Below are 144,179 nucleotides of genomic sequence, written 5' to 3'. Positions count from 1 at the left end.
TGCAGCTGCAACATGTGAAGATGCCATGGAAGTGCCCGATAAAATGTTATATGGTGACCTTCTCTTATCAATTTGTTCCTTAGTAGGAGAATTCAAAGGTGTCCATGCAGCCAAGATGTGAACACCAGGCGCACACAAATCCGGCTACAAGATAAGGAGAAACATTGTTATATTTATTATAAGATAAATGTAATTTTAAATTGTTATTTTGAACTAGAATCCACTTTGATTTTTATTAAAATATTATATAATTACTAAAATAAAAGTTTAATAATATTATACCATTCCTTTCTAATCAGATTATTCACCATAAAATAATAGTGATATAATCTTAATATGAATGTGAGATAATGAGATTATATCAGTGTTATAATCTTGATATTACATGAGGTTTAGTGGGTAGAACTGATAGAATCGGCCGAGAATCTTATTACATTTTATAGGATTTTTGCGTTAATCGTTTTTTTTTTTTTATGTTTTTATCGTTGTACATAAACGTCTATCAATTTCATAATATTATTAGATGGAACATTTTTAAAGTAAAATAATTTATACAAATATTAGGATTCATCTTTAATATTAGAGTAAAGTTAAGGGAAAAAAAGTAAAGAACAAGTGAAAAATATATCAAACCTTCAGGATTTCAGGTGTTAAAAGATTCGGTCCCCTAGATGAGAAGGATCCAATATATGGTGACGAAGCATCAAGACCTCCTCTAGTCTTGAATATTCTTGCAGTTGGAGTCCTGCTTAATAATAATAAAAATCAATAAATGAACAAAATAATATTCATATAATTTTAGAACAACTTAAATATTACATATTCAACTCTCTAAATCTCATATAATAGTTACTCATTCGGTTGATCTGATTTCCGATAACATAAGCTGTGGGGAGGACAAACGCTTCAGAGTCATCTTTTCTTTCACGAGCTCGTATCACCATACCAGCTGCACCAACAGAAAGAGCTTCTGTCCCTATATTATATTCGTCACAAATGACAATTTTATCCTTTACCAATGTAGTATCTAGTGAGTTTCTTTGGCACGTTCTGCAGTTATGAGACCAATAACACTATTACAACAAAATTATTTTAAATTAATTGGCAATTAGATTATTAATACTAATATATAACAAACTAAAATGTCTCAAGGGAACTATAATTACTAATATATATCAATGTGTAATACCTAGATATATTGCTGGAAACATTCATTATTTTATTTGGCACATCAGAACCATACACCATAGGGTAAAAATCAGTTTCATCAAACATATTTATTGAAACTCCCTGTGTTAGTAAGACAAATGAATAATCAAATCAATAAAAATCATTGTATGCATGCTTTGCTTAAAACAAGAATAAATGGTAGTGAAAAACTTTAATTTACCTTAACAACCATACCATTACCCATTTGTAAATTGTTAATGAAGTTTCGATCAATCGTGCTTGCTCCGACTGAAAGCACCCATGGAAAAACATTCGATAAACTCGAAGGTTTGGGACCCTTATTTCCTGTTGGCACTATCGTTAAAATTCCGTTTCTCATTGCTTTAAAACTCCCAATAGATAAAGAATTCGTAAAATAGCTTATAGGATTTTCATCTCCCATTGAAATTGATATTATGTCTACACCGTCTGTGATTGCATCAGCGAATGCTGCAATGATGTCGGCATCATCGCAACCGGAGGACCAACATACTTTATATGCGGCAATTAGCGAAGATGGAACACCGCCTCGAGCTGTACCTGTACCTAGGCCAAAAAAACTTGCTGATTTATCAATGTTGCCCGCAATTATTGAGGCCATATAAGTTCCATGACCAATGGTGTCTCTTGGAGATTGAACATCCTCTGTGGAGAAGTGACCATTCTTTTTGTAATACCTTGCTCCAATGATTTTGCTGCATGCATGCAATCATAATATGTTATTATATTTTTATTAAATTTAATTAATATAAAAAAACATCTTACTTATTACAAGTGAAATTGGTTAGTCCCCTACATGAGCCTTTCCATTTATTTGGTAGACGCGAAAGGAAACTAAATCTTGAATTTTTAAAACTTATAGACTCTGGCCAAATTCCGGAATCTATTACCGCAACAATGATGTTGCTCTCAACTGTTTTTCTTTTGACCGATTGAGGAAAATTTATAAAGTCCCATGATCTTGTCGTAAGCATGTCATTGTTTCTATTAGGAAACACAGATACAACTCCTTTCATTGCTGATAATTAATTAAAACAATTAATATATATGGTCATATAAATGATTTTATACAAAAATTTATATATCGTTGAGAACTAATTGATTATCTTACAAGATATTCGTTGAACTTCGTCGTTTTTTAATAGAGCAAGAAAACAATTGAAATTATTCTTGTAACTATAAATAATTTTCGCAGAAGTATTCCTGCTAAAAAAAAAATGAACTTCAGAATAAGTAAGCAATAATATTTTTAATCAAATATTTGAAATTGTTTGTATTAATAACTAATAATGAGAAGGAAAAAAACAAGATGTTTAAAAAATGACATTAGTGATATATTACATGCCAAGAGCATTTTTGAGAAATCTTGAATGCAAAATATGTGGAGGAATGCCCAATGTTAGTTTAAAGTCTCCCATGTAGACTATATACTCCTGAATAAAATAATAAATATGTTAGTGTGTATAACAAAAATAGTTGGTAAGAAGATTTGAATGACTGTTTAAATATATTTTATTTTGTTCGAGTCTAATAGAATAATTTAAGGTGATGTTTCTCTAGACAGGAAATGAGAAAATTTAAAATTATAGTAATTAAAGCTCAATATAGCATTCAAATTAAACTTCATAAAGTAAAATAATACAAAGGATTACATTTCCACCAACATACTTCTTCCTTTCAAATTTTCTTTTATTACAATATTATTTTGTTATTCATATTAAATTTTTTTCTCATTTAGTTATAATTAAATTTAATTAGTTTAAGTTGATTTATTATATCATTTATGTTATAAATAATTTGGTTAATTTTTTTCTAATATAAAGAAAATATAAATTGTAACTTAAAGTACAAACTCTATTGGGAAAAGGATCCAAATACTAGGTCCCTCCTCAAGTGCTCACTGACCCCAATATTTCACCCTATAATAAGTTTTGGGACAATTATTACAAATGATGTTAATATTTAAGAAGTTTATTCAAATCACATTTTAAATAGGGTTTGTTTGATTTATCGAAAATAATTTGCAGTTGAAAGAACGTGGTGTTAATTTGTAATTATATAAATGTCAATACTTTAATTTATCTTCTTGAAAATTCCAATGGGTTTTACAAAGAACAATCTTCCATAAATAATAAGTGTTGGTACAATTATTCAAACTTAGTAACAATTTTTAAAAAATAAATATTACAACTGTAAGAGTTGCTAAAATAATGAATGGATTTCATTTGTGCAATTTAATTAGACATACATATTAAACTCTCAAAATTGAGAGTTTACGTAAAATCATTTACTAACTATAAACTCGTAAAATCTAGATTTACTTAAAATCATAAAAAATTAATTAAAAAAATATTAGTTATATATTATTATTTATATATATATATATATATATATAATTAAATATTTTATACTTGACCAATTTTAAAAACTTATATATTTAAATATAAAATTAATTAAAAATTAATAATAAATAAATAATACTATAAAAAATTATATTTACAAAATTAATTATATTAATTAATTTAAATAAATAATAATTAATTTCTAATTTTAAATATAAATTTGTAATTTTTAACATAAAATTGTAAAATCGAAATTATTTATAAATTCATAAAATCGTAAAATCTTATTATCATAAATTTAAAATCGTAAAAGTTTACCTATTTAAGAGTTTAATTAAAATGAAACTCGTTAACGTTCTTTGAAATCATAAAATTGTAAAATTTTAAGAGTCAACTCGAGATTTTAATAGTCTAGCTACATATTACTATCAAGAAAAAGAAATATACTAATGCGCTTGTTTGTTAAAACTATTTTTGTAACCTATCGAATTTTCTTTTCTCAAACACTAGTCTTTCTTCTACAAGTTATTTAGGCACATATAAACCATTGAATTTAGAAATTTTAAACATTGATTTATTGAAAATTAAAATTGAAATGAGATAAAGAGATGAGCATAACTAATGCCTAATTTTTTTTATCCTTTTGGAGGGATTATAATAGTCAATCATAAAATTACTTAATTTTATTATATCAAAGTTGAAACAGAGAATTCTAAAACCGATAAAGAAAATTTCAAAACCGATGTGAAGTCTAAATCTGAAACTGAAGATAAAGAAGACAAGAAAACATAAATTCAAGTTGAAGATAACAAAGGTAAAAGTCCTAAAATTCTCAGAAACAAATCTTTCTATTAAATTAAAACGGGCTCGTACAAAGAGAATTTAAAAAGAGAAACAACAATACTCATTATCCTTTTCAATACAATCTCTTTTTATCGTTAGAGGAAGAGGAAGGGGAAGAAGACATCTCAATAAAGATAGATGGCATGCAAAAATCCCAGGCTTGGATGATTATATTTGAATGTAGTCTTTTCTATTTGTAATCTCTATTTTTTAGAATGTATGAATGCTACTAATCATTTTTTTAGGGTTTTTAATTGTCATCCTTAATCTTAGCTAGAGTTTGTTTAACTTTAATTTCTGATCCTACCAATATTGGAATTTTAATGAATTGGTTTTAACCATTTTAAAAAAAATAAAATAGTCAATCATGAATTATTTATTATTATATCATGCCAACATGCCTGAGAAATTATATATTGGTAAACATATTAAAAATTGATAAAAGAATAAATGTGTACTTGTGGATCTAGTCCACAACATGCCTGAGAAATTATATATTGGTAAACATATTAAAAATTGATAAAAGAATAAATGTGTACTTGTGGATCTAGGCCACTTCCATTGGTGCATGTAAGGAGAATAACATAAATTGCACATAATTGAAGAAAACATGCAACAAATGAATTTAATCTTGTTTGCATCATTTTAGGAGATGTTTTTTGTCTTACTTAAGGTTGGAAGAGAGGTTCCTATAGAGTCTTTTTATACATTCTAAAAGCTATAGAAACACTCAAAACTTACATTTTGTAAATTATTGCCTTTTTGCTTTATGCAATCTTTGTTGTAATTTATGATATTCTCTCTGATTTTCTGATTTTCTTTTATAAAGGGAACCATTGAAATTTCTAAAATACTTGAAAATAAAACTATTATACCTAGTGACATCCACAAAGACATTAAATTTAATAATATAATTATTTATATTTAATTTATTTTAGAAAAACCATGTTTATCCTCTTGAAAATCCCTACCCCCTAAGCCTATAGCCATGAACCCATTCCTTAATATGTGCAATAATATATTTTAAAAAAACAATTAGTCCCTCAATCTATCTATATATATATATATATAATAATGCTTAATTTTAAAGTGTCCGGATGGTCGGTTAAAAAGTTATGCTTAATTTGGATATATATATGTGAAAATAAATGAATACTTGGATTAGATTGTGGGTTGTGACCTGCCCATAAATTAAAACGGTTAATAATAAAATTAAAAAGGTTATATGTATGTTTCGAACTTGCAACCTAGCAAAAACAAGTAAAACTATTTAATCAACTAAGCTAATAATACTTTATATTTTAAATTCAACACCAAATATGATGAACATGGGACATTCTTAACAATATAAGTTCAACTTTTTAACTAACTAATCTATATATATAATAATGCTTAATTTCAAAGTGTCCGGATTGCCGAGTCGAGAGCTATATATATATATATATATAAATAAGAGTAAATAAATACTTGGGTCGGATGGTGGGTTGACTAACCCATAAACTTAAAACGGTTAAAAATAAAATTAAAAATGTTATATATATGTTTCGAACTTACAACCTAACAAAAAAAGTAAAACCATTTAACCAATTAGACTAATAAGACTTTATATTTTAAATTCAACACCAAATTTGATGAACGTGGGACATTTTTAACAATATAAGTTCAACTTTTTAACTAACTAATATATATAATAATGCTTAATTTTAAAGTGTCTAGATTACCGAGTCGAGAACTGTGCTTAATTTGGATATATATATGAGAGTAAATAGATACTTGAGTTGGATTGTGGGTTAACTCGCCCATAAACTTTAAACGGTTTAAAATAAAATTAAAAATGATATATATATATATTTCTAACTTGTAACATAACAAAATAAGTACGACCTTTAAACAAATCCTTTAATTCATATATATATATATATATATATATATTAACTTTAAAGTGAAAAAGAGAGTTTAGTTAATTATGAAATAAATTGACACATTTCTTAAATTTAAATAAATAAAATTAACAATTTAAAATTATTTAAAACAATAATAAAAAAACAACATTAATAGTATAATAATAATTCATTTATATATATAAATATATATATATATATATATATATATAATAAACCATATTAAAAAAAATTAATAAATTTTAAAAATAAAAATTTAGTTTAAATATATTAAAATAATAAGTATTTATTAAATATTTAAAAAATACAAATATTGTATATATAAATAATTTTTAATTGTTAGTCATATAAATTATATATGCATACATAAAATTATAAATATAAATCAACAGGGGTTGAAGTGTTAATGCTACATAATGAAGACCATGATTCAAATCCTGGTAGGTACATTTATTAAACTATAAAACTATTGATGGTTAATATGTAAAAATTAAAAAATTGATGGTTAATATGTGAAATAAAAACGTTGGTTCATCGAAGGGAGGAGATAATTGAATGCGAATGATATTAGTTAAGATTTGCGATGAAATTGGTGGGGTGGGTAAATGACATTCACAAAAATAGAGGTCAATTGAGATAAATGGTTAAAATATACGATGAAATTGGTGGTTGGGTAAATTACATTCACGATATTAAAGGAGATGATTTGTTGTTTGTTGATTTGACGAAAGTGAAAGTGTAAGGTCACAAGATTAAAGGTCAATTGAGGTGGATAAAAATATGGAATGAGATGATTGGTTAGTCGAAGTGAGTATGCCACACAATGAGAGGTCGATTGGGTAAATTGAGGTGGATAAAAATATGGAATGAGATGGTTGGTTAATCAAAGTGAGTATGCCACACGATGATAGGTCGACTGGGTCAATTGAGGTGGGTAAAAATATGGAATGAGATGGTTAGTTAGTCGAAGTGAGTATGCCACACGATGAGAGATCGATTGAGGATTGGTGGGCCAAAGTGAGGGTAAAAGACATTTGTAGTGTACCAAAGTGAAAGTTTAAATTCACGATATGAGATGTCCGATTAGGGTGGATAAATGTGAAATGAAATGTGCTGGTCAGTCGAACTAAGGATAAGTAAGACAAACTTTTATTGTAAAAGATGTGAGGAGATGAATTGTTTGACCGAAATTAAAGTAAAGTCTCAAGATGATTGGTCGAATGAGATTAGTGGGATAAAAATATGGAATGAGATGATTTTGGTTAATCGAAGTAAGGAAGGTCACGCTATAAGATGTCGATTGGGGGATTGATGGCTCAAAGTAAGGGTAAAGAGATTGGTAACATTGGAAATGGTTGATTTGACCGAAATGAAATTATGTATGGTCACACAATATGAGAGGTTGATTAAGGCGTAGATAAATGTGGAATGAGATGGTTAGTTATTCGAAGTGAGGATAAAATATGTTAGGTTATATATTATAAAATATGTCAGAAGATGAGTCATGAGAGAAGAGTTCAGTTGGGGATTGGTGACCAAAGTGAAGAGTACATGAGATTGGTGATGTTGGAGATTGTTGATTTGACCGAAGTGAAAGTGTAAAGTCACATATGAGATGTCGATTATTGGGGTGGATAAATGTGGAATGAGATGGATGGTTAGCCGAATTGAGGATATAAAAGTTTCCACAATTTTTTCTGAAGAAATCACCTTGGGATTGTATATTGTAAAATATATTAGGAGATGAGTTGTTTGATGAAGTAAAAACAAGGTCTCGAGATGAGAGGTCAAATGTAAATTGGTGGGTAATTGTGGAATGAAATGGTTAATTAGTCAAAGTGAAAGTAAGGTAACGAGATGATAGTTCAAATGGGGTTGATAAATGTGGAATGAGATGTATGTTTAGCAGGATTGGGGATAAGAATGCATGGTTTTATATTATAAAATATATCAGAAGATGAGTTGTTTGATGAAGCGAAAGTAAGTCTTCGAGAGAATAGAGATCGATTGTGATTGGTGGATAAATATGGAATGAGATGATTTTTGATTAGTCGAAGTGGAAGTAAGGTAAATAAATATAGGTCGATTAGGAATAATTTGATATTGGTGGTTAAAATATGCGAGAAGATTAGTTGTTTGACCGAAGTGAAAATTAAGGTCACGAGATGAAAAGTCCAATTGAATTGGTAGATAAATGTGGAATGAGATGGTTAGTCAGTCTAAGTGGTTTAAGGTCACAAGATGAGAGGATGATTGAGCATTGACGGGCTAAAGTGAGAGTAAAAAAATAAATTGGTAATGTTTGAGATTTTTTATTTGACCAAAGTGAGAGTGTAAAGTTATGAGATGAGAGGTTCATTGAGAAAAAATATGTGATAAAATATATGAGAAGATGAGTTGTTTTATAGAAGTGAATAAAATGTTGAATGAGAGTGTTTTATTTTTTATTTTAATATATTATTCACGACCTATTAAGAATTTTAAAAATTGAAATACATATTATTATAATTATTTTATTAATTTTTTGGTTTATATTTGTATTCGTATGTATCGCACGAGAATTTTTTTAGTTTATATAATAATGTGTTCCTTAGTATTGTTTATTTCTTTAGAAGCATATTAATCATCAAATATTTACTCTAACTATCAATATTTAGTAGTACAAGAAATTAAAACAAAATAGGTTTATATCTCTACAAAAGGGAAAACAAATACCATCAACCATTTTAAATATACTAACTTTGTCTTTGGCTTTTATTTATGTTTTTAAATTTATTGTTCTAGCTTGTATCAATTAAGAAAAATAGATTACACTGAATGTGATTATTTAAATCCCAAAGAAATCTAAGATAAATTTTGTGTTTTTATATGTTTTTTATGTTTTATCTTTTTATGAGAGTACTTTGCATTCCTCTCTTATTATACCAAAGATTTTTTTAGAAATTTAGGATTTTCTAAATATGAAAGAATATTTTTTATTATATTGGTCAATACACATCTCTAATATAAGAGTACTTAGAGTGTAAGTACTACAGATTTACATACCCAATTTATAAAATTAAAAAATAATTAATTTAATTGATTTTGAATAAACTAAATCAAAACAATTAAAACTAAGGCCAAGATATGATTAAAATAATTAATTAGGTTAATTATTGTGATAATTAAACCTTAAATTAATTAAAAAGATAATGGCAAATAAAAAAATAAAAAAATTTGGGATAAATATTTATTACTCCCGGAAAATCCTTTGTCCTGGAAGAGCTCGAGGTTCAAGAATTTTAACTTCGGTTTGCGTGTCAGAATTTCATTTTTAAAACGGAAGTCTGACTGTTGTTCGCAACTTCGGATAAACGGATGGATAGAAATCCTGTTAAGGATTAATATCACTTTCTATTCTTCGCAAACCTTCATAAACTCTTGAAACAATTTCAAGTGCGAAATTGTTTGTTTGGGTTTGAAGCTTTGAACCAATGAATAATGAAAGACAGAATGAAAAAGCACAACAAGTTGTTTATGGATGTTCGGAGCTAACTCTCCTACGTCACCCATTCTTCCAACAACCGTAAGGATTTTACTAAAACTTCTTTGAATCAAATACAGATTATTGAATAGCTAACACTCTGTTAAACAGAACACACTCTGTTCAACTTATAATATGATCAATAATATCTCTCAACTAGACAGTGTTCTTGATTTTCTTTTTAACTTGAAAAATGATGTACAATTAGTAAGTGCAAGAGTGATGAGTAAGAAGAATTCAATTCGATATCTGGTAGACCGAGAGAGATATGAAATTCGAAAAATTCGGCCGTTGTCCTTGAGCATCTATTTGTATTAGAAGGACACCAACGGTCGAATCTTCTTCATGGATACATGACAAGCGTCCATTGGAAAGCCTCCATAGTACATGAGTACAAGAGACTCTGTGCTCATGGAACGTGGCCGTACAGAATGGTAGTGCACCGGATATCCTTCTAGAACTGTCCTGTACATCCGGGTTGCAAATATTCAAACCGACCTTCCGAATCCGGAGGACTCCGCAGCTAGCTCTAGCCGCGCCAACACCAATGACACCGAGCAGAATCGGTTAAACAAAAGAAAAGGGAAGGTTGTCGATGAGGAAAATCCGGCCACAAATTTTGATGATGACATGTTACCGGAGGCATCCGAAACCGCAGACGACATCCAAAAACTAGGAGAGGAACTTGTCTCCAAAATAATAGAGCAGCTCTTCAAGAAGGCACATGCTGTGAGCAATGACTTCTATCGGTGGGCTCTTCTACAAGAGGAAGTCAGTTTTGCCAACATGTTACCAGAGTGTCCCGCTCATCAGAAATGTGAAAAACTGGTGGAAATGGAGAGGACGATGTTCGAATTGACGAAGACAAAGAGCGTTGTCACTGCTCTTAAAAGAGGAAGGATAGTTGAAACACACGCCTAGTTAAAAGAACTCATCGGCCACATCCTTCACATCCATGAACAAAACGTCTCTCCAGATGACAAAAAACAAATCGATGTGATAGTGCTGGAGACGTTAATGACTAAGGAACAAGAGTTGACCGATGAGATGACGCGGTTGGAATCGGAAGCCGGTCATCAAGAAGTTTCGCATTTTTCAAGATCTCATCTTGACGATGATGAAGGATCTGAAGGATCCAAATCCAATGCCGGTCCTAATCTAGAAGAGGCCGAGAATGCCCCTCCTCCACCGGATTCCACGGTCAACATAATTGAAACTGAAACGGGTACTCCGCTCCCCGATCAGCCCGGGTCCCCACAAAGAGATAAATCGCCGACGCCTGCAATAACCGAGGACCAAGTCAAGGCATACATCGAGGAATTTTTCCAAAATGCAATCATTCCGTGGCAGACTAAAGTGAAAGAAAGGTCGAAAACATCACACCGGTTGGTTAAGTCTACCGGTGAGATGTTCAACTTTACGATCCAACGGCTTACAGCCATTGAAGAGAATCATGCCCTAACCGACCAGCTGATCAGTTCAACGACACACAAAACTACAACTCTTGAGGATGGTCTTGTTCACACCGACCAGCGGCTCGGTTCGACAGATCAAAGATTAACGACTCTTGAAGAGGGTCACAATCAAAGGTTAGCGACTCTTGAAGAGGGTCACAATCAAATGTTAGTGACTCTTGAAGATGGTCACACTCATACCGCTCAATAACTCACGTCAACGGAGCAAAGGTTGGCATCTCTTGAAGAGGGACATTTTCAATCCGGTATCCAAACCGATTCGATACTTCAAAGAATGGCAGCGCTTGAAGAAAAGCATGCCCTAACCGAAGCCTCACTACAAGCGGTCTCCGAACAGCTTGCGGAAATGATTGCGGCTAAGCTAGCGACCGACGAGGCTCTTGAGAAAGCGAATGAGATCGCGGACCAAAAGCTCCAAGAAGCTGAGAACGAGAACATGCGGATACTGACGGAAAGGGAACAGGCGAATGCGAACCTGGCCCAACACATTCAGGTGGTAGAAAATGCCGGACCGGCACAAGCAGTACAAGCGAATAAGGACACGGCTCAGCTATTCCAACAAAGGATGATAGAAGAAGAAATAGCCGAAAGAAATAAACTCTCTAATCCGGCTGCTCCCTCAACCGGACCAGTCACCAAAAAGAGAAAGGTCACTAGGAAGACAGCGGTTAAATGGGCTCAACAACTGTTGGACGATATTGCTGAACCAACCGATGCTCCTCTAATCAACCCAGATTCACAAGAAGTTGAAGAAGTTGAGGACGAGGTTATACCGCTGAGGAAGAGAGTGCGGTGCGCTAATGTGTTCCCAATCAGATCGGTCCATCCACCAGCACAGGCTTCACCAACCACCGGCACCTCGGGCGGTCAAGCATCCTCCTCCGGACTTGGCAGTGATCCGTGCAATCCGGGAAAGGGGATGTTGGCTCACTATCTCCGGAAATACATGCCTAAAGACGACAAGAATAGGGAATAGACTTTCAATTATTTGTTCTTTATGTCAACTTTATAATATTTCCTATTTATATATATAAAGTATTTTTAAAAACCGGCCTACATTTTACTCTTTACATTATTTTGAATATTTTAAATAAAATAATCAAAAAGGGAGAAATTGATTAGATAATATTTTTTTTAAAAAAGACAAAAATTTTCTCAAAATTTTACAAAACTTTTCTAAAACTTTTCTAAATCTTTTTCAAAAATCCTTCCAAAACAAACAAATTTTTAAAACAACCGGCCTACTTCTTACTTCTTACATGATTTTGAATATTTTAAATAAAATAATCAAAAAGGGAGAAATTGATAGATAAATTAGACCGGTTAAAATAAGAACTTAACAAAAACAAATTTCCTGTGCAGGAACGGTCAAGAATCTAACCAGTCAAGTAATCAAACCGGTTAGAAGAAGAAGCAAATGATGTATCCAAAACCGGAAGTTATCCGGTTAACTTGAAGCTATGAACAACCGGTAGACATCCTAAACCGAAATGAAATATTCAACCTAAAACCGACGAAGAGACTACTTAAAGAAAGAAGTCAAGATTATCAAACTAAGTACAATCCACAAATTGGTGCAAACGAACACTTTGAGTATCTGCGGAAGATGATATCAAAGGATCAGACTGTGACATTGCCATATCTATACAAGTCTGATGATACTCTGAAGGCTGCAGAAGATTGCCTGTAAAACAGTTACCATTTTAGTACAAGTCAAAGGTGCAGCTTTCTAGATACAGACAACTGGCCAAACGGAAATTGCCATATTAAATAAAAGACAAATGAAGCCGGTCTGCTCCATGCCTTGGAAGCTTAAACCACAATTAATGCAATGCTGAACCTCTGCTCAACTAATCAGATTCAAGGATTACTCTGAAGGTATCCATTGAAGAAATGTGACCGTTGACACATTTCACCTATAAAAGAAGGAGCTGAAGAAGAGTAAATAGTGCCAACAACCCAAGTTACAAGTTATAAGTTGTGTTTATCTCTCTACAAGATTCAAAGTTTAAGTGTGCAATTGAAGTGTGATTACAATTTCTGTTAGAATTGTAAGAGTGTTTATCGAGCAGTAAATAAGTCTCGATTGGGTAGTGTGGTTGAGTATTCATTAGTGAATATCCTTCTCGCGGTTTGAGAAGAAGGGGCGACGTAGGAGTTTTATCTCCGAACATCCATAAAAAACCTGTGTCTTGTCCTTTAATTTCTGCCGGTTCCGCTTTCTAACCGACTCGTACTGTCCTAACCGACTTACATCATTATAACCGACACACTAAATCTCAAACCGACTTTCTTCAAACTCTACCTCTATTCATCCCGTGTGTGTGTTGCTTCAGTCTAAAACAAACTACTTCCGCACTTGAACTCGGTTCAAGGGTTTGTGACAGTCTGTGTAGTATTGAAACCGGTGTTCATCTCTAACCGGATTAAATGCGAACCATTGAGTGTTGCATTGTTAGCCAGACTCCGGTCCCCCATCGACGATCTAGATCCTAACAACAATTATAATTAAGTTTTAATCGTATATATATATATATCATCAAAACAATGTTGGCATGGAATAGACTTATTCTCTTAACAAAATAATGTGACCCAACAATTTCTCCATTTTTGATGATTTTAAAACTTAATTAAAAGATTAAGACAACTATATGTATAATCAATGAACAACACAACAACATGAACAAAAGATCATATATTCATATTTTCAAAATATTAGGAGATACATAACATGATCGCTAAACGAAAAATTTCATTTTCAAAAACCAGCAAAAGATTTTCTTTCCCTCTACATCTAAGGCCATATCTTTTTCTTTTTCCCCCTTTTTAACATCATTAGGAGAGATAGATTCCTACCGATTCTTTTCGGCCAGAAAGATCTCTCGATTTCTTTTCTTGAACTTGAGCCTCCTAGCTTGGATATCATAGTCAATAAATTTTTGATAGTTCAGGACTCTAGAGGATTTGATAAGGATCCCAACACTTCCAACTCTTGAAGTGAGACAGGGAAGCAACATATTCAACATATTCAGAAGATCTCCTTTTAGTCAAAGCCAACAAGTTGCGGAAAATGATACTTGACTAGTTGATTTCTATCCCCTTCGTGATAGCAATCATCATCTCGAAGACAATCTTCAAGTAGGAGTTGGAACATCCCTTAGCCAAGAGGGATCGGGAAATGGTATCGTTGAGTAAAGAGAACTCAACTTTTAGAGAGGACCGTAGTCCGGAATTATTGAAATGAACTAGAGTCTCATCACGAAAAGTGTCGGAGAAGACAAGCCCCATCTTAGACAGGACTTCCTTCGAAGATAAAGGAAACTCAGATAGTCCCTCGGTCAGAAGATTGAAGAACTGAGCGAAAGATTCATCAATGAAACAAGCAATATCAGTGAAGATTCTTGCCATGACTATTTTGTTGTCGTATAACCCATCGTTTTTAAAATACTCACGAACCTCTGGTTTGTGAATTACGATAGGGGCCTTGAGAAAATTTTCAAGGCTTGATGCTTTGAGCAATTCAAACATAGCTACCATATTAGGAATCACCAGCGTGGAAATAGAGTCAAAGACTATTTCAAGAGTGGATGGCACAATAGAATCCATTTAGAAATGAAAATGCAAGGATTTCTTGTAGAATACTAAGAGGCACATGAAGTACTCTTAGAAAGAGAAATGAAGATTCGCAGAAAGGAGATACTCAACCCTTTGAATATGACCATTTCTTTTATAAAGGAATGCTAACATATGATTATTAATGCAATGATTATATGAACCGTCAAAGATGAAAGGATATATGTTGCCAAGGGACGCATCATTTAAGATAAGCAGCATTCAAGACCATAATCATCAAAATTGTCATTAATATCATTAATGTCATGCGTGCAGATGAAAGTCATCAGAACTTTTAGTCATTCTTTTAACGTTGAGAGACATATGTCTTCAAGTTATTTGAAGAAATGACTATTTAATTTTGGTGGTAATAGTACATAGACAACTACCATAGTAGTGGATATTTGTCCCAACTAGCCTAAAGATGAGCAGTCTAAGTACACATGTAGTAAGACGTCTAAATTACTTTTCACACTCTATGCCTCAAATCTGGATAGACGTCTATTAGACGTCAGCGTCCAACCACACTTGTCTTATAGACGACCAAAAGTCTATTAGACTTTGGACGTCTAATTACGCATTTACATCACGTGCTGTAGGTGTGTCTGGTTAGACGTTAGCGTCTAACCATGCTAGTCTTACAGACATCTAAACGTCTAATAGACTTCGAGGTCTAACCGTGTAGGTTATCAACCGAGACTTTTATCCAAACAGAAGCATAGACTACTTAAACAAATATTCATCTAAGTAGATATGCTCCTTAGACTACTGATCCATTGTCATATTGATACCTCTGTCTACATGTTTGTTCAGTTACATTTAAACAATGTGTTCCCCTCAATGTATGCATGATCAGTTCAAATAAATCAGTCAAGATCAACAAGCCCTAAAATATTTCTAAAGTAAGTAAACTTACTCTTAGGTAGTGACTTCGTGAACACGTCTACTACTTGTTGATTTTTGGGGACATATTCAAGGCAAATATGCTTTTAACTGACATGCTCTCGGATGAAATGATGTCTAATTTCAATGTGCTTTGTCCGAGAATGCAGGACTGGATTGTAGGTGATGGCAATTGCACTTGTGTTGTCGTAGAAAATCAAAGATTCTTCTACTTCTATTCCATAGTCCCTTAATTGTTATTGAATCCATAAGAGTTAATAACAACATCTTCCTACCGCAAGATATTCGGCTTTAGCTATAGACGTGGTGACTAACGTCTGCTTATTGCTGAACCAAGTGATCAAACAATCACCAAGAAACTGGCAAGTTCCACTAGTGTTTTTTCGATCGATCTTGCAACCTGCATAATCTACATCTGAGAAGCTTTTTAAACTGAAACTGGAATCCTTCGGATACCACAGTCCCACATTTTGAGTTCCCTTTAAGTACTTTAAAATACGCTTAACAACAATAAACTGGGATAGTTTTGGAATAGCCTATAATCTTCCACAGACAACCACAACAAACTAAATGTCAAGTCGGTTAGCAGTAAGGTAGAGCAAAGAGCCGATGATTCCTCTATAGGTAGTGATGTCAACGCTTTGTCCATCCTCATCTTTATCTAACTTGTTGGAAGAACTCATTGGAGTGGCTGCAACCGAGCAACTCTCCATTCCAAACTTCTTTAGCAATTCCTTGATATATTTGGCTTGGTTGATGAGGGTCCCTGTTTCAAGTTGACGAACTTAAAGACCAAGGAAAAAGGTTAATTCTCTCGTCATGCTCATCTCAAATCTGTCCTTCATCAGCTTGACAAATTTCTCACAAAATTTGGGGTTATTTGATCCAAATATGATATCATCAACATATACTTGAACAAGCAGAATATGAAAATCTTTAACAAATCTAAACAATATTTTGTCTACTGACCCAATAACGAAATAATGATCAAACATAAATTTAGTTAAAGTGTCATTCTAAGCTCTTGGAGCTTGTTTCAAACCGTATAAATCTTTGTCAAGTTTAAAAACATGATTTGGTAAAGTATGATCTAGAAACTAGTAGGTTTTTCAATATAAAAATCTTCATTTAGTTTACCATTTAAAAATGCACTTTTCACATCCTTTTGAAAAACATTGAAATTCTTAAAAGATGCATAAGCTAGGAAGATTATGTTTGCCTCAAGTCTGGCCACAAGTACAAATGACTCATCAAAGTCAATGCCTTCCTCCTATCTATAACCTTGAGCAACCAACCGAGTTTTGTTTCTTACGACTAAGCCATCTTCACTAAGATTATTTCTAAAAACCCATCTAGTTCCAATAACCGATTGATTAATCGGCCTTGGAGTTAAATGCCACACTTTATTTCTCAAAAATTGGTCTAACTCCTCTTGCATTGAATTAATCCAATCTGGATCAAGCACAACTTCACCAATTTTCTTAGGCTCAATTCGAGAAATAAAGGCGGAGTTAGCCATCTCATCCAGCAATTGACGTCTTGTCCTACGAGGATAATTAGGATTACCAATTATCAATTCAGGTGGATAATCTCTGTTCCATCTGAAGTTTGATCTAAAAGGATTAGACGTCAGATTAATTGGCTCCGCGATATACGAACTTTCAACAACCTGTTGAACTGGAGTTTGGATGTCTGGTTGATTCTAAATTGGATCATCCATTTGATTAGACGGATAATCCCTTTGAATAGGAGCTTCATCCTCACTCTCAGATTCAAGACATGTCACTTCTAATTTTTAGCAAGGTCGATGAAATCAATAGAATTGTTTTCAACAGATTCATCACAAACAACATGAAAGGATTCCTCAATAGTTTGTGTACGATTGTTGTATACTCAGAAAGCTTTACTAACTGATGAGTAACCTAACATGATTCTAGTATCTACTTTAACATTAAAAGTGGTCAAATATTCTTTCCCATTGTTATGAATAAAACATTTATACCCGAATACTTGAAAGTAATAAACTGTGGGAATTCTTCCATAAAACAGTTCATAGGATGTTTTGTCAAAGCGTTTGTTAATTATTGACCGATTTTGTGTATAACATGATGTGTTTATGGCTTCTGCCCAAAACTTCTGAGGAACACCTGAGTCGGTAAGCATCGATCTCGCTACTTCATTTAGTGTCCTGACTCTTCTCTCATCAATGCCATTTTGCTGTGAAGTTCTGGCACAAGACAACTTGTGTCTAATACCAGATTCCTCTATATATGAAATTAAGCGTTTGTTGGTGAATTCGGTTCCCCAATCACTACTAATCCGAATATTGCTTAAAGATTTTTGGTTTTGAATTCTTCTAAGGAGGTTAATCAAATTCTCAATAGTCTGATCCTTAGAAGGCAAAAATAAAACCCATGTAAAGCGTGAAAAATTATCAATGATGACTAGGGTAAATCTCATTCCTCTCAAGCTCTTTACAGGAATTGGACGAAACAGATCCATATGTAAAAGTTCCAAGCACTGGTTGGATTGAGATTTCCCTTTACTTTTGAACGATGATTTGCTCTGCTCTCCTACTAGCAATCAAGACAAACCTTGTGCTTTAAAAAATTCAAGTTTAGTAAGCCAAGAACCAAGTTATTCGAACATATGTTGTTAATAATTTTAAAATTTAGATGATTCAATCTCTTATGCCATAGCCAATTTTGATCAGTTTTGGTAATCATGCATATGGGATTAGATATTTTAGATTTTAAGTTCATTTTGTAAGAATTTCCTACCCTACTTCCGGTCAACAAAACATTACCTTGTTGATCCTTAATTATACATGCATGTGTTTGAAAATCAATAGAAAATCTATTACCACATAATTGACTAATACTAATCAGATTATAACACAAGTTTTCAACAAGTAGCACGTTGTTGATGGTTAGATTACCATGAATAATCTTACTCTTACCCATGGTCATACCCTTGCGGTTATCTCCCAAAATGATCTTAAGACTTGAGCATTCTGTTATATCAGTTAGAACGTCTTTCTCTAGTCATGTGTCTAGAACATCCACTGTCTGGATACCAAATTGAATCCTCCAGACAGTTAACCTACACAAAAATATATTTTCAAACTTTTTGGTACCCACATTCACTTGGGTCATCGATCAATTAGTGCCTTAGGAATCCATATTTGAGTTATTCTGATAGACTTCCCTTTTTGTGTAGTAATAAGTGCGTATGATTTAGGCTTAGAAGACATCTTCCTTCTAGAAGCTGTTCGTTTAACCTTAGAGGATAGTTTTTGTTTAAAACTCCTTGATTTCTTATTAGGTTTAATTTTCCAGACTTATTAGCTTCCTTATTCTTAGGTTTTAGCCATTTGACAATTGGCGGAATATGAATAATTTCATCCTTTAAAATTAGATCCTCACAGCTTGGATCAGTTCCATTATTAGTTAAACTCACTCTCACAAAGTTTATAGGCTTAAACTTGTCTATTGCTGAGTTTATATTTTTACAGAACTTGTCTGAGTCATTACTGTCATATCCTAAACCGGATTTGCATTCGGCAGGCCTTAGCATAATAATTTGCTATTTGACAGCCTCTCCAGACTTCGTCCAAGAACTTACCACATATGTCAAACATTGGTTTTCAGAAAACAGTGTTTGAACTTTTACTTTGAGAATCTCATTCTCAGATGTGAGCTCAGTTACCTTATTTTTAAAAAGTTTTGGTTCAGAAACTTGAGATGAATAAGAGTTATTAGATTCATATTTTAATTTCATTTCGTTAAATGAGTCTAATAATTTCTTGTACTCACTAACCATGTCATTGAGTGCAGTAGTTAATTCATCTCTTGTAAAACCTTTTGAGGAAGAGTCTAGTACCTTTGATTTGTCGTCTTCCATCAGGCATGTAACAACTTCATTATCTCTTTCGCCAAATGAGTCCTCTGAATCACTATCGGCCAATTTGGACTTGCTTTCAGCACTTATAAGAGCCTTCTGATTAGTTAGGTTCTTCTTTGTTTGAACATTATAACATAATATTTGGATGAGGTTCTCCCAGATTTCTTTAGCGGAGGAGCATGACTTTCTCTTGCTTAACTCATGTTTGTTCATCATATTTTCTAAGTTGAACGACTTGTATAAGATGTCTTTGGCAATATAGTCTAAGTTGTTCATCATATTTTCTTTAGTCGTCCATTCACATCTTATTTTTCAATTTTAATAGGGCCATTAGAGATGACATACAACATGTCATAATCGATAGCAGCCAAATGCGCTTGCATCCTTATCTTCCAGCATTCTTAGTTTTCTTTCGAGAACATGGGAATTTAGTTAACTATAAACATATTTCGGGTTCTTGTTGCTTGAGAATAGAAAACATGGCTCTGATACCATATAATATGATCGGTGCAATCAATAGAGACGGGGGTCTAACTATTGTTAGCAACATCAGATAAACAGATTGATAGAAATCCTGTTAGAGATTAATATCACTTTCTATTCTTCGCAAACCTTAACAAACTCTTGAAACAATTTTAAGTGTGGAACTGTTTGTTTGGGTTTGAAGCTTTGAACTAATGAATAATGAAAGATAGAAGGAAAAAGCACAGCAAGTTGTTTATGAATGTTCAGAGCTAACTCTCTTACGTCATCCATTCTTCCAACAACTGGAAGGATTTTACTAAAACTTCTTTGAATCAAATACAAATTACTGAATAGCTAACACTCTGTTGAACAAAACACACTCTGTTCAACTTACAATATGATCAATAATATCTCTCAGTTAGACAGTGTTTTTGATTCTCTCTTGAACATGAAAAATGATGTACAATTTGTAAGTGCAAGAGTGATGAGTAAGAAGAATTCAATTCGATAACTAGTAGACCGAGAGAGATATGAAGCTCGAAAGATTCGGCCGTTGTCCTTGAGCATCTATTTGTAGTAGAAGGACACCAACGGTCGAATCTTCTTCACGGACACATGGCAAGCGTCCATTGGAAATCCTCCATAGTACAGTAGTACAACAGATTCTATGCTCATTGAACGTGGCCGTACAAAACGGTAGTGCACCGGATATCCTTCTAGAACTGTCATGTACTGAACAAGTAGTGGGAAGAATATTCACGTACGTGGCGTTCATTCATTTGATGCAAATAAATGACGTATTAGACTGCAAGAAAGAATGGAGCATTAGTAGCGTACAACTAATTGATCGTGGGTAAACGTATACTAACTTAAAACGACTTCTGAAACGAGGCATTAGACATGCTCCATTAGACTGTCAAGTCTAAGGGAGTTAGACGTCGACGTCTAACAATGAGTACCATTAGACTGCTAAGTCTAATGGAGTTAGACTGCAACGTTTAACTTTGCATCCCATTAGACTACCACGTCTAATGGAGTTAGACTGCAGCGTGTAATTACATATCACTTTAGACTAATATGATGGGGTTAGATGCCAATGTCTAACTACGTATCTATTAGACTGGCATGTCTAACTACGTTTCAATTAGACTGACACGTCTAACTACGTATCTATTAGACTAACACGTCTAATTAAGTATCTGTTAGACTGGCACGTCTAACTACGTATCTGTTAGACTGACACGTCTAACTACGTATCTATTAGACTTGCACGTCTAACTACGTATCTGTTAGACTGACACGTCTAACTACGTATCTGTTAGACTGACATGTCTAACTACGTGTTGGGTCAAATTATTTTGACTATGTGTTGAAATAGTTTGACCATTGGGATTTTGATGATAAAATGATTTATGCGCTTTGATGCAGGTGTATCGAAATCAGATTTCATGAGACTTGGCTCTAATGAGGTTCATTAGACCGATTTGGCATTAGATGCACAAAATTAGACGTGCAGTCTAACTCAGTGGAGTTAGACGTGCAGTCTAATGGATTCCGTAATTAGAAGTACTGTTTAACTTGTGGAGTTAGACGTGTAGTCTAATAGATCTAGGAATTAGACGTGCAGTCTAACTCAGTGGAGTTAGACGTGCAGTCTAATAGATCTCAAAATTAGACGTGTAGTCTAACTCAGCGGAATTAGACGTACAATCTAATAGATCTCGGAATTAGGCGTGCAGTCTAACTCATGGAGTTAGACGTGTAGTCTAATGTATACAGAATTAGACGTGCAGTCTAACTCAGTGGAGTTAGATGTGTAGTCTAATGTATACGGAATTAGACGTGCAATCTAACTCAGCGGAATTTAGACGTAAGTCTAACTCCTTCAGACAAGTCTGAAGTAGAACCAGAATTATACGTACAGTCTAACTTAGTGGAGTTAGACGTGCAGTCTAATGTTTAGTGAATAATTAGACGTGTAATCTAATTGGTGAAAGTTAGACGTAAGTCTAACTCCTTCAGACAAGTCTGAAGTAGAACCGGAATTAGACGTGCAGTCTAACTTAGTAGAGTTAGACGTGTAGTCTAATTGTTAGTGAATCATTAGACGTGAAGTCTAATTAGTAAAAGTTACACGTGTAGTCTAACTACTTCAGACAAGTCTGAAGTAGAACCGGAATTAGACATGCAGTCTAATTTAGTGTAGTTAGACGTGCAGTCTAATGGTTAGTGAAAGTTAGATGTGTAGTCTAACTCCTTCAGATTAGTCTAAAGTGATTGTAATTAGACGTTAGTCTAATCCCATTATTACAGGCGGTCTAAAGGATTATGTTCTTAGACGGGGATGTTTGATTTCATTAGACGAGGTCGTCTAACTGAAATACGTTTAATGCTCAGCTTAAGTAGTATGCTTGAAGCTAGCACCCGCCTACCCACATTCTATAGCTGTACTCTACTCCTGCCCAACTTTCTAGTGAAGATTAGTACGATAGCTATATGCAACCAACCAACGAATGCCACGTAAGAGAATTTCCCTCATATTACTTGTTTTGTAGGTACATCTCTGATGGAATATTCGGCGCACTACCAGTTGACGTACGACCACAATCCTTGTGCTCAGAACCTACTGTGTACAATGGAGGCTTTCCAATGGAAGAGTGCCACATATCATTTTAAAAGATTCGAGCGTTAGTCTCTGCCCAGTATTTATCAAATCTCAAGGACAACGGACAATCTGCCCAACTAATTGAAACAATCTCTCTATCATCTTGTTTGCTGGAATTACAGAGAGAAATCAAGCCTTTGAATATTTAGACTGTGAAGCTGCTTTCCTTATTGTACTGTGTGTGAATAAATAAAGAGCTATAATAAAAAACACTATTAGCTGAGTGATATTCTTCATCTTGTAAATTGAACAGAGTGTGTTCTGTTCAATAGTGAGCTAAGTGTGTGTAAAATGTATTTGATTCTAATCAAATTATAGTGAATCCTTCCGGTGGTTGGAAGAAGGGGTGAAGTAGGAGAGTTTCTCCGAACATCCATAAACAAACTGCTGTGTTCTTTCATTTCTATTATCTTTTCATTCTTCATCTTGAGCTTCAAACCCAAGTAAACAATTTAGCCTTGATTCTGTTTCAAGTGTTTACGAGAGTTTGCATAGAATAGAAAGCGAATTAAATCCTTAACAAGATTTATTTCAAACCGTTTTTCATAAGCCTTCATCAATTGTTAGACCCCCATCTCTATCGATAAAGCCGATCCTATCACTACGTATCTATTAGACTAGTACGTCTTACTACGTATCTGTTAGATTGGCACGTCTAACTACGTATCTATTAGACTGGCACGTCTAACTACGTATCTCTTAGACTGGCACGTCTAACTACGTATCTGTTAGACTGACACGTCTAACTACGTATTTGATAGACTAACACGTCTAACTATGTATCTGTTAGACTGACACGTCTAACTATATATATGTTAGACTGGCACGTCTAACTACGTATCTGTTAGACCGACACGTCTAACTACGTATCTGTTAGACCTGCACGTCTAACTACGTATTTGTTAGACGAGCACATCTAACTCCGTATTTGTTAAATTGCACGTCTAACTACGTATCTTTTAGACTGACACGTCTAATTACGTATATGTTAGACTGGCACGTCTAACTACGTATCTGTTAGACTGGCACGTCTAACTACGTAATTGATAGACGGACACGTCTAACTACGTATCTGTTAGATTGACACGTCTAACTACGTATCTATTAGACTTGCACGTCTAACTACGTATTGGACTGTAAGAAAGAATGGAGCATTAGTAGCGTACAACTAGTTGATCGTGGGTAGACGTATCTTAACTTAAAACGACTGCTGAAACGAGGCATTAGACATGCTCCATTAGACTTCCAAGTCTAAGGGAGTTAGACGTCGACGTCTAACAGTGAGTTCCATTAGACTGCCAAGTCTAATGGAGTTAGACTACAACGTCTAACTTTGCGTCCCATTAGACTACCACGTCTAATGGAGTTAGACTGCAGCGTGTAATTACATATCACTTTAGACTAATATGAAGGGGTTAGATGCCAACGTCTAACTACGTATCTATTAGACTGACATGTCTAACTACGTTTCAATTAGACTGACACATCTAACTACGTATCTGTTAGACTGACACGTCTAACTACGTATTTGTTAGACTGACACGTCTAACTGCGTATTTGTTAGATTGACACGTCTAACTACGTATCTATTAGAATTGCACGTCTAACTACGTATTTGTTAGACTTGCACGTCTAACTAGCAACTCGTCTAATTAACCTACTTAGACCATGTCTAAGTTAGCCAGATCTGATGCACCTGCATAGAAAAAGTTAGACGACTTAGCTTCTTTCATATATGAGATTTAATCACAATTATAATTAAGTTTTAATCGTATATATATATCATCAAAACAAAGTTGGCATGAAATAGACTTATTCTCTTAACAAAATAATTTGACCCACCCATTTTGTTCAAAATATTTTAAAGGCCAAAAATCTAGTTTTTGGTTTTTAAGTTGTAATGAAATGTAAGAAGTTTGTCAATAACTTACTTATACCTCATATGATTGATTGGTACCAAAACATGAACACTAGTTGTTCATTTGGACCAATTCAAGAACTGGAAATTTTCAATTATCAAACATAATCGGGATGGATCAAACATGATTCAAATATGTTCCCAACATTATTAGAAACATGTTGAGATGTTTTTTAAGCTATTATTCTTGAGGATTATCCAATGAAGAGAAAACCCATTTCTTAATTTTCTCCAAATTCAAATTCGAGTTTTATCGTTTTAGATTGATTGATCAATACTAGCTTTCATAAAAAGTTAGTAAATGATTCTTAGATGAATTTCAAATAAAAAAAAATTCAAGAACCAGACAACATACAAGCTTATGAAAACTGAAATATACAAATTTCAATTTTAACCTAGAAGTATGAATTCAAGGATGATTGGAAACTTACCAAGGATTGGAAAAATTCTTTAGGCCTTAGGAAAACTTTTGGGATGTCTGAATGCAAGTATTAAGGCCTTATATAGAAATTTCAAAAAATTCGAAGCTTTGAGATTCAATGGCAGATTTTCAATTTCTTTTGGTTGAGGACTGAAGATGTTATTTCTTAGCTTCGGAATGATCAAGGGATACTATTTATAATCTCTCCAAGTCGGTTGAGGGAGCAAGTGGGCTCAAATTAGTCAAACATCATTCATGGTGTTTTGACTGCTTTTCGGTTAGTCGCCGACATAGGACATCATGACGATCCTATGCTTAGGGAAATGATCACCGAAGTAGGGTGATTATTTCAGTTTTTTAATGGAGTCAATCCATTCAGAAATGACGAAATTTCATCTTTGAAAAATCAAATATGGCTGTGGATGGTTATCCATCTGGCGTCGTGACGAAGACGACGATCTATAGATGAAACGACATTGTTACGGGCAAAAACGCAGAAATGGGGTGTTCCGTCAACATGTCATTACGTTTCAGCGGTTCCGTCGCGTTTTAGCTTACGATGCGTTAGATGATCTTGTGCGGCACATACGGACATTCATTTTTCTGTAGCGGGAAATGCGGGCGACTCTTAGGCATTGGATGAAAAGCCAGCGTCCATCCAAAGGTCATGGCTTCGGCTTTAACAATTTTTTTGTATTTCGGCTACATACAATTATAGATTTTTATTTAAAACTTTAAGGGCTTGTTTGAAATTGATTTTTCTTTCACCCTTTTAACTTTATTTTTAAATCTTTATAATCCACAAAATATTTTAAATAATTTTGACAAATATTTTGCCAATTTATTTTATTGTTTTGTATATTTTTGGGTTAAATAAATAATATTTGGGATAAAATGGGTATTTTATTTTATCCTAAATTATTTATTTTAATACCTTTGATTTTTCTAAAATTAATTTAAGATAAAAATGAGTTCAACATTTATCCCAAATAATTTTATTTATTTATTTTGGGTCATTGTTAGGATCAGGTACAACAATATGAAAGGGGAGGGGGGGGGGTAAGTATTGTTGTTCTATTTAACACTTTCAATTCAATTTTAATCATGATAGAGATGAAAATCTGTTTCTATTATTCAAAAATCTTCGTAAGCTCTTGAACAGATTCAAGTGCGAAAATGCTTGCTAGATTTGAAGCGCCAGATAAATGACTGTAAGATGCATAAATAAAATAACACACGGAGTTTTATGGTTGTTCAAATATAAAACTCCTACATCACCCTTTATTCTATTTACAGAAGATTTTTCACTAGAAGGCTTTGATTCGCATAGTAACTACACAAACCCAATCAGAAACACATGACTTAATAGTTGCCTATTTCTGAACTCCTAGCAAACACTCTTCTGAATAGACAAAGTTCTGTTAAACTTACATTACTGAAAATAAAGTCAGGTAAAACAGTAAATGAATTACAGAATGATCTTAGAGAGAGAGTAATCACAGTGCTTAACAATTCTTAATTCGTGTGATTGTTCAAAGAAGCGAGAGATTCATCGTTGTACTTGGATCACCTTTTATATTGAAGAGTAGCAATGGTCGAATCTTTCTCTTGGATACGTGTTGGCTTTTTGTTAGACGTATGCCAAGTGTATGAGAACGTACATAAGAATATATCTGTTGAATCGTGGAATGCCAGATTGTACTACAGAATATTCGATAGAACATGGTGTACGGGAAAGTACAACGCGTGCTAAAGCAATAACTGATTACTTGGAAGTTAAGCGTATGACGCTGACTTGGTAGACAACTGATAACGAACACTACTGTTCGCTATGCTGATGAGCTTAGCAGATAAGTGCACACTTCTTTAGACAACTGCTGAAGCAAACATTCAGCTCCCGCTTCTTCAGACGGTTGCTGAAGCAAGGCGTCTGCTTGCGCTTCTTCAGACTAGAGAGTTTGTTGAAGTGACACATCTGCTCGCACACTTCTTCAGACTAACACTTCTGTTGAAGCAAGACTTCTTCTCGTGCTTGTTCAGACTAACACGTCTATTGAAGTGAAACGTCTTCTTGCGCTTCTTGAGACCACGTTTGTTGAAGTGAGATGTCTGCTCACGCACTTCTTCAGATCAGAGCGTCTGTTGAAGTGAGACGTTTGCTCGCACACTTCTTTAAACTTGAGCATGTGTTGAAGTGAGACATCTGCTCGCGCACTTCTTTAGACTAGAGTGTCTATTGAAGTGAGACGTTTGCTCGTACACTTCTTCAGACTAGAGCGTCTTTTGAAGTGAGACGTCTGCTCGTGCACTTCTTCAGATCAGAGCGTCTGTTGAAGTGAGACGTTTGCTCACGCTTCTTCAGATGTACCTGTGCATAGACAATTTACACAACTTAGTTTTATTCAGAACACATCATTAAAACTATGTCGTATTGATTAAACTTATTCAACTAAGTTTAAACACATTTTTCCTTAATTAATTATTTGTCTTTTAATTAATTTTCCTTTTTCCTTATTTAATTTAATCTAACAATTTCCCCCTTTTTGATGATGTTAAAACTAAGTTAAAATTGAGTTAAGAACAAGAGATTAAAAGGTAATCAATATATTTGTATAAATATGAAACATAAAAAATACACAAGGTTTGAGATCCCCTTTTAATTCTTGAAGCTTCAGCCTTCATTCTGATTGCCTTTGCCTTCACCGAAGAGAATATTTTCCCATCAATTTTTTCTTCCTCTACCTGCACCTCGACCACCTCCATGTTCTGGCTTCCTCCTAGAACAAGTACCCCGACCACAAGTTCCCCCTTGATTGCTACGTTCCCCCTTTTTTAACATTATTCAAAGCGAGGTCAACAGCTTTAGAAGCAACATCTTCTAGAGCTTGTAAGCGTTGAGTGACTGTGTCAACATCTTCGATTCGCTCAACTTATGATATCTTAAGGGATTTAGATATTTCGAGCAGGTGAAGGCAGAACATACCCATTGCTGACCTTGTTTCATTGTGGAGGTCGGAGTTGTTCCTAAATAGAGTGGTCTTCATCCTGGTCAACTGATTTATGATGATCGATACTTCTCTCGAAGTCTTCGATAACTCTTTGTTTGTATTTTCTTCAGCCAGGGTTACATCAACATTAGCATTTGCGTTCGAGGAAGACCGCTCTTCCAGAATCTCCAAATTATTATAGATTGTTTTGATGCTCCGCTGCAATGGTGCAAGAGCTTCCATAATGATGTTTTGGAGATCGATGGTTCCCCGAGAAGACGTCTCAGGTAGGTGGGAGCAAAGGAGACAATGTGGGAGCCAGCTGGGATAGAGCGAATAGGGGAGGCTCGAATGCTTACTTGAATGACAGACTTTTCTAATTCTTTATCTGGAGAAGAGGCTCGAGGCATGCTGATCAATGCTCGAGACTCTTCATCTGCACCTTCAATTTCAGCGCGTAGATCTTTGATAAATCTCGATACCTCTTCAGAACTGATAGTTTTATTAGTGAGAGATTTCTTGGATGAAGAAGGTGAAGAATGTTTGGATTTGGGGGAAGACCGCCTCTCTCCAGACGTCTCCTAGTCTGATGATATTGATTGAACAGAAGGGGCCTTCTTAGAGACAGGAGCTGAGAGCTACTGAGCAGCCGTGGAAGGCTTCTTCTCCGCAGCTTTTGAGACCAGCTCCTCAACAACGGAGGAGAATTATTGCTGCTCAGTTTGAGACAACTCCTTCTCAATAGAAGGAAGTTTCTGTTTCTCTTCAGATGCAGGGAGTTGCTACTACTCAGCAATTATAGGGAGCTGCTGCTCAGTAGTGTGAAAAGTCGCCTGCTCTTCAACTAAAGGAGACTAATGCTTAGTGGTGAGAAGTTCTAGAAGACGAATCTCCTCAACAGACTGAGTAGGAGGAAGCTGCAATTTCTCAACGAATATTAGCTCACCTTCAGCATCTGAGCAATTCAGCTCTACATTGGACACTTCCTTACGAAGTTCTTCAATCCTAGATGACTCCGTGCCATGAATAACGCAAAGAGCTGTTGAGCTGTAGGAGTCCATGATTGATTGCAGACGACTGTTAACTTTTCCATCTTCCACATTCGTTCTCTCTAAAGGATTGAAATTGACCTCCCTTTCACGAAGAATCGGGAACAAGGCACGCCCTTTGGCAACTGTAACAACGAACTCTCTTCTCTTGAGTGCTTCATGAACAGCCTTGGTGATGGTCCAAGTGAGGACCGATTTCTCCAACTTAAGCAGCGCTTTCCACTACTTACTCATATTAGTACCTTGAATAACTTCATCGAACTTCGTATGGAGTCCTATGATGCTCCATTTGTCAAAAGCTTCTATTCTCTCAAAGGTAGTGGACTCAACCTCCGAGAGAGGTTAAAGAATATCAACAAAGGGTTCTTTATCCTTACTTGTAACTTAAACAGGCTTGATAGTAGGGACAGGTTCCTTAAAGACGATACCCTATGCAACTTGAACTTGTTTCGCTATGGCTGTTGGAGAGAAGCTGAAAACGAGCTGCCTTTTAAGCAACCACTTCAAGTTGAGGGGAAACAACCAGTTTTACAACAAAAGTCTTAACATTTGCTGATTCAGCAACCTGACCAACAACTTCATCAGTCGCTGGTACTATAGGGGAGACAACAAAGTCCCCTGCAGGTCTTTCTTCATCAACACCAACTGACTCAAAAGTTGGTTCAGTAGTCGGTTCCACAACGGGAACTTCAATGGGCTCTACGGGCATAGAAGTAATAGGTTTTAACTTAGGAGACACTTTTTGATAGGATCGGCTTAATCGATAGAGATGGGGGTCTGGCTATTGATGAAGGCTTATGAAAAACGGTTTGAAAGAAATCTTGTTAGGGATTTAATTCGCCTTCTATTCTACGCAAACCCTTGTAAACACTTGAAACAGAATCAAGAAGGAATTGTTTACTTAGATTTGAAGCTCATGATGAAAAATGTGAAGATGACAGAAATGAAAAGACACAACAGTTTGTTTATGGATGTTCAGAGCAAACTCTCCTACGTCACCCCTTCTTCCAACCACCAGAAAGATTCACAATAATATGATTCGAATCACTCACTATTGAACAGAACTCACTTTGTTCAATTTACAAGATGAAGAATATCACTCAGCTAAAAGTGTTTTTGATTATAGCTCTCTCTTGATTCACACATAGTACAATCAGGAAAGCAGCTTACGACTTGAGTATTCAAAGGATTGATTACACAGTAGTTCTTCTTAGATAGTATTTCTTAGTTGATCGAAAATAATATGATGGATCGGTTGATAGATGTTCGTCCGTTGTCCTTGAGATTTGATAAATACTGAGCAACCACTAACGGTCGAAACTTCAGAATGATACGTGGAACTCTTTCATTAGAAAGCCTCCATAGTACACAGTAGGATCTGAGCACAAGGATCGTGGTCGTACTCCAACTGATAGTGCGCCGAATATTTTTCAGGGATGTACCTACAAAACAAGTAGTGTGAAGGATATTCTCTTACGTGGCATTCATTGGTTGGTTGCGTTTAGCTATCGTACTGATCTTGACTAGAAAGTGGAGCAGGAGTAGCGTACAGCTATAGCACGTGGGTAGGCGGGTGCTAGCTTCAAGCATACTGCTTAAGCATAGCATTAGACGTATTTTAGTTAGACGACCTTGCCTTATGAAATCAAACGTCCCCGTCTAAGAGCATAATCCATTGGACCACCTGGTCTAATGGGATTAGACTTACGTCTAATTACAATCACTTTAGACTAATCTGAAGGAGTTAGACTACACGTCTAACTTTCACCAATTAAACTTCACGTCTAACTTTCATAAACCATTAGAATGCACGTCTAACTCCACGGGTTAGACTGCACGTCTAATTCCGATTCTACTTCAAACTTATTTGAAGGAGTTAGACTACACGTCTAACTTTCTCTTTCTATTAGACTACACGTCTAACTCCACGAGTTAGACTGCACGTCTAATTACGGTTCTACTTCAGACTTGTCTAAAGGAGTTAGAGTCCACGTCTAACTTTCTCTTTCTATTAGACTGCACGTCTAACTCCACGAGTTAGACTGTACGTCTAACTCAACGAGTTAGACTAAACGTCTAATTACGGTTCTACTTCAGACTTGTCTGAAGGAGTTAGACTCCACGTCTAAATTTCTCTTTCTATTAGACTACACGTCTAACTCCACTAGTTAGACTGAACGTCTAATTACAGTTCTACGTCATACTTGTCTAAAGGAGTTAGACTCTACGTCTAACTTTCACAATCCATTAGACTTGCACGTCTAATTCCGAAAATATTAGACTGCACGTCTAACTCCGCTGAGTTAGACTACACATCTAATTTCTAGTTCCATTAGACTACACGTCTAACTCCGCTGAGTTAGACTTCATGTCTATTATGAATTCATTAGACTGCACGTGTAACTCTACGAGTTAGATTGCACGTCTAATTCCGAATTCATTAGACTGCACGTCTATCTCCATGAGTTAGATTGCAAGTCTAATTCCGAATTCATTAGACTACATGTCTAACTCCACGAGTTAGACTACACGTCTAATTTCATGCATCTAATACCAAATCGGTCTAATGAACCTCATTAGAACCAAGTCTTATGAAATTTGATTTCGATACACCTGCATCAAAACGCATAGATCATTTCATCATCAAAATCCCAATGGTCAAACTATTTCAACACTTAGTCAAAATAATTTGACCCAACAATTTCCCCCTTTTTGATGATGAAATTGAAAACCTGCATATATATAATAAAATACGCATTCATCATATAAATAAACTTCTTACAGCAAACTTCACAAACTTCCAAAACCAATATTCAAAAACATAGTTAAAAAAACCTAGTTTAAGAAACTTAACAAGGTAGGATAAAATAGATTATCGTTCTTCCCTTTTTACTCGAGGATCGGTTGGGCTCATCCCTTCATCAGCCATATCTTGACCGGTTAACAGATTTTGAAAAGGAGGAAGAATGCGACCACTAGGACTGCTTCCACTGGATCTCCCACCACGATCACCGCTATTGGCACAACCTTTTTGATAAATACCAGATTGCCTACCACGACCACCACCACTGCTTCGGCCTCCACGATCACCACCGCTTCAACCTCAGCCTCTTTTAGTTGGCATTGGATTTTCATTGTTGATCGGTACTCGTTTAAATCTGGTTCCGGTTGACATACCGTCACCTATTCTACTTGGCTCACCTTGGGTGATACGAGGTTGTTCCTTTTCAGCATCAGCTTTCACATTCTCTTTTGTTTGAAATTTTCATGCAATATAGTCAGCAAACTTCAGTCGTTCACCATCTGTTCTTTTCAAGCATCCTTGAATTTCTACCATCTAGTTTTTCACCAAACTGAGTTCCTCCATAGCTTCTCGATGACGATCATCATTGATGTGCCTTTCAATGTCCATCATTTCAGATAGGCGATTGAAGAGATTCTTTTCAAATTTGGAGAAATTTGAATTTGAGAGATGAGTCTCATACGTATTCTTCTTTAGATTGTTATCCAATTCATTAAGAACATTGACAAAATCAACAAATCTCTTTCTTTCTTCTTTCTGGGTATTCAGAACCTTTATCATATTTGATCCCATAGATACCACGTTCTTTTAAAGAGAAGAGAGCACATACGTCATAGACTTTAGAAGCTTGATACCATCAATAGAGGATTCTTCATTAGATGAATTTTCTTGAGATTCTGCTGCCATACTCTGAATAGGATCAAAATAGGTATGAATCTGCAAGGATTGCTCCGGTTGATCCTTCTAAGATACATTTCCAGATTTATTCTGCTCTTCTTCTTCTAATTCCCTTTCAGCTCTCTAAAATCTTTCATACAGATTTCCCTTGCTGTGAAGAGGATTATTGATATTTTCATGAAGATTTGCCGCATTGATCTCAGGGAATGGATGAAGCCTGACAAATCTAGCATTTTCATTATGTTCCTCCTCAGATGAGGAACTCTCTTCTTCAGCATCTTTGTCATTGGACGGTTCCCCCTCAAATCTGATAATTTCTGGCTGAGTTACTTCAGCCTCCTTCTCTTGGGCTTCCTCTGTTCTTACAACAGGGGATATTACAATTTCTTCATCATTAGGAGCTTGAGCAAACTCCTCAATAACATCTTATTCAATAACATCTTCTTCTTGAGTTAGAAGAGTTTGTTCAAGATCTTGAATAATCACTTCTTCTTCTAAGGAAGGATTCTCTTGAACGGGTTGAGCCAAAAGACGTCTTTCTTCAGCAGAGAGACTCCCAAATTCTATTAGAAGAGCGGCATCTCGCTCATCTGTATCATCATGATCATCAGGGATATCCATTGGTTCATCATCATCAAAAAGATTTTCTCTAGAGCAGTTAGCGCCATGAACGTATCGGGTTACAACCGAGATGTAATCAGCCATGATGTCGTCTAATCTTTTCAAAACTTTCGCTTCTACTTTAGAACCTTTCTCAATGGGATTAAAATTTGTTTTTCTGGATTCAAGAATGGGGAATAAAGCTCTTCCTCTTAACCAAGCTTTAACAAGGTCCTTTCTCTTCAGAGGTTCAGGCATATCTGAAGTTTTGGCCCACTTGAGAACCTTCTTTTCATTGGCTACATGCTTCTGCCATTCACAAATTAATTCTGAATTTGTTAAGGCTTCATCATACTTGACAGACATTCTTTCTAGGATCCAAGATTCATAAATTTCCATCTTTTCAGCGGCATTAACTTTCACTTGATCCAACACGATGTCAACAATGCATGTTGCCTCTGAAACATCTTCATTAACAACAGCTGTAATATTCTTACCTTTTCCAACAAGCTCAATAGGTTTTGAGAAGGTCGTGGTTCACCGAATACAATTCCACACGACAGCCTTGTGGAACGCATCAACTTATAAATAGATTGGGGTTTCTTGAACAATTCAGTAGGGAGCTCTCCACGAGTGACCTTCCCGGTTACTAAGGAATCGTTAGAAATGGGATTTAACGAGGGAGACTCTCAGATAGAAACAGAGGACTCCTTTTCAGCAGAATTACCAGCAACAAGGGTAAGGACTGCATCTTATCCTGGTTGAGCAATCTCTGTAGCACCAGCGGCTACTTGATCAGGTTGATAAATGAGAGACTCAATCCTGTCAATATTTTCAATATTCGGATTAGCTGACTCAACAGCGGACCCTTCAGCAGATTCCTTTTCAGGAATGAAAACAGATTAAACTTGTTCCATCACAGGAACATCAAACTTGGGCACATCGGCCAAGGGTCTAGAAGAGGTTACCTTTGATGACACCTTCATCGATTTAGACGCGCGGGGCGCCTTAGATTTCTTTTCTTTCGAGATACAGGATCTCGAGGATTTTCTCAGGATGGTCACCGGAGAAGATAGAGGGGACGGGGGAATAGAAGCAAGTGCAACTGGACCTTGCTTGATTCTTGAATCGACTGATGCAGAATCCTTCTTTGAAAAGATTTTTAGACTGGAGGAACTAGCCTTTGATTCATTGATGGTTTTTGATCTCTTCTCCCCTGTTGACATAATAGAAGCAGACGACTGTCTGGATCGAGTAACAGGCCTACCACCTATTTGTTGACTAGAAGCACCTGAGGGAGATTCCATATTCTTCTTCATTCTCATCAAGCTGCTAGCAACTGTAAGGGAAGAGAACACCCTGGTAGAGTTGATCTGCACAGGTTCACTCACCGAAACCCCAAATGCTCCAACAATCGACTTAGTTGAGTTGCAAACGTTATGTTTTCCTTGTTCGCTTGGTTGATAGAAAAGTTAAGTTTCTGAAATAATGTTGAAGCCCAGTTTACCTGGATTCCCTTTGAGATGGCACACATATAGTCAAAACGATCTTGACTATAGAGATTGAAGGATCCAGCATTCCCTTAGAGCGCTTTTTCTATCACATCATTTAGCAAAATAAAATGAGATTTGAGGACCTTCTTGCTTCCATTTACATGAATCGCCGAGCCACCGACAGAAAGATCCTTCTTCATTTCTTTAATTATTTCTGATGACAGGTGCCTGTCGAAGGTATGACCCTCTGTCGGAAGTTCAAAGAACTCCGCATATACAGCCTCTTCGAAAGATATTTCCACGCCATTAACAGTTGCTACGATAGAGTCGTATATCATTGTTGCAGATTTGAAAAATCTCGAACTTCCTTTTAGTAGAATATGAATGGACCTCCAAGATACTTTCTCAGACCAGAGTACTCTAGGGTTCTAAACATATCCACCACTTCCGATTGATCGAAAGTGTAGACCGATGGAAAATATACCTGCAATGTACAATGACCCAGCGTGATTCTCTTGTTCACCATTTTTCAGAAGAATATGAACAGATACAAGATTAAGAGAGGTTTTGAGAGAGATGCAAAGAAAACTAGGGTTCTTAAAAATCTCAAGAGATGAAAAGCTTTCAATCTCATGCAAAATGTCCTTATATAGACAGAGAAAAGATATACAGAATAACTGTCACTTTTCTTAGGGGTATGGCCCATCAGTTAATGTTAGACGTCCTTTCCAAAGAGTCATCATTAGAATGAGGGTATATCAGTCATTCTCTCTTAACTTGAAAGACACGTGTCTTCATGTTGTTAGGAAATGACTGATTAATATTTGAGCGGGAACCTTCATCAGTGCAATTGGCACGTAGTTAGACATTTTTTTACTGCACAAATCCATACAACTAAACGTCTATTAGACGGATGGGTCCATTAGACGCATATGTCTAATTCCGTGTTGTAAAGAATATGTCTAATGTCTTTTAGACGTGTACGTCTAATTACGCATGAACACCACGTGTTAGATGTGTGTTTGGTTAGACGTGAGCATCCTCTTGCTCATGACGTAAAAACGTCTAACGTCTATTAGACGTGTACGTCTAACCGCGTAGGTTTTAAACCGCAACATATAGACTTAGATGTATAGATTTTGAGCAAAAATACGTCTAAGTGCATACCGTTTCTTTTAGACACCCTTGTCAAATAGATCGATTAAGGTTATTCTTCTAGAGAGTATCTTTACTTTCAAAGTAATTTTTCCTCTCATTTTTTATAGGGACAGAAAATCATAAGAAACAATTTTTGTGGTCCAAAGACCAAAAATATTTTTAATAAATAAAAACATTTAATCTACTGGAATGGAAAAGGCCATTGTTGATCTTCTAGGCTGTATACTCAAAAGAGTATTCTTCTTGCTTTCTTCCTACAATCCTCCTGCATCACCTACAAAAGAAACTATTTACACACTTTGGTACCCATATTCAATTGGGTCATCGATCAATTAGTCCATTAGGAATCCATATTTGAGTTATTCTGATGGATTTCCCATTTTGTGTTGTGATTAATGCATAAGATTTTGACTTAGCAGATGACTTCCTGCTAGCCACTTATCCCTTAGCTTTTGAAAAAGACTTTCTTTTAAAACTCCTTGACTTTGAGTCAGGTTTTAGATTGCCAGACTTGCTAGCTGCTTCTAACTTATTCTTAAGCCAGATAACAGTCGGCGGAACATAGATTATTTCATTTTCAAAGCTACTTCTTCCTAAATAGGATCAGATTCAATGTTAGTCATACTCTCTTTGACAAAACTTATTGTCTTAAGCTTGTCAGTTGCTGAGTTTGACTTTTTGCAGGACAGGTTAGGGTCATTACCATCAAATCCCAATCCGGATCTAGATCCAGCAGGTTTTAACTTACTGATCTGATATTTGACAGCTTCTCCAGACCATGTCCATGCACAGACAACATAATTTAACATCTTGTTTTCAGATGAAAGGGTTTGAATCTGTTCTCTGAGCATCTCATTCTTAGATGAGATCTCTACAACCTTCTTTTCGAAAACATTTGACTCTTCAGTTTGAAATATAATCGGTTTATGTAAATCTAGTGAAAATTTAGTTTGATTCTGTTAGCTTTTTGTACTCGATGACCATGTCATCTAGTGCAACTACCAGTTGTTCCCTTGAAAACCTTTCGGAAGAGAAGTCAAATACCTCAGTCTCCAGAGTCTTTTCTTCATCTTCTCTTGCCATGAAGCAAGCCACCTCTTCTTCATCACTTTCACTGTATGAGAAGTAGGACTCACGTTTGTTTCGTTGGTTTTTCCCGTCACCTACCATAAGAGCCTTCAGCTCTTTTCCATCATCCTTTGCATCTTCACGTTTCAGATTCCGGCATTCCGATGCATAATGACCTTTAATACCACAGTTAAAAACACGTAACGTTAGCTTTAGATTTCTTATTGTCATTAGAATTTGAAGAGTTTGAGTTAGAGTTGCTCTTCTTCATGAAGTCACCAAACTTCTTCACAAAAAGAGTCATGGCGTCGCTGCTCAGCTACTGAGCCGCCATCTTCACATCCGGAGTGGTTGGTGGCTCTTCAGTAGTCACCAACGGCTTGGCAATGATAGTGGATGTGGATTGATCTTCTTCCATCCTATAGTTTAGCTCGAACTTATAGGTGACTGAGTAGCTCAAAATGATACGTGACACTCTTTCATTGGAAAGCCTCCATAGTACACAGTAGGATCTGAGCACAAGGATCGTAGCCATACTCCAACTGGTAGTGCGCCAAATATTCTTCAGGGATGTACCTGCAAAACAAGTAGTGTGAAGGATATTCTCTTACGTGGCATTCGTTGGTTGGTTACGTCTATCTATCGTACTGATCTTCACTAAAAAGTGGAGCAGGAGTAGCGTACAGCTATAGCATGTGGGTAGGCGGGTGCTAGCTTCAAGCATACTACTTAAGCATAACATTAGACGTATTTCAGTTAGACGACCTTGTCTAATGAAATCAAACGTCCCCGTCTAAGAGCAGAATCCATTGGACCACCTGGTCTAATGGGATTAGACTTACGTCTAATTATAATCACTTCAGACTAATCTGAAGGAGTTAGAGTACACGTCTAACTTTCACCAATTAGACTTCATGTCTAACTTTCACAAACCATTAGACTGCACGTCTAACTCCACGAGTTAGACTGCACGTTTAATTCCGGTTCTACTTCAGACTTATCTGAAGGAGTTAGACTACACGTTTAACTTTCTCTTTCTATTAGATTGCACGTCTAACTCCATGAGTTAGACTGCACATCTAATTACGGTTCTACTTCAGACTTGTCTGAAGGAGTTAGACTCCACGTCTAACTTTCTCTTTTTACTAGACTGCACGTTTAAATCCACGAGTTAGACTACACGTCTAATTACGGTTCTACTTTAGACTTGTCTGAAGGAGTTAGACTCCACGTTTAACTTTCTCTTTCTATTAGACTGCACGTCTAACTCCACGAGTTAGACTGCACGTCTAATTACGGTTATACTTCAGACTTGTCTGAAGGAGTTAGACTCCACGTCTAACTTTCACAATCCATTAGACTTGCACGTCTAATTCCAAAAATATTAGACTATACGTCTAACTCCGCTGAGTTAGACTACACATCTAATTTCGAGTTCCATTAGATTGCACGTCTAACTCCTCTGAGATAGACTGCACGTCTTACTCCACGAATTAGACTGCACGTATAATTTCGAATTCATTAGACTGCACGTCTAACTCCATGAGTTAGACTGCACGTTTAATTCCGAATTTATTAGACTGCATTTCTAACTCCATGAGTTAGACGACACGTCTAATTTCATGCATCTAATACCAAATCGGTCTAATGAACCTCATTAGAACCAAGTCTTATGAAATCTGTTTTCGATATACCTACATCAAAACGCATAGATTATTTCATCATCAAAATCCCAATGGTCAAACTATTTTAACACTTAGTCAAAATAATTTGACCCAACACTTTTGCTACAGGAATATCAGCTATCTGACCAATAGGCTTAGCAAACCCTGTTTCTGCAGATTGATTCACAGTGGACACTACATCAGATGCTACGACTAAAGGCAAAACATGTGCTACTAAAAGAGGCAACTCGATAGTAGAGGAGTCCACTAGTTTAACCTTTTTCACAATAGAGGTAACCTCAACGGTTTCTCCGACTAAAGCACACTTATGGCTTGTGGTACTCGTAGTGGACTCCTACACCTGCAAATTTCTCCTCTTTGTAGGGGTTTTTCGATTGGAGGTCGCATGAAGCTTAGAATGAGTGGTCGACTAACCACTCGACTTTGGGACGAATGTGTTAAACTTGGCTTCTTTAACCACCTTCATCCGCATGATGTAGTTCCAAACAATACTACAGTTCATGATCCAATTCATATTGATGTTGGCACTTTTGCCTAAGGGCACCTGAAGGTGCTCAAGAACCCTACTGAGTTGGACTAAAAATCCCACACTCTGCTTCTTTGGCATAGAAACCATCAGACACAAAGTGGAGAACAAAATGATGACTAGTTGATATCCACCCCCTTCGATATGGCCACCATCATCTCAAATCTCTCATGGGTAAGCGTCGAACAGACCTGCTCTGTCCTGATTGGAGACGAGATCATTAAGAAGATAGTACTCAAACTTGAGATACTTCTTCTTCGCATTAGTATCAACGGGACTAGAGAGGTATGAGAAAATAACTTGCATTTCTGAGATGTCCTCGGATGGAATCTCGTCAAAAGTGGTACGACCTTCAGTCGGAAGCCCACGAATTTGGGCATATAGACCTTCAGCGTTAGAGATTTCAGCATCCTTCACCATTTCTGTAATGGATTCTCCGACCAGCTTCTCCGTTTTAAAGAACTCGTGAACTTTCTGCTCACGAAGAGTGAATGGCCCCCTAGAAACTTCCTAAGTCCGGAAGCCTTTAGAGTTTTGAACATTGGCACCATCACCGACAACCCTAGAGCGTACACCGATTCAAAGTCTACCTGCATTGTGTTTTAAGCGAAAGAGACTAACTTAGTCATTTTAGGGTTTAGACGAAAACTGAAGAAGAAGCGTTTTCTAAAGAGAAGGAAGAGAGAAAGCAAAGATTTAGGGTTTTTGAAAACAAAAATGGAAGGTGAGACGTCTTAGGCATGCAAGACACCCTTTCATAGAGTTTAACCGATATGTGTCTTAAAAGACATCATTAACAAAAGACGTCATTAACATAAAAGACATCATTAAAAGAAAATATGCGTGTGTTAATGGGCCGTCAGGCCTGTATATCACATTTTTAATCATGAAAGACACATGTCTTCATGATATTCGTTCTTGGATATATGTTTAAGATATTTATCTTATCTCATAAATATTTTCCCTCCAAGTATTTTGAAATTTGACCGTTTAATGTCTGTAGGTAAAATTAAAATGCAACGTAGTGATAACATTAAATCAGTTGTCACACTTGGCTTAAGACGAGGCGTCTAAAAAGCACTTATAGACAGACGTTTGTGTTGTCCGCATACATTGCATTTAAGCTAAGTAAGACGTCTGTTCGGAAGGCGTCTACTGACTTAAAGCAACAGTTGTGTCAGCAGACGTCTGCCTAAAATCTTAGCATCTGACTACGCTTAAATTGCAAGCTGCTTATGCACAATCCGTCTGATACATAGTGTCGTAGATGACTGTTTAGTTCAACACGAATTGAGGCATACGTCTTAACACGTCTAGCTTATCAACTTATCACCAATTTCCCCCTCAATTTGTGCATACTAAATTAAATTAATATAGATCTAAAAGACCCAAAATATTTCTAAAGTAAAAAACTTAGTCTTGGGGAATGGCTTCGTGAAGATGTCGGCCAATTACTGATCCGTTGGCACATATTCTAGTCAAATATGTTTCTGAGCAACATGATATCGGATGAAATGATGATGGATGTCGATATGCTTTTTCCGAGAGTGCAACACCAGATTATATGTGATCGCGATAACACTAGTGTTGTCGTAGAAGATCAGACACTCGTCTACTTGGATGCCGAAGTCTCTCAACAACTATTGGACCCACAACAATTGAGCACAGCAGCTACCTGCGGCAAAACTATTCTACTTCTACTGTAGACGTGGCGATAGACGTCCGCTTCTTGCTAAACCATGAGATCAGACGATCACCAAGGAACATACAAGTTCTATTGGTGCTCTTCCGATCAATTTTGCAACATGCATAGTCTGTATCAGAGTAACTCATTATATTAAAATTGGAATCCTTTGGATACCACAGTCTCACATTTTGAGTTTCATTTAAATATTTTGAAATACGTTTAGCAATAATATAATGAGATTGTTTAAGATTAGCCTAGAATCTTCCATAGATGCCAACAACAAATAAGATGTCTGGCCGCTGACTGTTAGATATAGAAATGAACCGATGATTCCTCTATAGGAAGTGATGTCGATAGACTAACCATCTTCATCCTTATCTAGCTTGCTAGATGAGTTCATGGGTGTTAAGGCAGTTGAGCAGCTCTCCATGCCGAATTTCTTCAGCAGCTCCATAGTGTACTTCACTTGATTGATGAAGATGTCATCTTCAAGTTGACTAACATGAAGACCAAGGAAGAACGTCAGCTCACCCATCATGCTCATCTCAAACTTGTCCTACATCAACATAGATAATTTCTCACATAATTTGGGATTAGTTGACCCAAATATGATATCATCCACACAAATTTGAACAAGAAATATATGTGAAACTTTGACAAATCTAAAAAGAGTTTTATCCACTGTGCCAATGATAAAATCATGCTCAAATAGAAAATTAGTCAAAGTGTCATACCAAGCTATAGGAGCTTGCTTCACACCATATAAAGATTTATCTAATTTGTAAACATTATTAGGCAGAGAATGATTTTGAAAACCAGGAGACTGTTCAACATAGACATCCTCATTCAAAAGACCATTAAGAAAATCACTTTTAACATTTATTTGATAGATTTAAAGTTTTTAAAAGATGCATAAGCTTGGAAGATTCTGATAGCTTTCAAGTCTATCTACAGGGCGAATGACTCATCAATGTCAATTCCTTCGTCCTGTCTATATCCTTGAGCTACCAATCGGGCTTTGTTTCTCACAACTAAGCCATCTTCACTAAGTTTGTTTTTAAAAGCCCATCTAGTTCCAATAACACTCATAATAAGTTTTACTAACTGTAGAATACTCTAACATTATACTAGCTTATACTTTAGCATAAAAAACAGTCACATGATTTCTCCCATTATTATGAATAAAACACTTACATCTAAATATCCTAAATTATGAAATTTTAGGAAATTTACCATAAATGATTTCGTAGGGTGTTTTATCAAACCGTTTATTTATCATTGACCTGTTTGAGTATAGCATGTTGTGTTAATGACTTCTGCCCAAAGTCTTTAAGAAACACCGAAATCAGCTAGCATAGATCTCACTACTTCTTTCAGCAACACTAGAAAACTCATGTCTAATATTAGATTCCTCAAAGAAAGAAGACATACATTTGTTGGTGAACTCAGTTCCTCTATCACTTCTTATCTTTATGACACTTAATTTTTTTTTTATTTTGAAGGTTTTTAAGGATCTTAATTAATTTTTCAGCAGTTTGATCCTTTGAAACCAAAAATATAACCCTATTATATCTAAAATAATCATCAATAATGACAAGGGTATATCTCATTCCCCATAAACTAGTGACTGAGATTGGATCAAACAGATCCATGTGCAATAATTCCAAACACCTGTCGAATTAGATATTCCTTTTGTTTTTAAAAGTTGATCTGACTTGTTTGCCCATCTAACAAGCAGGGCATACCTTGTCTTTAGAAAACATCAGTTTAGGTATTCTAGAAACTAAATCTTTTGAATAGATGTTGTTAATGATTTTAAAATTAAGATGGTTTAATGTTTTATGACATAGCCAGTTTTGATCATTCCTTGCTACCATGCATAAATGATCAAACATCTTATTTTCCAGTTCATCTTATAATAATTTCCTATTCTACTTTTTTAATTATTTTCTTGGGCCATTTTCTTTAATTAATTACATTTTAATTATCATGATAATTAATCTAATTAACTGTTTAATTAAGTTTTGGCCTCTGGGTTTAATTATTTTGATTTATTTATTAAAAAATAATAAAAAACCACGAATGGTGGAAGTCAAAAACGACTGCCCAGACCCATGCCATGTTAGATATCGCGACAATACGTGGTGGAACTAATTTCCAACCACGTTACATAAATATTTTCCCTCCAAGTATTTTGAAATTTGACCGTTTAATGTCTGTAGGTAAAATTAAAATGCAACGTAGTGATAACATTAAATCAGTTGTCACACTTGGCTTAAGACGAGGCGTCTAAAAAGCACTTATAGACAGACGTTTGTGTTGTCCGCATACATTGCATTTAAGCTAAGTAAGACGTCTGTTCGGAAGGCGTCTACTGACTTAAAGCAACAGTTGTGTCAGCAGACGTCTGCCTAAAATCTTAGCATCTGACTACGCTTAAATTGCAAGCTGCTTATGCACAATCCGTCTGATACATAGTGTCGTAGATGACTGTTTAGTTCAACACGAATTGAGGCATACGTCTTAACACGTCTAGCTTATCAACTTATCACCAATTTCCCCCTCAATTTGTGCATACTAAATTAAATTAATATAGATCTAAAAGACCCAAAATATTTTTAAAGTAAAAAACTTAGTCTTGGGGAATGACTTCGTGAAGATGTCGGCCAATTACTGATCCGTTGGCACATATTCTAGTCAAATATGTTTCTGAGCAACATGATATCGGATGAAATGATGATGGATGTCGATATGCTTTTTCCGAGAGTGCAATACCAGATTATATGTGATCGCGATAACACTAGTGTTGTCGTAGAAGATCAGAAACTCGTCTACTTGGATGCCGAAGTCTCTCAACAACTATTGGACCCACAACAATTGAGCACAGCAGCTACCTGCGGCAAAAATATTCTACTTCTACTGTAGACGTGGCGATAGACGTCCGCTTCTTGCTAAACCATGAGATCAGACGATCACCAAGGAACATACAAGTTCTATTGGTTCTCTTCCGATCAATTTTGCAACATGCATAGTCTGTATCAGAGTAACTCATTATATTAAAATTGGAATCCTTTGGATACCACAGTCTCACATTTTGAATTTCATTTAAATATTTTGAAATACGTTTAGCAATAATATAATGAGATTGTTTAAGATTAGCCTAGAATCTTCCATAGATGCCAACAACAAATAAGATGTCTGGCCGCTGACTGTTAGATATAGAAATGAACCGATGATTCCTCTATAGGAAGTGATGTCGATAGACTAACCATCTTCATCCTTATCTAGCTTGCTAGATGAGTTCATGGGTGTTAAGGCAGTTGAGCAGCTCTCCATGCCGAATTTCTTCAGCAGCTCCATAGTGTACTTCACTTGATTGATGAAGATGTCATCTTCAAGTTGACTAACATGAAGACCAAGGAAGAACGTCAGCTCACCCATCATGCTCATCTCAAACTTGTCCTACATCAACATAGATAATTTCTCACATAATTTGGGATTAGTTGACCCAAATATGATATCATCCACATAAATTTGAACAAGAAATATATGTGAAACTTTGACAAATCTAAAAAGAGTTTTATCCACTGTGCCAATGATAAAATCATGCTCAAATAGAAAATTAGTCAAAGTGTCATACCAAGCTATAGGAGCTTGCTTCACACCATATAAAGATTTATCTAATTTGTAAACATTATTAGGCAGAGAATGATTTTGAAAACCAGGAGACTGTTCAACATAGACATCCTCATTCAAAAGACCATTAAGAAAATCACTTTTAACATTTATTTGATAGATTTAAAGTTTTTAAAAGATGCATAAGCTTGGAAGATTCTGATAGCTTTCAAGTCTATCTACAGGGCGAATGACTCATCAATGTCAATTCCTTCGTCCTGTCTATATCCTTGAGCTACCAATCGGGCTTTGTTTCTCACAACTAAGCCATCTTCACTAAGCTTGTTTTTAAAAGCCCATCTAGTTCCAATAACACTCATAATAAGTTTTACTAACTGTAGAATACTCTAACATTATACTAGCTTATACTTTAGCATAAAAAACAGTCACATGATTTCTCCCATTATTATGAATAAAACACTTACATCCAAATATCCTAAATTATGAAATTTTAGGAAATTTACCATAAATGATTTCGTAGGGTGTTTTATCAAACCGTTTATTTATCATTGACCTGTTTGAGTATAGCATGTTGTGTTAATGACTTCTGCCCAAAGTCTTTAAGAAACACCGAAATCAGCTAGCATAGATCTCACTACTTCTTTCAGCAACACTAGAAAACTCATGTCTAATATTAGATTCCTCAAAGAAAGAAGACATACATCTGTTGGTGAACTCAGTTCCTCTATCACTTCTTATCTTTATGACACTTAATTTTTTTTTTTTATTTTGAAGGTTTTTAAGGATCTTAATTAATTTTTCAGCAGTTTGATCCTTTGAAGCCAAAAATATAACCCTATTAAATCTAAAATAATCATCAACAATGACAAGGGTATATCTCATTCCCCATAAACTAGTGACTGAGATTGGATCAAACAGATCCATGTGCAATAATTCCAAACACCTGTCGAATTAGATATTCCTTTTGTTTTTAAAAGTTGATCTGACTTGTTTGCCCATCTAACAAGCAGGGCATACCTTGTCTTTAGAAAACATCAGTTTAGGTATTCTAGAAACTAAATCTTTTGAATAGATGTTGTTAATGATTTTAAAATTAAGATGGTTTAATGTTTTATGACATAGCCAGTTTTGATCATTCCTTGCTACCATGCATAAATGATCAAACATCTTATTTTTCCAGTTCATCTTATAATAATTTCCTATTCTACTTTTTTAATTATTTTCTTGGGCCATTTTCTTTAATTAATTACATTTTAATTATCATGATAATTAATCTAATTAACTGTTTAATTAAGTTTTGGCCTCTGAGTTTAATTATTTTGATTTATTTATTAAAAAATAATAAAAAACCACGAATGGTGGAAGTCAAAAACGACCGCCCAGACCCATGCCATGTTAGATATCGCGACAATACGTGGTGGAACTAATTTCCAACCACGTTACATGAAAACCAAAATGGCCAATCTGTCATCAACTTCCCAACAACCATCATGGAAAATAAAGGAACATGATGTCATCAATTTCCCAACAACCATCACGGAGAAGAAAGGAATATGAGCCTAAAGATCTTAACCTAGTAGACAGTCTTCTATGTCAACTCAAATGGACCAATGCTAACATTTCCATATGAAAAATCTTAATGTACACTATCGAGCATAGACAAGTTTTCCTTAATGAGTTAAGCAAGGTTCCTTCCAACACCATCCTAGAGGAATTAATAGGAATCGTTTCCGATAGTTCCTAACACCACATGATTCTCTTTGAAGTCAATGATCTTCCATCATCCTAATCAGACCACGCTAAAGCTCTCTACATTTTTATGCAAATGGAGGGGAAGACAATCCTAATGGTCATTATAGATAATGAATCTACTCTCCACATATTTCCTTAGAGAACTCTTAAAAAAATGTGTATCTACATCTTACCGTCTGACCTATATGTCAGAGGTTTCGACATCTCTCGGTGTGAGATAATGGGTTTCCTTAAATGTACCATTCGAGTGGCTAGCATACCCTTTCACGTTGACTTTTGCATCATCAACATGCAATATTACTACAACCTTATCTTAGGAAGACCATAGATGCACCAAGCTAATGTTTTCGCCTCCATGCTAAATCAAAAACTCATATTAATAGTCAAGGACTAGGTCATCACGGTCAATGGTGAAATTGATATTGTTGCAGTCATTGTGTCTACCCATATTTATATCCCTGATGTTGAATTAAGTGGGTTCTTGATATGTGTAAATTTTCAGAAGGTGGGGACTTATCCAATTACCCTAACTTTAGTACATTTAGCCTTTCCTCTATTAAAATGATGTACAAAATGAGATATTTCCATGGCATGGGCCTAGGTCCGAACGTTAACAATATGTCATCATTTCCCCAACCATGCTATAATTTGGACCACCACGGTCTTGGATATATTCCTACAGGATTAGAAGAATTCCAAAGAAGAGAATATCCAAAAAAATGCTTAGTTGTTCTTCCAATCTTGTATGGACATTTCATCCGTAGAGGGGAAAACACCTTATGCTTTGACTTCCTTAAACTCTTTACCAACCAAGATTTATGGAGATGTTTTCCATGTCTCGAAATCTTTTCAGACTGTTCCTATAATCCTAACCCTTCTATTTGCGTGATTAGGAAAGAATGGACTATTGGCACGACACCTTAGAAAAATTGGCCCGATATCCCACGACAATTGACCTGACTTAGGGAATCATCTCTTTTAGTCTAAATAGAACCGATGCCCCATTATCTGTCGATATTTTGATCAATAAATACAAAACTCTTTATCCTCTAATGTGTGGAGCGATGTCAAATATTGTACATTGTAAGGAACTTGAAAATAATGATCTTGTTAGATCATCTTTTCTTACATGTAACAAATCCCTCGATGTAACACAAGAATTTGATTTCGAATGTACGTGGAAAAATGGTATTTCCTTTTACTCTAATTTTAACTTCGAAGCTATGTACTTCTTAAAAAAACGATGATGAAATTGTCTCTTTTGTAGAAAAGACAATCGAGATTAATCTAAACATTGCCCACGATCCTCAAATCATATTAATTGGATAAAGTTTAAACTCGCAAGAGCGTCTTCAGTTAGTTGAGCTATTGAAGGCCAACAAAGACGTTATCGCTTGGTCATACAAGGACATGCCAAACATTGATCCAAAGAACACGCAACACCATATTCCCCTTTATTAAGAGCTAAGTTAATAAATTAAAAGCTCAGATGGATGAAGAATGATGTGGTAACTAAAATAAAAGAAGAAGTCCAAAAACAACTAGAAGTTAGATTTCTCGAGGTAGTGGATTATCCAACTTGGATAGCCAATGTGGTTCCAGTTCTCAAGAAAGACGGGAAAATATATGTGTATAGATTATCGGGATCTAAATAAGGGCAACCCTAAAGATAAATTTCTATTACCATGCATCGACATATTAGTCGACCACGCCGCCAACCATGAATTTTCAAGATACATCCAAATCTTGATGGCCCCACCAGACAAGGAAAATACCACGTTCATAATAGAAGTAGGTACCTTCAGTTATCGTGTCATGCCTTTTGGTTTGAAGAATGCGTGAGCCACCTATGAAAAGGTAGCCAGCATGATCCTTCATGATATGATTCATAAAGACGTGGTAGTCTATGTCGATGATATGATCGTTAAATCAAAGGATTGACAAGGACATGTCCAAAACCTTTGGAAATTCCTACAAAAAATTAAGAAATATCAGCTACGACTCAATCTGAAGGAATGTACATTTAGTGTCACAACTATTAAAATGCTAGAGTTTTAATCACGCATAAAGGAATTGAAGACGATCCCTCCAAAATATAAGCAATCGCTCCTATGTTGGTACCAAAAAACAAAAGAGAGGTCTCAAGATTTCTTGGAAAAATCCAATACATTCGCCGATTCATCAACAAACTTACTATGACATGCGATCTGATATTTAAGCTTCTAAAGATTAACAAAAAAATTGTATGGGATAAAAATTGTCAACAAGCATTTGACAGAAAAAAGAATTATTTAAAATTCCCTCCTATACTCATGCCTCCTAAACCTGACATCCCTATCATATTATCCCATAATGTAACAGACACAACCTTGGGAGCCTATTGTCTTAAGAAAACAAGGATAAACTCAAAATGATTTTTTAATATATCAGTAAAATGATGATTGGATGTGAACTCAATTACACTCCAGCCAAGAAAATTTGTTGGACATTAGAATGGGTCACCAAAAGATTGAGACACTACATGTAAGCCCTTCCCATCAAGTTGGTATCAAGGCTAGATCCAATCCATTTCTTATTCCAACAAATTCTTCTAACATCTAGGCTAGACAAATAGATGGTGATGATATCCGAATATGATATAGCCTATACAATACATAAGTCTATTAAAGGAAGCGTTGGTGCATACATCCTAACTGACCAATCAATCATCGTTGAGTCAGAAGACGAACTCGAGTTCCTTAATGGAGGAATTATGAGTATCACATTAGACATATTGAAATTGATGTTTAAGAGAGCTTCTAAAAACTAGGGTTATAAAATTAGGATTCTGTTAATTGACCCAAAGGGGTCGTAAAACCCATTATCCATAAAACTGAAGTTTCCCATCACAAATAATGAGGCCGAATATGTGGCATACCTCTGGGACTTAAACTGGCATACAAAAAAGGGGCAACCAAGTTGGAAGTTGTCTGTGAGTCTAACATGATCATATCCTAGGCTAATGGCGCGTGGCAAGTAAAAGGGGAAAACCAAAAGTCTTATCACTCCCATCTGACCAAAATTATGAACAAATTTATTAATGCTCCAAGAATCCAAAACCGCTTCGCGGATACATTGGCTACTTTGGCAACCATAACTCAAATTCCTGACAGAATTAAAGTCAAACCCCTTAAAATTTGACAAATGCAACGACCTTTTTTTAAAAAGGGAGCAGTAACTTCATGCGAGAATTCTACTAAACCATGGTTTGATACTGTCTCGGCGAAAGCCGCAAAGGATACTCCACTTTCCTACCAAATCTCTCCTCTTTAGAAATACATAGAACATGGAGAATATACATCTCACTTCCGATCAAAGGAATGACTGACATTACACCAATTATGCTTGGATTTCCAACAAAACTTACCGACGATATTTCGAAGGTTAAAACATGATAAGTATAGATAATTTTGAATTCAAAAGGATCATGGAAGAAGTACATGTAGGGACATGCGACCCACACATGAACAAAATGGATTTAGACAAGAAAATACTCTACCTATGATATTATTGGCAAAACCTTGATCTAGAATGTGTGTGATATGTAATGAGATGTCATCATTTCCAAATTTATGCTAATCTAAAGCATACTCCAGACTCACTCCTCTACAACATGATATCCCCTTGACCATTTTCTATGTGGAGCATTGACGTCATTGAGAAAATATATCCCCATGCTTCAAATGGACATGTGTTCATACTTATAGTTATAGACTACTTACAAAATGGGGATTAAGTAGCCTCCTACAAAGTCTTGAAATAATCCAAAGTAGAAAAGTTCATCCATACTAGCATCATAGCTAGATATGGAGTCCCTCACACCCTAATTTTAGACAATGATCAATATTTTCAAGTAGGACCGACACTAAGGTAAGACAACTTATGCAATTTCATAGGCCCCACTTTCGTAGGGCCCCAATTTTTTAAAATATAATAATATTATTAATAATATATCATATCATTAATCTTATTTTTTCCTTAAATTTTGTAAATTATTGCCTTTTTGCTTACTATTTTATGCAATCTTTGTTGTAATTTATGATATTCTTTCTGATTTTCTTTTATAAAGGAAAATATTAAAATTTCTAAAATACTTGAAAATAAAAAAATTATACCTAGTGACATCTACAAAGACAATAAATTTATCAATATAATTATTTATATTTAATTTATTTTGGAAAAACCTTGTTTATTCATTTGAAAAACCCTACACCTTAAGCCTATAGCCATGAACCTATTCCTTAATATGTACAATTATATATATTATAAAAAAATAGTCCTTCAATCTATATATATATATGTATATATATATATATATATAAATAATAATGCTTAATTTCAAAGTGTCTGAATTGTCGGGTCGAGAGTTGTGCTTTATTTAAATATATGTGAGAATAAATGAATACTTGAGTCGGATTGTAGGTTGACATGCACATAAACTTAAAACGGTTATTACTAAAATTAAAAATGATATATGTATGTTTCGAACTTATAACATAGCAAGTAAAACCATTTAACCAATTAGAGTAATAATACTTTATATTTTAAATTCAACACAAAATTTAATAATTGTGAGACATTCTTAACCATATAAATTCAACTTTTTAACTAGTTAATCTATATATATATATAATAATGCTTAATTTCAAAGTGTTCGGATTGCTAGGTCGAGAGATATACTAAATTTGGATGTATAGATATGTGAGAGTAAATAGATACTTGGGTCGGATGGTGGGTTGACCAACCCATAAACTTAAAACGGTTAAAAATAAAATTAAAAATATTATATGTATGTTTCGAGCTAGTAACCTAACAAAATAAGTAAAACAATTTAACCAATTAGACTAATAAGACTTTATATTTTAAATTCAACACCAAATTTGATGAACGTGAGACATTCTTAACAATAAAGTACAATTTTTTAACTAACTAACTAATATATATATATAATAATAATGCTTAATTTCAAAGTGTCTAGATTACCAGGTCAAAAGTTGTGGTTAATTTGAATATATATGTGAGATTAAATAGATACTTGGGTCGGATTGTGGGTTGACCCGCCCATAAACTTTAAATGGTTAAAAATAAAATTAAAAATGATATATGTATATATCGAACTTGCAATATAACAAAATAAGTAAAATCCTTTAACAAACCCTTTAACTCATTCATATATATATATATATATAATAATAATAATAATAATAATAATAATAATAATAATAATAATAATAAACCTTAATGGTGAAAAAGAGAGTTTAGTTAATTATGAAAGAAATTAACACATTTCTTTATTATTTATTTTAATAATAAATCTAAATAAATAAAATTCAAAATTCAAAATTTATTTAAAATAATAATAAAAAATCAACATTAATAGTATAATAATATTCATTCATATATATAATAAACTTTAGTGAATTTTTTTTAATAAATTTTAAAAATAAAAATTTAGTTTAAATATATTAAAATAATAATTATTTATTAAATATTTTAAAATAAAAATATTGTATTTATAAGTATTTTTTAATTGTTAATCATATAAATTAAATATGCATACACAAAATTATAAATATAAATCAACAATCTTAATTAGTTTAGTGGTTGAAGTGTTAATGCTACATAATGAAGATCATGGTTCAAATCCCATTAGGTACAATTATTAAACTATTAAAACATTTATAGTTAATATGTGAAATAAAAACGTTGGTTTATTGAAGGGTGGAGATAGTTGAATGCGAATGATATTGGTTAAAATTTGCGATAAAATTGGTGGGCGGATAAATGATATTTACAAAATTAGAGGTCTATTGGGATAGATGGTTAAATATACGATGAAGATAAAAGCTAAACAAAGAAGGGATTTCGCTATCTCTCTACAAGTGTATAATAAATCACTTTTAGATGTGATTTGATAAGGCCACTTTCTCTAGCTTTTATAGAAGAATGAGATAGTTCAAGAGTATTTTTCAAATAACACAACCATGCTCTTATTTAACACAAAAGGACTCTTGAACTTCTGGACTTATGGGCTTCTAGAATTCTGAACTTTTAAACATGTTAGGCTTTTTAGGTTTATTGAAGTGTAAAGATAGTTGAATGCGAATGATATTGGTTAAAATTTTCGATAAAATTGGTGGGCGGATAAATGATATTTACAAAATTAGAGGTCGATTGGGATAGATGGTTAAAATATACGATGAAGATAAAAGCTAAACAAAGAAGGGATTTCACTATCTCTCTACAAGTGTATAATAGATTACTTTTAGATGTGATTTAATAAGGCCACTTTCTCTAGCTTTTATAGAAGAATGAGATAGCTCAAGAGTATTTTTCAAATAAGACAACCATGCCCTTATTTAACACAAAACGACTCTTGGGCTTCTGGACTTATGGGCTTCTAGAATTCTGAACTTTTAAACATGTCAGACTTTTTATTATATAGTTGGGAGCCCAATCAAATAACCCAACAAACACCCCCATCAAAACTATGGAAGGGTTGTGGTCAAACCTGCGATTGAGAAACAAAACTCGAACTTGCCTTTTGGTAGTGATTTAGTTAACATATCAGCGCCATTATCATCTGTATGCACTTTCTCTAAAATCAATAACTTTTTATCTAGAACATCACGTATCCAATGATACCTTACATTAATGTGCTTCGATCTAATATCAAATATTGAGTTTTTCCCGAGGTAAATCGCACTCTGGCTATTACAAAAAAACACGTATTTATCCTACACAAAACCAAGTTAAAATAATAATTTCTTAACCCAAATTAATTATTTACAAGGTTTAGTTGCTGCAATAAGTTCAGTTTCAACGTTTGACAACACAAAACATTTTTGAAACCTAGATTGTCAAGCAATAACTCCACCTATAAAAGTAATCAAATAACCAAAAGTAGGTTCTCTCGAATCAATATCACCTTCCATATCAGATTCGGTAAAACTAACTAAACCCGGACTCTCGAAGATATCTCAAACTTGATGTACCTCGAAGATATCTCAATATCCATTTCACAGCTTCCCAATGTTCTTTTCCTAGATTGGAAAGGAACATACTAACATTCTCAATGGTATGAGAAATATCTGGTCTTTTTCTAACCATGACATACATAAAACTTCCAACAACAAAACTATAATGAATATTCTTCATATCTTCTTTTTCATCATTGTTTGAAGGACAAAGTTTAGAGTTCAATTTAAAATGTGCTGCAAAAGGTGTGTAAACACTATTGACTTTTTCCATATTGAATCTCTACAACACTTTTTCAATATATCAATCTTGAGACAACCATAATATCTTTGTGTTTCTATAACGACTAATTCTAATTCCAAGAATTTGATTCGCTGGTCCAAGATCCTTCATCGCAAATGACTCCCCTAAGTCTTGTTTCAACCTAGTAATTCTCACAACACTTTAACAACAATAAACATGTCATCTTAAAGTAAGAGAATAATAAAGTCATTAAGAGAGAATTTTTGCACAAACACACAATGGTCGGAAGTAGTCTTCTTATAGACGTGTTCCTTCATTAACAACTCAAACTTCTTATACCATTGTCGTGAGCTTGTTTCAAGCTATACACGCTTTTCTTTAATCTGCAAACATAATTCTATTTATCCTTGACCTTAAACCCATCAGGTTGATCCATATAAATCTTCTAAATTACCGTGAAGAAAAATTATCTTCATGTTCATTTGTTCAACTTCCAAATCAAGATTAGCTGTCAAACTCAAGAAAACTCTAATTGAAGTCATTTTAGCAACAAGAGAAAATATTTCATCAAAATCAATACCCATTCTTTGACTAAACCCTTTGACAACCAAACGAGCTTTGTATCGTGGAACTGAAGAATTCTCATCTTGCTTCAGTCTATACACCCACCTATTTTTCACAGCTTTCTTACCTTTTGGTAATTCTACCAACTCAAATGTATGATTGTCATATAAAGATTCTATCTCTTTCATAGCATCGACCTATTCTTCGCTATCTATAGCCTCTTCATATGACTCTGGCTTCCCCATCCATCACCAACATATATTCATTATTAGAATATATAGTTGAAGGCTTTCGATCTCTCGTAGATTGTCTAAGTGGAATTGTAAGTAATTCACCTGGCTCTCTACTATCATTCTCTATGTTAACATCATGTTCACACACACACATCATCATCCTCTTGCACCCAATTTTTTTTGTTGAAATAGGTGAATCAAATAAATGAAATTTACCTAAATTTATCGACTCACATTTTCCATTAACTCATCGTCTTTAGTTTGATCACTTTCCTCGGTAATCTCATTTTCAAAGAAGATAACATCACGACTTATGACAAGCTTCTTTGAAACTATATCATACATCACGTAGCCAAACTCATCTTGGCCATAACGCAAAAAGATGTAATCATGACTCTTCACATTCAACTTTGATCGTTCATACTTTGAAATGTGAACAAAGCACCTTCATCCAAATACTCGTAAGTGATCTTAAGAAAACATGTTTATTTGTCCAAACCTTATTTGAAACTTCACCGTCCAAAATAACTATAGAACTCAAATTAATAACATGTACAACCGTGTGTGATGTTTCACCCTAAAACATTGGGGGATGCTTTATTTCTGAAAGAGAACATCTAAGCCTCTCAACAATTGTTCTGTTCATCCTTTCTACAAGGCCATTCAACTTAAGAGTCTTTGAAACTGTCTTCTAGTATCTGATCCTGTTAGGATCTAGATCGCGGATGGCGGACCGTGGTCCAGCCGGTTAACACTTTCTAACAACAATCAACGGTTGGTGCAAATCCGGTTAGAGATTAACACAGGTTTCAATACTACACAGGCTGTCACAAACCGTTGAACCGAGTTCAAGTGCGGAAGTGGTTTGTTTCAGACTGAAGCAACACACACAGGATGAATAGAGATAGGTTTTAGAGAATATCGGTTTGGAGATTAGGAGGTCGGTTTGAGGTTTAGTGAATCGGTTAGAGTGATGTAAGTCGGTTAGGACAGTACGAGTCGGTTAGAAAGTAGAACCGGCAGAAAGTAAAAAACAAGACACAGGTTTTTTATGAATGTTCGGAGATAAACCTCCTACGTCACCCCTTCTTCCTAAACCGCAAGAAGGATATTCACTAAGGAACACTCAACCACACTACACAATCGAGACTTATTTACTGCTCGATAAACACTCTTACAATTCTCACAGAAATTGTAATCACACTTCAAATGCACACTTAAGCTTTTAATCTTGTAGAGAGATAAACACAACTTGTAACTTGTAACTTGGGTTGTTGGCACTCTTAATTGTTGTCTCTTGTAACTTTTTGTAACTGTTGTAACTTCTAGAATTTCATTTACTCCTCTTCAGCTCCTTCTATTATAGGTGAAATGTGCCAACCGTCACATTTCTTCAACGGATACCTTCAGGGTAATCCTTGAATCTGATTGGTTGAACAGAGGTTCAACATTGCATTAATTGCGGTTTAAGCTTCCAAGGCATGGAGAAGACCGACTTCAATTGTCTTTTACTTAATATGGCAACTGCCGGTTGGCCAGTTACTTGCATCTGGAGAACTGCACCTTTGACTTGTACCAAAATGGTAACTATTTCTTCAGACAATCTTCTGCAGCCTTCAGAGTATCATCAGACTTGTATGGATATGGCAATGTCACAGTCTGTTCCTTTGGTATCATCTTCCGCGGATACTCAAAGTGTTCGTTTGCACCAATTTGTAGATTGTACTTAGTTTGATAATCTTGAATTCTTTCTTTAAGTAGTTTCTTCGTCGAATTTTCGGTTTGATACTGCATTTCGGTTTAGGATGTCTACCGGTTGTTCAAAGCTTTTGGTTAACCGGATAACTTTCGGTTTTGGATACATCCTTTGCTTCTTCTTCTAACCGGTTTGATTACCTGATCGGTTAGATTCTTGACCGGTCACCGTTACTGCACAGGAAATTTGTTTTTATTAAGTTTTTATTTTAACCGGTCTAATTTATCTAACAATTTCTCCCTTTTTGATTATTTTATTTAAAATATTCAAAACCATGTAAGAAGTAAGAAGTAGGCCGGTTGTTTTAAAATTTTGTTTGGCCGGATTTTTGAAAAAGATTTTGAAAAGTTTGAGAAAGTTTTTGTCTTTAAAGAAAAATTTTATCTTATCAATTTCTCCCTTTTTGATTATTTTATTTAAAATATTCAAAACCATGTAAGGAATAAAACGTAGGTCGGTTTCCAAAAATACTTTATATATATATATATATATAAAAATAGGAAATATTATAAAGTTGACATAAATAACAAGTAATTGAAAGTCTATTCCCTATTTTTGTCGTCTTTAGGCATATATCTCTTGAGATATTGAGCCATCATCCCTTTTCCCAGATTGCACGGATCGTCGCCAAGTCTGGAGGAGGATGCTTAACCGCCCGAGGTGTCGGTGATTGGCGAAGCCTGTGCTGGTGGAGCGACCGATCTGAGTGGGAGCACATTAGCGCACCGCACTCTCTTCTTCAGCGGTATAGCCTCGTCCTCAACTCCTATAACTTCTGGTGAATCCTGGTTGATTGGAGGAGCATTGGTCGGTTCAGCAATCTCAACCGACAGCTGTTGAGTCCGTTTGCCCGGTGTCTTCTTGGTGGCCTTTCTCTTCTTGGTAACCGGTCCGGTTGAGGGAGCAGCCGGATTAGAGAGTTTATTTCTCTATTCTCTTTCCTCTTCTATCAACTGTTGTTGGATTAGCTGAGCCGCGTCCTCATTCGCTTGTACCGCCTATTCCGGTGCAGTATTTTCTACCACCTGAACGTGTTGGGCTAGGCTTGCATCCACCTGCTCCCTTTCCTTCAATATCCGCATGTTTTCGTTCTCAGCTTCTTAGAGTTGTTGGGCCGCGATCTCATTCGCTTTCTCAAGTGCCTCGTCGGCTGCTAGTTTGGCCGCAATCATTTCCGCAAGCTGTTCGGAGATCGCTTGTAGCGCGGCTTCGGTCTGTGCATGCTTTTCTTCAAGCGCTATCATTCTTTGGAGTATCGAACCGGCCTGGATACTGGATTGATAATGACCCTCTTCAAGAGATGTCAACCTTTGATCCGTTGACGTAAGTTGTTGAGCGGTATGGTTGTGACCCTCTTTAAGAGTCGTTAACCTGTGATCTGTTGAACCGAGCCACTGGTCGGTTTGAGCAAACAGTCCTCAAGAGTTTTAGTTCTATGTGTCGTTGAAATGATCAGTTGGTCGGTTAGGGCGTAATTCTCTTCAACGGCTATAAAAGGTGGATCGCAGAGTTGAGCATTTCACCGGTAGACTTAACCAACCGGTTTGATTTCTTCACCCTTTCTTTCATTTTAGTATGCCTCGGAATGATGGCATCTTGGAGAAGTTCCTCAATATATCCATTGACGTGGTCCTCGGTTAATATAGGCGCCGGTGATTTATCGGGTTGTGGGGATCCGGACTGATCGGGGAGCGGATTACACATATCGGTTTCAAGTATGTTGACCGTGGAATCCGGTGGGGGGGGACATTCTCGGCCTCTTCGGATTAGGACCGCCATTGGATTTGGATCCTCCATCATCGTCAAGATGAGATCTTGAAAAGTGCGAGGCTTCTTGATGACCGGCTTCTAATTCCAACCGCATCATCTCATCGGTCAGCTCTTGTTCCTTAGCCTTCAACATCTCCAGCACTATTGCATCACGTTGGTTTTTGTCCTCTAGAGGGACATTCTGTAAATGAAGGTGAAGGATGTGGCCGGTGAGTTCTTTTAACCGGGCGTGCGTTTCAACCATCCTTCCTCTTCTAAGAGCGGTGACAACGCTCTTTGTTTTCGTCAGTTCGAACACCAACCTCTCCATTTCTACTAGTTTTTCCCATTTCTGATGAGCGGGATACTCTGGTAACATGTCGGCATAACCGACTTCCTCTCGTTAAAGAGCCCACTGATAGTAAACATTGCTCACAACATGAGCCTGCTTGAAGAGCTGCTCTATTATTTAGGAGACAAGTGCCTCTCCTAATTGTTGAATGTCGTCGTCTGCGGTTTCGGATGCCTCCGGTTGTCTGACTGGACCGGATTCAAAATTTGGGGCCGGATTTTCCTCATCGACGACCTTCCCTTTTCTTTTGTTTGACTGATTCTGCTCGGTGTCGTTGGAGTTGGTGCGGCTAGAACTAGATGCGGATTCCTCTGGATTCGGAATGTCGGTTTGAATATTTGCCGACCCGGATGTATGGGGAACCGCTTTGCTTTTGAATTGTTCTGCCTCCGGAGCCTTCTTCTTCCTAGGTTGAGATTTCTTAGATTGAGTGGATGGTTGTTTAGTGGTTGAGGCCATCGCTCTACTCGGTCGAACTGCTGTTCTCAAAAAGTGGGTAGATTTTATTATTTTGTTGTGAGGAATAAGGACACCTGGGCCGGTTTCGATATTGGAGTGGTGCATCAGCTTGCCGAGCGGAACGACATATCCTTGAGACCATTTTGAGGTCGGATCTACCATCTCACAGAGGTTGGAGAAAACAACTTTGGCCCAGTTGATTTGAATACCTCTAACTATACCGGTCAACATCTCAATCTTCGAACTTGTTAAGTTGTCGTAGTTGCCTCATCTTCCTTGGACCGACTTTGAGATAATTTCACAAAGTGGCCTGTATTTTGGTTTCAGGTCTGTCTTCTTACCGGACACCACTAACGGTTGGTTAGAGTCCGATACAGCACAACGAACCGCAAGAAGTTCGTCTTCGTCCATCTCCTTGGTGAAGTCACAACCTTATGACGGTAGGCGGAGAGCTTCAGCAACCGATTCTTTTGTAACCTGAAACAGTTTTCCACCGACCGTTGCAGATATGGTTTCATCATTGAGTACTGCGGTTTGGAAGAATTCCGTGACCGCGTCTTGATACATGACGAATGGTCCACATACGAAATGTTCCAAACCCGAGGCAGTTATGAGTTCCAACACTTGTTTAGCCTCCGTCGAACCGTTGGTTCGAATATCTTCGAAGTCTACTTGGAAAATGTGGTGAAAAGTGCATAATCACGACCCATTTCGATTAGAAGGATTTGGAGTTGGAAAAATTAAAAGCTTGGAAGACTAAGTGATTGCTAGAGAGAGAAAGCAGATTCGCGGAAGAGAATAATAAGAAGATGAATGAGGATATTTATAGACAGCGGCCTGGAATGTCAACCGACGCGAACCGTCACATCAAGAAAAGCGCCAAGTTTTTCCTCCAAAACGAGTTGGCGGTAAACTTTGGGCGGCAATCCTTTTTGGCGGGAAGTGATTAAAGCGGTAGACATTTTAACCGGTGGAGAATTTAAACCGATATTTGAATCTTGTAATTTAAACCGATATTTGATTAATAATGAAACATATATGATGATGATAGAACTGATATGAAGATCGGTTACACATACAAGAAAAATAAAAAATTAACCGACTTAGAACCTAAGACATCCTATAGATTTTTTCTTCCACCGCTTCCTTGGTGAGGATATTTGAAGGATTCACCGGTGTACCCAGTCCAAGGTTTGGAACGAAGACTCGAACGACCCGGCTCAAGTGAGGAGCATAGCCGAACTGTTTCTTTGTCTCGATCATAGTCTTCAGGTTATTAAAATTGACTGATGCCCAATTAATGGGGGTTGAGCTGATGATATAGGTCATCATTTCAAAGGTTTTTCTAGAATAGTTTTGATTGGGGGTCTGGCAGAGGATCGACCGGATTGACGATCTCATGTAAGGTTTGAATGTAGGGAGCAAGGTGGGCTTTAAGGTCGTGGTTTTGAACCGGTGTGTCGGAGGCAGAGAACATTTCAGCGTAATCATCAAATGTACTGCCCACCCTCGGTTGGAAGATTGAACATCCCGACGAATAAGTCTTCTGAGAGAGTGATGATACTAGTGTTTATAGTGGAGACGATAGCACCGTTATGCATAGCTGCATTGGAGAGGAGCTCTAGTACCTCTGGAAGAAAGATAGGTCCTGATTCCTCTAGGAATCCGATGAGGCCAATATCAATTAAAGATTCAAAGAGTACTTCCCTTATTTTAACGTAATCAAGGGATAGCACTGAATCAAAGTCGATGCACAAATAGTTTCGGAGGATGGAGTGAGACATTTTTTAGATTTGCTTAGAGATGTAGAATGTTGTCTTGGAATGTATTGGAGTGAGAGGGGGGGGTGGTTTCTTAAAAAGATTGGAGATGAGATGTAGCGTAAGTGCATTTAAGATTAAGATTCTGTTTTGTCTCATTAATACTTTAGAATATTTATGTTTTCAAAGTGTCTTGGGAAGTGGTAATTTTGACCGGTTACGGAGTTCAGAATCTAGTTGGAAACCAACTAAGTTTGTGTAGTTTCCCATTCAGTTAGAATTCAAAAGTACTAGATTTTCATTAAGAAAAAAAATGAAGTACAGTAGACCAAAAGGAATCCATAACCGATTAAGATAAATTGAAATACAACTGGTGCGTGAAGAAAGAATGACCAGTTGTCCAAAGGAGTTATTCTTTAGTGGCCGAAGGAGGTGATTTTTCTCTGCTTTTTCTTCCATGCTTTCTCAAACCGCTCTTAGAAGGAATCCGCGGAATCCATGGTCAAAACCTGGGATTGGTGCAGCCCTTCGCCCGGACAGAGTGGAACCCCGAGTTCGCTGAGTGGAGAACTTATTTGAGGAATAAAACCGGTGTGTCGGGTATTGATCATCCAGATTAAGATGTCAAATAGCAACCTAGACCAGTTTACCGGAGTATCGGTTGTTATGGTAGTCATGATGTTAAAGATCGTGGTACAGTAGTTATTGGTGACATCCTTTCCCAGGATGGCCTTACCAATGATGTCGTTGAGGAGTTGATATTCGGCCCTCAACGATGATCGTGCACCATGATCATCGACCAGAAAGTTGGAGCGGGAAAATTCCAGAGATATTTCGGCTTTCTGTTCAGCCGAAACTGACAGGTCTGTGAGACCTTCTTTGGAAAGATCGAAGCACCGAGCGATGTCTCGCTCGGTGAAGTCGAAAACTGTTCCTCTTACCCTTGACTGAATAAGAGTATCGAAAAATGGAGTCCCACGAAAAACTCTGACATTGTGAAAGAACTCGGTCACGGTTTCACGAAATATGATATGTTTGTCATCTACAAAGGATCGAAGACCGGTACTTTCTAAGGACTTGATCATTTTGAAGATTTCGTAGTGTTTTGTGCCTTGTGTTGTGTCGAAATCAACTTGAAGGATGTTCTGGAACTGAGACATTTTTGCCTTAGTAGGATGAGAGGTTGAGGGTGTGAATATTTGTTTGATATTCATCTAACTTATATATTAGTTGGAGGGTGATATAGATGAGTAGTATTATCCAGAGGGTAGCAGGTAATTTAGTTTATTAACCATAGGATAAAACATCTTGCATGAATTAGGTGTGTTTGCAGCCTAAGGGTGTGAGTCATAGGCCTGGACAGTGAGAGATATTATATCTTCACGTCTTTTGAGGCATGACTACTTTGTTTTGAAAAGGAATTTATTCAGAACAGATACGTCCAAACAGAGACAATTGTTCCATATTTGTTGGAAAGCTAAATATTCCAAAGTATAATATATTCAAACCGGTTGGTTTTCAGTCATTGGTCCCGATGCAGTTAATTAGTGTAGGTACTAAGTAACTGGTCGGTTTACTTTAACTGATAGACAAAGCGGGTTTTCAATAAATACGATGGTAAATTCGGTTTCCGACAGTTTAGGAAGAACTGCCGGTTTTGTCTGCCCGAACCGATTTTTCCCTTTAGAGGTTAAAGTTTTAAGAAATGAGTTGATTTATATCGGTTAGACCGAGAATGTTTCTGAAAAAAGAAAACTTAGCTTCCTGTAGAGGCTTTGTGAAGATATCGGCTACTTGTTGATCAGTTGATACGTATTCCAACCGGATGTGCTTCTGCATTACATGTTCCCGTATGAAATGATGCCTTATGTCGATGTGCTTGGTTCTAGAGTGTAGAACCGGATTGTATGCGATGGCTATGGCACTTGTGTTGTCACGGAAAATTGGAGACTCTTCGGCGGTGACACCAAAGTCCTTTAGTTGCTGTTGAATCCATAGAAGTTGTGAACAACAACTTCCGGCTGCCAGATATTCAGATCTGCGGTTGATGTAGTAACCGACGTTTTCTTCTTGCTGTGCCATGAAACAAGCCGATCACCTAAGAATTGGCATGTTTCGCTGGTACTTTTCCTATCAACTTTACATCCTACATAGTCTGCATCAGAATAGCTTGTGAGGTTAAAACTTGAGTCCTTTGGATACCATAAACCGACTTCAGGAGTTCCCTTTAGGTACTTCAGGAGTCGTTTAACGACTATATAGTGAGACTGTTTGGGATTAGTCCGGAATCTTCCACATACTCTGACCGCAAATAATATGTCTGGTCTACTTGCTGTCAGGTACAAAAGTGAACCGATGATTCCACGATAGGCTGTCAGGTCTACTCCCTGACCGTCATCATCTTTATCCAGCTTGATTGATGAGCTCATTGGAGTGGCGGCAGAGGAACATGTCTCCATCCCAAATTTCTTTAGAAGTTCCTTTGTATATTTGGATTGATTGATGAAAGTTCCTCCTTCCAATTGTCCAACCTGAAGACCTAGGAAGAAGCTTAATTCTCCTATCATGCTCATTTCAAATTTGTTAGTCATTAGGGTTGAGAATTTATCACACAGCTTAGGATCGGTTGATCCGAAAATGATATCATCTACATATATTTGAACAAGTAGGATGTGTTCTTTTTTCTCAAATTTAAATAGGGTTTTATCTACTGAACCTATGGTGAAGTCATGATGTATCAGAAATGCGGTTAGTGTATCATACCAAGCTCTAGGAGCTTGTTTTAAACCATAAAGAGCCTTATTTAGACGATATACATGATTAGTCAGGTCAGCATTTTTAAAACCGGGTGGTTGTTCAACATATACCTCTTCACGTAGGTCACCTGTTAGATAAAATTAGATCGGTTAAAAAGAACTTAACAAAAACAAACTTATTGTGTAGGAAACGGTCAAGTTACTCAACCGGTCAAGTTACTCAACAGGCCAAGTCACTCAATCGGTCAAAATTTCCAACCGAACAATAACCTAACCGAACAAGAAGATAAGACCGGTCAAATCAGAAGGCCAAAATCATTGAACATTTGGTCAATTAGGAGCTATGGAAAAACCGGAAGTCATCCGGTTAACATAAACAACCGACCAGTACAAATGGATACTTCGAGTATCTATTGAGGATGATACCGAAGGGACAGACTTTAGTATTGCCACTTTCATACAAGTCTGAGGACAGTCTGCAGGCTGCAAAAGATCGTCCGGCAGGATATTTCCACTTCAGGATAAATCAGAAACGCAATCTTCCAGGTACAGGTAATTGTCCAACCGACAGTTGACATATTGAGTAAAAGACAAACCTAGCCGGTTTGACCTACACACTGAAGACTAGACCGCCAGGTCTGAACACTAAACCGCCATATCTGAATCACTGAACCTCTGCTCAACCAATCAAACTCAAGGAAATGAAATGTGACCGTTGACACATTTCCCCTATAAAAGAAGGAGCTGAAGAGGAGTAAATGCAGTCCTTTTAGTAGTTACAAGTTCTAAGAGATTTCAACAACCCAAGTTATCAGTTTTACGAACTTTAAGCTTTAAGATTTATTGCAAGTTCATTTCTTTACAAGGTTTAGAGCTTAAGTGTTTATCTCAAGAGTGATTACAATTTCGGTTAAAATTGTACGAGTGTTATCGAGCAGTAAATAAGCCTCGATCGGATTGTGTTTGTGTATTCCTTAGTGAATATCATTCTCGCAGTTTCGAGAGGAAGGGGTGACGTAGGAGTTTCATCTCCGAACATCCATAAAAACCTGTCTTGTTCTTTAATTTCTACCGGTTTCATATTTTAACCGATCTGTACTAACCTATTCATATCGTTCTAACCGACCCTGCCTACACCAAATTACCGAGTCCCAAAAACCGATCCATTTTACTCCAAACCGACCTTATCTACATCCGGTTCTGTCCATCATGTGTGTGTGCTGCTTCAACCTGAAACAAACCACTTCCGCGCTTGAACTCGGTTCAAGGGTTTGTGATAGTTTGTGTGGTATTGAAACCCCGGTGTTAATCTCTAACTGGATTAATCACCAACCTTTAAGTGAGATGCGCTAACCGGCCAGACCCCGGTTCCCCAGCCGTGACCTAGATCCTAATAATTGGTATCAGAGTAGTTAATTTCAATACTCAAGCAAGCATGTCGTTTGATAGGCCTCCAATGCTAGAAGGTGACGACTTTGCCAACTGGAAGGCACGCATGCACCTGCACTTGATCACTATGGATGACGAGATGCAGTTCATTCTGTCTGAAGGACCGATAAAGATTGAAAAAGACAGAAAGGACTGGACAGCTGAAGACAGGAGAAGAAACAATCTGGATAACCATGCCAGAAACCGCATCTCTAACGGTTTGGACAGGAATACATTTTAAAAGGTCCGAGATTACAAAACTGCAAAAGAAATATGGGAAGAGGTGATTCAAATTCATGAAGTAAATGAAAGGACCAAGGAAAACAAGATAATGGTGGTTACCCAGAAGTTTGAAAATATCAAGATGAGATCGGGAGAAACAATGAGAGAATACAGTGACCGGTTTGCAGATGTGATAGACGAGTTAGCAACTCTTGACAAGAAGTATGACAACAAGGAAGTCATCATGAAAGCGCTAATATCTCTTCCAAGTGCATGGGACATAAAGACAATGGTGATGAGGGAATCAAACTGCCTAAGCAATATGAAGCTACACGATGTATTCGAAGATCTTAAGGCATATGAGTTTGAGATGAGATCTAGGACTGAAGATTAAGTCTCAGCCTCAACCTCACCTAGAGCATTGGTCACATCCACAGAACTGATTGCTCCTGCACCGATCAGAACCGCTGAACAATTCACCGAAGATGCCATGGCAATGCTTGCACAGAAATTTGGCAGATTCATGAAGATAAGCCAACCGACAAACAACAACTATAACTACGGTGATAAATCTAATGTTAGATGTTATAACTGCAATTGTTTGGGACATTTCAGGTGGGAATGCAGAAAACCGAGGAGAGATGACCGGAAACCGAACGATCACAATCACCGAAATAACTATCAACAAACCGGTGAAGGAAGTGAAGTTCAGAAAGCACTGATAGCCGACGATGGAGGAAGCTTATGGGCTCACAGTGATAGTGATGATGAACTCACATGCCTCATGGAAAATGAAGAACAAGTATTTGACTCCCCCTGCGATGAATTTACTAAAGATGAGTTATTTAATGCACTAAATGACATGGTAGCAGAGTATAAGAACCTATTAACATTAATACCTACCCAACTCAACTTTAGAACCGACCCATTGCACCTACCTTAACCGAGCCAAAAATCATCCAACCTGATAGAATCCTAGAAACCGAGACAGCACCTGAACTATCTTCTGAGACCGAACATCTCAAGGAGTCAGTTCAAGAGCTGACCGAAGAGGATGAGGCCCGAATCTAGTATCGAATAGCCGCATGGAAAAGATCCAGTGAAATGGTGAACAAAATGTGTATGTTCGGTCTTGGATACAAGAACAACAGATCCCACAACCGGAACCATTCCGACAAAATGAGGCGCACAAAGGATAACCTTCCCTTTGTAAGCTTTGTCAAGAGCTCCTTAACCGACGAAGAGGAACTAAGTGCCTAATATCCGGAAGACAAACTAATCTATGTAAGTTCAACTGACTTCGAAAAATGGCTTCACCCTGAGAAAAGAAAAGCCAACCGGCCCAAAGGGAAGAATGCCGAACCACATAGGTTAAACCAAAGACCACCTTCAAATAAGGCACTCTTAGGAAAGAAGAAAGACTCCAAACCGAGTGCATGAAAACTAGTTAGAACCATAACCGAGAAGGTTGTTCGACTTATCAAAGTCTGGATACATAAGGGACTAATCGCCTGTGGACCCAAGTAAATGTGGGTATCAAATAGTTGTAAATATGTATATTTTGCAGGATATGAAGAAACGGCTAGGAAACTCCGAGTGGTACCTGGATAGCGGTTGTTCCAGACACATGACCGGAAACAACAATCTTATAACCGACATCAGAATAGAAACCGGTGCAATGATCACCTTCGGTGACAACTCAAAAGGTAGAACTGTGGGCAAGGGTAAGATTGTCCATGGTAATTTAACAATTGATAATGTACTCTTAGTTGAAAACCTGCTAAGCATTAGTCAAATGTGTGATGCTGGATACACTATAGAATTTCTTAAACATGCATGCCTAGTTAAAAATTCTCAAGGTATCATACTACTAACCGGAAATAGGTTAGGAAATATATACAAGGTAGATTGGAAGAATAAAGTAGAATATCCTGTCGACATGGTGGCTAAAACCGATCAAACCTGGCTATGGCATAAAAGGCTAAACCACTTAAACTTGAAAACTTTAAACTATATCCGCGGTAAAAAGCTAGTTGAAGGAATTCCTGATATAGTATTCAATAAGGATAAGGTCTGTTCAGCATGTCAAATGGGTAAACAAACTAAATCAACCTTTAAGAGTAAATGACACATTCAATCTAACCGATGCTTAGATCTCCTTCACATGGACTTATTTGGACCGATCAGGGTCGTCAGCCTAGGAGGTATGTTGTATACTATGGTAGTTGTTGATGATTATTCTAGGTACACATGGGTAATATTCCTGGCATTCAAACGTGAAACCGCATCAAATTTAATCACACTGCTGAAACGTTTGCAAAATGAAAAATCAACACGTATCAATATCATTAGAGTGATAGAGGAACCGAATTTACAAATAGTACTCTAAATGCATTTCTTGATGAATCCAGTATTAGACACGAGTTATCTGGTGCTAGGACTCCTCAACAGAACGGCCTGGCAGAGAGAAGAAACCGAACTCTCAAGGAAGCCGAACGGTCCATGATAGCCGATTCGGGTATTGCCCAGAAATTCTGGCTGAGGCTATCAATACTGCATGTCATACACAAAACCGGTCTCTGATTAATAAGTTTCACAACAAAACACCATATGAAGTATAGTTTGATAGGATTCCTAACCTTAAGTATCTTAAGATCTTCGGTTGTAAATGCTATATTCACATAAATGGCAAAACCTACCTATCTACTTTTGATGCAAAATCCGATATTGGGATCATGTTAGGTTACTCAGCAGTAAGTAAAGCTTATAGAGTATATAACACTAGAACTTTAACCGTGGAGGAATCACTTCATGTCGTTTTCGATGAATCGGTTGAAAGCAACACTGCATCATCCTTTGATCTACACAACAGGTTGGAAAACAACAATATTCATTCTGATAGTGAAGACGAGATCCCGGTTTTCAGACGGTTTGTCCATGACCAAATGGGTAATGATGAAACCCAGCCGGATCAAGCTGTCCCACGGTAGAAAGTTGACACCTCGGTTCAAACTGAGGAAATCGGTCGGTCTGACACTCTTGTTCAACCTACCGATATGTCTAGCCTTGATCAAGTAAACGGTGATTTGGTAGACATTCCTGAACCGAATCTCAAAATGAACACAAATCATCCTCCTGAGCTAATTATAGGTGACCCTTCAGAACCCGTTCGAACTAGGCGACAAATCCTGGAGGAATACTTTAATTCCGCTTTTATATCCCAGATTGAGCCGAAAAGAGTGGATGAAGCATTGTCAGATCCGGATTGGATCTTGGGAATACAAGAAGAGTTAAACCAGTTTGAGAGTAATAAAGTCTGGTACCTAGTCCCTAGACCGAAAGATCAATCGGTCATAGGAACAAGATGGGTATTTAGAAACAAACTCAATGAAGACGGTTTGGTCACGAGGAACAAATCCAGATTAGTGGCACAAGGATACAAACAGGAAGAAGGCATTGACTTTGAAGAATCATTTTCCCCTATAGCTAGAATTGAAGCCATTAGGATTTTTCTAGCCTTTGCCGCTTTTAAAAACTTTAAGGTTTTTTAAATGGATGTCAAAAGTACATTTTTGAATGGTGAACTATGCGAAGAAGTATATGTTGAACAACCACCCGGTTTCAAAAATGCTGACCTGCCTAATCATGTATACCGGTTAAACAAAGCATTGTACGGTTTAAAGCAAGCTCCTGAAGCTTGGTATGATACACTAACCGCATTCTTGTTAAAACATGATTTCACCATCGGTTCGGTGGACAAAACACTATTTCAATTTGAGAAAAAGGAACATATCCTACTTGTTCAAATATATGTAGATGACATCATCTTCGGATCAACCGATCCTAAGCTATGTAAAAAATTCTCAACATTGATGACTAACAAATTTGAAATGAGTATGATGGGAGAATTCAGCTTCTTCCTAGGCCTTAAGGTCAAGCAACTCGAAGGAGGAACTTTCATCAGTCAACCCAAATACACCAAGGAACTTCTAAAGAAATTTGGGATGGATACATGCTCCTCAGTCGCTACCCCAATGAGTTTATCGGTCAAACTGGACAAGGATGATGACGGTCAGGAAGTAGACCTGACAGCTTACCGAGGAATCATCGGTTCTCTCTTATACCTGACAGCAAGTAGACCAGATATACTATTTGCGGTCGGTGTGTGTGGAAGATTCCAGGCTAATCCAAAACAGTCTCACTACACAACTACAAAGTGAATCTTTAAATACCTAAAGGGAACTCCTGAAGTCGGTCTGTGGTATCCAAAAGATTCCTCATTTAACCTCACAAGTTACTCAGATGCAGATTATGCAGGTTGTAAGGTTGACAGAAAAAACACCAGCGAAACATGCCAATTCCTAGGTGATCGGCTTGTTTCATTGCACAGCAAGAAACAGACATCGGTTGCCATGTCAACCGCAGAAGCTGAATATCTGGCAGCCGGAAGCTGCTGTTCACAACTTTTGTGGATCCAACAACAACTGAAGGATTTCAGTATCAAAGCCGAAGAGTCTCCAATATTCTGTGACAACATAAGTGCCATAGCAATCACTTACAATCTGGTTCTACACTCTAGAAGCAAGCACATCGACATAAGACATCACTTCATCCGAGAACATGTCATGTTAAAGCACATCCGGCTGGAATACGTATCAACAGAACAACAAGTAGCCGATATCTTCACAAAGCCTCTGCAGGAATCTAAGTTTTCTCACTTCAGACTCATACTTGGCTTAACCGATATTAATCAGCTTATCTTTAGAAATACTTAAAAGGAAAATCGGTTCGGACAGAAAAAACCGGTAGTTCCTCCTAAATTTTCGGATTCCAAATTCACCAAGGTACCTATTGAAGAACCGCTATGTCTATCAGTTGGAGTAAACCGACCGGTTACTTAGTGCATGCACCAATTAACCGCATCGGAACGAATGACTGAAAAACCGACCGGTTTGGAAATAGCTCACTTCGGATTATTTGGCATCCGAACAAAATTGCAATAGTGTTTAGGTTTATCTGTTCTACAAAGATACATTTCAAAGAAAAATGGTCATACCTCAAAAGACGTGAATATATGATATCTTTCAACGTCCAGGCCTATGACTCACATCCTAGCTTGAAGACATGCTTATTTCATGCAATTTGTTTTATCCTATGGTCAATAGAATACATCCACTGTCACCCACTGGATAATACTATCATCCCTCTACTAATATATAACTTAGGCAAACATCGGACAAAATACTCACAAGTATCAACTTATCCTCTCACTAAGACAAAAATGTCCCAGTTTCCAAACATTCTTCAAGTTGATTTCGACTCAGCTCAAGGTACAGAGCACTATGAAGTCTTCAAGATGATTAAGTCACTTGAAGACACCGGTCTAAAATACTTTCTAGATGACAAACATGTCATCTTTCCCGAAACCGTCCTAGAATTTTTCTACAACGCCAGGGTTTTCCGAGGTACACCTCACTTCGACACCCACATTCAGTCTAAGGTCAGAGGAATTGTGTTTGATTTCACAGAAAGTGACTTCGCCAGATGCTTTAATCTTCTGAAGCAAGGGCTCACCGACCTAAACGTTCCGGCTGAACTAAAGGCCGAAATTTCCTGAAGCTTCTCTCGGTCAAATCGTCCAGTCAGTGACCATGGTGCTAGATCGTCACTAAGGGCTGAATACCAGCTTCTCAATGACATCATCGGTCGAGGCATCCTAGGTAAGGATGTGACAAACACCTACTGTGCTGTAGTTTTTAACATGATGACGGCTATCACAACAGAAATGCTAGTCAATTGGTCAAGGGTGTTGTTCGATGTCCTGATCTGGATGATCGGCATTCGCCAAACCGGCCTCATCCCCCAGATTAGCTACTTACTTTTGGAACTCGGTGTTCCACTTTGTCCAGGTGAAGGATTGAATCAGGCCCAGGTCATCACCAAGGAAGTTACCGTCTCATTCTATAAGCGGTTTGAGAAGGCATGGAAGATGAAGAACCGACACCTCAACTCCTCCGGCAACTAAGTCATAGCTTCCTACAACCGGTCATTTTGCTGCACGAACCGGTTGTATCGCTATGATCACTTCGGCTTAGACTATATCTCTTTTCGGTCTTAACTATGTTTATTTCTGTTTCTTGTATCTCTCTCTCATTAATGATAAGTAACCTTCAACTTCCAACTACATAGGAAATTACACAAACTTAGTTCCTTTCTAACTAGATTCTCTACCTCGAGCTCCGCAACCGGTCAAAAGTAACTACTTCCCAAGGAGTTTTGGAAACATAAATATTCCCTTCATAAATGAGACAAAACTGAATTTCAGCATTAAATGTCCCTATTTTCCCTCCAATTTCGGATCTATATAAGGAACCCCACCTTATCAACTCACCACATCTTCAAATCAAAATTTATTGAACTCTCTCTCTCTTTGCAAAGTCTGAAAACATGTCGAGCCGAACACTAAGGAACTATTTGAGCATTGATTTCGACTCATGCCTTGAATATGATGATCTGGAAACGAAGGAACTCATGTTTGAATCACTAATCGACACCGGTCTTCGTGATTTTCTCGAAGAATCCGGGCCTATGCTCATTCCAGAAGTACTGGAATTCTTCCACAATGCATACATAAGTGACGATGTCATTGTCTCCACGGTGAGAAGGCACACCATCTCTCTGGACGAATCCGAATTTGCTCAAATGTTTAATCTGCCCACCGAAGGGTTTCCGACTTCCCATCCAGGGTGGGAAGCGCCGCGACCGACTACTCAGAACTATTCTCCAGAACCGAGGTGCTAGTGGAGAACCACGGTCTGAAAACTCGCCTTGCCCACCACATCCAACTTCTTTACGAGATTGTCAATCGATCCATCATTTGCCAATCTCTGAACCAACACTACTCCAAGAGGGTCTTCGACATGATGACCTACATTGTCAGCAACACCCCCATAAATTGGTCATCAGTCCTCTTCTAAAACCTGAGGACTATGGTCGAGACTAAAAGAGGTCTCGGTTACGCTTCTCACATAAGCCGACTCATTCTTGAACACAGTTCAGATTTTGGACCGGGTATACCGGCGTACATATCAAACGTTCTCAATGAGGATGGGGTGGAGGACAAGCTCTCTAGAATCGTTATTACATAAGTCATAATTATGTATCTTGTGTTTTTCAAACCGATCAATATATCGATTTCTATCATGTATCTTTTCTTTCAATGATTATCTGATTTTTAAGCTTGATAACCGGGTCAAAAATCACAATATTAGAATATCTATCTAAATAAACCAACCGGCTAAAAACGCTAACTACTTCGTTGAAAAATCCGGTCAAAATCGAAAACCGCATCCTCACGGTTAAATAACCGCTTCACTTAATAAACAGTTACAAGAAGAACCGCCTCATCACCGGTTAGATAACCGTAATCAAAAGCCCGCTTAAAACCTTTGGAGGGAAAATTCCCGTCCATGGATTCTCGCCCATCAATTCCCGCCCATGGATTCCCGCCCATCGATTCCCGCCCATGGCCTTTGGAGGGAAACTTCCCATCCAAACCTGATGTGACGGTTCGCGGCGGTTGGAATTCTAAACTGCGACTATAAAAAGGATCCTTAGCCATTTTCTTTAACTCTCACGTGAATCGGCTTTCTCTCTCTAGCTCTCAAACCTCTCAAAATTTTCAATCCTTCGATCCTTCGATCTCTTCAAACTACAATGGGTCGTGAATCTGTGTTGTTCAAACACATCATCCAAGTCGACTTCGAGGAAGTTCGGGCGAACGGCTCGGCGGAGGCAAAGCGGGTGTTAACCCAGATCTCCGAGTCTAGTCTCGAACACTTTCTGGGCGGGCCATTCGTCTTATATCAGGATGCGGTCAACGAATTCTTCCTAACCGCATTCCTCACAGAGGGAACAATCATCGTAACCGTATGCGGTCAACGACTCGAATTGACGAAGGAGTCGGTCGCTGAAATACTGCATTTGCCATCTGAGGGGAGCGACTTCTCGGTGGCCATGGACGAGGAAACCTTCCAGGCGGCTTGCCGGGATCTTTCGGATACAGCGGTCCCTATCGCGGTATCCGGTAAGAAATCATCTCTTAAACCGGAGTATAGATCGCTGTGTGATATCTTCACAAAATCGGTTTAAGCTCAACTTTGACAGCCTCACCCGGGCAAAGATTGAAATGATTGCCGGTTTGGTCAACGGCATCAAAATCAACTGGGCAAAGATGGTTTTCACAAACCTATGTGAGATGGTGGATCCGACAACCAATCGGTCATGGGGCTACGCCATCCCACTAGGTAAACTGATGCGTTAATTCAACATAAACACCGGCCCCGGTGTTTTCCTCACCCCCAGCAAAGTTCTGAAATCTCATCAATTCATTAAACCGGAGGACAAGCAAGGCAGAAAGAAGACCTCCGGTTGTACAAGTGGCCGAAAGAAGAAAGGGGCTAGTAAGAAAGCGGTTCCGGTCAAAGAAAAATCCGGTACCAAGGGGGATAGGTAATCAACCGGATCGGCTAATCCGCGGTCCGACACCACCAACACTATAAATTCCGCATCTAGCTCTGACCGAACAATCTCACAACACACCGGAGAAGATCGGACCGGTAAAGGAAAAGGACCGATGGTCGAGGAACAATCGGTCCGACATAATGATGTTGATCCCGGCTCGGACAGACTTCGGGAGGAAGATGAATCCGCGGATGAACACATCCGGCAAACGGTCGAGGACATCGTCAGCAGAATCATGGAAGAGCTTCATGAGCAGGCTCACGCGGCCTCTAACGTATACTATCAATGGGCCCTGCACCGGCATCAAATATTTTACAAAAACATGTTGACAAATCTCACGGTTAACCAGAAATTCGAGAAGCTGGTTAAAATGGAGATGGAAGTAGTCGGCCTCACAAAGGCTCGGAGCGTCATGACTGCCCTAGGACAAGGTAGGATGGTCGAACCGCATGCTCAGTGACTGGGGCTAACCGAACACATTCGACTTCTTCATGAAAAGCACATTCCAGGGACACCAGATTCTAAACTTGAGCTCTTGGTGTTAGACTTGCTAGCGGTCAAGGAAGGGGAACTAACCGAGGATATGGCACGTCTTGAAGCGGAGCCCGAGCACCAGGAGATGTCGACCTTCTCCAGATCCCCACTTGAGGATGATGGTGGTCCGAAACCGACCGAACATGAGCATTCATCTCCTCCACCGGAACAAGAAATCAACGTGACCGAACTCGTGACGGGTACACAGCTCACTGACCAGCGAGTATCTGTTCAAACCGGGGATTCGGTACCGGCCATAACGGAAGATAGGGTCAAGAACCTCATCGAGGAATTCGTGAATACCGCGATCCGGCCATGGAAAAAGAAGATCAAAGAAACCGCGGCTAAATCAGTTTATCTCAAGAGTGATTACAATTTCGGTTAAAATTGTACGAGTGTTATCGAGCAGTAAATAAGCCTCGATCGGATTATATTTGTGTATTCCTTAGTGAATATCCTTCTCGCGGTTTCGAGAGGAAGGGGTGACGTAGGAGTTTCATCTCCAAACATCCATAAAAACTTGTCTTGTTCTTTAATTTCTGCCGGTTTCATATTTTAACTGATCTGTACTAACCTATTCATATCGTTATAACCGACCCTGCCTACACCGAATTACCGAGTCCCAAAAACCGATCCATTTTACTCCAAACCGACCTTATCTACATCCGGTTCTGTCCATCCTGTGTGTGTTCTACTTCAACCTGAAACAAACCACTTCCGCGCTTGAACTCGGTTCAAGGGTTTGTGATAGTTTGTGTGGTATTGAAACCCCGGTGTTAATCTCTAACCGGATTAATCACCAATTTTTATGTGAGACGCGCTAACCGGCTAGACCCCGATTCCCCAGCCGCGACCTAGATCCTAACATCACCATTTAAAATGCACTTTTAACATCCATTTGGAATATTTTAAAATTTTTGAAAGCAGCAAAGACTAGAAAAATTCTAATGGCTTTAATTCTAGCTACAGGAGAAAATGATTCTTCAAAATCAATGCCTTCTTCCTGTTTGTATCCTTGTGCCACTAATCTAGCTTTGTTCCTCGTAACCAAACCGTCTTCATTGAGTTCATTTCTGAATACTCATCTTGTTCCTATGACCGGTAGATCTTTCGGTCTAGGGACTAGATACCAGACTTTATTACTCTCAAACTGGTTTAACTCTTCTTGCATTGCTAAGATCCAATCCGGATCCAACAGTGCTTCATCCACCTTTTTCGGCTCAATCTAGGATATGAAAGCGGAATTAAAGTATTCCTCCAGTTTTTGTCGCCTAGTTTGGATGGGTTTTGAAGGGTCACCTATAATAAGCTCAGGAGGATGATTTGTGTTCCTTTTGAGATTCGACTTATGAATATCTACCAAATCACTGTTTGTTTGATCAAGGCTAGACATATCGGTAGGCTGAGCAATTGTGTTAGACCGACCGATTTCCTCAGTTTGAACTGAGGTGTCAGCTTCCTGCTGTGTGGCAGCTTGATCCGGCTGAGTTTCAACGACACCCATTTGGTCATGGACAAACCGCCTGAAAATCGGAATCTCATCTTCACTATCAGAATGGATATTATGATTTTCCAAATTGTTGTGTAGATCAAAGGATGATGCAGTGTTATTTTCAACCGATTCATCGAATACAACATGAAGAGATTCTTCCATGGTTAAGGTTCTAGTATTATATACTCTATATGCTTTACTAACCGCTAAGTATCCTAGCATTATCCCAATATCAGATTTTGCATCAAAATCAGATAAGTTGTTTTTGCCATTAATGTAAATGTAACATTTACAACCGAAAATCTTGAGATACTGAATGTTAGGAATTCTATCAAAATATACTTCATAAGGTGTTTTGTTATGAAATTTGTTAATCAAAGAACGGTTTTGTGTATAGCATGTAGTGTTGATAGCTTCAGCCCAAAATTTCTGAGCAACACCTGAGTCGGCTATCATAGACCTTACGGCTTCCTTGAGAGTTCGGTTTCTTCTCTCAGCCAGTCTGTTCTGTTGAGGAGTTCTGGCACTAGACAACTCGTGTCTAATGCCGAATTCATCAAGAAATGCATTTAGAGTACTATTTGTAAATTCGGTTCATCTATCACTCCTAATGTTATTTATACGTGTTGATTTTTCATTTTGTAAACGCTTAAGAAGTGTAATTAAATTGGATGTGGTTTCACTTTTAGATGCCAAAAATGTGACCCATGTATATCTAGAATAATCATCCATAACGACCATAGTGTAATGCATACCAACTAGGCTGGTGACCCTAATCGGTCCTAATAAATCCATGTGAAGAAGATCTAGACATCGGTTAGACTGAATGTGTCTTTTACTCTTAAAGGTTGATTTAGTTTGTTTACCCATTTGACATGCTCGACACACCTTATCCTTATTAAATATTATATCAGGAATTCCTTCAACTAACTTTTTATTGCGGATATAGTTTAAGGTTTTGAGGTTTAGATGATTTAACCTTTTATGCCATAGCCAGGTTTGATCAGTTTTAGCTACCATGCAAACAGGATGCTCCACTTCATTTTTCCAATATACCTTGTATATGTTTCCTAACCTATTTCGGTTAGTAGTGTACTATCCTGAGAGTTTTTAACTAAGCATGCATGTCTAAGAAATTCTACAATATATCCATCATCACACATCTGACTAATACTTAGCAGGTTAAAATGTAGGTTTTCAACTAGAAGTACATTGTTAATTGTTAAATTACCATGGACAATCTTACCTTTGCCCACAGTTCTACCTCTTGAGTTGTCACCAAAGACTATCATTGAACCGGTTTCTATTTTGATGCCGGTCAGAAGGTTATTATTTCTAGTCATATGTCTAGAACAACCGCTGTCCAAATACCACTCAGAATTTCGTAGCCGTTTCTTCATAACCTGCAAAATACACATATTTACAATTATTTGGTACCCACATTTATTTGGGTCCACGATTGATTAGTCCCTTGGGTATCCAGACTTTAATAAGTTGGATAACTTTCCCGGTTATGGTTCTAATTCTTTTTCCTGTACTTGGCTTGACATCTTTCTATTGTCCTAAAAGTGCCTTATTTTGTAGTGGCTTTTGGTTTGTTCTATGTGATAGTGGATCAGTTTGTTTACCTGTTGGCCGGTTGGTTTTCCTTCTCTCGGGATGAAGCCTTTATTCCGAGTAAGTTGGACTTACATATATTATTTCTTTTTCCGGTTTTGGGTCACGTTGTTCCTCATTGTCGGTTGAAGAGCTCTAGACAAATCTTATAAAGGGAAGATTGTCTTTTGTGAGTTTCATCTCGTTGGAACGGTTCCGGTTGGCGGATTTGTTGTCTTTGTATCCAAGACCAAATTTGCATTTGGGATGTCTTTGATATTTAGACATCTAGTTCACCGTTTCACTGGATCTTTTCCATGCGGCTATTCAATACCTGGTTCGTGCATCTTCCTCTTCGGTCAACTCTTGAACTGACTCCTTGAGCTGTTCAGTCTCAGAGGATAGTTCAGGTGCTGCCTCAATTTCTAAGATTTCATCAGGTTGAATACTATCGGTTTCAAGATTGGGGGACCGGGGTGGTGCTATAGGGTCGGTTCTAAAGTTGAGTCGGGTTGGTACTAAGGTTAATAGATTCTTATACTCTACTACCATGTCATTTAGTGCATTAACTAAATCATCTTTAGTAAATTCTTCACAAGAAAAATCAAATACCTGTTCTTCGTTTGCCATGAGACAAGAGAGTTCATCATCGCTGTCATTGTGAGCCCATAAACTTCCTCCATCATCGGCTATCAGAGCTTTCTGAATTTCCCTCCTTTCACCGGTTTGTGAATAGTTGTTTCTTTGGTTCTGATCATCCGGCTTCCGGTCATCCCGTCTTGGTTTTCTGCATTCCCACCTGAAATGTCCCAAACAGTTGCAATTATAACATCTAACATTAGATTTATCACCGTAGTTTTAGTTGTTGTTTGTCGGTTGGCTTTTCTTCATGAATCTGCCAAACTTCTGTGTAAGCATTGCCATTGAATCCTCAGTGAATTGTTTAGCGGATTTGATCGGTGCAGCAGCTACAGGTTCTATAGATGTGACTAGTGCCTTAGTATCAGTTGAGGCTGATGCTTCATCTTCGATCCTGGATCTCATTTCAAACGCATATGCCTTCAGATCTTTGAATACATCGTGTAGCTTCATCTTGTTTAGGCAGTTTGATTCTCTCATCACTATTGTCTTTATGTCCCATGCACTCGGAAGAGATCTTAACGCTTTGATGATTCTTTCCTTATTATCATACTTCTTTCCAAGAGTTGATAGCTCATTTACCACATTTGTAAATCGGTCACTGTACTCCCTCATGGTTTCTCCTGGCTTCATTTTGATGTTTTCAAACTTCTGGGTAGCCACCATTATCTTGTTTTCCCTGGTTCTTTCATTTCCCTCATGAAGTTGAATCACTGTTTCCCATACTTCCTTTGAGGTTTTGAAATCTATGGCCTTATAAAAAGTATTTCTGTCCAAACCTTTGAAGATATGGTTTTTAGCGTGATTATCCAGATTGTTTCTCTTCTTATCTTCAGCTGTCCAATCCTTTCTATCTTTATCAATCTTTATCGGTCCTTCAGACAGGATGAACGGCATCTCATCATCCATAGTGATTAGGTGCAAGTGCATGCATATCTTCTAGTTGGAGAAATCATCACCTTCTAGCATTGAAGGCTTCTCGAAAGTCATGCTTGCTTGCTTCGGGTTGCTTGAGTATTGAAACTAACTGCTCAAATACCAATTGTTAGGATCTAGATCGCGGATGGCGGATCGGGGTCCAGCCGTTTAACACTTTCTGACAACACTCAAACGGTTGGCGCTAATCTGGTTAGAGATTAACACCGGTTTCAATACTACACAGGTTGTCAAAAACCCTTGAACCAAGTTAAAGTGTGGAAGTGGCTTGTTTCAGACTGAAGCAACACACACAGGATGAATAGAGATAGGTTTTGGAGAATATCGGTTTGGATATTAGGAGGTCGGTTTGAGGTTTAGTGAATCGGTTAGAGTTATGTAAGTCGGTTAGGACAGTACGAGTCGGTTAGAAAGTAGAACCGGCAGAAAGTAAAGAACAAGACACATGTTTTTGTATGGATGTTCGGAGATAAAACTCCTACGTCACCCCTTCTTCTCAAACCGCGAGAAAGATATTCACTAAGGAATACACAACCACACTACACAATCGAGACTTATTTATTGCTCGATAAACACTCTTACAATTCTCACAAAATTGTAATCACACTTCAAATGCACACTTAAGCTTTTAATCTTATAGAGAGATAAACACAACTTGTAACTTGGGTTGTTGGAACTCTTAATTGATGTCTCTTGTAACTTTTTGTAACTGTTGTAACTTCTAGAACGACATTTACTCCTCTCCAGCTCCTTCTTTTATAGGTGAAATGTGCCAACGGTCATATTTCTTCAACGGATACCTTCAGGGTAATCCTTGAATCTGATTGGTTGAGCAAAGGTTCAACATTGCATTAATTGCGGTTTAAGCTTCCAAGGCATGGAGCAGACCGGCTTCAATTGTCTTTTACTTAATATGGCAGTTGTCGGTTGGCCAATTACCTGCATCTGGAGAACTGCACCTTTGACTTGTACCAAAATGGTAACTGTTTCTTCAGACAATCTTCTGCAGCCTTCAGAGTATAATCAGACTTGTATGGATATGGAAACTTCACAGTCTATTCCTTTGGTATCATCTTCCGTAGATACTTAAAGTGTTCGTTTGCACCAATTTGTAGATTGTACTTAGTTTAATAATCTTGACTTCTTTCTTTAAGTAATTTCTTCGTCGGTTTTTCGGTTAGATACTGCATTTCAGTTTAGGATGTCTACCGGTTGTTCAAAGCTTCAGGTTAACCGGATAACTTCCGGTATTGGATACATCCTTTGCTTCTTCTTCTAACCAGTTTGATTACTTGATCGGTTAGATTCTTGACCGGTCACCGTTCCTGCACAGGAAATTAGTTTTTGTTAAGTTCTTATTTTAACCGGTCTAATTTATCTAACAATTTCTCCCTTTTTGATTATTTTATTTAAAATATTCAAAACCATGTAAGAAGTAAGAAGTAGGCCGGTTGTTTTAAAATTTTGTTTGGCCGGATTTTTGAAAAAGATTTAGAAAAGTTTGAGAAAGTTTTGTCTTTAAAGAAAAATTTATCTTATCAGATCCTATATTGTTTGTAGTATGCATCAAATGGACCACAATACTCATCACCATTATCACTGCGAATGCACTTGATCTTCTTTCCAGTGTCTCTTTCAACAAGAGCATAAAATTCCTTGAACTTGTTTAAAACTTCATCTTTAGTTTTCAAAACATGGATCCAAGCTTCTTGAAATGATCATCAATAAAAGAGTACCACTAATAGTTTATACCTTTAAATGTCTACAATAGTTTGAATGCACTAGCTCTAAGAGATCTGACTTTCTTCAGGAAGGATTATGCTTGAACGATACTCGAGTTTGCTTTCCCACAAGACAATGAGAACAATTCCTCAAATCTGTCTCACTCAAACTTGAAATAGTTTTTCACCCAAAAAAACTTGAAATAGCATTTTTCTTAAGTAGTAAATTCAACTCATTTTCACTAATGTGACCAAGTCTCCGGTGCCATAACTTGGAAGTTTTTTTACTTCGTACAACATTCACATTATCTTTATTTATCAAAGATTTCATTAAATATAAATTTAAAAACTTATCTCCTCGACCTACAATGAGGTTACCTTTCGAAAGTTTTCATTTTTCAGAACCAAAAGAGCTTAAGAAACTATCATCATCAAACTTTCCAGTTAAAATCAAATTCAACCTCAAGTCTGGAGCATGTTGAACATCTTTAAGAAACAACTTCGACCCATTAATATATTCTAGGAAAACATTGCCAATACCAATAACATTACATAAGACATCATTACCTATCTTCAATACTCCAAAATTACCAAAAGTATAAGATTTAAAATAATCTTTCTTAGGCGTAACATGTATGACAACTCTTGTGTCAAACACCCAAGTTGACTCATCTCATACAAGATTAATTGTATTCTTGTCGTGAACAATGAAGAGATCATAAGTAGTTGTTGAGATGCAATATTCTCAATCATCTTTCTTTTTCTTAAATCCGTTCGCTTCATTTCTAAGCTTGTAACAACTCTTTTTCATGTGTCCACTTTTACCACAAATGGTAACATTCAGTTGGCTTGTATTTTGACTTAGACTTGTTCCGACTCTTATGTCATGACTTATCTTTCTCACCTCTACTATTATATCTTCCCCGATTTTCAGCAACAAACACATTTGACTTTGATGAAGAAACTTGAGATTTTCGTCTCAATTATTCATTTAAGACACTACTTTTGACCATCTCAAATGTTACTGCACCATTAGAAACAGAGTTACAAAGAGAAACTTTAAAAGTTTCCCATTAATTGGGTAGAGTAGTTAATAACCAAAGCCTTGAACATTGTCTTCAAAGTTTATTCTCATGCCTAACATCTAATCAAGAACACCCTGAACTCATTCAAGTGATTAGGCATAAAGCACTATCACTATATCTCAAATGAATAATCTTTTGGAGCAAAAATAATTTGTTACTTCCTATCTTTGAAACATACAAATTCTCAAGCTTACTCCACAAAGTAGGTGCATTTGTCTCATGCTGTATGTGCTTATAAATATTCTCTTTAATAAATTGACGAATGAAACCATATACCTGTTTATGCTCAAAAGCCCATTCCTCATCAGATTTAGATAAGAGTTTCTCACTACCAAAAATAGGTAAATGCAAAGACTTCACAAATAGAAGATCTTTCATTTTACCCTTCCAAATATGATAGTTTTAGCTATTCAGAAAAATCATTATGTTTGTGTTAATCTCCATAAACATATCAAAAAATAAAAACGTTTAGAACCAAACTCTAATACCACTATGTTAGGATAAAGCGAATAATCACACTTGTGATAATAAACTATTCCCCGCTTGATTGAATCTTTAGGAGGGAGAACAACAAACATAAAAAGAAATATATATAAAATAATAACACCAAAAATTTAACGTGAAAACCTCCTCAAATGAAGGATTAAAACCACATGACTTTTATCCAAAAAAAACTTCACTATAATCAAATATTAAACACGAAACAAAAGAAGAGATCTTATTGTCTCTACAAGTGTATAATATATGACTTTTAAATATAATTTGATAAGATTATATAGAAGAACAAGTACAGTTCAAGAGTCTTTTTCTAATAAGACAACCATACCCTTATCTAACCCAAAAGGATTTATATAATCTTCTAACTTCTGAACCGTCTAACCCAAAAAGACTTATGAGCTTCCAACTTCTGAACCGGCTGTTTTTTTTTATTACATTGTCGGGAGTTCAATCAAATAACCAACCCATCCTTCATTTGACTGACTAAATAAGAAATGGTGTCAAATTCAGTGGCAGGATTAAAATATTAATATGTTTTAAATCAATCAATAATAAAAGAGCTCATTCACTTTTTTCTTATTCATTTATACGCTTTTATTACTTTATTCGTAGACATAATAATGGCGGAGGACGTTTTATTTATTTATTCTATACTTCTTATTATTATTTAGCAAATATTTTTAATTCTTATAGTTATTTGGAAAGTATTTCACCTCGTTAAATACTGAAGGAACGCCCGAAACATTTTTTTATGGGTAAGAATTTATGTATATATAGAAAATGAGTACAATCATATATAGTAACCTCAATTCAACTATATATATAAAAAGGATGGAAATAAAGAAATCTTAATATTTAGAGTAAAACAACCTCAATTATATTATTAGGACGATAACACACACAAATTCTCTGTAAAACAATTCTTATTCTAGAACTCATTAGTCTCTTTCATCTAATCCTTATTTATATACTATAGGAAAGATGTTTATTACGAGGATTTTCCATGTCATATCATCATGGTTGTTCTCTAACAAAAACAACAATAGGACTTCTCACTGTGTTTTGGGGACCTATCCAAGACAAAGATGCGGAAACCATGTTCTCTCTAGTAAGGATTCCCTCTACAATCATTGTGAATTGTACAGTTGTTCCAACCTTATAAAATAAAAGTTTGTTGGGAACCACTCTTATTTGTACTGACGGCGGAGACGAAATCACGGCTTCGTAAGTAAATGATTCCGTTCCCACATTGGTAATTTTTCTAGTCATGGTGACATTAAATCTAGTTGAACGAGAAACAGGGATAGAAAATGAAGGCATATTTAGATTTGAAGAAATTGTACTCCCATAAGTGGTGCAAGAAGTATGTTCACTTGTAAGAAGATACAATTGCTCATTTGTGTAGCCTTGCCCACACAAGAACCGCACATAATCATCTATTTCGGCATCATATACAAGGCCGGGACTTATGGCACTAGCAATGTTTATTTGGCCTGCTCCGTAAGCAAATTCTGCATCAGGAGTTGTTGTTTCACTCATCTTTGAGGCTGCAAATGAATATTTTAAATTTAACAATTGTATAGAATGAAAAGTATTTTGATTACACTTCTTAAATTATTAATGATATATATATACCCGTGGTAATAAGAGCGGATTTTATAGCGGCCGGAGACCATGATGGATTAAAAGATTTGACATAAGCCGCTGCAGCTGCAACATGTGAAGATGCCATGGAAGTGCCCGATAAAATGTTATATGGTGACCTTCTCTTATCAATTTGTTCCTTAGTAGGAGAATTCAAAGGTGTCCATGCTGCCAAGATATGAACACCAGGCGCACACAAATCCGGCTACAAGATAAGGAGAAACATTGTTATAATTTATTATAAGATAATTGTAATTTTAATTGCTATTTTAATATTATTAGATGGACCATTTTTAAGGTAAAATAATTCTTACAAATATTGGGAGGATTCATCTTTTATATTAGAGTAAAGTTAAGGGACAAAAGTGAAGAACAAGTGAAAAATATATCAAACCTTCAGGATTTCAGGTGTTAAAAGATTCGGTCCCCTAGATGAGAAGGATCCAATATATGGTGACGAAGCATCAAGACCTTCTGTAGTCTTGAATATTACAGCAGTTGGAGTCCTGCTTAATAATAATAATAATAAAAATCAATAAATGAACAAAATTATAATATACATATAATTTTAGAACAACTTAAATATTACATATTCAACGCTCTTAATCTCATATAATAGTCACTCATTCGGTTGATCTGATTTCCGATAACATAAGTTGTGGGGAGGACAAATGCTTCAGAGTCATCTTTTCTTTCACGAGCTCGTATCACCATACCAGCTGCACCAACAGAAAGAGCTTCTGTCCCTATATTATATTCGTCACAAATGACAATTTTATCCTTTACCAATGTAGTATCGAGTGAGTTTCTTTGGCACGTTCTGCAGTTATGAGACCAATAACACTATTACAACAAAATTATTTAAATTAATTGGCAATTAGATTATCAATACTAATATATAACAAACTAAAATGGCTCATGGAACTCAATGTATGATGTTTAGGATCATGGAACTCAAGGGATCATTGTGTAATACCTAGATACGTTCATGGAAACATTCATTATTTTATTTGGCACATCAGAACCATACACCATAGGGTAGTAATTAGATGAATCAAACATATTTATTGAAACTCCCTGTGTTAGTAAGACAAATGAATAATCAAATCAATAAAAATCATTGTATGCATGCTTTGCTTAAACAAGAATAAATGGTAGTGAAAAACTTTAATTTACCTTAACAACCATACCACTACCCATTTGTATATTGTTAATGAAGTTTCGATCAATAGTGCTTGCTCCGACTGAAAGTACCCATGGAAAAACATTCACTAAACTTGAAGGTTTGGGACCCTTATTTCCTGTTGGCACTATCGTTAAAATTCCGTTTCTCATTGCTTTAAAACTCCCAATAGATAAAGAATTCGTAAAATAACTTATAGGATTTTCATCTCCCATTGAAATTGATATTATGTCTACGCCATCTGTGATTGCATCAGCGAATGCTGCAATGATATCAGCATCGTCGCAACCAGAGGACCAACATACTTTATATGCGGCAATTAGCGAAGATGGAACACCGCCTCGAGCTGTACCTGTACCTAGGCCAAAAAAACTTGCTGATTTATCAATGTTGCCCGCAATTATTGAGGCCATATAAGTTCCATGACCAATGGTGTCTCTTGGAGATTGATCATCCTCTGTGGAGAAGTGACCATTCTTTTTGTAATACCTTGCTCCAATGATTTTGCTGCATGCATGCAATCATAATATGTTATTATATTTTTATTAAATTAAATTTATATAAAAAAAAACATCTTACTTATTACAAGTGAAATTGGTTAGTCCACTACTACATGAGCCTTTCCATTTATTTGGTGGACGCCAAAGGAAACTAAATCTTGAATTTTGAAAACTTATAGACTCTGGCCAAATTCCGGAATCTATTACCGCAACAATGATGTTGCTCTCAACTGTGTTTCTTTTGATCGATTCAGGAAAATTTATGAAGTCCCATGATCTTGTCGTAAGCATGTCATTGTTTCTATTAGGAAACACGGATACAACTCCTTTCATTGCTGATAATTAATTAAATCAATTAATATATATGGTCATATAAATAATTTTATAAAAAAATTATATATCATTGAGAACTAATTGATTATCTTACAAGATATTCGTTGAACTTCGTCATTTTTTAATAGGGCAAGAAAACAATTGAAATTATTCTTGTAACTATATATAATTGTCGCAGAAGTATTCCTGCTCAAAAAAAAATTTAACTTCAGAATAAGTAAGCAATAATCCTTTTAATCAAATATTTGAAATTGTTTGTATTAATAAGTAATAATGAGAAGGAAAAAAACAAGTTGCTGAAAAAATGACAGTAGTGATATATTACACGCCAAGAGCATTTTTGAGAAATCTTGAATGCAAAATAGGTGGAGGAATGCCCAATGTTAGTTTAAAGTCTCCCATGTAGACTATATACTCCTGAATAAAATAATAAATATGTTAGTGTGTATAACAACAATAGTTGGTAAGAAGATTTGAATGACTATTTAAATATATTTTATCTTTGTTCGAGTCTAATAGAATAATTTAAGGTGATATTTCTCTAGACAGGGAATGAGACAATTTTAGTATTTATTGCTCTATATTGCATTCAAATTAAACTTTATAAAGTAAAATAATACAAAGGATTACATTTCCACCAATATATTCTACCTTTCAAATTTTCTTTTATTACAATATTATATTGTTATTCATATTTACATTTTTCTCATTTAATTATAAATTTAATTAGCTTATGTTGATTTATTATATTATTTATGTTATAAAGAATTTGGTTAAATTTTTTCTAATATAAAGAAAATATAAATTGTAACTCAAAGTACAAACTCTATAGGGAAAAGGATCCACTTACTAGGACCCTACTCAAGTGCTCACTTACCCCAATATTTCACCCTCTAATAAGTTTTGGGACAGCTATTATAAATGATATGTGATATTTACGAGGTTTATTCAAATCACATTTTAAATAGGGTATGTTTGATTTATCGAAAATAACTTGCAGTTGAAAGAATGTGGCATTAATTGGTAATATAAATGTCATTACTTTACAATATCTTCTTGAAAATTCCAATGGGTTTTACAAAGAATAATCTTCCATAAATAATAAATAATAAGTGTTAGGTACAATTATTCCCAAACTAAATAGTTAAGCTTAGTAACAATTTTTTTAAAATAAATGGTACAACTCTAGGGATTGCTAAAACCATGAATAGTCCGGGCTTTCATTTGTGCAATTTAATTAGACATTGTCAAAATCGAGAGTTTACGTAAAATCGTAGACCAATTATAAACTCGTAAAATCCAGAGTTACTTAAAATCGTAAAAGTTTAATTTGAAAAAATATTAGTTATATATTATTATTATTATTATTATTTTTATATATAATTAAATATAATTTTTTCGGAAAAATAATTAAATATTTTATACCTAACCAATTTTAAAAACTTAATTATTTAAATATAAAATTAATAATAAATAAATAATACTATAAATAATTATATTTACAAAATTAATTATATTAATTAATTTATTTGAATAAATAATAATTAATTTTTAATTTTAAATATAAATTTATAAATTTTAACGTAAAATCGTAAAATTAAAATTATTTATAAATTCGTAAAATATTATTATTAATGTAAATTTAAAATGGTAAGATTTTATCTATTTAAGTGTATACTTAAAAATCAGACTCGTTAACGTTCTTTAAAATCGTAAAATTAAAAAAAAATTTAGAGTTAACTCGAGATTTTAATAGTCTTGCTACATATTACTATCAAAAGAAAAAAATATATATTAATGTGCTTGTTTGTTAAAACTCTTTTTTACCTTATCGAATTTTCTTTTCTCAAACACTAGTCTTTCTTCTAGCAGTTATTTAGGCACATATAAACCATTGAATTTAGAATTATAAACATTGATTTAATGAAAATGTTTATATGCTGTAAGAATACATACTTATTATGCAACTTAAAAATTGAAATGAGATAAAGAGATGAGCATAACTAAGGCCTAATTTTTAAAACCTTTTTGAAGGATTATAATAGTATATCACATTAATCTCTAGAGAATTGAACATGACTTTAGAGGGATATATCTTTTAGTCTAAATCTCTTGTCATATAAATGATTTACAAATTATTTATTATTATATCATGCCAACAGGCCTGAGAAATTATATATTGGTCAACATATTAAAAATTGATAAGAGAATAGATGTGTACTTTTGGATCTTGGCCACTTGCATTGGTGCATGTAAGGAGAATAACATAAATTGCACATAATTGAAGAAAACATGCAACAAATGAATTTGATCCTGTTTGCATCATTTTAGGAGATGTTTTTTTTTGTCTTACTTAAGGTTGGAAGAGAGGTTCCTATAGAGTCTTTTTATAGATTCTAAAGAAACAGTGTGAAATTTTGTAAATTATTGCCTTTTTGCTTACTGATTTACACAATCTTTGTTGTAATTTATGATATTCTTTCAGATTTTCTTTTATAAAGGGAAATATTAAAATTTCTAAAATACTTGAAAATAAAACTATTATACCTAGTCACATCTACAAAGACAATAAATTTATCAATATAATTATTTATATTTAATTTATTTTGGAAAAACCATATTTATTCTTTTGAAAAACCCTACACCTTAAGCCTATAGCCATGAACCTATTCCTTAATATGTACAATTATATATATTATAAAAAAAATAGTCCGTCAATCAGTATATATAATAATGCTTAATTTTAAAATGTCTGGATTGTCGGGTCGAAAGTTGTGCTTAATTTGAATATATATGTGAGAATAAATAAATATTTTAGTCGAATTGTGGGTTGACATTAGGGGTGGCCAAACCTATGGATCGGATACGATCCGGTATTTCGGATCGGATATCCGCTTTTATTTTTTTCAAAAATTGCGATACGTATCCGATCCGGTATCCGACCACTATCCGATCCGAAAATACTAGATCGGATTGGATCGGCCAGCCGGATACCCGCTGATCCGATTTTTTTTCATATTTTAATTTTTTTCATATGCTAGAAAATTGAAATTGTTCTATTAAGGATTTCAATTATGAATAATGACGATTTGAGAACATATCTAAAGGGAAATGGGAAGAAAAACAAATGAAAGAGACATAATTTTGTTTGGGTTTCTAAAGGAAAATGAGAGAAAACATAAGAAAGAGGGAGATTTTGTATTTTTGTTTGGGTTTGTAAAGAAAAGAAAGGAAGAGATAGATTTTTGTTTAGTTTGTAATTGTTTAATAATATTTTTATTTGGGTTTGTAAAAAGAAACATTAAGGAAAATATAGGAAGAGAGAGATTTTTGGTTGAGTTTGTATTTATTTAATTATATTTTTGTTTGGGTTTGTTTATTTAATAAATTTTAAAAATGACCGGATCGACTTCAGATATCCGAAATCTTTTTTGCCCGATCCGTATCCGATCCAGAAATCCGGTAAAAATATCGGATCGGATCGATATCCGAATCCGATCCATCGAATACGGATTTTTTCGGATCAGATCGGCCGGATCAACGGATCGGATCTTTCGGATCAGATTTTTGGCCACCCCTAGTTGACATGCACATAAACTTAAAACGGTTAATAATAAAATTAAAAATGATATATGTATGTTTCGAACTTGCAAGGTAAAACCATTTAACCAATTAGGGTATTTTAAATTCAACACAAAATTTGATAATTGTGGGACATTCTTAACCATATAAGTTCAACTTTTTAACTAGCTAATCTATATATATAATAATGCTTAATTTCAAAGTTTCCGAATATATATGTGTGTGTGAGAGTAAATATATACTTGTGATAAACTTAAAACGGTTAAAACTAAAATTAAAAATGTGATACGTATGTTTCAAGCTAGTAACCTAACAAAAACAAGTAAAATCATTTAACCAATTAGACTAATAAGACTTTATATTTTAAATTCAACACCAAATTTAATTAACGTGAGACATTCTTAACAATAAAGTTCAATTTTTTTAACTAACTAACTAATATATATATATATATATATATATAATAATAATAATAATAATAATGCTTAATTTCAAAGTGTCTAGATTACCAGGTCGAGAGTTGTGATTAATTTGAATATATATGTGAGAGTAAATAGATACTTGGGTCGGATTGTGGGTTGACCCGCCCATAAACTTTAAACGGTTAAAAATAAAATTAATATTGTATATGTATGTATCAAATTTACAATATAACAAAAATAAGTAAAATCGTTCGACCAACCCTTTAACTCATTCATATATATATATATATATATATATATATATATATATATATATATATATATATATATATATATATATATATATATATATATATATATATATATATATATATATATATAATAATAATAATAATAATAATAATAATAATAATAAACTTTAATGGGAAAAAGAGAGTTTAGTTAATTATTAAAAAAAATTAACACATTTCTTTATTATTTGTTTTAATAATAAATCTAAATAAATAAAATTAATAATTCAAAATTTATTTAAAACAATAATAAAAAATCAACATTAATAGTATAATAATAATTCATTCATATATATATAATAAACCTTAGTGAATTTTAATAATAAATTTTAAAAATAAAAATTTAGTTTAAATATATTAAAATAATAAGTATTTATTAAATATTTTAAAATAAAAATATTGTATTTATAAGTATTTTTTTAATTTTTAATCATATAAATTATATATGCATACACAAAATTATAAATATAAATCAACAATCTTAAATGGTTTAGTGGTTGAAGTGTTAATGTTACATAATGAAAACCATGGTTCAAATCCCATTAAGTACAATTATTAAACTATTAAAAATTGATAGTTAATATGTGAAATAAAAACGTTGGTTTATTGAAGGGTGGAGATAGTTGAATGCGAATGATATTGTTAAGGTCACGATATGAGATGTCCAATTAGGGTGGATAAATGTGAAATGAGATGGGTTGGTCTGTCGAAGTGATGATACATAAGGCAAGTTGTTTATTGTAAAAGATGTGAGGAGATGAATTGTTTGACCGAAATGAAAATAAAGTCTTGAAATGAGATTAGTGGGATAAAAATGTGGAATGAGATGACTTTAGTTAATCGAAGTAAGTAAGGTCACGCTATGAGATGTTGATTGGGGGATTGATGGGTCAAAGTGAGGGTATAAGAGATTGGTAACATTGGAGATGGTTGATTTGACCGAAATTAAATTATGTAAGGTCACACAATATGAGAGGTTGATTAGGGTGGATAAATGTGGAATGAGATGGTTAGTTATCTGAAGTGAGGATAAAAAGGTTATGTTATATATATTGTAAAATATGTGAGGAGATGAGTCATGATATAAGAGTTCAGTTGGGGATTAGTGACCAAAGTGAATAGTACAAGAGATTGGTGATGTTAGAGACTGGTTATTTGACCGAAATGAAAGTGTAAGGTCACATAGGAGAGGTCTATTATTAGTGTGGATAAATGTGAATTGAGATGGATGGTTAGCCGAATTGAGGATAAAAAAGTTTCCTCAATTTTTTCTGAAAAAATCTCCTTGGAGTTGTATATTATAAAATATGTTTGAAGATGAGTTGTTTGACGAAGTAAAAACAAGGTCTCGAGATGAGAGGTTGATTATGAATTGGTGGGTAAATGTGAAATGAGATGTTTAATTAGTCAAAAGGAGAGTAAAGTAACGAGATAAGAGGTCAAATTGGGTGGATAAATGTGGAATGAGATGTATGGTTAGCCAGAGTGAGGTTAAGAATGTTGGGTTGTATATTATAAAATATGTGAGAAAATGAGTTTTTTGATGAAGTGAAAGTAAAGTTTCGAGAGAATAGAGATCGATTGTTATTGGTGGATAAATATGGAATGAGATGATTTTTGATTAGTCGAAGTGAAAGTAAGGTAATAAATAGAGGTCGATTGGGAAATAAATTGATATTGGTGGTTAAAATAGGTGAGAAGATTATTTTTTTGGGAAAAACTACTTAATGTTATTTCATTAAAATATTTCAAAATAGAAAAAAAAACAAATGGGTTTATGTATTTTTCTAGACAAGCCTAGGAAAATTTAGTTCGTAATAGTCTAAAACAAATGAATTACACAACAAACAAAAAATTGAAATATTTTATCTAACTAAAAAAAATTAGTTGTTTGACCAAAGTGAAAGTTAAGGTCACGAGATGAGAAGTCCAATTTGAATTGGTAGATAAATGTGGAATGAGATTGTTGGTTAGTCTAAGTTCTTTAAGATCACGAAATGGAGGTTGATTGAACATTGATGGGCTAAAGCGAGGCTAAAAAAGAGATTGCTAATATTTGAGATTTTTTATTTAACCAAAGTAAGAGTGTAAGGTTACGAAATGAGAGGTTCATTAGGGAAAAATATGTGATAAGATATGTGAGAAGATGAGTTGTTTTATCAAAGTGAATAAAATGTGAGATCTGAGTGTTTTATTTTTTATTTTAATATATTATTCATAATTTATTAAGAATTTTAAAAATTGAAATACATATTATAATTTTTTTGTTTATATTTTATTCTTATGTATTGCATGAAAATCTTCTTAGTTTATATAATAACGTGTTCATTAGTATTGTTTATTTCTTTAGAAGCATATTAATAATCTAATATTTATTCTAACTTTATCAATATTTAGTAGTGCAATTAAAACAAAAGAAGATGATTAAAAAATTATATTATGACAATAATAGACATAAAAGGAAAATATACTGTCATGAAATTCTTTATGAGTGGAGATCATACATATACTCTTTCTACAATATTTTCCAACATGCAAGCCCAAAATGTGATTTAGTTAAAGAAGATGATCAAAAAATTAATAAATGCTAGAAAATAGATATATAAGAAAATGAATCATATGTGCCTATAATTAAAGAGAAAAATATGGTTAAAAAACATAAAACAAAATATAAATAAAATTTTGTACAATAAGAAAGTAGTACGAAGGAGGTGAAACCTCAACCTAATCATGTTGAAAAGATAATTAAGGAATCACAATCAAATCAAGTTGAAGTGGTTGCTGATTAAACAGAGAGTAAGATACTCAGGCTAATCTAAACGAAGAAGAGAATTTCAAGGTTGATATAAAAAAATTCAATGTTATTGAAGATTCCAAAGCTGAAGCTAAAGAAAGGAAGACAATGACCTATAAATTCAAATTGTGAACAACAAGGTGAAGAGCCCGGAAATCCTGAAAAGTGATTCTTTCTATAAAATCAGAACGGGATTATATAAAGAAAAAATCAAAATGAGAATAAGCAATATTCATCAAACTTTTTAATTCATCATTTTTCACTACAAGAGGAAGAGGAAGAAGAAAGACAAATGGAAGAGGAAGACAACCGGTTAATACAACAGGTTGGTATGGAATAAAAATACTGATTTGGATAATTATGATTTGATACAGTTTATAATCTTTCTTTGTAATCTCTAATTGTATGTTTGATTGTTACTAATTAAGTTTTTTAGGATCGTTTGATTGTTATCTTTTGATCATAGTTAGAATTTGTCTAGTTTTAATTTTGACCCTCTCACTTTTAAGATTTTAATAAAATGATTTTAACCGTTTCTTAAACGTCCCAACATTTTTTTTATGGGTAAGAATTTGTGTATATAGAAAATGAGTACACTCATAGTAACCGAAATTCATATATATATATATATATATATATATATATATATATATATATATATATAATATTTAGTGTAAAACAGCCTCAATTATATTATTAGGATGATAACACCACAAACATAGATTATAGACAAATTCTCATGAACAATTCTTATTGGAGAACTCATTAGTCTCTTTCATCTAGTCCTTGTTTATATATTATAGGAAAGATGTTTATTACTATGATTTTCCATGTCATATCATCGTGGTTGTTCTCTAACAAATACAACAATAGGACTTCTCACTGTGTTTTTGGGACCTATCCAAGACAAAGATGCGGAAACCATTTTCTCTCTAGTAAGGATTCCCTCTACAATCATTGTGAATTGTACAGTTGTTCCAACCTTATAAAATAAAAGTTTGTTGGGAACCACTCTTATTTGTACTGACGGCGGAGACGAAATCACGGCATCGTAAGTAAATGATTCCGTTCCCACATTGGTAATTTTTCTAGTCATGGTGACATTAAATCGAGTTGAACGAGAAACAGGGATAGAAAATGAAGGCATGTTAAGATTCGAAGAAATTGTACTCCCATAAGTAGTGCAAGAAGTATGTTCACATGTAAGAAGATACAATTGCTCATTTGTGTAGCCTTGCCCACACAAGAACCGCACATAATCATCTATTTCCGCATCATATACAAGGCCGGGACTTATGGCACTAGCAATGTTTATTTGGCCTGCTCCGTAAGCAAATTCTGCATCAGGAGTTGTTGTTTCACTCATCTTTGAGGCTGCAAATGAATATTTTAAATTTAACAATTGTATAGAATGAAAAGTATTTTGATAACGCTTCTTAAATTATTAATGATATATATATATACCCGTTGTAATAAGAGCGGATTTTATAGCGGCCGGAGACCACGATGGATTAAAAGATTTGACATAAGCTGCTGCAGCTGCAACATGTGAAGATGCCATGGAAGTGCCCGATAAAATGTTATACGGTGACCTTCTCTTATCAATTTGTTCCTTAGTAGGAGAATTCAAAGGTGTCCATGCAGCCAAGATATGAACACCAGGCGCACACAAATCCGGCTACAAGATAAGGAGAAACATTGTTATAATTTATTATAAGATAAATGTAATTTTAATTGCTATTTTGAACTAGAATCCATTTTCATTTTTATACATTAAAATATTATACAATTATTAAAATTAAAGTTTAATAATATTATACTATTCATTTCCAATCAAATTATTCACCATAAAATAATATTGATATAATCTTATGAATATGAGATAATGAGATTATATATTTTTATGATCTTGATATTACAAGAGGTTTAGTCGGTAAAACTGATAGTTTCGACCGAGAATCTTATTACCTTTTATAGGATTTTTGCTTTAACTGTATTTTTGTTATGTTTTTATCGTTGTACATAAACGTCTATCAATTTCATAATATTATTAGATGGATCATTTTTAAGGTAAAATAATCCTTACAAATATTAGGATTCATCTTTAATATTAGAGTAATAAAGTTAAGGGAAAAAAAGTGAAGAACAAGTGAAAAACATATCAAACCTTCAGGATTTCAGGTGTTAAAAGATTCGGTCCCCTAGATGAGAAGGATCCAATATATGGTGACGAAGCATCAAGACCTCCTCTAGTCTTGAATATTACAGCAGTTGGAGTCCTGCTTAATAATAATAATAAAAATCAATAAATGAACAAAATTATAATATACATATAATTTTAGAACAACTTAAATATTACATATTCAACGCTCTTAATCTCATATAATAGTTACTCATTCGGTTGATCTGATTTCCGATAACATAAGCTGTGGGGAGGACAAACGCTTCAGAGTCATCTTTTCTTTCACGAGCTCGTATCACCATACCAGCTGCACCAACAGAAAGAGCTTCTGTCCCTATATTATATTCGTCACAAATGACAATTTTATTCTTTACCAATTTAGTATCGAGTGAGTTTCTTTGGCACGTTCTGCAGTTATGAGACCAAAAACACTATTACAACAAAATTATTTTAAATTAATTGGCAGTTAGATTATCAATACTAATATATAACAAACTAAAATGGCTCATGGAACCATACACAATACTAATGTATGATGTTTAGAATCGTTGTGTAATACCTAGATACGTTGATGGAAACATTCATTATTTTATTTGGCACATCTGAACCATACACAATAGGGTAGTAATCAGATGCAGCAAACACATTTATTGAAACTCCCTGTGTTAGTAAGACAAATGAATAATCAAATCAATAAAAATCATTGTATGCATGCTTTGCTTAAACAAGAATAAATGGTAGTGAAAAACTTTAATTTACCTTAAGAACCATACCACTACCCATTTGTAAATTGTTAATGAAGTTTCGATCAATAGTGCTTGCTCCGACTGAAAGTACCCATGGAAAAACATTCAATAAACTCGAAGGTTTGGGACCCTTATTTCCTGTTGGCACTATCGTTAAAATTCCGTTTCTCATTGCTTTAAAACTCCCAATAGATAAAGAATTCGTAAAATAGCTTATAGGATTTTCATCTCCCATTGAAATTGATATTATGTCTACGCCATCGCTGATTGCATCAGCGAATGCAGCAATGATATCAGCATCGTCGCAACCAGAGGACCAACATACTTTATATGCGGCAATTAGCGAAGATGGAACACCGCCTCGAGCTGTACCTCTACCTAGGCCAAAAAAACTTGCTGATTTATCAATGTTGCCCGCAATTATTGAGGCCATATAAGTTCCATGACCAATGGTGTCTCTTGGAGATTGATCATCCTCTGTAGAGAAGTGACCATTCTTTTTGTAATACCTTGCTCCAATGATTTTGCTGCATGCATGTAATCATAATATGTTATTATATTTTTATTAAATTAAATTTTATAAAAAAAACGTCTTACTTATTACAAGTGAAATTGGTTAGTCCACTACTACACGAGCCTTTCCATTTATTTGGTGGACGCCAAAAGAAACTAAATCTTGAATTTTGAAAACTTATAGACTCTGGCCAAATTCCGGAATCTATTACCGCAACAATGATGTTGCTCTCATCTGTTTTTCTTTTGATCGATTCAGGAAAATTTATGAAGTCCCATGATCTTGTCGTAAGCATGTCATTGTTTCTATTAGGAAACACAGATACAACTCCTTTCATTGCTGATAATTAATTAAATCAATTAATATATATGGTCATATAAATGATTTTATAAAAAATTTATATATCGTTGAGAACTAATAGATTATCTTACAAGATATTCGTTGAACTTCGTTGTTTTTTAATAGAGCAAGAAAACAATTGAAATTATTCTTGTAACTATAAATAATTCTCGCAGAAGTATTCCTGCTAAAAAAACAAAAAATGAACTTCAGAATAAGTAAGCAATCATCCTTTTAATCAAATATTTGAAATTGTTTGTATTAATAAGTAATAATGAGAAGGAAAAAAAACAAGTTGCTGAAAAAATGACAGTAGTGATATATTACACGCCAAGAGCATTTTTTAGAAATCTTGAATGCAAAATAGGTGGAGGAATGCCCAATGTTAGTTTAAAGTCTCCCATGTAGACTATATACTCCTGAATAAAATAATAAATATGTTAGTGTGATTAACAAAAAATAGTTGGTAAGAAGATTTGAATGACTATTTAAATATATTTTATCTTTGTTCGAGTCTAATAGAATAATTTAAGGTGATGTTTCTCTATAAAGGAAATGAGACAATTATAGTATTTATTGCTCTATATTGCATTCAAATTAAACTTTATAAAGTAAAATAATACAAAGGATTACATTTCCACCAATATATTCTACCTTTCAAATTTTCTTTTGTTACAATATTATATTGTTATTCATATTTACATTTTTCTCATTTAATTATAAATTTAATTAGCTTAAGTTGATTTATTATATTATTTATGTTATAAAGAATTTGGTTAAATTTTTTCTAATATAAAGAAAATATAAATTGTAACTCAAAGTACAAACTCTATAGGGAAAAGGATCCACTTACTAGGACCCTACTCAAGTGCTCACTTACCCCAATAGTTCACCCTATAATAAGTTTTGGGACAGCTATTATAAATGATATGTGAATATTTAAGAGGTTTATTCAAATCACATTTTAAATAGGGTATGTTTGATTTATCGAAAATAACTTGCAGTTGAAAGAATGTGGCATTAATTGGTAATATAAATGTCATTACTTTAAAATATTTTCTTGAAAATTCCAATGGGTTTTACAAAGAACAATCTTCCATAAATAATAAGTGTTAGGTATAATTATTCCCAAACTAAATAGTTAAGCTTAGTAACAATTTTTTTAAAATAAATCATACAACTCTAGGGATTGCTAAAACCATGAATAGTCTGGGCTTTCATTTGTGCAATTTAATTAGGCATTGTGAAAATCGAGAGTTTACGTAAAATCGTGGACTAATTATAAACTCGTAATATTCAGAGTTACTTGAAATCGTAAAAGTTTAATTTGAAAAAATATTAGTTATATATTATTATTATTATTTTTATAAATAATTAAATATTTTATACCTAACCAATTTTAAAAACTTACCTATTTAAATATAAAATTAATAATAAATAAATAATACTATAAAAATTTATATTTACAAAATTAATTATATTAATTTATTTATTTGAATAAATAATAATTTATTTGTAATTTTAAAGATAATTTTATAAATTTTAACGTAAAATCGTATAAAATCGTAAAATTAAAATTATTTATAAATTCGTAAAATCTTATTATTAATGTAAATTTAAAATGGTAAGAGTTTATCTATTTAAGTGTATACTTAAAATGAGACTCGCTAATGTTCTTTAAAATCGTAAAATCGTAAAATTTTAAGAGTTAACTCGATATTTTAATAGTCTTGCTATATATTACTATCAAAAGAAAAAAAATATATTAATGCGCTTGTTTGTTAAAACTCTTTTTTGAGCTTATCGAATTTTCTTTTCTCAAACACTAGTCTTTCTTCTAGAAGTAATTTAGGCACATATAAACCATTGAATTTAGAATTATAAACATTGATTTAATGAAAATGGATATAGGCTGTAAGAATACAGACTTATTATGCAACTTAAAAATTGAAATGATATAAAGAGATGAGCATAACTAAGGCCTAATTTTTAAAACCTTTTTGAAGGATTATAATAGTATATCACATTAATCTAGAGAATTGAACATGACTTTAGATGGATATATCTTTTAGTCTAAATCTCTTGTCATATAAATGATTTACAAATTATTTATTATTATATCATGCCAGCAGGCCTGAGAAATTATATATTGGTCAACATATTAAAAATTGATAAGAGAATAGATGTGTACTTTTGGATCTTGGTCACTTGCATTGGTGCATGTAAGGAGAATAACATAAATTGCACATAATTGAAGAAAACATGCAACAAATGAATTTGATCCTGTTTGCATCATTTTAGGAGATGCTTTTTTGTCTTACTTAAGGTTGGAAGAGAGGTTCCTATAGAGTCTTTTTATAGATTCTAAAGAAACAGTGTGAAATTTTGTAAATTATTGCTTTTTGCTTACTGATTTATGCAATCTTTGTTGTAATTTATGATATTCTTTCTGATTTTCTTTTATAAAGGGAAATATTAAAATTTCTAAAATACTTGAAAATAAAACTATTATATCTGGTGACATTTACAAAGACAATAAATTTATCAATATAATTATTTATATTTAATTTATTTTGGAAAAAACATGTTTATGCTTTTGAAAAACCCTACACCTTAACCCTATAGCCATGAACCTATTCCTTAATATGTACAATTATATATATTATAAAAAAAAATAGTCCGTCAATCTATATATATAATAATGCTTAATTTCAAAGTGTATGGATTGTCGGGTCGAGAGTTGTGCTTAATTTGAATATATATGTGAGAATAAATGAATATTTGAGTCGGGTTATGGGTTGACATGCACATAAACTTAAAACGTTTTATAATAGAATTAAAAATGATATATGTATGTTTCGAACTTGCAACATAGCAAATAAAACCATTTAACCAATTAGGGTATTTTAAATTCAACACAAAATTTGATAATTGTGGGACATTCTTACCATATAAGTTCAACTTTTTAACTAGCTAATCTATATATATAATAATGCTTAATTTCAAAGTGTCCGGACTGACAGGTCGAGAGATATAGTTAATTTGAATATATATATATATATATATATATGTGAGAGAGAGTAAATATATACTTGGGATAAACTTAAAACGGTTAAAACTAAAATTAAAAATGGGATATGTATGTTTTGAGTTACTAACCTAACAAAAACAAGTAAAATCATTTAACCAACTAGCATTTAGCCCGTGCATTTGCACGATTAATAATATAAAAAACAATGAAAAAAATAACTGATAACATTTTTAATTTTATTTTTAATCGTTTTAAATTTATGGGTGGATCAACCCACAATCCGACCCAAGTATCCATTTACTCAACATCAATATATATATATATATATATATATATATATATATATATATATATATATATATATATATATTAGTTAGTTAAAAAATTGAATTTATATTAATGTTAAAACGTCTCGCGTTCATCAAATTTGGTGTTGAATTCAAAATATAAAGTCTTAGTAGACTAGTTGGTAAAAGGTTGTACTTGTTTTTGTTAGGTTGCAAGTTCAAAACATACCTCTAACATTTTTTATTTTATTTTTAACCGTTTTAAATTTAAGGCGGGTCAACCCACAATCCGACCCAAGTATCCAAATTAACAGCTCTCGACCCGGCAATCCGGACACTTTAAAAATTAAGCATCATTAATTATATATATATATATATATTAGTTAGTTAAAAAGTTGAACTTATATTAATATTAAAACGTCCCGCGTTTATCAAATTTGGTGTTGAATTTAAAATATAAAGTCTTTTTAGCCTAGTTCGTTAAAGAGTTGTACTTGTTTTGTTAGGTTGCAAGTTCGAAACATACCTCTAGCATTTTTAATTTTATTTTTAACCGTTTTAAATTTAAAGGCGGGTCAACCCACAATCCGACCCAAGTATCCAAATTAACCACAGCTCTCGACCCGGCAATCCGGACACTTTAAAAATTAAGCATCATTATATATATATATATAGATTAGTTAGTCAAAAAGTTTAACTTATATTAATATTAAAACGTCCCGCGTTAATCAAATTTGGTATTGAATTTAAAATATAAAGTCTTTGTAGCATAGATGGTTAAAGAGTTGTACTTGTATTGTTAGGTTGTAAGTTCGAAACATACCTCTAGCATTTTTAATTTTATTTTTAACCGTTTTAAATTTAAAGGCGGGTCAACCCACAATCCGACCCAGGTATCCAAATTAATCACAGCTCTCGACCCGGCAATCCGGACACTTTAAAAATTAAGCATCATTATATATATATATATATATATATATATATATATATATATATATATATTAGTTAGTTAGTTACAAAGTTGAACTTATATTAGTATTAAAACGTCCCGCGTTTATCAAATTTGGTTTTGAATTTAAAATATAATGTTTTTGTAGCCTAGTTGGTTAAAGAGTTGTACTTGTTTTCTTAGGTTGCAAGTTCGAAACATACCTCTAGCATTTTTAATTTTATTTTTAATCGTTTTAAATTTAAAGGCGGGTCAACCCACAATCCGACCCAAGTATCAAAATTAACCATAGCTCTCGAACCGGCAATCCGAACACTTTAAAAATTAAGCATTATTATATATATAGAGATTAGTTAGTTAAAAAGTTGAACTTATATTAATATAAAAATGTCCCGCGTTTATCAAATTTGGTTTTGAATTTAAAATTTAATGTTTTTGTAGCCTAGATGGTTAAAGAGTTGTACTTGTTTTCTTAGGTTGCAAGTTCGAAACATACCTCTAGCATTTTTAATTTTATTTTTAATCGTTTTAAATTTAAAGGCGAGTCAACCCACAATCCGACCCAAGTATCCAAATTAACCACAGCTCTCGACCCGGCAATCCGGACACTTTAAAAATTAAGCATCATTATAAAATATATATATATGTGTGTGTGTGTGTGAGAGAGAGTAAATATATACTTGGGATAAACTTAAAACGGTTAAAACTAAAATTAAAAATGTGATATGTATGTTTCGAGTTAGTAACCTAACAAAAACAAGTAAAATCATTTAACCAACTAGCATTTAGCCCGTGAATTTGCACGATTAATAATATAAAAAACCGTAAAAAAAATTACGGATAACATTTTTAATTTTATTTTTAATCGTTTTAAATTTATGGGTAGGTCAACCCACAATCCGACCCAAGTATCCATTTACTCAACATCAATATATATATATATATATATTAGTTAGTTAAAAAATTGAATTTATATTAATGTTAAAACGTCCCGCGTTCATCAAATTTGGTGTTGAATTTAAAATACAAAGTCTTAGTAGACTAGTTGGTAAAAGGTTGTACTTGTTTTGTTAGGTTGCAAGTTCGAAACATACCTCTAACATTTTTTATTTTATTTTTAACCGTTTTAAATTTAAGGCGGGTCAACCCATAATCCGACCCAAGTATCCAAATTAATAGCTCTCGACCCGGCAATTCGGACACTTTAAAAATTAAGCATCATTATATATATATAGATTAGTTATTTAAAAAGTTGAACTTATATTAATATTAAAACGTCCCGCGTTTATCAAATTTGGTATAGAATTTAAAATATAAAGTCTTTTTAGCCTAGTTCGTTAAAGAGTTGTACTTGTTTTGTTAGGTTGCAAGTTCAAAACATACCTCTAGCATTTTTAATTTTATTTTTAACCGTTTTAAATTTAAAGGCGGGTCAACCCACAATCCGACCCAAGTATCCAAATTAATCACAGCTCTCAACCCGGCAATCCGGACACTTTAAAAATTAAGCATCATTATATATAGATTAGTTAGTTAAAAAGTTGAACTTATATTAATATTAAAACGTCCCGCGTTTATCAAATTTGGTGTGAATTTTAAAATATAAAGTTTTTTATAGCCTAGTTGGTTAAAGAGTTGTATTTGTATTTTAGGTTGAAAGTTCGAAACATATCTCTAGAATTTTTAATTTTATTTTTAACCGTTTTAAATTTAAAGGCGGGTCAACCCACAATCCGACCCAAGTATCCAATTTAACCACAGCTCTCGACCCGACAATCCGGGCACTTTAAAAATTAAGCATCATTATATATACATAGATTAGTTAGTTAAAAAGTTGAACTTATATTAATATTAAAACGTCCCGCGTTTATTAAATTTGGTGTTTAATTTAAAATATAAAGTCTTCGTAACCTAGTTGGTTAAAGAGTTGTACTTGTTTTGTTAGGTTGCAGGTTCGAAACATACCTCTAGCATTTTTAATTTTATTTTTAACCGTTTTAAATTTAAAGGCGGGTCAACCCAAAATCCGACCCAAGTATCCAAATTAACCATAGCTCTCGACCCGGAAATTAAGATACTTTAAAAATTAAGCATCATTATATATATATATATATAGATTAGTTAGTTAAAAAGTTGAACTTATATTAATATTAAAACGTTCCGCGTTTATCAAATTTGGTGTTAATTTTAAATATAAAGTCTTTGTAGCCTAGTTGGTTAAAGAGTTGTACTTTTTTGTTAGGTTGCAAGTTCGAAATATACCTCTAGCATTTTTAATTTTATTTTTAACCGTTTTAAATTTAAAGGCGGGTCAACCCACAATCCGACCCAAGTATCAAAATTAACCATAGCTCTCGACCCGGCAATCCGAACACTTTAAAAAGTAAGCATCATTATATATATATATATTAGTTAGTTAAAAAGTTGAACTTATATTAATATTAAAACGTCCCGCGTTTATCAAATTTGGTTTTGAATTTAAAATATAATATTTTTGTAGCCTAGTTGGTTAAAGAGTTGTACTTATTTTGTTAGGTTGCAAGTTTGAAACATACCTCTAGCATTTTTAATTTTATTTTTAACCGTTTTAAATTTAAAGTCGGGTCAACCCACAATCCGACCCAAGTATCCAAATTAACCACAACTCTCGACCCGGCAATCCGGACACTTTAAAAATTAAGCATCATTATATATATATATATATTAGTTAGTTAAAAAGTTGAACTTATATTAATATTAAAACGTCCCGCGTTTATCAAATTTGGTGTTGAATTTAAAATATAAAGTCTTTGTAGCCTAGTTGGTTAAAGAGATGTACTTGTTTTGTTAGGTTGTAAGTTCGAAACATACCTATAGCATTTTTAATTTTATTTGTAACCGTTTTAAATTTAAAGGCGGGTCAACCTACAATACGACCTAAGTATCCAAATTAACCACAGTTCTCGACCCGACAATCCGGACACTTTAAAAATTAAGCATCATTATATATATAGATTATACTAATAAGACTTTATATTTTAAATTAAACACCAAATTTGATTAACATGAGACATTCTTAACAATGAAGTTCAATTTTTTAACTAACTAATATATATAATAATAATGCTTAATTTCAAAGTGTCTAGATTACCAGGTCGAGAGCTGTGATTAATTTGAATATATATGTGAGAGTAAATAGATACTTGGGTCGGATTGTAGGTTGACCCGTCCATAAACTTTAAACGGTTAAAAATAAAATTAATATTGTATATGTATGTATCGAACTTGCAATATAACAAAATAAATAAAATCCTTCAACAAACCCTTTAACTCATTCATATTCATATATATATATATATATATATATATATATATATATATATATATATATATATATATATATATATATATATATATATATATATATATATATATATATATATATATATATATATAATAATAATAAACTTTAATTGGAAAAAAGAGAGTTTAGTTAATTATTAAAAAAATTAACACATTTCTTTATTATTTATTTTAATAATAAATCTAAATAAATAAAATTAATAATTCAAAATTTATTTAAAACAATAATAAAAAATCAACGGTATAATAATAATTCGTTCATATATATATAATAAACCTTAGTGAATTTTTAATAATAAATTTTAAAAATAAAAATTTAGTTTAAATATATTAAAATGATAAGTATTTATTAAATATTTTAAAATAAAAATATTGTATTTATAAGTATTTTTTAATTGTTAATCATATAAATTATATATGCATACACAAAATTATAAATATAAATCATCAATCTTAAGTGGTTGAAGTGTTAATGCTACATAATGAAGACCATGGTTCAAATCCCATTAAGTACAATTATTAAACTATTAAAACAATTATAGTTAATATGTGAAATAAAAACGTTGGTTTATTGAAGGGTGGAGATAGTTGAATGCGAATGATATTGGTTAAAATTTGCGATGAAATTGTTGGGCGGATAAATGATATTTAGAAAATGAGAGGTCGATAGTTAATATGTGAAATAAAAACGTTGGTTTATTGAAGGGTGAAGATAGTTGAATGCGAATGATATTGGTTAAAATTTGCGATGAAATTGTTGGGCGGATAAATGATATTTAGAAAATGAGAGGTCGATTGGGATAGATGGTTAAAATGTACGATGAAATTGGTGGTTGGGTAAATTACATTCACGATATTCAAGAATATGATTAGTTTTTTGTTGATTTGACCGAAGTAAAAGTGTAAAGTCACAAGATTAGAGGTCAATTGAAGTGGATAAATATATGGAATGAGATTATTGGTAAGTGAGTATGCCACATGATGAGAGGTCGATTGGGTCAACTGAGGTGGATAAAAATATGTAATGAGATGGTTGGTTAATCGAAGTGAGTATGCCACATGATGATAGGTGGACTAGGTCAATCGAGATGGATAAAAATATGGAACGAGATGGTTGGTTAGTCGAAGTGAGTATGTCACACGATGAGAGGTCGATTGAGGATTGATGGGCCAAAGTGAGGGTAAAAGAGATTGGTAATGTACCAAAGTGAAAGTTTAAGGGCACGATATGAGATGTCCGATTAGGGTGGATAAATGTGAAATGAGATGGGCTGGTCTGTCGAAGTGATGATAAGTAAGGCAAGTTGTTTATTGTAAAAGATGTGAGGAGATGAATTGTTTGACGGAAATAAAAATAAAGTCTTGAAATGAGATTAGTGGAATGAGATGACTTAAGTTAATCGAAGTAAGTAAGGTCACGCTATGAGATGTTGATTGGGGGATTGATGGGTCAAAGTGAGGGTATAAGAGATTGGTAACATTGGAGATGGTTGATTTAACCGAAATGAAATTATGTAAGGTCACACAATATGAGAGGTTGATTAATGTGCATAAATGTGGAATGAGATGGTTAATTATCTGAAGTGAGGATAAAAATGTTATGTTATATATTGTAAAATATGTTAGGAGATGAGTCATGATATAAGAGTTCAGTTGGGGATTGGTGACCAAAGTGAATAGTACAAGAGATTGGTGATGTTAGAGACTGGTTATTTGACCGAAATGAAAGTGTAAGGTCACATAGGAGAGGTCTATTATTAGTGTGGATAAATGTGGATTGAGATGGATGGTTATCCGAATTGAGGATAAAAAAGTTTCTTCAATTTTTTCTGAAAAAATCTCCTTGGGGTTGTATATTATAAAATATGTTTGAAGATGAGTTGTTTGACGAAGTAAAAACAAGGTCTCGAGATGAGAGGTTGATTATGAATTGGTGGGTAAATGTGGAATGAGATGTTTAATTAGTCAAAGTGAGAGTAAAGTAACGAGATAAGAGGTCAAATTGGGTGGATAAATGTGAAATGAGATGTATGGTTAGCCAGAGTGAGGTTAAGAATGTTGGGTTGTATATTATAAAATATGTGAGAAAATGAGTTTTTTGATGAAGTGAAAGTAAAGTCTTCGAGAGAATAGAGATCGATTGTTATTGGTGGATAAATATGGAATGAGATGATTTTTGATTAATCGAAGTGAAAGTAAGGTAAATAAATAGAGGTCGATTGGGAAATAAATTGATATTGGTGGTTAAAATATGTGAGAGGATTTTTTTTTTTTTGGAAAAAACGACTTAACATTATTTCATTAAAAAATTTCAAAATGGAAAAAAAACAAATGAGTTTATGTATTTTTCTAGACAAGCCTAGAAAATTTAGTTCGTAATAGTCTAAAACAAATGAATTACACAACAAACAAAAAATTGAAATATTTTATCTAACTAAAAAAAAGATTAGTTGTTTGACCAAAGTGAAAGTTAAGGTCACGAGATGAGAAGTCCAATTTGAATTGGTAGATAAATGTGGAATGAGATGGTTGGTTAGTCTAAGTTCTTTATGATCACGAGATGGAGGTTGATTGAACATTGATGGGCTAAAGAGAGGCTAAAAAGAGATTGGTAATGTTTGAGATTTTTTATTTAACCAAAGTAAGAGTGTAATGTTACGAAATGAGAGGTTCATTAGGGAAAAATATGTGAGAAGATATGTGAGAAGATGAGTTGTTTTATCAAAGTGAATAAAATGTGAGATTTGAGTGTTTTATTTTTTATTTTTTATTTTAATATATTATTCATAATTTATTAAGAATTTTAAAAATTGAAATACATATTATAATTTTTTTGTTTATATTTTATTCTTATGTATTGCATGAAAATCTTCTTAGTTTATATAATAATGTGTTCATTAGAATTGTTTATTTCTTTAGAAGCATATTAATAATCTAATATTTATTCTAACTTTATTAATATTTAGTAGTACAAGGAATTAAAACAAAAGAAGATGATCAAAAAATTATATTATGACAATAGTAGACATAAAAGGAAAACATACTGTCATGAAATTCTTTATGAGTGGAGACCATACATATACTCTTTCTACGATACTTTCCAACATGCAAACCCAAAATGTGATTTAGCTAAAGAAGATGATAAAAAAATTAATAAATGCTAGAAAGTAGATATATAGGAAAATGTAACATAGGTGCATATAATCAAAGAGCAAATAATGGTTAAAAAACATAAAACAAAATATAAATAAAATTTTGTACAATAAGAAAGCAGTACGAAGGAGGTGAAACCTCAACCTAATCATGTTGAAGAGATAATTAAGGAATCACAATCAAATCAAGTTGAAGTGGTTGCTGATTAAACAGAGAGTAAGATACTCAGGCTAATCTAAACGAAGAAGAGAATTTAAAGGTTGATATAGAAGAATCCAAAGTTGTTGAAGATTCCAAAGATGAAGCTAAAGAAATGAAGACAATGACCTATAAATTCAAATTGTGAACAACAAGGTGAAGAGCCCGGAAATCCTAAATAGTGATTCTTTCTATAAAATCAGAACGGGATTATATAAAGAAAGAAATCAAAATGAGAATAAGTAATATTCATCAAACTTTTTAATTCATCATTTTTCACTACAAGAGGAAGAGGAAGAGGAAGAAGAAAGACAAATGGAAGAGGAAGACAACCGGTTGATACAACATGTTGGTATGGAATAAAAATACTGATTTGGATAATTATGATTTAATACCGTTTATAAAATTTCTTTGTAATCTCTAATTGTATGTTTGATTGTTACTAATTAAGTTTTTTAGAATCGTTTGATTGTTATCTTTCGATCATAGTTAGAGTTTGTCTAGTTTTAATTTTGACCCTCTCAATTTTAGGATTTTCATAAAATGATTTTAATCGTTTCTTAAATGGCCAAACATTTTTTTTATGGGTAAGAATTTTTGTATATAGAAAATGAGTACACTCATAGTAACCGCAATTCATATATATATAATATTTAGTGTAAAACAGCCTCAATTATATATATAATATTTAGTGTAAAACAGCCTCAATTATATTATTAGGATGATAACACCACAAACATAGATTATAGACAAATTCTCATGTACAATTCTTATTGGAGAACTCATTAGTCTCTTTCATCTAATCCTTATTTATATATTATAGGAAATATGTTTATTACTATGATTTTCCATGTCATATCATCATGGTTGTTCTCTAACAAATACAACAATAGGACTTCTCACTGTGTTTTTGGGACCTATCCAAGACAAAGATGCGGAAACCATGTTCTCTCTAGTAAGCATTCCCTCTACAATCATTGTGAATTGTACAGTTGTTCCAACCCTAGAAAATGAAAGTCTGTTGGGAACCACTCTTATTTGTACCGACGGCGGAGACGAAATCACGGCACTGTAAGTAAATGATTCCGTTCCCACATTGGTAATTTTTCTAGTCAAGGTGACATTAAATCGAGCTGAACGAGAAACAGGGATAGAAAATGAAGGCATGTTAAGATTCGAAGAAATTGTACTCCCATAAGTGGTGCAAGAAGTATGTTCACTTGTAAGAAGATACAATTGCTCATTTGTGTAGCCTTGCCCACACAAGAACCGCACATAATCAACTATTTTGGCATCATACACAAGGCCGGGATTAATGGCACTAGCAATGTTTATGTGGCCTGCTCCGTAAGCAAATTCTACATCAGGAGTTGTTGTTTCACTCATCTTTGAGACTGCAAATGGATATTTTAAATTTAACAATTGTATAGAATGAAAAGTATTTTGATAACACTTCTTAAATTATTAATGATATATATACCCGTGGTAATAAGAGCGGATTTTATAGCGGTTGGCGACAGTGATGGATTAAAAGATTTGACATAAGCTGCTGCAGCTGCAACATGTGAAGATGCCATTGAAGTGCCCGATAAGATGTTATATGGTGACCTTCTCTTATCAATTTGTTCCTTAGTAGGAGAATTCAAAGGTGTCCATGCTGCCAAGATGTGAACACCAGGCGCACACAAATCCGGCTACAAGATAAGGAGAAACATTGTTATAATTTATTATAAGATAAATGTAATTTTAATTGCTATTTTGAACTAGAATCCATTTTCATTTTTATACATTAAAATATTATACAATTATTAAAATTAAAGTTTAATAATATTATACTATTCATTTCCAATCAAATTATTCACCATATATAAAATAATAGAGACTATATCACAATGCTATAATCCTGATATTATACGAGGTTTAGTCCGTAAAACTGATTGATTCGGTCGGGAATCTTATTACCTTTTAGAGGATTTTTGCACACATCAATTTATATTTTTTCGTTTTTTCACTACCATTGTTATTTTTTTTTGTTGTACGTAAACGTCTATCAATTTCATAATATTTGGATGCATCATCTTTAAAATAAAATAATTTTTACAAATATTAAGCTTCATATTTAATATTAGAGTAAAGTTAAGGGAAAAAAAAGTAATGAATAAGTGAAAAATATATCAAACCTTCAGGATTTCAGGTGTTATAAGATTCGGTCCCCTAGATGAGAAGGATCCAATATATGGTGACGAAGAATCAATACCTCCTTTAGTCTTGAATATTCTTGCAGTTGGAGTCCTGCTTAATAATAATAAAAATCAATAAATGAACAAAATAATATACAAATAATTTTAGAACAACTTAAATATTACATATTCTTCTCTCTTAATCTCATATAATAGTTACTCATTCGGTTGTCCTCGTATCCGAAAACATAAGTTGTTGGGAGGACAAACGCATCAGAGTCATCTTTTCTTTCACGAGCTCGTATCACCATACCAGTTGCACCAACAGAAAGAGCTTCTGTCCCTATATTATATTCGTCACAAATAACAATTTTATCCTTTACTAATGTAGTATCGAGTGAGTTTCTTTTGCACGTTCTGCAGTTATGAGACCAATAACATTATTACAACAAAATTGTTGTAAATTAATTGGCAATTAGATTATCAATACTAATATATGACAAACTAAAATGGCTCATGGAACTCAATATGATGTTTAGCATGATAAATTCTAGGGGTGTTCAACCGGTCGGTTAGCCGGTTAACCGGTCGGTTAGCCGGTTAACCGGTTAACCGGTTAAACGGTTCCGGTTAATACCGGTTTTGGCTTTTATTTTATAAACCGGTTAACCGGCCGTTAATGGTATCGGTTTTACCGGTTCTGGTTCTACCGGTTTTGGTCGGTTCTGGCCGGTTAACCGGGTTTAACCAGGAACAGATAATTCAATTTTTTTTAAATTAAGTAATAAATATATAAAATATTTTTTTTAAAATTATTATTTGCACTTTCCTATTATACTATTCTCTATCCTTTCTTGTCTCTATTATAATATATTATATTATTATTATATAATATAAATATATTATATTATAATAATATATTTTATTGATATATTTAGGAATATGTTATAATATATAATTTTATTCTAACAATATAATATATTTTATAACTATTCTGTTAGGTTTTATATGTTTCTTGAGAAAATTCAAATTTATTATGTCGATTAGTCTTTGATCAACCAAGTATAAGCGAATATGATTGAATCCTCTTCTCAACCGATAGAACAGGAAGTGGAATCGGTAAATTATAATTTATAACTTTGATTTTAGGTGTTTCCGTATTGAACGTGTTGGAGAGAAAGTTAAAACATGAAGTGAAGGTTGAACTTTGAAGACATAAAGTTTTAATTTGCTTAACTATTTTAATTTTGTTAATTTATAATTCCACGTTATCGTATCGTTATAAAAACAATTTTACATATTTTAATGAAATTATTTCAATTTGTTTTTAATTTATTTTGATAAAATTCTATATAGATTATAATGTTTTTTAAAAATTATTCTATAAAAATTATTTATAAAATAACTGCTACAAATTATAAAATATAAAAATATATAATTAAATTATTACCGGTTTACCGGTTAAACCATTAGAAAAATAGGGAAATCGAAAACCGAACCGTTTAACCGGTAAAAAACCGATTAACCGGAACTGCTAGAACCGGTTAACCAATAAACCGTTAAAATGAAACCGATTAACTATCGGTTCGGTTGGGTTACCGGTTTTCCGGTTTTTTTGGACAACCCTAATAAATTCATAGTATAATTAGGATCATTGTGTAATACCTAGATACGTTGCTGGAAACATTCATTCTATTATTTGGCACATCAGAACCATACACCATAGGGTAGAAATCAGTTTCATCAAACATATTTATTGAAACTCCCTGTGTTAGTAAGACAAATGAAAAATCAAATCAATAAAAATCATTGTATGCATGCTTTGCTTAAACAAGAATAAATGGTAGTGAAAAACTTTAATTTACCTTAACAACCACACCATTACCCATTTCTAAATTGCTAATGAAGTTTCGATCAATAGTGCTTGCACCGACTGAAAGTACCCAAGGAAAAACATTCACTAAACTTCAACGTTTGGGACCCTTATTTCCTATTGGCACTTCCGTTAAAATTCCTTTTCTCATTGCTTTAAAACTCCCAATAGATAAAGAATTCGTAAAATAGCTTATAGGATTTTCATCTCCCATAGAAATTGATATTATGTCTACACCGTCTGTGATTGCATCAGCGAATGCTGCAATGATGTCGGCATCGTCGCAACCAGAGGACCAACATACTTTATATGCGGCAATTAGCGAAGATGGGACACCGCCTCGAGCTGTACCTGTACCTAGGCCAAAAAAACTTGCTGATTTATCAATGTTGCCCGCAATTATTGAGGCCATATAAGTTCCATGACCAATGGTGTCTCTTGGAGATTGAACATCCTCGGTGGAGAAGTGACCATTCTTTTTGTAATACCTTGCTCCAATGATTTTTCTGCATGCATGCATGCAATCATAATATGTTATTATATTTTAATTAAATTTATTTTATATAAAAAACATCTTACTTATTACAAGTGAAATTGGTTAGTCTCCTGCAAGAGCCTTTCCATTTTTTTGGTGGACGCGAGGGGAAACAAAATCTTGAATTTTTAAAGCTTACAGACTCTGGCCAAATTCCGGAATCTATTACAGCAACAATGATACTACTCTCAACTGTTTTTCTTTTGATCGATTGAGGAAAATTTATGAAGTCCCATGATCTTGTCGTAAGCATGTCATTGTTTCTATTAGGAAACACTGATACAACTCCTTTCATTGCTGATAATTAATTAAATCAATGCATATATGTATATGAATATATAAATGATTTTATAGGAAATTTTATATATAGTTGAGAACTAATTGATTCTTACAAGATACTCGTTGAACTTCGTCGTTTTTTAATAGAGCAAGAAAACAATTGAAATTATTCTTGTAACTGTAAATAATTGTCGCAAAAGTATTCCTGCTCAAGAAAAAATTGAACTTTAAAATAAGTAAGCAATAATCATTTTAATCAAATATTTTAAATTGTTTGTATTAATAACTAATAATGAGAAGGAAAAAAACAAGTTGCTTAAAAAATGACAGTAGTGATATATTACACGCCAAGAGCATTTTTTAGAAATCTTGTATGTAAAATAGGTGGAGGAATGCCCAATGTTAGTTTAAAGTCTCCCATGTAGACTATATACTCCTGAATAAAATAATAAATATGTTAGTGTGTATAACAACAATAGTTGGTAAGAAGATTTGAATGCCTATTTAAATATATTTTTATCTTTGGTCGAGTCTAAATAGAATAATTTAAGGTGATGTTTCTCTAGACAGGGAATGAGACAATTATAGTATTTATTGCTCTATATTGCATTCAAATTAAACTTTATAAAGTAAAATAATACAAAGGATTAATTTTCCACCAATACACTTCTACCTTTCAAATTTTCTTTTATTACAATATTATTTTCTTATTCATATTAACATTTTTCTCATTTAATTAGTTTAAGTTGATTTATTATCTTATTTATATTATAAAGAATTTGGTTAAAATTTTCTAGTTTAAAGAAAATATAAATTGTGACTTAAAGTACAAACTCTATAGGGAAAAGGATCCAAATACTAGGACCCTCCTCAAATGCTCACTGACCCCAATATTTCACCCTATAATAAGTTTTGGGACAGTTATTATAAATGATGTTAATATTAAGAGGTTTATTCAAATCACATTTTAAATGGGTTTGTTTGATTTATCGAAAATAATTTGCAGTTGAAATGTGTTGTTAATAGGTAATTATATAAATGTCAATACTTAAAAATATCTTCTTGAAAATTCCAATGGGTTTTACAAAGAACAATCTTCCATAAATAGTTGATACAATTATTCCCAAACTAAAGTAGTTAAACTTAGTAACAATTTTTTTTAAATAAATTGTACAACTCTAGGGGTTGCTAAAATAATGAATGGATTATGCTTTCATTTCATTGTTGCAATTTAATTAGGCCTACATATTACTATCAAGAAAAGGAAACATATTAATGCACTTGTTTGTTAAAGATCCTTTTTTAGCTTATAGAATTTTCTTTTCTCAAAGACAAGTCTTTCTTCTACAAGTTATTTAGGCACATACAAACCATTGAATTTAGAAATTTTAAACATTGATTTAATGAATATGGATATATGTTGTAAGAATATAGGCCTACTATGCAACTTAAATAATTGAAATGAGATCAAGAGATGTGCATAACTAAGGCCTAATTTTTTAATCTGTTTGAGGGATTATAATAGTCAATCATATTAATCTCTCTAGATAATTGAACATGAATTTAGAGGGATATATCTTTTAGTCTAAGTCTCTTTGTCATATAAATGTTTTACAAACTATTTATTATTATATCATGCCGAACAGGTGTGAGAAATTATATATTGGTCAGTATATTACAAATTGAATTAAAGAATAAATGTGTACTTGTGGATCTTGGCCACTTGAATTGGTGCATGTAAGGAGAATAACATAAATTGCACATAATTGAAGAAAACATGCAACAAATGAATTTGATCTTGTTTGCATCATTTTAGGAAATGTTTTGTCTTACTTAAGGTTGGAAGAGAGGTTCCTATAGAGTCTTTTTATAGATTCTAAAAGCTATAGAAACACTAAGAACTTACATTTGGTAAATTATTGCCTTTTTGCTTACTGTTTTATGCAATCTTTGTTGTAATTTATGATATTCCTTCTGAATTTCTTTGTAAAGGGCACTATTAAAAGTTCCTAAAATACTTGGAAGACATTAAATTTATCAATATAATTATTTATATTTAATTTATTTTGGAATGACCAGGGACGGACATACAGCACAGCTGAGGTGGGCTTAATGTCACGGGCAGGAACTCGGTCACCGAATATTCTCTCGTCCCGCGCGGCACTAGGCTAGATTGCCACGATCCTAGCTAGTCAGCCTCTTAAAATATGCAAGAAGATGGAACAATTTGAGAGAGAAAGAGCTTGGAGAATATCTTGTTTTATTGCTTACAAGAGTGAGGTATTACAAGTGTTGAGTGCTTTGAACATTGGTTGTTATGAGTTGAGTCCTATCACCTAGACTTGTTTATATACATGTGTGAAGATCATTCTAGATCTTCCTTGTCCTAGACATTTCTAGACTCTTCTATTATTAAACTAATCCTAAGAATTCCTAGAGGTTTTTAGAGAATTCTACTAGCACCTATACATGAGAACTCCTAAAGAATTCTAGAGAGTTCTCCCACCTTATATACAAAAGGAACTTCCTAGAGAATTTTAGAAAGTTCCATGACCCTACTTACAAAAGAGGAACTCTTAGATAAATCTAGAGAGTTCCATGACCTCACTCATAAAAGGAGAACTCCTAGATAAATCTAGAGAGTTCCATGACCAACAAAAATCTAGGAACTCCTAGAGGATTCTAGAGAGTTCAGGAAATGACCCAAGACCTGGAATATTCTAGAAAATGCACCTTGGAGGCTTGACATGTGCACCCCATACCAATGGGCCGTGACATTCTCCCCCACCTAAGTCGTGGCCGACCTCGGCACGACCTTAGAACGATGCATGGTGATCTTTTTCCTGGTGTCCCTTGAGTGCTCTTCCTTCCCCTTGCACGTCACGGCATCAGGTGCACTTATGGCTGCCAGCTCCAACCGATATGAGACGTTTCCCACACGTCTCTCGATCGAAAACGGTCCCTCGAATCTGCGCACAAGCCCCTTGAGCACAGACCGTAGAGACTTCAACTGTTGCGGGGGCAACTCCCATTTCCACCGTCCCCTTTCCTAACTGCACGCCCTGCTTCCTTTCCCATGCACTTGACGCGAGTGAAGGCGGACTGACTTTGGCCCACGTTTCTTGTGGCCAAACCTTGTGGATCTGATGGTTTCGTGCCTTTAGTCTTGAGTCGCTCGAAGACCTTGCACCTCCTTTGGACTTCCTTGGGTACTTGTCCTTTCCCCTTGGAACCGTCCCCATCATCCACTCTAGAAAAAGTGGTAAAAGCCCTTTACCACATTTGCGACCTCGGCTGAATCGCATTGCCGAGAACATGCTTATTCCCTCTAATTCTCTCCTTGTTGGAATCACGCTAGACTTCCCGTGATCCAAGATGATTAAGGAATCGGAATAAGGCATTATGCAAGCGCATACCTGATCGCACCATTGTAGTCCCAACACTACGTCGTAGTCTTCCATTGGGACCAAGGTAAACGAGACTGTCCCATACCAGTCTTCGATCTTGGTGTACACTTTCCTAGCCTCCCCGGCCACTGGCTTGGCTACATCGAAGGACTTCACCGTCCCTCTTGTTGGGCTAATCCGTAGACCCAACGCCTTGGCTACTCCTTCTCGCATGAAGTTGTGTGTAGCCCTTGTATCCACTAGTGCCTTAATGCTTCTTCCCACGATCCAAGCTTCCACGAACAAAGAGCCACTCATTGTTTCCTTGACCGGCTTCGCAACACTAGTCTTCGCAGCGTTGAGCAGTCTCAAGGAACCCACCCGAGTCCCTTCCTCTTCCTCGGAAGACTCGTGTCCTTTCGCTACTGCAACATTTTCCCCTTTGAATGGGCACATAAACTTTATGTGATTATGAGCACCACAAATCTGACACACTCTTGGCTTACCCGAGTCGTCGGTTTTCCCCACAGAGTTGTTATGTGCATGCCCCTTCCTAGGTGGGCGGTCTCCCCCACCTTTCTCCTGGTCACGTGGGTGGTCTCCCCCACGATTTTCCTCCTCGTCCCTGAGGATCTTCGGCCTATCCACAAACACTTTGAGCTCTAATAGTCTTTCTGCAACCGCGATCGCCTCGGAGACGTCCCGCACCTTGGCCCTTTGCAGCTCCAACTGCACCCAAGTCTTAAGGCCATTCACAAACGCGAACAGGGCCTCCTGTTCCGTTAGACTCGGTAACTCGAGCATCAACTCCTGGAACTCCTTCACATACTCCTTGATGCTCCTGTTGTGGACAAGTTGATTCAACCTTTTCCTAGCCTCGAACTCGGCGTTCTCTAGGAAGAATTGGCGCTTGAACTCGGTCTTGAAGTCCTCCCACGTCTCCATTCGTAACGTGCCTCGTTCAATATCTACTTCCCGCCTCCTCCACCACAGTAGTGCCATCTCTTGAAGGAAGAAAGGTGTTGTCTACAACTTGCCACGATCATCTAGTATGCTTGATGCCCGAAAGTACCTCTCCATGTTCCAAAGGAAGTCCTCCACTTCCCTTGCACTCCTCAAGTCTTTGAACGGAGTTGGCTTGGGAACATCCATCCGACGAGGTGTCGCACCTCGAAGTTCCCCTCCATTCCACCCAATTCGACCCTCCATAGAGTCGAGCCTCCCCATTATCTCCCTTCGGAGAGCGTCGATCCTCGCATGGACTTCTCCCCGGATTGTCTCGAGCACTTCATGGAGGATATCATTAACCTCCCCTCGAATCGATACCAGCACTTCGTCACGAATGCTCCGGTTCATATTGTTAATGATCCCCATCACCTCGTTCTCCAACTTTTCACCAGCCTCATCCAACGCCGTCACCCTCTCGGCCACCGCGCTAAACACTTCGAGAGTCTCCTGGTGCTCGGACATGCCTTCCTCAAGCCGGGTCACCCGCGCTTCCATGTCGACACTCCTCTCGACGGACTTGTCCCTCTTGGACCTCTTGTCCTTTTGTTCGCCGGTCGAAACCTTCGTGACTTTGGAACTTGAATCCATCTCTTCTTTCAATGCGGAAGCACAAACGTGGATGCGATAATACTTTTGCTCTGATACCACTTGTCACGGGCAGGAACTCGGTCACCGAATATTCTCTCGTCCCGCGCGGCACTAGGCTAGATTGCCACAATCCTAGCTAGTCAGCCTCTTAAAATATGCAAGAAGATTGAACAATTTGAGAGAGAAAGAGCTTGGAGAATATCTTGTTTTATTGCTTACAAGAGTGAGGTATTACAAGTGTTGAGTGCTTTGAACATTGGTTGTTATGAGTTGAGTCCTATGACCTAGACTTGTTTATATACATGTGGGAAGATCATTCTAGATCTTCCTTGTCCTAGACATTTCTAGACTCTTCTATTATTAAACTAATCTTATGAATTCCTAGACGTTTTTAGAGAATTCTACTAGCACCTATACATGAGAACTCCTAGAGAATTCTAGAGAATTCTCCCACCTTATATACAAAAGAACTTCCTGGAGAATTCTAGAAAGTTCCATGACCCTACTTACAAAAGAGGAACTCTTAGATAAATCTAGAGAGTTCCATGACCTCACTCATAAAAGGGGAACTCCTAGATAAATCTAGAGAGTTCCATGACCAACAAAAATCCAGGAACTCCTAGAGGATTCTAGAGTGTTTCAGAAATGACCCAAGACTTGAAATATTTTAGAAAATGCACCTTGGAGGCTTGACATGTGCACCCCATACCAATGGGCCGTGACATTAATCCCACCCCTTAATTATTTTTTTATATATATATAATGAAAAAACAAATCCAAACTCTCCCTGCTTCTCATTCCTTTCCAATGCTTATACCATATATACATTATATATACCCTACTTTTATATATAATAATAATAAGCTTAATTTCACCTTACTTTTATATATATATATATATATATATATATATATATATATATATATATATATATATATATATATATATATATATATATATATATATATATATATATATATATATATAATAATAAACTTAATTTTATATTATTAATTATCTTTCTATTTTATTTAAAATTTGTTTAGACATAATTTTATTTCACTAATTTAATATATTACTAATTATTTATCATTTAATTATTTTCATTTAAAATTCTTATATTTATTTTTCTAATTTGAAAAGAAATATAATATCAATTTTTTTTTAATTCACTTCCTTAATATATATCTTCTTAATTTATATAAATGAAGAATAGTTTAGAGCTACTTTAAAAATTAAATTTTGAGAGATTAAAAAATAGTTGAGAATTTTAGAGATTAGGTTTTGAGATAATAGAAAACTCACACTAGCTCTTTGAGTGCTTTCTCATTATAAGTACTAACAAAAAAAATACACAAACAAGTCCCTTAAGTTATGAGGTAAATACAAAATAAGAATAATAAAAAAGATAATAATAAATAAGTAATAATTCTTTACAAATATCATCATTTTTATTAATTCTCTTCCATAATATCCATTTTTTAATTTATGTATTGGTTAATTTTATTATGTCTATAATTGATTTGGTTTTATTATGTTATATTAATATTACAAGTTAACATTATCTAATTTTTTTTTCTTATAATTTTTACTTAATAAAATATTAATTTAGTTTTAACGTTACAATTTTTATTATTACGGAGCAAACATTTTCAGTAATGAAAATGTGAAGACGAAATTTCGCAATAAATTAGAGCATGATGTTTTTGTCGAACTATTTGACACTTTTTATTTAATGAGATTTATCTAAGGATGTAAATATATATTTTATTATAGATGAATTTTATATTTTAAAATTCGTAAAGTTTAACTTATTTAATTATTATAGTACAAGTGACTTTTGGATATTTGGTTTCTTCTGAGATCACTCGACCAATCTCATCCACTTGAACATTTTTATTTGTGGAAAAAGGTGGGAAGTCTATTCTATGGTTTTAGTTTTGAGTTCGGGATATAATTTAATGATTCCAAAATAAGTGTGTAAAAGTCAAGGTTTTATGCTGCTTGTCTATTGAGGCAAAAGAGAACTTATGACTTCGCGGATGGAGAGGGATTCGAACCCCCTCTCTTTTCTATAGTTCACGGGGGGCAGACAGACAGACAGAACTATTGAATAAGTTTCATTCGAGAGTTTACCGTGCCTATAAAATTTAAGCCCACCCCAATGCAAATTCCTGGGTCCATCCCTCCGGAATGACCATGTTTATTCTTTTGAAAAAAATACCTACAAACCTAAGTCTATTGCCATGATGGAACTATAGCGATGAATCCATGAGTATGTACAATTATCTAGAAGATTACATAAATAAAATAAATTTAATTAAAAAATTATAATGATATGTATTCAATGTTTAAACTTTTTAATAAATCATGAATAATATTTTAAAATAAAACATAAAACACTCTCATTCTACATTTTATTCACTTCGATAAAATAATTCATCTTCTCACATATCTCATCACATATTTTTTTTCCAAATGAACCTTTTATCTCGTGATCTTACACTTTCACTTTGGTCAAATTAAAAAGTCTCAAACATTACCAATCTTTTTTTTACCCTCACTTTATCCATTAGTACACAATCGATCTCTCATCTCGTGACTTTAAGGAACTCAGACTGACCAACCATCTCATTCCACATTTATCTACCAATTCAAATTGGACTTCTCACCTCGTGACCTTAACTTTCACTTCGATCAAACAACTAATCTTCTCGCATATTTTAACTACCAATATCAATTTCTTTCCCAATTGACTTCTATCTTTTTACCTTACTTTCACTTCGACTAATCAAAAATCATCTTATTCCATATTTATCCACCAATCACAATCGACCTCTATTCTCTCAAAGACTTTACTTTCACTTCATCAAACAACTCATCTCCTCACATATTTTATAATATATAATTCGACATTCTTATCCTCATTTTGGCAAACCATACATCTTATTCCACATGTATCCACCCAATTGACCTCTAATCTCGTTCCCTTACTTTCACTTTGAATAATTAACCATCTCATTCCACATTTATCCATCAATTCACAATCGACCTCTCATCTCGAGACCTTACTTTCGCTTCGTCAAATAACTCATCTCCTAACATATTTTATAATATACAATCCGACTTTCTTTATCCTCAATTCAGGTAACCATCCATCTCATTCCACATTTATCCACCCATTAATCGACATCTCATGTGTGACCTTACACTTTTACTTAGGTCAAATCAACCATCTCCAACATCACCAATCTATTTCACTTTTCACTTTGTTCACCAATCCCCAATTGACCTCTTATAACGTGACTCATCTCCTCACATATTTTATAATATACAAACTTAATTTTTTATCCTCACTTCAGATAACTAATAATCTCATTCCACATTTATTCACATCCTAATCAACCTCTCATATTGTGTGACCTTACACAATTTCATTTTGGTCAAATCAACCATCTCTAACGTTACCAATCTCTTTTACCCTCACTTTGACCATTTAATTCCCCAATCGACATCTCATAACCTTACTTACATCGATTAACCAAAATTATCTCATTCCACATTTTTATCCCACTAATCTCAATCGACCTCTCATCTCGAGACTTTTACTTTCATTTCGGTCAAACAATTCATCTTCTCACATATTTTATAATAAACAATTCGACTTACTTATCATCACTTCTACTGACCAGTCCATCTCATTTCACATTTATCCACCATAATCGGAAATCTCATACCGTGACCTTAAACTTTCACTTTAGTACATTATCAATCTCCTTTACCCTCACTTTAGACTACCAATCCCCCAATCGACCTCTCATCGTGTGGCATTCTCACTTCGACTAACCAATCATCTCATTTTATATTTTTATCCACCTCAATTGACCTCTAATCTTGTGACCTTACACTTTCACTTTGGCCAAATCAATAAACATCAAACCATCTCCTTCCATACCGTGAATGTCATTTAACCAACCAAAAATTGTATCGCATATTTTAACCATCTATCACAATCGACCTCTAATTTTGTGAATGTCATTTACCGCCCAACAATTTTATCGCAAATTTTAAACAATATCATTCACATCCAACCATCTCCTTACTTTGATAAACCAACATTTTTATTTCACATATTAACCATCAATGTTTTTTAATAGTTTAAAAAGTGTTCCTAACGGGATTTAATGGTCTCTATTATGTAACATTAACACTTTAACCACTAGACCACTTAAAATTATTAATTTATATTTATAATTTTGTTTAAGCATATATATAATTTATATGAATAACAATTAAAAAATACGTAAATATATAATATTTGTATTTTTAAAATATTCAATAAATACTTATTATTTTATTATATTTAAATTAAATTTTTATTTTTAAAATTTATTATTTTTTTTATTAAAATTTATTAAATATATGAATGAATTATTATACTACTAATGTTGATTTTTTATTATTTTTTTAAATAAATTTTGAATTATAAATTTTATTTATTTAGATTTATTATTAAAATAAAAACTTAAGATATATATCAAAAAAACCAACCACCATTTTCATTAACAGTATCACACATTTCGTATCTTTCAGTAAACTAACCACTAATTTCAATCAACCTCTTATCTCGTGACCTCACTATCCATTGTTACCGACCTCTTATCTCTCGACAAACCACATCTTAATCACACTTTAACATGTCTCTTATCCCTAAGAAAACAAATCACCAATCTCAACTGACATTTAGCATAGTGATCTCACACTTTGTTCAATCAAATATTTGATTCATATTTTTAATCGCTTTTAATTGTTATCGTCCTATTACCCATCGACAAACCTAATCCTAATCACACTTGGTTAAAGGGTTGTACTTATTTTGTTAGGTTGCAAGTTCGAAACATACATATAGCATTTTTAATTTTATTTTTAATCGTTTTAAGTTTATGGGTAGGTAAACTCATAATCCGACTCAAATATCCATTACTCTCACATATATATCCAAATTATCCACAACTCTCGACCCAACAATTTAGACACTTTGAAATTAAGTATTATATATATATATATTATTTAGTTAAAAAGTTGAACTAATATTGTTAAGAATGTACACGTTCATCAAATTTGGTATTGAATTTAAAAAATAAAGTCTTATTAGTATAGTTGGTTAAATGGTTGTACTTATTTTGTTAGCTTGTAAGTTCGAAACATACATGTAACATTTTTAGTTTTATTTTTAACCGTTTTAAGTTTATGGGTGGGTCAACCCACAATCCGATCCAAGTATTTATTTACATATATATATATATATATATATATATATATCCAAATTAACCACAGCTCTCGATCCGATAATTCAGACACTATGAAATTAAGCATTATTATATATATATTAGTTAATTACATTTAAACACACTTACACATTCAGTGAAGTTTGTTTCACTTCACTCCGCTTCATCACTGTAAATATAATGCCTTTAATTACATTTAAACACACTTACACATTCATGTAAAATCATTTATACCTTCATATAAAAGCATTTATGGCTTCATGTAACTCTACTAGAAAATATTAAATAAAACATATTAATTATTTTATAGTCTATATAACTATATATTATATAAATATATATATATAACAACATATTTATAAATTTATTTCTGATATATTTAAATTAATTTGTATGAATTATTTTATAATATATAATTTTATATTAAACATATATATATTCTAAAACTTCTATAATAAATTTGTAAAACAACATATTTTAAAATTTATTTGTAAGATATTTAAAAGAGTTTGTTTTAATTATTTTATATTTTATATAATTATATATTACATATATATATATAAACGTTCATATAAAACCACTAACACAATCATGTAAAAATATTTATATGTTCATGTAAAAATATTAATGTCTTCATGTAAACCTTACTAGAGAATTAAATAAACAAGTGCTACCTAGTGAAGTTTGTTTCACTAGGTATTTACAGCGCTGAAAGGAGTGGAACAAGCGCAACCTAGTGAATCCTTCTTCATTAGGTATTTACAGCGCTGATAGTAGTGGAACAAGCTCTAGTTAGTGAACCTTGTTTCACTAAGTATTTACAACGTTAAAAGGAGTGAAACAAGCGCTACCTATTGAAGTTTGCTTCACTAGGTATTTACAACGCTGATAGGAGTGAAGCAAGCGCTATCTAGTGAAGCTTATTTCATTAGGTATTTACAACGCTGATGTAAATACCTAGTGAAGCAAGTTTCACTAGGTAACACTTTCTTCATGTAAATACCTAATGAAACAAGCTTCACTAGATAGCGCTTGATTCACTCCTATCAGCGTTGTAAATACCTAGTCAAACAAGCTTCACTAGGTAGCATTTGTTTCTTTTTTTTATTCTCTGATAGGGTTTACATGAATGCATAAATATTTTTACATTAACATATAAATATTTTTACATGAATATGTTAGTGGTTATACATGAACGTTTATATATATTTAATATAATTATATAAAATGTAAATTAATTAAAATAAATTCATTGTAATATCTTACAAATAAATTTTAAAATAGGTTGTTATATATATATATATATTTAGTATATAATTATACAAATTATTTCATAATTTGTACAAATTAATTTAAATATATCATAAATAAATTTATTAATATGTTATATCACAAATAAAATAATTAATAATTAATACAAATTAATTTAAAAATCTCACAAATTAATTTATAATTATATTTTTATATTTGTATATATATAATTATATAAATTATAACATAATTAATATAAATTAATTTAAATAAAACATAAATAAAGTTATAAATATGTTTTATATATAATTATATAGATTATAAAATAATTAATATATTTTATTTAATATTGTTTAGTAGAGTTTAATGAAGGCATAAATGTTTTATATGAAAGCATAAATGGTTTTACATGAATGTGTAGGTGGGTTTACATGTAAATTAAAGGCACTATATTTACGGTGATGAAGCGGAGTGAAGTGAATCAAACTTCACTAAATAGCGCTTCCTGATGTAAAACTAATGTAAAATGATTCATTCCTTCCTTTACGTTGCGCTTCTCAGGCTTGGTTTTATATGAATGAAGCGGACCCAGAATTATATCCGGGTTCCGGATATATTTTTTTTTTACCCGCAACTGATTTAATAGTAAAAGAATAAAGCTGCATTATGATTGGTCCGGAACAGATGAACACCGAAATCTGTAGCAGAGTTAGAAATGTTATTCTAACTATATCAATATTCAGTAGTACAAGGAATTAAAACAAAAGAGGTCAATAGTATTTTCATTATATCTCTACAAAAGGGAAAACAAATACCTTCAACCATTTTAAATATATTAACTTTTACTTTGGCTTTTTTTTTTTAATTTATGGTACAAGCTTGTATCAATTAAGAAAAAGGGATTACAGTGAATGTGATTATTTAAATCCGAAAGAAATCTAAGATAAAATTTTGTGTTTTTATAAGTTTTTTTTTATGTGTTATAAGTACTTTCATTCCTCTCTTAATATACCAAAACTTTATCCAGGAAACTATGATTTACTAAATATGAAAAAAAAATATTGGGTCAATACACATTTCCAATATATCCGTTTTTCATGTATTATCTCAATCCTTTAAAGTTGAATTGCATAAATAAGTAAAAACAAATTTAAGTAATGAAATATTCTCAAATTATCTAATTAATCCATTTTCCAAACTTATTTATTACATCATTACAATTTGTTTTTAAAACATCAAGTATCGAGCTATTAGAATTAAAGTATTATAAATAGTTAGTTAGTTAATATTAATCTAGTAATTAGATATTTAAATTTTATTAATTTTATCATTATATTTAAAACGCTTAAACTTTGTTAATAAGACATTTTAATTAATTAGGAGTCCGTCAAATATATATATATATATATATAGGTGAAATGATTTAAGACAAAAAGCTTTTAAAAAATCAAAATTTCTATAAATCAATTGAATCACATCAAAATTTCTATAAATCAATTGAATCCAGGGCCGGCCCTGGGTTAAGCCCGGCAAGCCCTCGGGCTAGGGCGACCCTCTCCACAGGGCAGCCTATTTGTTAAAAATATCATACTATTTTATTAAATTTATTATGATTTTAAATATAAATAAATGTGGTTTGGTGGTTTAATTTAAAAAAAAATTAGAATTTCTATATGGTTATGAGTTTGAATCTTGCTAAAACATTTTTTTTAACAATTCTTTAAACTAGACTTAGGGCAACAAAACATATATCGACATTTTTCTGCGAGGGTTTGGGCCGATTCTCATTAAATCACAGTATATATATTTGATCTCTTTGGAAACACATCTAGATTTGAAGATAAAGCTAAGTTTAAGTTTGCTCACAAATTAAGAAATAACTTATAGATATGTTTTTAATTAGGTTTAAATTGTTTATTATTAAAAATGTAACTAGATAAGATACCCTTAAAAATGATTTTGTTTAAAATCAATTATTTGTTATTATTATTTAATATACTATTAACAAAAGAATAACTTATACTAACATTTTTTTATACTGTCACTTAACTATATTAAATAATGCCAGTAAATTCTTTTTTTTAAAATATTGTCATTATATATCAACAAATTAAATAATATATATATATATATATATATATATATATAATATATTACAAACAAAATAACATCCTTTACTATAAACATTTTTTTCCGTTTCTATTCACACAATGTTTTCAGGAATTGTATCCGTGACATTTTAGTTTTTTAAGCCGATTATTTCTACTCGTCACCATTAGTGGTTCTTTATTATTAATAACATCTAAAAGTCAATATTTATATCTCTAACAAATATTATAATTTAAAAAATTATTCATAAAATAATAAAATGATGACTTTTTTATTTAATGGAGTATTAAATAACATTATAATACATATGAGTAAAACAATAGTCTTATATTAAATAATAAAAATTACATTGACAATTAAATATTCATAAAATTATAACAATTTTCAAATAAATTCTAATTCTACTAAACATTGCTAAAACGGACTGAAACATATTCAAAATCAAATGGCATCATATACATAATCACCTAATGAAACACCAATTTAAGAAAAAAAGACTAAAGGCACATCAGATGTCATGCAGAATTTAGAGTGACAATATTAAATTTGATTAAAAAACATTTGTTAGAATTATTGAACCACAATGAAATGATACAAGAGAGTTTGATGTGCATGGAAAATATTTTTTCTTGAGAAATGTTTACATCAACAACTAGTTTTGCATCATTTTGAATGACGATTTTTGTCTCTCTAGTTGAGGTCGATGTGGATGGTTTTTATAATAGAGAGTGCTTAAGAAAGTGGTGTTGAAGACTCGGGACTCTAGTGACCCAAATAAGAATAAAGATAGTGCAATAATTATGCAATTACTTTTCTCTTTGTGATAGTGTCATTACATTTTTAAATGATTGTATATTTAATTTTCAAATTTTTATGTATCTAAATATAAAAAAAAAAACTTAAGTGAGACATTTTGTGTATTAAATTATAAAAAAAAAATGTATTGAATTAGTTTGGATATATTGGTGTAAGTACTGAAAATTTACACACCCAATTTATAAAATTAAAATAATTATCTTAATTTATTTTTTTAAATAAATAAAATCAAAATAATTAACTCTAAGCTAAAACCTAATTAAACAATTAATTAGATTAATTATTGTGATAATTAATTCGATAATAATTAAATAAAATAAATAAAATTATTTAGGATAAATGTTGTACACATTTTATCTTAAAATAATTTTAGAAAAATTAGGAAATTAAAATAAATAATTTAGGATGAAATATGGTATCCATTTTTTGCCCAAAATTTATTTATTTAACCCAAATATATATATTTTAAAAAATGGCAAAATATTTGTCATATTTATTTTAATATTTTGTGTATTTTACAAGATCAAAATTAAAGACGAAAGAAATTTCAAACAATCTCTTAAGATTTTAAAATAAAAATAAATCAATAATCGGGTGTAGCCGAAATATAAATTTATCCGGGTCCATTGGATAGGCGTTAGAATCTCATCAAACACCTCAAACGCGCCCGCGTAGACAAATGCAATAGGAGGAGTGTGCGCCCTCAAAGCAGCAAACCGGCTAACGCAAGCGTTAGCTCCATAAACCATAACACAATGGAACGACACGCCAAAATGCTGACGGAACACCACCAACGGATCGCTCTATGTCCGCATCTCGCTCGTAACGACGTCGTTTCACGTCCCGATCGTCTTCTTCATCACAAACAAAGAGATAAGAACGATAACCATTTCGACTAATTCGAAAGGTGAAATGATCACTCTACCATAGTGATCATTTCCCCTACATCTATAGGCATGAATCATGCATATTCAAGCAAGTTGGATGAAGAACAGTCAAAATATCATAAATGGATTTTGACTGATTCGATCCACTTGAAGCCCTCAACTAACTTCGGGAGGCTATAGTATCCTTCCATAATAATTGTGAACCCAAAAGAATCCATCTTCAGCCTCCAATCAAAAGATTTCAAAATCTGTCATTGAAGCTTAAAGCTTCTGATTTTTCGAAATTTATGTATAAGGCTCTAAAGTTCGGATCCAAGCATCTTATAAGTTTCCCTAAGGTCTAAGAAGTGTTTTTCAATTCTTGGTATGTTTCTAATCACCCTATAATTCATACTTCAGTTTGAATTTGAAATTTTTATATTTCAATATTCACAAGTTTGTATATTGTCTGGTTATTGAATTTTAGGATTAAAAATCGATCTTAAGATCATTTCCAAGATTTGTGTTTATGTTATAATCAACCAATCAACCTTATACAGAAAAAACCCAATTTTGAATTTTGAAAATTCAAACTTTAATTTTGTTGTTTTTAGGCTAATCTTCAAGTACAGCTGCCTAGAAAGCTTTCCAACATGTTTCTAATGAAGTTGGACATCTATTTGGATCATGTTCATCCCGATCATATTTAATAAAAATCAAAATTTTCAAAATGATTGAAAGTTTTAAGTTCTTAAATTGGTCCAAATAAACAAACAATGTTCATGTTTTGGTATCAATCAAGTATATGAAATATAGGGAAGCTATTTGCAAACTCCTTACACTTCAAAACATTTTTAAAACAAAAAACCATTTTTGGTCATAAATTGTTTTGAATGAATTGATCATCACCTAAGTCGATTAATACCTTGGGATGATGTTCTAAATGTTCATGGGACTTTTGTGAATCTACCTAGGCCCTTGGATCAAAGAATGCAAGCCTCTAGAAAAATTGTAAAACCTGCAATTTTGATGATCTTGAGGATCGAGAATCTTCCGTACGGACGAGGGTCCAATAGGTCCGACTAAGGCTTTTCAGCCAAGACCGAGTGGTCCAACCGATGTTCTTCATCGAAGACCGAGAGGTCCGACAAATGTTCTTAATTGATGACTAAGAGGTCCGACCGATGTTCTTCATCTAGAACCGAGAGGTCCGCCCGATGATTTTTACATCAGACTGAGAAGTCGAACCTAGGACCGAGGAGTCTCGCACCCAACTAAGAACTCCCAAACCTAGGACCGATGACTTCCACATCGTACTAAGAGGTCCGACCGATAAGTCAGACCTAGGACCGAGGAGTCTCGCACCCGACCAAGAACTCCCAAACCCAGGATCGATGACTTCCACCTAGAACTGAGGCGTCCGGCCAGGAATTCTAGCACCCGATTCAGAATTCTATCCTAGAACCAAGATTCCTTAGCACTCTGACTGAGAGACTCTTACATCCCGACTAAGGATCTCGAACTCGGATCGAGGGGTTTCCGACCTAGTACTAAGGGCTCATAGCTCCCGAACGATAAAATGAACTCAGGATCTAGGAAACCGGTCCTAAGACATGTTTGGTTCCTCATTTAAAATCCCAAAATTATTTTTGTAATTTTGGAATCCCGAATAATTTTCTAAAAATCTCGAAAAAATAAAAAATTATTTCAAAATATTTTTGGGATATTTCCACGTAAAATATTTTGATAAAGGCCTGTTTATGATTTATTTTCAAATCCCAATGTCTTTTAAACTAATGTTCTTCAGATATTTTCATCCTTAGTCAACATCATCCACAACAGGTACCAACATTTAAATAATTTTTGTTATAATTTGTTAAATAACGTTAAAACATACGCATGCCTAGGACCGGAAAAATAATCGGTTAAAATAAAACGTTATACAACCGATTTTCAAAAGCTAAATTTATAAGTAGATACCGTTTTTAAAACAAGTATAAAGGATGAAGCGCGAAAGCCCTTTTCCGAGTATTACCAAACTATGAACTAAAAGAAACTCTGGCTAATACGTTTGCGTATGTATGCCATTTTTTCTTTTCAAAAATCAATTGAAAACTCTGTTTAAAATCAATAATCTTTTAAATTAATTATTTTTAATTAATTTAAACAGCAGATTTCTAAAAACTCAAAATTGTAAATACTAATATTCTATATTCTAATTTATAATATTAAAATAATTATTTTGAATAAATAAGATCAAAATAATTAACCCCGTGGCCAAAAACTTATTTAAACAATTAATTAGAATAAATTTATATGTTAATTAATCAAATTAATTCAGGGTTAAGGACAAAATAAAAAATAAAATTATTGGGAATAAATGTTGTATCCATATTATCTCAAAATAATTTTAGGAAAAATTAAAGGACAAAAATAATAATTTAGAGTGGATTTTGTATCTAATTAACCTAAAAGAATTATTAATTTAAATCCTAAAAATATAATAATAAAAAATTGGTAAATATTTGTCATATTTATTTTGATATTTTTTGTATTTAAAATGATCAAAATTAAAGCCAAAAGTTGAAAGAGAAATCAATTTCAAACAAACTTTAAAGTTTTAAAATAAAAATAAAATCATGATTCTGTGTGGCTGAAACCAAGAGATTTGATTGCAGCACAAGCCATGATCATCGGGTCAGCGTTAAATTTCCTTTCATCGCCCAGAAACAGTCGCATAGCCCGTTGTAGCAAAAGAGACGTGCGTCGGGGTAGTAGTAGTTGATCACCAAACGGCTGTTAGCTGGAACGCTAACGGACCGCCCAAACGCCAATGACGTCAAGACGGAATGCCAAAATACGCCTAAAACGACATCATTTTGGCCTCTGATCGTCTTCCTCGTCGCGACGCCACGAAGATAAGAACGAACAGCCATGTTGATTTTGTTTTTTGGAAATCCCTCGTTGGTCCAACATATCAACTTATTCAAAGCTCGGAATGATCACCCTACGATGGTGATCATTCTCCCTACAATCGTAGGCCTTGTCACGGCCTATTTCGGCGACTACATGCCAAGAATAGTCAAAAGCCATTAATGATTTTTGAATGATTCGGCCCACTAGGATTCCCCAACCAACCTAGGATGAGTATAAATACCCATTCAACTCATTTAGAAGGCAACCTACCAACACAAAATTCTTAAATCGAAGAAAATCAAAATCCGCCATTAAAGCTTCAAAGTTTCGAATTTTTCGAATTTTCTGTTTAAGGCCTTAAATCTTGGATTTCTGCATTCAAAAAACTTTTTTAAGGATCAAGGAGTGTTCTCCAATCCTTGGTAAGGTTTTAATCAACTTCTAATTCATATTTATAGTTTGAATTTGAAATTTTTATATTTCAAATTGCTTAATCTTGTTTTCTTGTTGTTTATGCGTTTTATAGTTGACAATTCATCCATAGATGATTTATAAAATATCTGGATATGATAGAACCGATCAATCGATCTAAATAACAAAAACCCAAATTTGAATTTCAAAAATCAAAAAAATGGGTTTCTTGTTCTTGGGTTAATTCGACTGAATCACGACCTAGAAACCTTCACAAAATGATTATAAACATGTTGGGCAACTATTTAGATCATGTTTGATCCATCCCGATAATGTTTGATCAAAATCAAAAAATTTCAAAATAAATGAAATTTTGAGTTCTTGATTTGGTCAAAACGAACAATTAGTGTTCTTATTTTGATACCAATCAATTATATGTGATATAAATAAGCTATTGGATAACTCATTTCACTTCAAAACATCTTTTAAATCAAAATCCTAAATTTTGATCACAAACTGTTTTGAACAAATTGATCATCATTAATGTCAATTAATACCTTGAGATGATCAACATGTTTCTGGGAGCTTTGTGAAGCTACCCAAGATCTTAGATCAAAGAATCAGATCTAAAAATTGAATCATTGTGTTCTTGAGGACTGAGACATGTGAGCTTAGGACCGAGAGATCTGACCGAGGATCCTCGGTCCGGACCGAGACCAAACACCGATAAAAATAAGCTAGGATCAAAACCTAGGACCGTTGTTCTTGAGTTATGACTGAGACCTAGAACCGATGTTCATGATCTAGGACCAAAAAATCTAACCGAGGATTATCACCTAGGACCAAGAGGTCCGACCTAGGACCGAGAGGTCCGACCTAGGACCGAGAGGTCTGACCTAGGACCGATAAAATTCGGACATAGGACCGAGAGGTCTGACTTGGGACCAAGACTCCCATTACTGACGATCAAGAAATTCAAACATTGGACCGAGAATCCCAGACCCATGACCGATAGCTCCCAAGACTTGGATTGAGGAACTTTTCCTATAGTTAGTCCTTGACCGAGAGGTTTATACACCTCGACCGAGAAACCTAGCCCCAAGTTAGTCTAAGACCGATGGGTTTTTACACCTAGACCAGTAAGATCACCCAAGGACTGAGATCCTTAGCACTCTGATAGAGGGACTCCAATACTCATACTGAGAGCTCCCGAACCCAGACCTAGGGTCTCCGAATCCTGATTGATAAAATTGGACTCAAACCTTAGAACTCTGGTCCTAAGGCCTGTTTCGTTCCACTTTTAAAAATCCAAAATTATTTTTATAATTTTGTGACTCTATATCATTTTCTAAAAATCCCGAAAAATTAGATAATGTATTTTTAAATATTTTGGGATATATCCACAAAAAATATTGCAGAAAAAGCTCGTTTGGTATTTATTTCTAAACTTTAATGCCTTCAAAAATGATTAATATTCTTCAGATATTTCCACCCTAGCGATCATTCGCGACAGATATCAGCATTTTAAATAGTAATGTTTCAATACTTTAAATACGCAAAACTTCGAAGCATGACTAGGGCCGGAATAATAATCGGTTAAAACTCAAAACTTTATACAACTTTTTCAAAAAAAAAGGCAAGTTTACAAAGTAGAGACCATTCTCGAACGGGTACTGAGGATATAGAGTGAAAGTCATTTATCGAATATCACCAAACTTCGAACCAAAACAAAACTCTGGTGCAAAATACGTTTGTACACGTACACATTTTTATTGATTTTTCTAAAATCAATTGACGATTATGTCTTCAAATAAATAACATTTTTTAATGTTAATTATGCTTAATTAATTTAAATTGAATTTCATAAAAATTAAATTGTTATTTAATTACCAGAAAATTATCAGATTATTGAAATTTGAATAAAAATAATTATTTATATATATATATATATATATTTAAAAATTAATGAAAATTGTTATTTGTTATATATTTTTACATTGTTATTTATATTTAAGTAATGAAAAATATAAATATATATTTAAAAATATATATTATAGTTGATAAATATATATATATATATATATATATATATAATAGAATAAAAAATCATATTAAAAAAATAATAAATTAAAAAAAAATATCATTTATTTCTTTCTCCCATTATTAATTTATCTTTCTTCTATTAATAATTTTTTTCTCATCTTTAGTATTTTTTATTTTTTTTCTTTATTAATAATTTTTATTTATTAATTTAATTTTTAAATATATTTTTATATATTTTTTTATTTATATTGTTTTTAAGTAATAGAGAAAATAAATAAAATAAATAATAAAATGTTTAAAATTATATATTTGAAAATATATATTATATTTTGATAAATATGTATATAAGAAAATAAAAAATTATACTTAAAAAAATGTAATGTTCAAATGTAAAAAAAAAATGTCTTGAACATTGTAATAGAATAAAAAATCATACTAAAAATTAATAAATTAAAAAAAAATCATTTATTTCATTCTCCCATTATTAATTTATCTTTCTTTCCATTAATAAATTATTTTTTCATATTTTTTATTTTTTATTTTTTCTTTATTAATATTTTTTCTTTTTTATCTATTAATTTAATTTGTAAATATATGTTTATATATTTTTTATTTATATATTTTTAAAGTAATAAAAGAGAAAATAAATAAATCAAATAATAAAATATTTTTAAAAATATATTTCAAAATAAATATTATATTTTGATAGATATGTATATAAGAGAATAAAAATTATACTTATACAAAATAAAAATAAAAAAATGTAATGTTGGAATGTAAAAAAATGTGTCAAAAATGTAAAATGTCCTTAATTGTAGAACAAAAATTTCTATTTCTCACATTATTAATTTCTCTTTTCTGTCATTAATATTTTTTTTTATCATCATCTATTAATTTTCTTTTTTTTATTCATATTTTCTTTCTCTTATCTATTAATTTATAAATATTTTATATATATATATATATTTTTAAAGTAATAATTAGAAGGATAAATAAATTAAAAAATGGAATATATGAATATATATATTTAAAAATATATATTATATTTGATAAATTTATATATACGAGAGAATAAAAAATTATACTAAAATCATAATAATTTTAAAAAAAATCATTTAAATATATATATAAAAATGTCTTTATATTCGGAACAAAAAAAGTTTCTTTATCTTATTATTAATTTTTTTCTCTCTTTAATAATTTTATCTTTCGCCATTAATAATTTTTCTTTCTTCTCATCATTTATTATTTTTCCTTTTTTCTCTATTAATATTTTTTCTCTGTCTATCTAATTTGTAAATATATATTTATATATTTTATTATTAATTTATTTATTTATATATTTTTAGAGTAATAATATGGATAATAAATAAATTAAACAATAAAAAATATATAAATATATATGTTTAAAAATATACATTATATTTGATAAATTTAAAAAAAAGATGACATTGTAAAAAAATGACAATGTTAGGATAACTTTTGTTGGACTAACATGGCCTCTTTTTTTTTTATTTATTGTTTTTTTAGTAGAATTTTTATTCTTTTATATATATATATATATATAATGTATAGTTTTAAACATATATATTTATTTTTTAAAACATATATATTTTAAAACATAAATATATATATTTTTAAGAGAAATAATTAGACGGGGGAATTCGGTGGTTAGATAATTTGGTGAGGGAATGATCTGGCATAATCTTATTCTCGCTTAAAAAATTAAAGAATTTATCTCTTTTCTTTTCTTTCCTCCCACTTTTACATTTTACAAAACTAATGAAGGTGATGTCAATTCATTCCCTCAACAAATTCCCTCTCTATCGGTCCTCTAGTTTTAAACATATATATTTATATTTTCATTATCTAAATTATTTCTCAATAAATAAACCTAAAGAGTGACAGTACCAATTTAATACAAAATCATACATAAGTTAAAACTTATATAATTGATATAATAATATATTAACTTAAAAAACTGAATCAAAACTATTATACAACTATTTCAATTCCCCATGCTTTTGGGTGGCCATTAGTGTGTTTTAACTAGCCGTTAGAGAGAGAATCAAATCGAGTGGGGAGCGGAGCGCAGGCAAATGACCAAGAAAAGCCTGCCTCAGGCTTTCTCTCCTTCCTCAATAAATGAATATCCCTTTTACTAGCCGTTACGATTCTTTAGCCTCTGAATTTAATCTCAATAATAAATCATATATAATATCCATCATTTAATTTCAAGATTCATCCACTTCATTTGAATCTCTCTCTCTCAGAGGGAAATGTCCCAGTGTATGACCTGAGAGTTCTTCACGTGCTCCCATCTCAGGAGACCCACCGCTTTGTCATCTCTTACATATCCTTTTCACTTCCTTATCATAACCCAACAAATTAAAACCCTAATTTCTTAACCAAGAAGAAGAGAGAGAAGTCACCCACTTCCCCATTTTTCAAATGGGTTCTTGTCATGATCAAATCTTTAGTCATAAGAGTGGAAAAGAGATTAAATGGTGCATTTTCAGTTTGGCCTTACTTCTTCCAATGCTGTTAAGACCAGTCTCTAGTCAAATCTGGGACGGTATTATTGTCACTCAAGCTGATTTTCAAGTCCTTCAAGCCTTCAAACAAGAATTAATCGACACCAAAGGCTTCCTGAGGAGCTGGAATGACTCTGGTTATGGAGCTTGTTCTGGCGGCTGGGCTGGGATCAAGTGTGCTCAAGGTCAAGTTATAGTGATCCAACTCCCATGGAAAGGACTCGGCGGACGAATCACAGAACATATTGGACAGCTTCAAGCTCTTCGAAAACTAAGTCTTCATGATAATCTCATTGGAGGTCAAATTCCTAAATCCTTAGGTCTCCTTCCAGATCTCAGAGGTCTTCAGTTGTTCAATAACATGTTTACCGGTTCAATCCCTCCTTCAATTGGGTTTTGCCCAGTTCTTCAAACTATTGATTTCAGTAACAATTCTCTAACCGGTTCGATTCCTGCTAGTCTTGTGAACTCTACTAAGCTATATAGACTGAATCTCAGCTTTAATTTGATCTCTGGTTCTATTCCATCGAGTTTCATTCAGTCGACCTCTCTCATATTTCTTTCTCTTGAGCATAACAATCTATCTGGTCCCATTCTGGACTCGACTGTGCATGCAAGTAAGCTTCAGGAGCTTTCACTTGATGGAAACAGTTTAAATGGAAGCTTGCCCATTGTTTTCTTAACTAGTTTGCGTAATCTCTCTCGTCTTAGCTTGAGAGAGAATAGATTCATTGGTCAGATTCCAGATTCCATTGGGAATATTTCTACACTAACTCAGCTTGATTTATCTTACAATTCCTTCACAGGGTCGATCCCGTCTTCTCTTGGGGATTTACCAAAACTCGTTTCGTTTAATGTCTCTTACAATAATCTCTCTGGTCCTGTTCCAATTCGTCTCTCAGAGAAGTTCAATTCCAGTTCTTTTCTGGGTAACATTCAGTTATGTGGGTACAGCGATTCTTCCCCATGTTTACCTCCGGTGAACCCAGCACCGCCGGAGAAGTCAAAATCCGGGAGAAAGAAACTAAGCTTGAAGAACATCATCCTCATAGCTGCTGGAGCTCTACTAGTCGTTCTGATTTCAGTCTGTTGCGTACTGCTCTGCTGCTTGTTGAGAAAAAGATCAGCCGGGAGTAAAGACCGTGGTGGAGCAGCAGCCGCTGTTGAGAAGGGTACCGCCGCAGAAGCTAGCGGGGAATCAGGATCGGCAGGTGCGGATACTGGCGGAAAGCTGGTTCATTTTGATGGGCCGTTGGGTTTCACTGCAGATGATCTTCTATGTGCAACTGCGGAAATAATGGGAAAGAGCACTTATGGAACTGTTTACAGAGCAACACTTGAAGATGGGAATCAAGTTGCGGTTAAGAGATTGAGAGAGAAGATCACAAAAGGGCAGAAAGAATTTGAAACTGAAGTTAATAGTCTTGGAACAATCAGACACCCAAATTTACTTTCTTTAAGAGCTTACTATTTGGGTCCTAAAGGAGAAAAGCTTCTTGTTTTCGATTACATGCAAAAAGGAAGTCTTGCAACTTTCTTCCACGGTAACTATTCCTTCTTTCGCTTCTTTATCTGTTTCTTTTCAGTCTATCTAACAGTAACTATTCTGTCCTCAGCTCGTAGTCCAGACAAGCCTGTTGATTGGCCAACAAGGATGAACATAGCGAAAACAACAGCAAGAGGATTGATGCATCTTCATACACAAGCGAATATAATCCATGGAAATCTAACCTCAAGCAACGTTCTTCTAGACCAGAACGTGAACGCGAAGATCTCAGACTACGGGATATCGAAGCTAATGACAGCTGCAGCAAACTCGAACGTGATCGCGACCGCGGCTGCATTGGGTTACCGTGCGCCTGAACTTTCGAAGTTAAAGAAGGCGAATACAAAGAGTGATGTTTATAGTTTAGGAGTGATAATGCTTGAGCTTTTGACAGGAAGGTCACCTGGAGAGGCAATGGATGGTGTTGATTTGCCAAGATGGGTGGCTTCTAGAGTGAAGGAGGAATGGACTAATGAGGTTTTTGATTTGGAGTTGATGAAGGATGCAGGAACTATTGGGGATGAATTGTTGAATTCATTGAAATTGGCTTTGCATTGTGTTGATCCTTCTCCGGTGGCTCGGCCGGAAGTTCAGCAGGTTTTGCAGCAGCTTGAGGAGATTAGGCCGGAGGTGGGTTCCTCCGGTGGTGATGTGGATCTTGTTCCGGTGGTGACAAGTGATTAAAGTGACATTTGTGTGGTTTGGTTTGTTTGTTAAATTCTTTTATTCTTGAATTTTGGCATTGTGAATACTACTAGTTTATGTTTTATTTGTTTGTTTATTTACAAACTTAGCTATTAAGGGAGATGAATTCTATTTGTTATTTTAATGTAATGTTGATGAACTCTAAAGTCCAATTTCAAGATTTGTTGAACTCAAAATCCTTTATTAATGTAGTTCTTATCATTGATAGATGTTAGGGTTTATGCAATTCATAATGTTTATGATAACTAATTATTTGCTCATAAATGTTAGGATTGGTTTCTCCATAATATTAACAAATTTAATAATATTTGTTTACTTAATTTCTCGTATTTTAAACCTTAAAAAGTGTGTTAGTTGAATCTATATTTTTATAACTCACTTTAATACAATTTAAATTTTTTATTTTTTTCAAAAGAAAAGAATACAATGAAATATATGTTTGTAAATAAATGTATTATAATTCTAATGAAAAGCAAAATATTCAACTAAATTAAGAGTTCATCTACATTAAAAAAACACCTAACTTTAATTGGACCTTGTTAAAACTTTAAGAAGAAGAAAATCATTTAGTAAAATAAAATCCATTAACATGATGTAATTAAGATGATAGATATCTTACTTTTTTTTTTTTGCAAATATTTAAAAAAATAAAGTTACTCTTCAAATTTATTTATGTTATGGTGAAAGACTTAAATTATCTTGTTTCCCTCTCACAAAAACATTAGAAAAAATTAACAATGCTTTGTAATTATAAAAATTAGAAACAAAAGTCATCACAACACAACCAATTCAAAAATGCATTTTCTTTATCATCTTCCATTATAATATTTTCCGATAATTAACTCACATCACTAATCATTTTAAATTCTTCCACGTTCATTTATTTTTTTATTTTTATTTTTTTTACCTTATCCTTTATTTTCAATTAGTTAAAGTTATTAATCAATTAATTTATCAGACATTCAGATTAAACATCACCAAATGGTTACAAAGTCTAATTTTTATAATCTTTCAATCAAGCTGAGATATTGAGCTCTTAATTCTTTGATCTTTTCAGATATTCAACCCTTAATAATTATTAACTACTTACTACATGGATTGTAGTTCTTAAAGTTTATTTTCAAACAAATTTCTTCATATAAAACAATGAATTTAAAATGGAGAGAAAAGGGATTATGCTGATTTTTTTGATTGATATTGAGTATTGACCCAGCTCCCTTTTTTTGTTGCTTCATGTAAAACAAGATGACCCTAATATATTAGTCTTCTTTTAGTATAAACTAACTTATCAAACTTTTTAATATTCTAAATGTTACTTTATAAATTCTTTATGGATTTAAGGTCAAACCATAGGCAGACATTGCAAAGGTGACTCCTCAAAAATTGGCATCCCTAGTGTAACTAACCATCTTTTTAAACATTCATGGACAATGAACAACATTCAAGTGGAGCTTTCTCTAAGGAAAAAATATACCCTTTTCCTTATAATCTTAGTACCGAAAAATTCAAATATGATTTGCGTTCCAAACAAAACCAATACCAGAAATACAACAGTCAGTTTGTTGTTGGCATACAAAAAAAGGAGGCAACTATAAAAGTTCAAACCAAAGAAAAGAGCCTAAAGATAGATTGTAGTAACTCACCAATTATGTTTTACATGATCAGACCTACATATATATTACCTTATCCAGATCAGCCCGTCAATGTTCTTTTCATATTCGCCAACTAAAAGCAACAGTGCCATCGGTTTTCTACTTCCTGTCATGAACAACGAAGAAAGATTAGTGAGGTGATAAACCTGACAGTCATAATTCTTGGAATTGCACTACTTAAATATGTTGCTTAATTTTCTCGTATTACATGCATTTCATGGTCCTTAATTTAATTATATTGTGAATGTGGATGATCATATATTGCAGAGAATTATATGTATAGAATGTAAAATACATCAAAAACGGTTTGCTGTCTTAAAAGAATCATGGATTTGTTCAACAAGAGGAATGAGATAATGATTAAAAAAATACCTGCTGCTGTGGACAGTTGGAACGATCAACCCTCTTTTTTCTAAGCTCTTGTACCGATCCTTTGCTAGGGTGCAGCATGCCTATAAGAAATGTCAAAGTTTTATAATGAATTATTATCTAAATGAAAAGGAAGAAGTATGACTGTTGATAGAATAGTGGGCAGAAATCAAACCTTCAACTTTCTTAGGGAACCTGATATTTCTTCAGATAATAGAACTTGTAGAGGAGCAGGATCAAATCTGAAATTTAATACAACAGTTAGATTTCAATTATATCTTTCCATGCATTTCAAAAGGCCAAGTTCACTTTCCAATTTGAGCTGAAAGATGAAGACTCAATTGGGTGTATTTGATAAACTTAATTTTAAATGCTAAATGATGAATACTGAATTTTAATTGCCAAATTATATAAGTGTTTGAAAATAAATGTTGAATAAATCAAATGAAAACTAAAGTACTGAATATGCAAGCTGATTTCATAAAATGTTAAGCTAATGTCAGGAAAGTACTTAAGATCATTTTACACTTACAATGATGTAATTTAAATCATTTTCAATGGTTAGATTTGTCTATTTGAAGCTCATACTATACAACCTATTTAAGTCATTCAAAGCTTAACAAATAAACTAGGTATTCTAACTTAGATTTATAGCTTGGTATGAACTGAATCTAAAGAATGAAGTGGTTTTAAGTAAACAATTATCAAATGGACTTATTTCAACTAAGCACTTAAAATCTTTCAGCTGATGGCAAAAAGATCCATTTCATAGAATGGCATAGAATTACAGCTGATGATCCTACAAATCCATTTAAAAATGTAACATACTTGTGCCTTCCGAGTCTTGCTGGACGAGATTTAAGTCTTTCTTGTTTTGCAACATTACGGCGCAATTTTCTATTATGCTTCTCCTCATCTTCTTTGGCTATTTCCTGAACAATCTTTGGCAAGCTGTGCCATTAAATCCGGTCAGTATAATAAATTAACAAAACACTAGATGGAAATTTCAGACCAGTAAAGCACCGGGTCATACCTGTCAATTTCCTTTGAAAGATCTTCAACTTTCTTGACTTCCGCTTTTGATTTTAACTGTTCCTTGCGTCTAGTTCTCCTATTAAACTCGACTCTTGTTACTCTTTTGGTTGGGAGCCTGAAATAACATGGAAAATTTAAAACTGTCAACTGAAAAATATTGTATTATAGAAGAAATAACCAAGGTTGTGCTACGGACCTCTTCTCAATCTGAGTATCTTCATTTTCCATGGTCTCAACATTTAGATCATCATCACCATCCTCATTCTCATCAGCATCGAGAAAGTATTTCTGAAATTTCACAAGTGTTAACTCTAGCAAGATAATGATTCATATCATAATTGACATATCAGATATCAGAAACAGTTTTTATTAAATATATGGACAAGAAGGAAAAATGATAAACCCACATCTTCTTCTTCAACAACTTCTCCAATAACAGTTAATGGGACTTCTTCGGGTCTCAACTCCCTTCTATAAATTTTCTGCATTTCATCTGCAACAGCACGAGCTAATGATTCCTGAAAAGAAAAGAAGTAAGATTGAGAAATGCACTATAAATGCCACAAGAACGTATACAGATGTAGATTGTGCATGTCAAGGAAACCTGATGGCTCTCGGTAGATGGATTAAATGAGCAACCAGATGGCTCCACCTCTACAGCAGGAATTAATGAAGGCTTGACTTTCTGTTAAATATTTGAAACCAAAAAAATAGCATAAAAAATATTATTATCATTAGTGTCAGACATCAGCACTAAGAGTCTAACAACAAAAATAGTCTCACCTTTTTAGGTCTGCCTACATTTTCACCTGCAAGAGAAAGAGGAAAAAAGAATATTAAGTTCATAATTTTCTTAAAATACAAAAATGAAAAGAACGGAACTAGCTGCAAGAGATAAACAATAGATAAACCTTCGTCAGCCCATAGGTCAACCATGCCTGAGTCCAAAGTATCATTATCCTAGACACAAAAATAAATCTTGATCAGATGACATTGAACCTATTTGGGTACTTTTATTTTGTCACAATCACAACCACATTAAAAATTTAACAGGATCATGACTAAGATTATTTTATAGATCATGATCCAAAATAGAGTATAATTGTTGTATACAAAGTCTTTTCTACACCATAATCCATAAATTGTGTAAATTTATGTTCCATTTGGTATATAATTTTTTTTGGATCATTATTAAATTCTTTTATAGATGATAATAAAAAAGTATTTTATAAATCATTGTGGTTTTTGGCAAATATAACAATGAAAAATTTCAGGATCATGAAAATGATGTACTGAAACAGCCCATTGTTCATCGAAAATCTTTGATAAAAAATGACATAAACAAGTTGCTAACCTTTGAAGAACCATGAACTTTATCTTCTTTTTTATCGTCCTTTTTTCTTTTTTCCTTGGATTTCTTTTGTGAAGATGGCACTGGTTTAATGAATGCATTCCTTTGCAGCAAGCTATCACAGTGCAGTACCTTTTCACGGTTTTTTTCAGTCTTCCTCTTGATGGATGTATCTGATTGACAAAAATGATTATGTTAAGTAAGGTCATAGAAAGTGAACAGAAAAGCAAACCGACATTCCTAAACTTGGTTTCAAGTCATATTCACAGATAAATAACCATTTAAAATAACTTTCTCAAATATTGAAGGACCCTTGAGGCTCATCAGGGAAAGACAACTTCTCCATTAAATACCATATGTTAGATAATATTATCTTATATAGTAATTCCAAATCTCCTGGTATATTTATCCAAAATTAATGAAAATTTTACAACATTTTATCAACACTCATCCAGCTTACAAACTAGGGATTGTGGATTAAGTTTCTTGACTTGGGGGATTGTGCAAATTATCAGATCTTGGACAAAAAAACTATCAAATCCACTTCTCAAAAGACTTGATTCTTTCTTTTTCCAATAAATAAAAACAAATAAAAGAGAATGTATAATCCTTATAAAGCACTTTGATTGAAGTGGGTTGGAATGATATGCTAGTCATCTCTAGGGGTTAACCCTGGTTAAAATAGAATATCCGATCCTTCTCATGTTATACATGGTCTTGATTGATCCCCAAGCTCACTAACACCTACCTTTCTCCAAAACTGAATCCCATCCTCACATTCTCTCAGTTCTACCTAGAACTTCATTTGTGTATAACTAATCCCCCAACTGACTCTCACTTCTCTTCTGTATGTACCAAAAAATTAATTTGCCAAATTGGTAAATCCTAGAATCAGAATAATGAAAAAAAAAATACCCTTAAACATATACAAAACAACTAATACGCCCCTTCCTCATAAGAAAAAAGGTCCAACTAAAGAGAAAACTTGTATAGCATAATCATTCTAATTAGTTAGTAATAAGATTCTGAAACATCACAGTATGAGAAATTAGGTCGGTTGGATGATTGATGGTTTATCAAAGACAGAATATTGGAAACAAAACAAAGGGTGAGAAGAGAAATAGTACCAGTTGTGTTGTCGACGAAGAACAAGGATTCGCTAGGAACGTTGGTTAGGGAACCACCGGAGAGAGCATCTTTAGTAGATTTATCAAAGTAATCCTCTATATCCTCCGTGCTTATGTTCGCCCTCCATGCCTTCTTTCCCTTCCTCGAGCTCTTAGATTTCTTCCCCATCTCTCTCTCTCTAGCAAGAAGAAGTAAAGAACAGCCGCCGGCGTGGAGTTCTATTTCTCTCCTCTCTGGCAAAAAGACCTAACCTTTATAAATGGGCCTTATGAGATTTTATATCAAACGTTAATGATAAACCTAAATTAATGTATTTTAAAATTAAGAATTACTTACAAAGGTAAGAGTTTTTTTAAAAAAATATATATATTATTATTATTTCTATATAAAATTAATTTAACAAAAATATTTACAAAAATATTTACAAAAATAACTCCTCTCTGCTGGAGAATTTGAGGAAATAGCCCTTAAAAAGGTCTTGCGAAAAGTGTTAGCGCATTATTTTTAATGCGTTGTGACACTTTTATTTTTTTTTGACGAAAATGCTCTAGTGTTGCGTAACGCAATTTTTTATTTTTTTATTAAAAAAAATTTGATTATGAATTTTTTTTTGAAAAAAATGCCCTAGTTGGGTCACGCAATCGCGAGACGAAAAAAAAAATCATCTCGCGATTCCGGTTGCGTCACGCAACGCAACCTCCAACATGGGCAAAATCGTCTAAAAAGAGTAAAAGTGG

General features: G+C 33.8%; 5 protein-coding genes across 5 annotated transcripts; 1 reads left to right on the top strand and 4 right to left on the bottom strand.

Moving 5' to 3' along the window:
* Positions 1–83,098: 83,098 nt before the first annotated feature.
* On the bottom strand, positions 83,099–85,744 carry LOC124935224 (cucumisin-like). Its single transcript, XM_047475670.1, has 7 exons — positions 85,491–85,744; positions 84,905–85,418; positions 84,705–84,805; positions 84,318–84,548; positions 84,123–84,234; positions 83,720–83,933; positions 83,099–83,631 (listed from the first exon to the last, which is right to left on the bottom strand). Exons 1-7 carry the CDS (start codon positions 85,742–85,744, stop codon positions 83,099–83,101), a joined length of 1,959 nt encoding a protein of 652 aa, XP_047331626.1.
* Positions 85,745–93,670: 7,926 nt separating this feature from the next.
* LOC124935223 (cucumisin-like) lies at positions 93,671–96,611 on the bottom strand. Its single transcript, XM_047475669.1, has 7 exons — positions 96,358–96,611; positions 95,774–96,287; positions 95,574–95,674; positions 95,192–95,422; positions 95,000–95,111; positions 94,297–94,510; positions 93,671–94,206 (listed from the first exon to the last, which is right to left on the bottom strand). Exons 1-7 carry the CDS (start codon positions 96,609–96,611, stop codon positions 93,671–93,673), a joined length of 1,962 nt encoding a protein of 653 aa, XP_047331625.1.
* Positions 96,612–108,434: 11,823 nt separating this feature from the next.
* On the bottom strand, positions 108,435–112,456 carry LOC124935222 (cucumisin-like). The gene is made up of 8 exons (XM_047475668.1): positions 112,305–112,456; positions 111,735–112,132; positions 111,619–111,686; positions 111,419–111,519; positions 109,940–110,170; positions 109,754–109,865; positions 109,054–109,267; positions 108,435–108,967 (listed from the first exon to the last, which is right to left on the bottom strand). Exons 1-8 carry the CDS (start codon positions 112,454–112,456, stop codon positions 108,435–108,437), a joined length of 1,809 nt encoding a protein of 602 aa, XP_047331624.1.
* A 22,923-nt stretch (positions 112,457–135,379) lies between these two features.
* On the top strand, positions 135,380–138,105 carry LOC124933510 (probable leucine-rich repeat receptor-like protein kinase IMK3). Its single transcript, XM_047473925.1, has 2 exons — positions 135,380–137,200; positions 137,273–138,105. The coding sequence occupies exons 1-2, from the start codon at positions 135,574–135,576 to the stop codon at positions 137,884–137,886; spliced, it is 2,241 nt and encodes a 746-aa protein (XP_047329881.1). The 5' UTR covers positions 135,380–135,573; the 3' UTR covers positions 137,887–138,105.
* A 1,294-nt stretch (positions 138,106–139,399) lies between these two features.
* Positions 139,400–143,688, bottom strand: LOC124934128 (ribosome biogenesis protein NOP53). Its single transcript, XM_047474606.1, has 12 exons — positions 143,442–143,688; positions 142,318–142,487; positions 141,875–141,923; positions 141,747–141,772; positions 141,568–141,648; positions 141,371–141,481; positions 141,160–141,251; positions 140,962–141,078; positions 140,757–140,879; positions 140,104–140,170; positions 139,932–140,011; positions 139,400–139,665 (listed from the first exon to the last, which is right to left on the bottom strand). Exons 1-12 carry the CDS (start codon positions 143,608–143,610, stop codon positions 139,659–139,661), a joined length of 1,092 nt encoding a protein of 363 aa, XP_047330562.1. The 5' UTR covers positions 143,611–143,688; the 3' UTR covers positions 139,400–139,658.
* Positions 143,689–144,179: the final 491 nt, after the last annotated feature.

Source organism: Impatiens glandulifera, chromosome 4, assembly GCF_907164915.1.
Source record: "Impatiens glandulifera chromosome 4, dImpGla2.1, whole genome shotgun sequence".
NCBI lineage: Eukaryota > Viridiplantae > Streptophyta > Magnoliopsida > Ericales > Balsaminaceae > Impatiens > Impatiens glandulifera.
Note: the sequence above shows the minus strand (reverse complement) of the source record. Positions and strands in the feature narration are given on the sequence as shown.

What these genes read in the sequence shown, in the direction of transcription:
- LOC124935224 (XM_047475670.1), bottom strand. Translation starts at nt 85,744, where the DNA reads ATGAAAGGAGTTGTATCCGTGTTTCCTAATAGAAACAATGACATGCTT. An exon ending in AGATTAAGAGCGTTGAATAT is followed by an intron (nt 84,235 to 84,317) that starts GTAATATTTAAG and finishes ATTATTAAGCAG; the next exon opens with GACTCCAACTGCTGTAATAT. An exon ending in TAACACCTGAAATCCTGAAG is followed by an intron (nt 83,934 to 84,122) that starts GTTTGATATATT and finishes CTTATCTTGTAG; the next exon opens with CCGGATTTGTGTGCGCCTGG.
- LOC124935223 (XM_047475669.1), bottom strand. Translation starts at nt 96,611, where the DNA reads ATGAAAGGAGTTGTATCTGTGTTTCCTAATAGAAACAATGACATGCTT. An exon ending in AGATTAAGAGCGTTGAATAT is followed by an intron (nt 95,112 to 95,191) that starts GTAATATTTAAG and finishes ATTATTAAGCAG; the next exon opens with GACTCCAACTGCTGTAATAT. An exon ending in TAACACCTGAAATCCTGAAG is followed by an intron (nt 94,511 to 94,999) that starts GTTTGATATGTT and finishes CTTATCTTGTAG; the next exon opens with CCGGATTTGTGTGCGCCTGG.
- LOC124935222 (XM_047475668.1), bottom strand. Translation starts at nt 112,456, where the DNA reads ATGAAAGGAGTTGTATCAGTGTTTCCTAATAGAAACAATGACATGCTT. An exon ending in AGTGCCAATAGGAAATAAGG is followed by an intron (nt 111,687 to 111,734) that starts GTCCCAAACGTT and finishes GGGTACTTTCAG; the next exon opens with TCGGTGCAAGCACTATTGAT. An exon ending in GTTTCCAGCAACGTATCTAG is followed by an intron (nt 110,171 to 111,418) that starts GTATTACACAAT and finishes TCATAACTGCAG; the next exon opens with AACGTGCAAAAGAAACTCAC.
- LOC124933510 (XM_047473925.1), top strand. Translation starts at nt 135,574, where the DNA reads ATGGGTTCTTGTCATGATCAAATCTTTAGTCATAAGAGTGGAAAAGAG. An exon ending in TCTTGCAACTTTCTTCCACG is followed by an intron (nt 137,201 to 137,272) that starts GTAACTATTCCT and finishes TTCTGTCCTCAG; the next exon opens with CTCGTAGTCCAGACAAGCCT.
- LOC124934128 (XM_047474606.1), bottom strand. Translation starts at nt 143,610, where the DNA reads ATGGGGAAGAAATCTAAGAGCTCGAGGAAGGGAAAGAAGGCATGGAGG. An exon ending in CTTTCAAAGGAAATTGACAG is followed by an intron (nt 140,880 to 140,961) that starts GTATGACCCGGT and finishes TTAATGGCACAG; the next exon opens with CTTGCCAAAGATTGTTCAGG. An exon ending in GCAAGACTCGGAAGGCACAA is followed by an intron (nt 140,171 to 140,756) that starts GTATGTTACATT and finishes ATTAAATTTCAG; the next exon opens with ATTTGATCCTGCTCCTCTAC.